The 121,896-nt window shown below is 43.2% G+C and overlaps 1 protein-coding gene across 5 annotated transcripts; it reads right to left on the reverse strand.

Moving 5' to 3' along the window:
- Window positions 1-29,658: 29,658 nt before the first annotated feature.
- GLIPR2 (GLI pathogenesis related 2) lies at window positions 29,659-121,630 on the reverse strand. Of its 5 annotated transcripts, none has more exons than XM_073640489.1 (18): window positions 105,082-105,233; window positions 95,073-95,123; window positions 79,254-79,306; window positions 77,708-77,926; window positions 77,369-77,446; window positions 76,900-77,157; window positions 51,324-51,542; window positions 47,182-47,259; window positions 46,817-47,092; window positions 45,532-45,750; window positions 45,217-45,294; window positions 42,724-42,987; window positions 42,262-42,477; window positions 38,734-38,811; window positions 32,986-33,219; window positions 32,611-32,829; window positions 32,058-32,135; window positions 29,659-30,389 (listed from the first exon to the last, which is right to left on the reverse strand). In XM_073640489.1, the coding sequence occupies exons 3-18, from the start codon at window positions 79,297-79,299 to the stop codon at window positions 30,229-30,231; spliced, it is 2,721 nt and encodes a 906-aa protein (XP_073496590.1). In that variant the 5' UTR covers window positions 79,300-79,306; window positions 95,073-95,123; window positions 105,082-105,233; the 3' UTR covers window positions 29,659-30,228. The 5 variants fall into 5 exon arrangements, with proteins under 5 accessions (XP_073496590.1, XP_073496592.1, XP_073496591.1 ...); XM_073640491.1 differs by lacking the exon at window positions 105,082-105,233 and adding an exon at window positions 98,968-98,982; XM_073640490.1 differs by lacking the exons at window positions 95,073-95,123; window positions 105,082-105,233 and adding an exon at window positions 121,480-121,630.
- Window positions 121,631-121,896: the final 266 nt, after the last annotated feature.

The raw sequence follows: 121,896 nt of genomic DNA on the forward strand, positions 1-121,896 counted from the left end.
GTGGTGCATGCAGCTTACTGAGTCCTGGTCCACACTCCATCCTTACCCGGGAGTGGAATATCACACCTCTGGTTCGAGGTGCAATACCCCTGTAGCAGCCGAGCCCTCGGGGTGCTACATATCCACCGCAGGGTAATGACAAATAAACGCAGAGCATCCCGCAGGAGGGCGTGCGCTTTACTCCTCACGTCTGGAAAGGCCATTTCCTGAATGCCATGCTCCGGCAGCGGGCGTCCGTTACCAGGGAATGACCCACATGAGGTCACTATTGCTCACCAGTATATGTGATGGGATTAAGCGGCTTCACCCGTCTGGGGCGGCGTGCCATCCCGGCTCAGAGTATCAGGATGTGTTGGTCAAATTCTGAATAGTTTTGGTTTTCACTGCGTATTTTTTAGAGGTCGTAAAACATAACGTTTTGTTCTGTTCGCTCTTCCAATAACAACATAGGATTACGGCTGGTGCCCTGGTATTTGGCGAGTCTCATGTCCTACAGTTTTCATAAATAGGAGGGCTATTAGGTTTAGGTTCATCATATTTCATTGTGCTATTTCTGACGGTTTTTGGTGATAGCCGTCGTTACAATAGCCGTTGGGGTTGTCATAGGGGCATGGAAAGCTGCTTCTTTATAGCATATGGCATATTGGTATTAGTTTTCCGCTATGGTTCTCACATTCTATTCCTGGATGAAAAATGAACCACTAAGTACAGCAAAAAAGCCGTACATTCAGTGTGTATATGCCTACATGCCGACTGTGCTGAATTTTCCAGTACTGGCCTGATTTTTGGGGGAAAAAGTTCAAGCAAATTTTACTGTGTCCTTGGCAGAAAGGAGGCAGGGTTTACCCAAGTACCTCCCATAATTGGGGACTGTGGTGGTCCCTAAATTGCCAACATCAAAGTGAATATATGATTATACAGGAAGGGCTGGTTTGTGTGTCCCTCATGTGGTTCAAGCAGGATGTCGCTCATTGAGCCTAATTCAGCAGAACTGTCTTATGGTAAAACTGACTTTGTTGCTTATAGCAACCAATCAGAGTTCAGCTTTCATTTTACCACAGCAACTAATCAGGGCTCAGACTTTATTTCCTCAGAGTTCAGCTTTGATTTTACCATAGCAACCAATCAGCTCATCTTATTTTCTCAAAGCAACCAATCAGAGCTCAACTTTGATTTTTACCACAGCTACCAACCAGAGCTCAGCTTTCATTTTACCTCAGCAGTGTAAGAGATGTCTGAGGCCGTCGTCTCTTCCTGTCAGCCGGGCGGTTCTATGTTGAGGACAGTGGTGTCATGTGTGAGTACAACATGGCGTCTTGTGATAGTGGAGGCGATGTACACATAGGAGCAGTTGTAGAAACACACAACTTTTCTGTTTCGTGACCTTCCCGCTCCTGCACATCTGTCCCCATCTGTCCCCATCATTCCAAGGCGAAGGGAAATAGCAAGAGAAGCTGACTACCCTGCACAGCAGGGGGCGACACTGAGCACTGGAGGAAGCTCTGCCCTGGGAGAGGACACAGTGTGACGAGGCGGCTCCCTTATGGAGTGTGATGCTGAAGTGAAGTAAGGCATGCAGCAAAGTAAGGGATTTCTAATGCTTACAGTAGAATCCTCCGGCGGGCCCCTGTGCAAGGATGGGTCACCACCCTCTTATATGAGCAGTACTTGGCACAATCTACTTGAATCACTATGTACAGACAAAGGCAGCAACTTATTCATTTAACAATCTACCCGGTTCATTGTTATATAAATTTGTGTTTGAGGATAATGTTATATTTGCATGTAGATGAAAAGTGGGGCCCTTGGCACCCCAGTCCAACACTAGATAGATAGATAGATATGGGATAGATAGATAGATAGATAGATAGATAGATAGATAGATAGATAGATAGAGAGAGATAGATATGGGATAGATAGATAGATAGATAGATAGATAGATAGATAGATAGATACATACATACATACATACATACATACATACATATGGGATAGATAGATAGATATGGGATAGATAGATATGGGATAGATATATATGGGATAGATAGATAGATAGATAGATAGATAGATAGATAGATAGATAGATAGATAGATAGATAGATAGGTAGATATGGGATAGATAGATAGATAGATATGGGATAGATAGATAGATAGATAGATATGGGATAGATAGATAGATAGATAGATATGGGATAGATAGATAGATAGATAGATAGATATGGGATAGATAGATATGGGATAGATAGATATGGGATAGATAGATATGGGATAGATAGATAGATAGATAGATAGATAGATAGATAGATAGATAGATAGATAGATAGATATGGGATAGATAGATAGATATGGGATAGATAGATAGATAGATAGATAGATAGATAGATAGATGGATAGATAGATAGATAGATAGATAGATAGATAGATAGATAGATAGATAGATAGATAGATAGTATGAGCAGTACTTGGCACAATATACTTGAATCACTATATACAGACAAAGGCAGCAACTTATTAATTTAACAATCTACCCAGTTCATTGTTATATAAATTTGTGTTTGAGGATAATGTTATATTTTCATGTAGATGAAAAGTGGGGCCCTTGGCACCCCAGTCCAACACTAGATAGATAGATAGATAGATATGGGATAGATAGATAGCTGGCCGCTCACAGGCATCATGTGACCCCCGGCTGCAGCCGGCTCTGACATCCGCTGATGTCACGTCATGACGTCATGATTCCGGATGCAGCCAGGGGTCCCTCTTCTGCGTTCCACCGGTGGATGCTGGGTTGTGGGCAGGGTTACCCCGCACCTCACCCCGGCATCCACCATGCGCTCTCCGTTTCCCCATTCATTGGGAAAGCGCGCGGTGGATGCTGGGTGTGACCCCCCCCACAACCCAGCAACCACCGCGGGGACCGCGTCACTGATGTTATGCCTCACTTGACGTGACATAAGTGGCGGGTCGCGTGATGCCTGTGAGCGGCCCGCGGTACCGCTGCTCACAGGCAGCATCTGCAACATAAGGTAATTACAAAATCCCTCAGGGGCCCTGGGGGAATACATTGGGGGGATAATAAAAAGTTGTGAACAATTTCTTTAACTATTATTATTTATTTTGCTTGCTCATATAGCTCCATTAATTCCACAGCACTTTACAGATATTGTCATTACTGTCCCAATAGGGGATCACACTCTAAATTCCCTGTCAGTATGTCTTTAGAGTGTGGGAGGAAACCTGAGAACCTGGAGGAAAGCCACACAAACACAGGGAGAACATACAAATGCCTTGCCATGTTGCCCTGGTGGGATTTGAACCCAGGACCCCAGCGCTACAGTGCTAACCACTGAGACATCATGTTGCCCAAGCTATTATAGATGCGATTGCTATCCGAGAAAAACACAGATTGCACTTGTACGTGAAACACTGACACATGAATGAGGTGTGAGGCAGTGAGGGGAATTATATGCGAGGGATGGTACGTATCCCCGAGGATGCACATAGAGGCATATTGAACCAGCTGGAGTACATTGCAATCACAGAAACACCTGTGGTTGCAGTGCAAAATAAGGCTGCGTTCACACATTGCTTTTTTTCCTGCGTATTTTTACACGTGCGTATTTCCTGCTTTTTTTACCTGCGCACCTCCATTCACACACTGCATTTTTTCCTGCGTTTTTTTACGGAGGTGCAGGAGAAATGAAGTGTGAGGATGGACACCTGTATGTAATGTAATGTATGTAATGTAATGTCTGTGTGTACTGTCTGTGTCTATGTGTCGTGTGTGTGAGTGTCCCCCTAGCAGTGTGTGTACAGATAGCTTCTGGCTGCAGTACATACACTGCTTTAAAAGAAAAAAACTATGGATACTCACCTATCCGATGGATGGGAGAGGCGTCCGGTCCCACCGCTGCCAGCATCTTCAGTGAAGCGATGACAAGCCGGCGTTCGCACCGGTCCCGCCGCTTGCAGCTTCCTGCCGTAAAGCGATCACAAGCCGGTCAGCTTTCAATGCCTCATTTTTTTGCACATGGTAGTACCTAAATCTGTTTTGTTTTAATTTATTTAATAACATTTATATTTTAAATATATGATGTAGTCACCTGGTATATTCAAATTGGTGATATAAGGATATATACAGATTATAATATATTGTAGGGTGACAGCATTGAATTTTGGGATATTGGACTTTTTTGACTTATAGATAGATAAATACTGTACATATAAAAAAAATACAAACGGTGCAGCACAAGTAAGCTTTAAGAGTCTTTGCACCCGCCATCTCTAACAGGCATAACCAAACCTCAGGTATATTCATTGAAGATAAAGGCAGCATTCCAGTTGTTCAGTAGAAATTCTGTGGTTTATTGACACATAATTATAGTGCCACTATAACTACAGTATGTGTCAATAAACCACAGAATTTCTACTGAACAATTGGAATGCTGCCTTTATCTTCAATGAATAGAGAAATACTTAGAAATTAGATATGAGAAAGATAAATGTTACTCAGATATTATAGATACATAGGTAGACCGATATTATGTAATATGTTAATATATGCCACATACCAGTATTTTCTGCCCCCCCTTCCCCAGGGATGTTTTGGTCACATCTGGCTCTGACCGGTCGCTCAGCTCTGCACCTCTGTTTGTGTGTGTAGCTAACAACACCCCTCTCAGCGGTGACAGAGGCACTTTGTTGGTTGCGGGTTTGATTCACCTCTGTTGGAGAAGTGTGCAATCTCCCAGCGAGCTGTCAATCATCCTTCACAAACAGGAAAATTGGCGCTTACACTGCTGTGTCATTCCTCCTACCACGTAATCAGCTGTGTGAGTGCAGTACAAGACATGACCCCAGTGTGCCCGCACCAGCATGGCATCTACTGGGGACTTGCGTCACTCATCTGTTAACTGTTTGACTCCTACTTTATAGAGAAGTATGGGGCAGGTTAAGAAAGATAAATAGATTAATATAAATAGATAGAGTTAGATAGATAGATAGATAGATAGATAGATAGATAGATACAGTCATATGAAAAAGTTTGGGCACCCCTATTAATCTTAAGCTTAATGTTTTATAAAAATTGGTGTTTTTGCAACAGCTATTTCAGTTTGATATATGTAATAACTGTTGGACACAGTAATGTTTCTGCCTTGAAATGAGGTTTATTGTGCTAACAGAAAATGTGCAATCTGCATTCAAACAAAATTTGACCGGTGCATAAGTATGGGCACCCTTATCATTTTCTTGTTTTAAATACTCCTGCCTACTTTTTACTGACTTACTAAAGCACTTTTTTTGGTTTTGTAACCTCATTGAGCTTTGAACTTTATAGCCAGGTGTATGCAATCATGAGAAAAGCTACTTAAAGTGGCCACTTGCAAGTTGTTCTCCTGTTTGAATCTCCTCTGAAGAGTGGCATCATGGGCTCCTCAAAACAACTGTCAAATGATCTGAAAACAAAGATTATTCAACATAGTTGTTCAGGGGAAGGATACAAAAAGCTGTCTCAGAGATTTAACCTGTCAGTTTCCACTGTGAGGAACATAGTAAGGAAATGTAAGAACATAGGGACAGTTCTTGTTAAGGCCAGAAGTGTCAGGACAAGAAAAACATCAGAAAGGCAGAGAAGAAGAATGGTGAGATCAGTCAAGGACAATCCTCAGACTACCTCCAGAGAGCTGCAGCATCAACTTGCTGCAGATGGTGTCACTGTGCATCGGTCAACTATACAACGCACTTTGCACAAGGAGAAGCTGTATGGGAGAGTGATGCGAAAGAAGCCGTTTCTGCAAGTACGCACAAACAGAGTCGGCTGAGGTATGCAAAAGCACATTTGAAGAAGCCTATTTCTTTTTGGAAGAAGGTCCTGTGGACTGATGAAACCAAGATTGAGTTGTTTGGTCATACAAAAAGGCGTTATGCATGGTGGCAAAAAAACACAGCATTCCAAGAAAAACACTTGCTACCCACAGTAAAATTTGGTGGAGGTTCCATCATGCTTTGGGGCTGTGTGGTCAATGCCGGCACTGGGAATCTTGTTAAAGTTGAGGGACGCATGGATTCCACTCAGTATCAGCAGATTCTTGGCAATAGTGTTCAAGAATCAGTGATAAAGTTGAAGTTACGCAGTGGATGGATCTTTCAGCAAGACAATGATCCAAAACACCGCTCCAAATCTACTCAGGCATTCATGCAGAGGAACAATTACAATGTTCTGGAATGGCCATCCCAGTCCCCAGACCTGAATATCATTGAACATCTGTGGGATCATTTGAAGAGGCTGTCCATACTCGGCGACCATCAAACTTAACTGAACTGGAATTGTTTTGTAAAGAGGAATGGTCAAAAATACCTTCATCCAGGATCCAGGAACTCATTAAAAGCTACAGGAAGCGACTAGAGGCTGTTATTTTTGCAAAAGGAGGATCTACTAAATATTAATGTCACTTTTCTGGTGAGGTGCCCATACTTATGCACCTGTCAAATTTTGTTTGAATGCAGATTGCACATTTTCTGTTAGTACAATAAACCTCATTTCAAGGCAGAAACATTACTGTATCCAACAGTTATTACATATATCAAACTGAAATAGCTGTTGCAAAAACACCAATTTTTATAAAACATTAAGCTTAAGATTAATAGGGGTGCCCAAACTTTTTCATATGACTGTAGATAGATAGATAGATAGATAGATAGATAGGTGGACAGATAGAGTGAGCCCCTCCTGATGTCCTGGATGTTATTAATATATACCAATATAATCTCACAATCATATCAGAACCCATAGGACATGGAATTGCAGCATATAAATTTGATAATGGGTTAATGCCTTATAAACTCTCCCCTATAATAGCACAAGCATTCTGGTGTCATAATGAATTGTATATGTCAACAAATAAACACGTTACCAGGGACAAAATTCCTATGATACCTCCTGGAGTATTTTCTGCGTCTTAAGCTAATTATTTATACCCTGGTGTACAGGCCACATCTCCATGGTGGTATGTTTACACTGGACTTAAATTAATAGACACAACTACACAGTTAAAAGAGAACAGATGAAGATCGGAGGGTTAAACAACTATTCTCTCTCTTTGTACTTAGCAGCCATTACATTTATTCATTTATAGAAAAAAAAGTAGACAATAGCTATTCCACTACACATGCTGCTCATCTACTTTTTATTTTCATCTAACACTGTATCCAAAAGTCTAATATGTACTGCACCAAGCGGTTCTAATACTGTCACTAAATGAGCAAAAGCAGGCATGACTACAGTCATGGCCAAAAGTTTTGAGAATGACACCAAAATTATATTTTGACATGATCTGCTGGCCTCTGGTTTTTATTAGTGTTTGTCTGATGTTTATATCACATACAGAAATATAATTGCAATCATATTATGAGTACCAATAGGTTATATTGACAGTTAGAATGAGTTAATGCAGCAAGTCAATATTTGCAGTGTTGCCCCTTCTTCTTCAAGACCTCTGTAATTCTCCCTGGCATGCTCTCAATCAACTTTTGGGCCAAATCCTGACTGATAGCAGTCCATTCTTGCATAATCAATGCTTGCATTTTGCCAGAATTTGTTGGTTTTTGTTTGTCCACCCGTCTCTTGATGATTGACCACAAGTTCTCAATGGGATTAAGATCGGGGGAGTTTCCAGGCCATGGACCCAAAATCTCTATGTTTTGTTCCATGAGCCATTTAGTTATCACCTTTGCTTTATGGCAAGGTGCTCCATCATGCTGGAAAAGGCATTTTTGGGCGCCAAACTGCTCTTGGACGGTTGGGAGAAGTTGCTCTTGAAGGACATTCTGGTACCATTCTTTATTCATGGCTGTGTTTTTAGTCAAGACTGTGAGTGAGCCGATTCCCTTGGCTGAGAAGCAACCCCACACATGAATGGTTTCAGGATGCTTTACAGTTGGCATGAGACAAGACTGGTGGTAGCGCTCACCTCTTCTTCTCCGAATAAGCTGTTTTCCAGATGTCCCAAACAATCGAAAAGGGGATTCATCAGAGAAAATGACTGTGCCCCAGTCCTCAGCAGTCCACTCCCTGTACCTTTTGCAGAATATCAGTCGGTCCCTGATGTTTTTTCTGGAGAGAAGTGGCTTCTTTGCTGCCCTCCTTGAAACCAGCCCTTGCTCAAAGAGTCTCCGCCTCACAGTGCGTGCAGAAGCGCTCACACCAGCCTGCTGCCGTTCCTGAGCAAGCTCGGCACTGCTGGTAGTCCGATCCCGCAGCTGAAACAGTTTTAAGATACGGTCCTGGTGCTTGCTGGTCTTTCTTGGGCGCCCTGGAGCCTTTTTGACAACAATGGAAGCTCTCTCCTTGAAGTTCTTGATGATGCAATAGATTGTTGACTGAGGTGCAATCTTTGTTGCTGCGATACTCTTCCCTGTTAGGCCATTTTTGTGCAGTGCAATGATGGCTGCACGTGTTTCTTTAGAGATAACCATGGTTAACTGAAGAGAAACAATGATACCAAGAACCAGCCTCCTTTTAAAGTGTCCAGTGATGTCATTCTTACTTAATCATGACTGATCGCCAGCCCTGTCCTCATCAACACCCACACCTGTGTTAATGGATCAATCACTAAAACGATGTTAGCTGCTCCTTTTAAGGCAGGACTGCAATGATGTTGAAATGTGTTTTGGGGGTTAAAGTTCATTTTCTGGGCAAATATTGACTTTGCAAGTACAGTAATTGCTGTTAAGCTGATCACTCTTTGACATTCAGGAGTATGTGCAAATTGCCATTACAAAAAATGAAGCAGTAAACTTTGGAAAAATTACTATTTGTCTCATTCTCAATACTTTTGGCCATGACTGTACATACTTGTACAGTATTATAGTAATTATATTCTGGTACATAGGAGCAGTCTTAATTGTAAAGTGCTGTGGAATATGTTGGCACTATATAAACTAAATTATTATTAATTATTAGTAGTATTGCCTCTTTCTCTCTGAAGAGAATAAATTCAGCTCACCTGGTTATGAAGCAGCGCATGGATCTCCAAGTGCACTGGAGAAATCCAAGTAAAAAAACAAAAAAAATTCCAGCGCATAAGTTTCCAGAAAATGCCTTTATTGGATCACGGTGAGTAGAGCAGGATAAAAAACATCTAGATAGTCGCAGCTGCGACTAGATGTTTTTTATCCTGCTCTACTCACCATGATCCAATAAAGGCATTTTCTGGAAACGTATGCGCTGGAATTTTTTTTTTTTTTTTACTTGGATTTCTCTAGTGCACTTGGAGATCCGTGTGCTGCTTTATAACCAGGTGAGCTGAATTTATTCTGCTTCAGTATTATAGTAGTTATATTCTTGTACATAGGGGGTGGTATTATAGTAGTTATATTTTTATACATAGGGGCAGGAATATAGTAGTTATATTCTTGTACATAGGGGGCAATATTATAGTGGGTATATTCTTGTACATGGGGCAATATTATAGTAGTTATATACTTGTACATGGGAGGCAGTATTATAGTAGTTATATTCCTGTTCATAGGCGCAGTATTATAGTAGCTATATTCTTGTACATAGGGAGCAGTATTATAGTAGTTATATTCTTGTACATAGAGGTCAGTATTATAGCAGTTATATTCGTGTACAGAGGGGCAGTATTATAGTAGTTATATTCTTGTACATAGGGGCAGTATTATAGTAGTTATATTCTTGTACATAGGAGCAGTATTATAGCAGTTATATTCTTGTACATGAGGCAGTATTATAGTAGTTATATTCTTGTACATAGGGGCAGTATTATAGTAGTTATATTCTTGTACATAGGGGGCAGTATTACAGTAGTTATATTCTTGTACATAGGGGGCAGTATTATAGCAGTTATATTCTTGTATACATGAGCAGTATTATAGTAGTTATATTCTTGTACATAGTGTGAACGTAGCCTAAGGCTGAGTTCACACGATGCGTATTTCATGCGTTTCCGCGGCGTTTTTGCAGTTGCGTAAACGCCGCGGAAACGCATGAAAAACGCATGGTAGAAGGGAAGCAATGTTCCCCAATGGAAATCCGCATGTGCTTTAACGCTGCGGTCAAAAATCCGCAGCATGTCAATTAATTTTGCGGAAACGCGGCGATTTCGCCGCCATTGACTTGCATTAGAACGCGCCAATTCCGCAAGACTGCATCTGTACTTGCGTTATTGGCGCGTTCTAATGTGCGGATGGTACCCGGGTGTGGAGGAGAGGAGAGTCTCCTCCACACCCAGGTACCATTAAAAAAGCTGTAAAAAAAAGAATAAAATAAAAAATAAATGTATACTTACCATCTGTCGGCCCGCGCACCGCTCCCGCTTGGTTCCCGGCACTTGCAGTGAGTTGTAGGACCTGCGGTGACGTCAGAGTCATGTGACGGGTCACGTGACGCTGACGTCGGCAGGTCTTTCAATTCAAAGTTGCCGGCGAGGGAGAACGGAGTGAGCAGGACAGCGCGGGCCATCGGAGGTAAGTATATACATTCTCTCGGGTCACACTATATAAATCCATGCTGTTTGCATGGATTTATATAGTGTGACCTAGTTGTCAAGCACTTTCCAGGTGATGCTAAAATCGCCTGGAAAGCGCTTGTCAATCTGCATGCGGAAACGCATGTGAATCTGCATGTGGATCCGCATGTATTCTGCAGGAAAAACGCATGCACAATCTGCATGCGTTTTTTCTGCCAGGGAGATGCAGAAATGATGCAGAAATTTTCTGCTTCATTTCTGCATCGTGTGCACATACCCTTATACTACTCCCATCAGTATTCGGTCAGTATTTCACATCAGTATTTGTAAGCCAAAACCAGGAGTGGGCCAAAAATGCAGAAGTGGTAACATGTTTCTATTATACTTTTTCTCTACATGTTCCACTCCAGATTTTAGCTTACAAATATTAATGTGAAATACTGACCAAATACTGATAGTGTTAGCATAGCCTTAGAGTGGTTATATTCCAGCTGCACAGAGTAATTCAGGAGAGCAGAAGAGTCATTTGATTTCATTGGAGCTACTTAAAATACTTATAATTCAAGCAATATAAAAATTCAAACCTCTTTAAATCATTCTCCATATAACAATTATCCACGGTGGTTTCCGTAAAGTTCTCACGTGGTGTCATAACTTAGGTATTGCCTCAACACATAAGCCTCTTCAAGATCAATAATTTGCATGTTTGTTTTGGGTGGGCACTTGGAGTTTTATGACCTTTGGGGTCCACATTACAATCATATTGTGGGAAGTGTGCCACCAAACATTGGTCATGTTACTAGGTTTAGATGGGTGGTTCTTGAGGGTTTGTGTATCCTACTTTGGGTTTATGGGCCATCTGGTCTGATCTCACCTATCGGACAATGGCCTAACTAGTTAACCCTTCATACACCTTCTGTACCTTCTCACTAATTAGCCAATCAATATTTACTTTGGTGTTACCCACTTTCCATCAGTAATAGGTTTCTAGCTGGCATATGAATGGTGGCCCCTTTAATAGGGGCATAGATTGAAGCACCTTTTCTCAATTTCCATAGTCTCAATTATGTCACATAAGGTCAATATAATATATAGATATTGCTAACGTAGTCAGGGAAAGGCTGTTGGGGCATTTTTCAATGCCGTAAAATGCTAAAAAGCCAACCTGACTTGACAAGGTAATAGAAACAGGTCCAGGAGAGCAAATTTAATCTTTGCCCCAGGATAGTGAGCCCTCCAGCTGATTCTATAAGTATGCTACTCTACTTTTAGAAGCCTCTACATGTTTATTGCCTGTACAGACTGTAAGTTGTCATTTTTACCCACTCCACTTTGCAGTAATCCTAAGTAGGAAAAAAATAATTGATCCAGAATGTAGCAAAAAGGACCATTACCACTTACTGACTGTTTCCAATTTTAACCAGTAGAAATATAACTGAAGCTTTGGAATATAATGCAGGTTGCAATTTAAGATCAGTACAAGATACATGAAGTAATGTAGAGTATATACACAGTGACTCCACCAGCAGAATAGTGAGTGCAGCTCTGGAGTATAATACAGGATGTAACTCCGGATCAGTACAGGATAAGTAATGTAGTGTATGTACACACTGAGTCCACCAGCAGCATAGTGAGTGCAGCTCTGGGGTATAATACAGGATGTAACTCAGGATCAGTACAGGATCAGTAATGTAATGTATGTACATAGTGCCTGCACCAGCAGAATAGTGAGTGCAGCTCTGGAGTATAATACAGGATGTAACTTGAGGATCAGTACAGGATAAGTAATGTAATGTATGCACAGAGTGACTGCATCAGCAGAATAGTGAGTGCAGTTCTGGGGTATAATACAGGATGTAACTCAGGATCAGTACAGGATAAGTAATGTAATGTATGTACATAGTGCCTGCACCAGCAGAATAGTGAGTGCAGCTCTGGAGTATAATACAGGATGTAACTTGAGGATCAGTACAGGATAAGTAATGTAATGTATGCACACAGTGACTGCATCAGCAGAATAGTGAGTGCAGTTCTGGGGTATAATACAGGATGTAACTCAGGATCAGTAATGTAATGCATGTACGCAGTGACTGCACCAGCAAAATAGTGAGTGCAGCTCTGATCAGCTGTTGCTCACTCTGGTAATTGAGGGTGTGGTCGTTACTGATTCTGCTGTGTGCTAATGAGCTTTGAGATCCAAGACCTCTCCACCTGGGGGCCTGCTCTCTCCTGCCCAGGGAGAGAGTAGGTTTCCTGGCAAGAGCGAAGACCCAGGCTTCTGTTCCCCGAACCAGGCCAGCAGTGGGCAGGAGAAACCAGCAACCGGTCTGCACAACGGAGGACTTGGGGGTAAGACGCTTCACCAAGAGTCACAGCAATGTGGATGCTACCCCCCCAGGTCTGTGGAGACCCCAAGTAGCCACAATGCTTCCAACATCGAGGAAAAGCCTGCCAGCATGCATGATGGCGGTCCTTCCGGAGTAAAGCTGAGTGCTCACGGAGGTGAGGTCGACCTCACTGAGGAAGGCTGGGGGCTGCACAGACCCCGGGAGTCTGTTTCCATCTATGGCTTCTGGGTTATGAGCCACCTCTGTGAGTATGAAGAGGCAAGTAAGGAGGCTCTGGGAGGAGCTGCGCTGCACAGGCGAAAAAGTTGCGGGTGCCTCCAAACAGGAAGAATCAACTCCAGGCCAAGGTAAAGAAACTGAAAACTGAAATTGATGAGCTGAAAGTGAGGAAAGCTTTCATCAGAGACAAAAGTGGACCCTTTAAAGAAAAGCTGATGAATGAAGACTAACTCACAGATATGGCTGATAACAGAGAGCATAGGCTGATGGCGCTACAGCCTAAATGGCAGGTGGATGATGAAAGTGATGATGACCAGCAAAAAGCCCTACCTGGCAGCCTGCAAAGTCACCCACAGGCCATGTGCAGCGAGCTCCCTGCAGGACAGGCGACCGTGATATCTGGTCGCAATTCTACTGGCTCTGGGGAGAATAGTGACAACAGCGGCCAGAGAGGGGCGCTGATGGTGGAGATAAAGCTTCTGCTGTCCCCAGTTTGCCTTCAGAACTTCCACCTTGGTGATGAACTACCAGAGGAGGCAACTGGGCACAACAAGAAACAGGCTAAGTAGACCAGACCAAAGCTGCATGAAGCGGTAAGCCTTGTATATGCCCCCCTCCCTGTACCCCCAGAGCCGGACACAGGGTCAGCTCGCTGTATAAGCCCCGTTGCCCAGCAAAGGCGCGGGGAGATCACAAAGCGAGGTAGTAAGGCACTGAGCTCTGTCTTCTGCTTGTAGTAGTGGGGACATAGCAGGAAAGACAGCAGCCGAGAGGCTGGACAGTGAGGGCTTCCCGGCGGCGGGCGTTCAGTCAGGCCACAATTCTGTGGTGCGCTCCTCAGTAGGAGGATTGAGTAGCCCGTTGTCGGGGGAAGCTCCATTAGCCTTTGTGCCTCCGAGTGCTATTGCCGCTGATCCCATAGTTGAGAAGCAGCGGCAGTATGAGAGGGCTGCCAGGGTTGAGAATCCTGATCCTCCCACCAAAGTGTTATTCTGTGTTGGCGCCGCACAGCTGCTAAAAATCAGCGGTGCCTTATTTCAAATGTCAAGAAGTGGAAATTACCAACTGGGGAGGGCACATGTAAGACCAGGGGTGAGGTTACCTCCATGTCTATGGATGTGGCCAAGCCCCTTGCGCCTGATGATGCTGAAGGTAAATTGTCACCCACTGTTGTTACTGGTCCAGCAGGAGTGAATGTGGTGGTGGGGGTGAATGAGACAAAATCATTTGTCTAAGGATGTGAATAGCGTGGTTGCTGGTTTGATGGAGGGTGAGATGGTGATGGAGGTGGGTAATAGTGATGCTTTTAGAGCTGATGTAGTCACTGGTCCGGTTGCCTCCCTGGCGGTGGCACCGGCCGTCAAGAGTTATGCCAATGTGCCCTAGTCTGGTCATCTCCTCTCCTGGTGGAAAGCTGCTGCTGACACCGTAGATTTTTGTTTTGTTTTGATTAGTAGACGATGTAGGGCTGCAAGCGCCGAACTTGCGCTTTGTTAGTTGTGGTTATTGCATTGTTTGTTTTTGTATATATTGTATATAAGGTTATGGATTTGGGTGTACGTGTTAGGTTGGGTGGTGGGAAAAGGGGGGAGGTGGTTTCATCTTGTGGGACTTTGGGACACTGGTTATTTGGGTGAAAAACTGGCACTGCCTGATCTGGCCTATGGACGTTGGACATGGACTAAGGCATGAGACGCAGGACCAGCTCTTAGGTCAGTGCCGGGGTTGGGAATGATGAGCTTGAGTGTGGGGTGGTTAGTTTAGTCTTGTATATATTTGTATAGTTAGTGTTTATTTTATATTATAAAAAAAATAAATAAATAAATAAATGTATATGTTTATGTATATATATATATATATATATATATATATATATATATATATATAATATATATGTACCCCTCCTGGAGTCGCAGCAATGTGGCTCCTACTCCCCCCGGGACTGTGGAGACTCCTAGAAGCCGCAAGGCTTCCAGCATGGAGGAAAAGCCTGACAGCGTGGATGATGGCCCTCCTTCTGGAGGAAAGCTGAGTGCTCACGGAGGTGAGGCCGACCTCACTGAGGAAGGTTGGGCGCTGCAGAGACCCCGGGAGTCTGTGTCCACCTATGCCTCCCGGGTCATAAGCCACCTCCATGAGTATGAAGATGCGAATAAGCTCATCAGGGGGCTTCGGGAGGAGCTGCGTTGCACAAGCGTCAAAGCTGCAGGTGCCTCCAAACCGAGGAAGACTAAACTGCAGGCGGAGGTAAAGAGGCTCACCAGTGAGATTAATGTGCTTGAACTTAGGAAAGCTGTCATCAGAGAGCAGAGTGGTCCTATTAAGGAAAACTGATAAATGAAGACCGATTCAGAGCAATGGCTGATAACAGAGAGCAAAGGCAGATGGGGCTGCAGCCTGAGAGTGATGATGACCAGCAGAAAGCCCCACCTGGCAGCCTGCAAAGTCACCCACAGGCCATGTGCAGCGAGCTCCCTGCAGAACAGGCGACAATGACATCCGGTTGCAGTTCTGTTGGCTCTGGGGAGGACAGTGACAGCAGCGGCCAGGGAGGGGCGGAAATAAAGCTCCTGGAGTCCCCAGTGTGCCTCCAAAACTTCCATCTTGGTGATGATGTACCAGAAGAGGCACCTGGGGGCCACAAAAAGGCTAAGAAGACCAAGGCTGCAGGAAGCGGTAAGATATGTATATGCCCCCCTCCCTGTACCCCCTGAGTCGTCGGCAGGGTCAGCTCGCTGTATAAGCCCCGTTGCCCAGCCCAGCCTGGGTTCTGCTGTGGATCCGGTGCAAAGGCGCGGGGAGATTACACAGCGTGGTAGTGAGGCGCAGAGCTCCGTCTCTGCTTGTAGTAGCGGGGACGCAGCAGGAGGTGCATCAGCCGAGAGGCTGGAAAGTGCGGGCGGCCCGGCGGCGGGTGTTCGGTCAGGCCACGATGCTGTGGTGCACTCCTCAGTGGGAGTGGGGAGCAGCCTGGTGTCGGGGGCAGATCCGGTAGCCTTGGCGCCTCGGAATGCTGTTGCCGCTGATTACTTAGTTGAGGAGCGGCAGCAGTGTGAGGGGGCTGCTGAGGCTGAGAGTTCCAGTCCTCCCACGAAAGTGCTTTTTTGTGTTAGCGTCGCTGGTCCAGAGGATCCTGATGCTAGAGATCAGCGGTGCCTCACAGCAGCTAAAGATCAGCGGCGCATTATACCTAATGTCAAACAGAAATTACCGACTGATGATGTGGAGGGCACACATAAGACCAGGGGTGAGGTCGCCTCCAGTTCTATGGAGGTGACTGACCCCCTTGTGCCTGATGATGCTGAGGTCAAAATGTCATCCACCATTGTTACTGGTCCAGCAGGAATGAATGTGGTGGTGGGTGTGAATGAGGCCAATTCATCGTCTAGTGGTGTGGTTGCTGATTAGGTGGAGGGTGAGATGAAGGTGGGTAATGGTGATGCTGTTGGGGCAGATGTAGTCACGGGTCCGGTTGCCCACCCAGTGGTGGCAACGCCTGTCCAGAGTTATGCCAGTGTCACCTCCGGGGAAAATAGGGCATCCTCTTCCTCCTCGTCTCCAGGCTTTGGGGACGGCATGTTGCAACGGCGCCTTCTGGAGGCTCTAAAGAAGGGGGAGAGATCACTAATGGTAGAGGGTTGAGAGGTTGATCTATCCTTCTGGATAGAGAGGCATGGCCTCGGGGCCTTCCGAGAGCAAAAAGGGGGGAATACAGTGTGGTCCCTCCCAACAGCCGGGCTAGGGAGTGTGCGTAGGAATGTGGTCCGTCTTCGGTGGAGGGGCAGTGATGCATGTCCTCCAAGGTCTAAAGTTGTGGAGCTCCTGCTGAGGATGGGCTTCAAGGCGATTGACATCTACGCTTTGATACATCCCTATTTCACGCCTGAGTTTGATGTCAGCTTTGTTCAGCCGGAGGGGCTTGAGCTCTTGGACAAATTATGAGTTGGCAAAAAATGAGCCCGGCTGGCGAGACTTTGCCGTTCAGGCAGTGTCTCGCCAAAACCAAATCAAGAAAGTGACCGTGATGACTCGTAACGAGTCGCTTTCTTGTTATGACATCATGACGTGGCTTGGTCGGTATGGAGAGGTGGTGGTGATGCCAAAGAAAAACCGTGACGAGTTTGGTATCTGGTCACGGGCCTGGACGTTTATGGTAAACCGTAAGCGTTCAGGTGGTACGGTTGCCCACATTCCATCATCTGCCTTCCTGGGTAGGGATCGTATCCTGGTCTTCTACCAGGGGCAACCGAAGCTCTGTAACTGGTGCGGTGACCCCACACACTTCAGTGCAAACTGCACTGTGCAGAAATGTGCGTTGTGTGGGGGTGTCGGCCATCTTGCTGCCTCTTGTGTGGAGATTAGGTGCCACCTGTGTGGTGAGTTAGGTCACCCATTCAGCCGTTGTCCTCGCTCCTTCGCTAATGCAGTTGAGACCCCGGTGGTAGAAAGCCGTGAGGCCGATTCTGCTGGGGAGGGGACTAGCAGGGATGGAGGAGCTGAGGGGCCAATAAAGCAATAAAAAGACGCCTGCCCAGCTGAGGTGTCTAGACAAGCGCAGACAGGAGAGGGAGCGGGGCGAGCCCCGGGCTACTGGGGCGGCCCCTGTCCTGGATGCCAGTGTTGCTGCTGAGGCCCGAGGGATGATGAGTTGGATGAGGAGGTCAGGCGGATCCACAGGGAGGAAACCGCCTCTGCCTCAGAATCCTCCCATTATGAAAGTATGGATGAGGATAATAAGCGGTGGCTAGAGGACAAGCGTAAGCTCGGCACCAAAAAGAAGAGAAAGAAAGGAGATAAAACATCTTCTCCCGCTCTGACCAAGGTACCTAAGGAAGGTAAAACTGACTCCCCTCTAGTTGGTCTTTCTAACCGGTTCCAAGCCCTTGATAACATCTCTTCCTCTGAAGAGGAGGCTGAGGGTGAGGTTCCGGCGGAGCTTACAGGGGGCGCCGAGTCTCCTTCTCCTGGGGATGCAAGGTCCTTGGGGGGAGGGACTGGCCCAGAGTCCGGAGATGAGGACGAAAAAAGAAGGAGAAATGTGGGAATGGACACCTGTATCATTAAAGAGGGGGAAGGATTCCTTGTCTGAGGCAGAGGATAAGGGGAGTGGGAAGAAAGCCATCTAACTCAATCACCAATGATGGCGGTACCAACTCCATTGACGCTGGCATCCATTAATGTCGCCAGCATTAAGTCAAATATGGCTAGATTTACGGCCTTTGATTTTCTCAGCCGGGTTGAAGCTGACATTTTCTTTTTGTAAGAGACCAGGCTGCCAAATATGGCAGAGGTGTTTATCGCTAAGAGGGAGTGGAGACTCGGGCCCTCCTATTGGTCTCTTGCGGCCGAGCCGTATAGCGGAGTGGCGGTCCTTTTTACCGCACCGGTAGAATGCCGACGGGTTATTGAGTTAGAAATGGGGAGGTGCCTGATATTAGATGTCCTCATGAAGAGACAAGAGCTCCGGCTCATTAACATCTATGGTCCTCAATTTAAGTGGGACCGGAAGTGTCTCTTTATGAGGATCAAGCCCTACCTTTTTACGAGTCGGCAGGTCATCTTTGGAGGGGACTTTAATACTGTCACGAGGCCCTGGGATAGAGGAGGTTCCAGAGACAAGCTGACTTATAGTGTCGTCCTTAATAGTATAGCTAGTGAGGCTCACCTGGTGGATGTCCACATCCGGCACACCCCAGGCCACTAGGGGTTCACCTATCATAGAGGTAACTGTAGGTCCAGGATAGACAGGTTTTATTTAAAGGAGGAAGCCGTCTCTTCAGCAGTATCTGTTGTTGAGGTGGAGTACTCCAATCAATGTTTGATTTTGTTTTCCCTGAATGTTACAGAGACCCCCCGGATGGGAAGAGGCTTTTGGAGGCTCAATTCGTCTCTCTTGGAAGAAGCAGAGATAAGACAGTCCTTTGGGAATTTTCTTCAGAGCCAGGTACCCTTACTGGATCTTTGTAGTAGTAAGTCAGAGTGGTGGGAGATGTTCAAGAAAAGGGTGGCGAGGTTCTTCCGCCAGCTTTCGAGCCTCAGGAGCCTGGACAGGTACTGCCTGTATCAGGACCTGAGGAGGAAACTCAAGCATCTTGTCTCAACTGGTGGTAGCCCCAAGGAGATCTCCAGAGTGAAATCTTTGCTAATGAGGTGTCAGTATGATAGACACGCATCTTTGGTTTTTGAGAGAGATTATGGGAAGTACAGCTCGCCTGACCCTTATAGAAACTGCAAGATGTCAGTGAATAGTAAAGTTGTTACAGGACTGGTTGACACTGCGGGTTCCCTGAAAAGATCAAGATCAGGGATCCTGGAGGTCGTCAGATCCTTCTACTCGCACCTCTTGGGGAAGAGGGATCTGGATTGGGATGAGATGTTGGCTTTTCTGGCTGAAGCCGTCCCCGAACCAGGGGTAGACCCCTCTCTTGACGTTTTGACAGAGATGATCAGGGAAGAGGAAGTTAAGTTGGTGATTGAAGGGCTTGCCCTAAAGAAATCTCCCGGTCCAGATGGCTTAACATCTGAATTCTATAAGACCTTTAAGGACACCTTGGTTCCCCTCTTGACTGAGGTATTCAATGAGTGTCTTTCCTCGGGCACTCTGCCAAAGTCAATGAGGAGGTCTGCCCTGATCATCTTGTCAAAGGGTAAGGACCCATCTTGCATTGAAAATTGGCGTCCCATAGCGCTTCTCAATGCAGACAGGAAGGTTTTGGCAAAGGTGCTGTTTAATCGGCTGGTGAAATTTGCGCACCGGCTCTTTTCGGGAGCCCAGCATTGCTCTGTTCCGGGCCGCAGTACAATTAGTGCTGTACTCTGTGTCCGAGAGGCGATGGAGCATGGTAGGGCTGGCCACTGGAAGGGGTACATGCTGTCATTGGACCAGGCAAAAGCGTTTGATCGGGTTAATCAGGAGTACCTCTGGCCTGCCGGGGGGATTTGTTGATTGGCTTAAGACCTTGTACGCTGGGGCAGTTTCACGCTTGTGAACGGTTGGATTGGCAGCTCTTTTGAGGATGGATGTGGTGTTCACCAGGGTTGTCCCTTGAGCCCGCTGCTGTACGTGTTTGCGATTGACCCACTTCTTAGAAGGGTGGAGCGTGGACCATTGGCTGGGATCGGGATGGACCGGGCAGCACCAGAAGCCACTCTGAGAGTGGTGGCGTATGCCGATGATGTCACTGTTTTTGTTTCCTCTGATGGGGAGGCAGAATGGCTGATGTCAGAGGTAAATCACTACTCGGAAGCATCCGTGTCTAAGATCAGCCGGGATAAGTGTGAGAGTATCTGGCTGGGAGGAGGAGATCCTGGTTTTGATCTCCCGGACACCCTTCCAGGACCCAAAGTCTCTGCAAAAGTTCCTGGCATCGAATTTGGCCAGGGGGATTACCCCAAACAAAATTGGGACAGCAGGCTAGAGATCGCCACTCAGAAGGTGAACCAATGGGAGGGTTGGTCTTTGACCCTAAGGGAAAGGATAAACCTCATCAAAACTTACCTGCTTCCTTTGCTGATCTATCTGGGCAGTGTGTGCATCTTACCGGAGCCTCTCTGGACTCGGGTCTAGTTTGTTCTTCCAACTGTTATGGGGGAATAGACTGAACCTGGTCAAGAGGGAGGTTACTTACCGTACGAGGAGACTAGGAGGGTTTGGAATGGTCAACCCTGTGGTATTCCTTGTGAATACCTTCATTAAGATCAATATTGCAAACCTCTGGAAAGAGAGGGCTCCTCCGTGGGTATTCTCCTGTAGGTAATGGTTTCAGCCTTTCTTCCAGGAATGGGAGACAGGAGGGCAAGTGAAGGATTTACGCACACCGCATGGATATCTCCCGGCTTACGCTACCGTGGTTCTGAAGGTAATTCGCCGGTGGGGTCTGGGAATGTGGGAGGTCAGGACTCTGCCAAGGAAGCTCCTTAACAAAAGGGTTCTGATGACCCATTTTCAGAGGCCTCTGGCACTCAGGGATTGCCCAAGTCGCTATCTTGGGGTGGGTCTGCATCTTTTGAATTCTATTAGGATCCCCTCGAAGTTTTGGGACTTGGCTTGGCGCTGCTTCCATGGGAAACTGTGTGTGAGGGACAATTTGAAGTGTAGGAGCTTGAGGACAGGAACTGTCATTGGGAGCATTATGGTACCATGCTGGAAAGCATGGACCACTTCCTGCTTCGTTGTCCCTTTAACACAGAGGTGTACAACAGGGTGGGCGCCTCCATTGGCTGGCCAGTCTCTCTTATGCGGAATGGGCCTATGGAGCATTCGGAGACCTGGGTGGTCGGGACCGCTGCACCTTATTTCTAGCTAGCGCAGTGGTTAGGTATCACACGTGGAACGCACGGTGCTTAGTATCGACGCAACGGAAAATCCTCCCAGTGGACGATGTGTTTAGGACCATACTCGGTGACCTGGTGATGGTGCGTTCTCTGGAGTATGAGAGACTGGGTACACGAAGGGCCGCTCTCCTCTGGAGGGGCTTTTCTTTTAGTGTGCCCTAGTCTGGTCATCTCCTTTCCTGGTGGTGGGCTGCTGCATACACCATAGATTTTTGTTTTGTTTTGATCAGTAGACAGTGATGTAGGGCTGCAGGCGCCAAACTTGGCCTTTGTTAGTTGTGGTTATTGTATTGTTTGTTATTGTATTGTTTGTTTCTGTATATATTGTATATAAGGATATGGATTTGGGTGTAGGTGTTAAGTTGGATGGTGGGAAAAGGAGGGAAGTGGGTTCATCTTGTAGTACTTTGGGACACTGGGTATTTGGGTGAAAAACTGGCACTGCCTGATCTGGCCTATGGACGTTGGACATGGACTGAGGCATGAGACGCAGGACCAGCTCTCAGGTCAGTGCCGGGGTTGGGAATGGTGGGCTTGAGTGTGGGGTGCTTAGTTTAGTCTTGTATATATTTGTATAGTTAGTATTTATTTTATATTACCGTATTTTTCGGACCGTAAGACGGAGGAAAATGGGGGTGCGTCTTATGGTCCGAATGTTGGGGGGGGGTGTATATTTGTGTGGTGTGGGGGGTAGCGGTATCGGTGGAGCAGCGGGGAACAGGAGGCAGCAGCTGCCTACTGCAGCCTACACTGTCCCCGCTGCTAAAGAAAATGAATATTCACTGCTCCCCACGCCCATGGGGCGTGGGGAGCACTGAATATTCATGCTCCTTAATAGCGGTATACAGTGTAGCCGCGCTGCGGCTGCTGCCGGCTATCTCCTGTGCCCGCTGTTAAAGGACATGAATATTCAACCTCTCTCCACACCCATGGGCAAGGGGAGGGGGTGAATATTCATGCCCTTTAATGAGCGGGCACAGGAGATAGCCGGCAGCAGCAGCAGCCGCAGTGCGGCTCCGCTGTGTGCCGGCTATGAAGGAGAGGGAAGTCACTGCTCCCCGCGCACACAGTCCCGGCGTGGGGAGCAGTGACTTCCGGCAGCTGATCTCTCCTTGTGAGCCGCGCATGGCAGTGACGTCATGTGCGGCTCACATGGAGAGAACAGTGCAGGCAGACCGGACGCAGCGCTGGAGGAGAGAAGAAAGGTGAGTAGGGGTGTTTATTTTTTTTTAATGTGCAGCCTGATGGGGATTAGGGGGACCATGCATACCAGGACAGGGATTAGGGGTGCCAAGCATACCAGGACAGGGATGAGGGGTGCCATGCATACCAGGACAGGGATGAGGGGTGCCGTGCATACCAGGACAGGGATTAGGGGTGCCAAGCATACCAGGACAGGGATGAGGGATGCCATGCATGCCAGGACAGGGATTAGGGGTGCCATGCATACCAGGACAGGGATGAGTGGTGCCAAGCATACCAGGACAGGGATGATGGGTGCCATGCATACCAGGACAGGGATGAGGAGTGCCATGCATACCAGAATAGGGATGATGGGTGCCATCATACCAGGACAGGGATGAGGGGTGCCATGCATACCAGGATGGAGGGATGCCAGGCATACCAGGATGGGAATGGGGACCACATATAAAAAAAAGGGGGGCGGCATATATACCAGGATGGGGGATATTGTCAGAATTGGGGGACATTACCCCTATACCAGTGTCAGCAGAAGACCCCCTCCCCCTTAAAAGTGCATCATGACCATATTTTTTGCTTACATTTTTATTTTTTTATTTTCCTCCTCTAAAACCTAGGTGCGTCTTATGGTCTGGTGCGTCTTATAGTCCGAAAAATACGGTAATTAAAAAAAAAGTTTGTATATATTTTGTCAGCTATTGTTTGTTTATTCTATTTATTTTTTGTGGTTATTATTTTCTTTGGTAACCGGACCAGATGTCATAGTGTAAGTAGTTGTTATTCTGTATATATGTATAATATGTGTGTGAGGAGAGAGGGAGCGGCTGGACCAGTCTCATTACATTGTTTATTTTGTGGTTATTAATTTTGTTACGTTTCTGTTATTATTGTTATGTTTTTCATTTTTATAATAAAAAGCTCTACAGGATATAACTCAGGATTGGTACAGGATAAGTAACACAATATATAGATTGTATAATGTTTGGTTCTGCGGTGGAAATACCTGTTAAGAATTGCTGACATTTGGGAAGTGACGGTTGGCAATGCCAATTTCTTAGTGTGTTTACTTTTCAGGGCTGAGGAAAGAGCAGTCCTTGGTCAAGATATTTCAGTCTGTAAGTGTTGCTACAAATCTATTGCTATTAATTCCATTTAGATGAGAATCTAAATCTGCGCCTGGTTACAGAGGCTTTTTTTGATATCTGGCACATTTACAGGCACCACATTTGTAGTTGGCAGTGACACTGACAATGTGTCAGTTATGTTTTATGCAAGGTCTAACAGAAGTGGGCAATGTTCACAGCTCCATGGAGATAGTGATAGGCAATGCAACAATGACATCTGCAAACCATAAAAACAGAATGACCAGAATATCCTGCTAACTACAGCAGAAAAATACAAAAATAGACAGCAAATGACCAACTGGTCAAAACAATATCAATTGACGCAGTCATTAATGTCCCATGTGATACATCACCCTAAAATGGAGGATATAATCCTCCAAATGAAAACTATTAGAATCATTTTATAGGAGGAGTGATCAGATTGTCAAACGGCAGAAATCGATGTATCATCTGGATGATACTTCTGTAACATGGGGATCATGGGAATAGTGAATCTATAGTCATCAAACATGGTTCCTCCCAAAATTGGAAACGTAATCTCTGGAGCCAAACTAAGGCCCTGATTCATCAAGACTGACATTTCGTACACGAGTATTAATGAGGAGTGTGCAGGAGTAAGACTGGACTGGAGTGACATTTCTGGCATAGACCACCACCACTTTTGAAGAATTTAATGGGCTGGCGTAGTAGCCCTGTCTCGCCACGGCCCCTCCCTAGCTCTGCCCATTTTGATTGAACTGCCTGAAACTATATGAAAATGCCAAAAGTTGCAAACTTTTTTTAAACAACTTTGTTTTGTGTAAAAGTTTTACGTCGTTTCAAATGTTTTATGCAAGTTTTCTGGCATAAATACTTTGATGAATTGGGGCCTCTGTGTTTCCCTCCTTGTGTTTCCTCCCTAAACTCAGACATTCAATATTTCATGGTTTAGGGCGAGATAGATAGATAGAATACAGATAGATAGATGATACCATTGGGTGACAGATACAACTTCTATAAAAAGCTCTGTTTAGAAATCTATTCCTGCTGCTCAGTATAATATTTATTTCTCTGTGTAAGGTAACACCGGTCAGGAATTCTCAGATTATTTTAGATTCGGTTCTGCCTTGGAGTTTTCCATAACAAACATTGTTAGTGTGGGGAGATCCTGACCACCCGCAAGAGATTTCTTCAGAGTTGGTGGATGTAGTGGAAAATCCCCCCTGTGTGACACATCCTCTGTGAGGGGAGAACACTCTTATTTATTTACCTTGTCGCCCTCTGACTGCTACAGCCGCAGCCCCGGGTAACCATGTCATTTTTGGACTTTGATGCAGAAGGCTGCTCTTTATTATAGAGGTTGAGAGTCACAGCTAGTGCAAAGCAAGCAGATTTATTATATGGGTCATTCATCCTAAAGTTAGAGGCTAATTGATCATAGCAAATTGTCCTTTAGGGCCTGTGGGGAGTAGAAGCCCCAAGTCATGGTCCTCCTGGGTGGTGTCATGGTTCCTCCCCAAAGTACTGTTCGCACTTGGAAAAGTGGGAGAAAACAGGGTCTTGCCCCTCCTCCAGTCCCAAGTTCTATAGGCAGGAGGTCCAAAAACCTTTGCGGGTCATTATATTGATCCAATAGCATTGCTTCCCTATAACCAATGTTTTAAGGCATACCAGTTGGCATAGTACATCCTTAAAGGGACTTGTTTTGCTAGTAGATAAAGATAGTCTGGTTTTGAAAATCTATTGAGAAATGACATTTTAGGGGGAATTCACCTGTCAAGACCCCCACTTATTAGTAAAAAAAAAAAAGTAGTATAACTATCAAGTGCGTCTCTCGCTTTAGAGGACCTGTCGCATTTATTTCAATTGAAACATAGCAATACATTATTTATCCTGTGGCGGTGCTGCAGGGAAACCGAACACTGGCTGCTGGATGATCATTGATCACTAGAGATCATTTAGCAAAGCATCTTTGGGGACCCCCTTCTAACAAACAACTAAAATGACTTTAGGTGGCATTGGCTTTGACTCATTCCTGCTGACAGATCCCTTTTAACAGTGGCAACAGGGTGCTGATTGGTGGCACGCTGCTGCTCATCAGTCAGTGCTGATGTACGATGACTCCCTTGGCTTCACTTGCTATTTATGAAGAGTTCAGTAATTGAGACTAATGCCACTTGTCAATACGTTTAATCTATCGTATAAAGCGACATTTACTCACGAGACAGCTATCGAAAGGGAGAATCCTTGCCTGTCATGTAGGGATGATCAGGCCTAGATACTGGGAAGATGAAGAGATGCTGCCCTCTAGAGGATATCACCAGAAAGACATAAAACACCGCTTTTGTATTTTATAGTTGAAAATGTAAAATGTTTGTTTTTCCTACAATATATCAGGTGGGTCAGGTAGACCCCTAGGTAAACCTACACCTGTGAGGCCTTTTGGTTCTCTTATACCTCACAGGAAATATCAATTCTTTTGTGGTTATGTCCATTATATAGTGTATGAGCCATCTTTACCATGTTCTTCTCCAGTACAGCAATCAGTGATGGTCCTGGTTATGCTACAAAATGGTCACACACATTGTCTTAGACCAGGGGCGTATAAAGTTGCTTAAAAAAATGGGGGTTGAGGGTCACGGGTATAAACATGGCCACACACACACTTGCATAGTACATGCACATATATCACTTAGTACATGTTGTTTGCAATGATTACAGGGAGAAAAGTATTGCAACTCAGATCTTAATGGGTTTGTTTGCTGGACAACAACTTCTAAATAGCTGTAGTCTGGGGCAGAAAATAACCCAAAAGAACATTCTTACCTCCTGGACAAGTGCCACTCATAAGATCTCCCAGCAGTCATGTAACCGCTGCAGCCAACCAGTGGTCGCTGATTGGCTGCAGCGATCACGTGACACAGCAACGTTATGTGATCGATAGGAGATACAGCGAGTGGAATTACCGGATTAAGAAAAGAAAATACTGTATGCAAAGGCAGGGATCACTATACATCAATATTTATTAGGCAAAAACCACATAAGCAAAACAAAAAATATAAAAAACACTTAAAAACAAGAATGTTTCATTCTATATCAATACCATAGCAAATCATGATATGGTCAACCCTCATATATGCTAGCCAAAGAGCAAGGTATTTGTGGTGTTGTTGTTATAACTGACCCCCTAAGTGTCACTGATAGGAAAAAGAATGATAAGGCAGCACCAAAAACTACAATAAGCTGGATAAAGAATATGCTGCTGACACAAAAGATTATTCAAAGAGCATAAATGCCATGATGAGATATGGCAAAACTACTGATAAAATAAAACATCAGTAGGGAGTCCGAGAATAATATGTTCGAACCCATAAGTGAGCCAGAAGCTATACCTGGGAGGGTAGAGAAACAACCAAAGACCCCACGCATATCGGCGCTATACAAGCAGCTTCATCATCCCCTGATGTTTTATTTTATCAGTAGTTTTGCCATATCTCATCATGGCATTTATGCTCTTTGAATAATCTTTTGTGTCAGCAGCATATTCTTTATCCAACATGTTGTACTTTTTGGTGCTGCCTTATCATTCTTTTTCCTATGAGTGACACTTTGGGGTGTTGTTGTTATAACTGACCCCCTAATACCTTGCTCTTTGGCTAGCATATATGAGGGTTGACCATATCATGATTTGCTATGGTATTGATATAGAATGAAACATTCTTGTTTTTAAGTGTTTTTAATATTTTGTGGTTTGCTTTTGTGGTTTTTGCCTAATAAATATTGATGTATAGTGATCCCTGCCTTTGCATACAGTCTTTTCTTTTCTTTTTTTGTGTTATTTATATAACTGTATGTGGTGGGCTGATCCTTATTTATTTGTATAGTGGTGCCCTCCGTATTTTTCTTGCATAAAATTACCGGATTGGCACTGGTCCCAGAGGTAAGTTTTCTTCCCAGACTGCAGCATAATGGACATTGCCTTTAATTATTGAGGTCAGTTTTTTTTCCTTCAACCACATTACATCCCGCGATGTACAACATCCAGACTCCCACATGACATCTGTCTGTAGTAACATGGCAGAATGGCTGGTGGTGAAGAGCTAACTGATACCAGCGTGGTTCTGTAATAGGAGCCATCGGAGTAATAAATCTGTTCATGTCTTTTCTTCCTTCTAAATCTTCCCCCATCACCTGTGAGTGATATTATTGAGAAGTGGAAGGAACTGAAACAACTCATCCATGAAGTGGAGACCCTGTAATGTTACAGAGCGGGGTCACCGTGTGCTAAGGAGCAAAGGGCAGAAAAGTCACCAATGCTCTGATGACTTCATAACTGCAAAGTCCAGACCTCCTCTGGTATAACATCAGAACAAACACTGCATCCCCACTGGGAGCTCCATGGCCGAGCAGCTGCATGCAGCCGTACATCACCAAGCCCAATGCTGAATGTCAGATGGAGTGGTGTATAGCCGCCACCACTGGACTGAAGGAGACGTGTTCTGTGCAGTGATCTAACAACTTTGGAATGAACTAAAGTGGAGATTGGGAGCCCGGCCTTCCCCCCTCTTGACATCAGGGTCCGACCTCACAAATGCTCTTCTGGATGAAAGGGCAAAACTTCCCACAACCACTTTCAAAATCTTGTAGAAATCCTTCCCAGAAGGCCAGGAGTTATTATATCTGCAGAGGGGACGACTACATATTAAGGTCTATGGATATAAAACGGGAGGTTATAGAAGTTCCTAAAGGCGGAATGTGGAGAGGGCACATACTATTGTTCATATAGCGGATATAGATACATATACGCACTGATAGAGTCAAAGGAAAGCTTCAGTTTGTTGCCATTATATTTGTAATTCCCATAAAAGTGAATGGAGAGAGACACGCATGCTTGGCCAACTCTCATTTTTTGACCATGTGAGAGAGTGCGACATTTGTATGGAACTGCCTGATATGGGGGAAAAAAAAATGGGGTTTTGATTCAGGAATCTTTATAATTTAGTTTTTCCAACGTATATCGATCAAGAGCAGAATTTACACGGCTACAAATGACGCGAGTCAAAAATCAATAGAAAATAATAAAATGTAAAAAATGGTATGAATTTCATATTCTGATAAAAGTTGGAAATAATGTTTAAAAACACCACATAAAATAACGAAACAAATTGTTTTTAATAGAAAAACAAGGACGTACACACTATAGTAGCAATTGTAACATTAAGACTTGAGCATTAGTGGTACCTCATCCAGATAGTGGTATAAACACTTCTTAAATACTACATTCTCCAATGTGAAATAAAAAGCCTTTATACTCACCTCTTGTACTGGTGCCATTCCAGCGATGTCAGCGCTGGGTCTTCCGAGGCTTGCGTGACATTGTTATGCCACATGAGCTTGGCAGCCAATCAGCCGCCACAATTGGACTGCTGTACTCTCACTTCCTTCGAACGAACCTCAGACGTCTAAAAGAAGCGAGTGCACAGCAGCCCTTTAAGAACTACTGATTGGCGGCAGGGCTTACATAGCATAACAATGTCACACGAGCCTCCGGAAAACTGGCACAGACATCGCTGGAATGACGCCGGTACTGAAGCAGAGTATAAGGCGTTTTTATTGTAAATTGGGAAATGCACTATATAAGAAGGATTGGCCGAGTAGTGGACAACCCATTTTACATTAAAACATATGGCAAATTCTTGACCCTTTCATGAAAGCACTTTGGATTACTGGTGTAGATATTATAGAGGAAGACCACAGGAGATTATAGGCCTGGCCAGGGTTGGTGTGGTCCCATCCCTTTTGCTAGTAGCTTGCATTACTTGTGCAGGATTTGCCACCCTAGAGGAACAGCATTTCTAACAATAGGGAATTGGTTCAATATGCATAGGGTGGGTAAACATAAGGCCTTCCTGTCTCTGCCCTGGGTGGTAAGACCTTAGTGGGGAACTCCTTTTCTCTTTTGGATTCTGTCATTCAGATAAATGAGGCCCCAACAATTTGATTTTTTCTTCCTAAATATAGTGGTTAATAAACTTCATTAAGCTGGAACCTTTTTTTGCCACCAGAAACACCATGGTCCAAAACATAGCTAACATGATAGCTTGGGGTTTAAAAAAAAAAAAAAAAAAAGGATCAGTACATTTTAGTGATGCCCTCTATAGGCCTCCAAGTGCATTGCTAGTTATAGCCCACCACATGACCTATGTTTTTTGTATAATACAAACTATGTACAGATCATGTAACAACTCCCACAAAATAGCCCCCCAAAAGGGAGGAGCCTATTAGGAGGTTCAACTAATCAATATTATGTAGCGATAGCAAGTTTTATATAAGGAGATGTGCAAATTTTGACATGTAGTCAGTGGCGGTATGCGGAACCTGAGGGGAGAATTATCAGACAAATCTGCAATTTATTTTAACACAATCCTTCCACTTGGTAAAAAGTCCTTCATTTGGTGTAAATGTAAATCTCTCTGACCCATGCAATAAGTCAGGTGTTGGTGAGTGCTTGAGGTTAGTGGCCACATTTCCACATCACTTCTTTTTAGGCAGGACATTATCCTCAAAGTATCCTTTGTTGGCGATATTACCGGCTGGGTCGTAGAAGCCGACCGCGATGTACATCCCTTTATTGTCGGTGCTCAGTCCAAAACCGACCTGGGTAGACCCTTTCCAGATCATCTGGGTGAAGTTACCTGGAGAATGAAATAATGGGTAAAAGGAAGGACAAAATAAGAACTATTTTCTGAAACAGTTCCACAGGCCATGTCTGGTATTTCATCTTATTTCTATTAAAAGGGAACTCCAGAAATAGCCTTTGATAACTGGTTGTCATGCTCTTCCCACCTGACAATCCAAACAAAGCTCGGGGGAGGGGCCATGACCAGTGTGTTATAGTACAAGATTGCACAATCAGTAACAATCCTGAAAAGAAGGAAGAATTGGAAGCATTTAAAAGATACCAAGATGGATGAACACAGAACTTAAACACTTGCTAAAAAAGGAAAAAAGAAATGGATATCAAATGGAAAGAGGGGGCATACCTAAAGAAGTATATAATACTGTCTGCAGGGAATACAGGACAAGCGTTAGAAGAGCTAAAGCCAGTAATGAAGAGAGGCTTTCAAGGGAGACCAAAAACAATAAAAAAAGATTTTGGGGGTATGTAAAAAGTCAAAAATGCTATAGGATTTTTACAGAATGAAAAGGGTAAAGCGGTCAAAAATGATGTTGAGAAGGTCAAACTTTTAAATTCCTATTTTGCATCTGTGTTCTCTAAGAAAGTAAATCAACTGATTCTAACTGTGCTATCAAAGGAATAAAAGAATCCACACTGTCTATAAACAGAGATGGGGAGGGAAAATTAGCTAATTTAAATTAATTAAAATTTCCCGGTCCAAATGCATTACATCCTAGGGTACTGAAAGAGAGAGGAAATTGCAGAACCACTAGCAAGAATCTTTGAATATTCCTGGAGAACAGGAGAAGTCGCAGAAAATTAGAGAAGGTCAAATGTCCCTATCTTCAAAAAAGGAAAGAAGATGGAGCCAGGAAATTACAGGCCAGTGAGCCTTACTTCTATACCAGGAAAGATCTTTGAACAAATTATTAAACAGCATGTATGGGAGTACTTGGATAAGAATTCAGTTATTAACAAGAGACAGACTGGGTTTGTAGCATACAAGTCATGCCAGACTAATCTAATTTCTTTCTATGATGGAATCACTGACTGGGTGAATCAGGGAAATGCAGTAGATATAGTATATCTCGACTTCAGCAAAGCATTTGATAAAGTATCTCATACTATCCTTATTGAAAAAATGACCAAGTATGGGATTGACAAGGCTACGGTTAGGTGGATTCATAACTGGCTCACTGATCGTACTCAAAGAGTAATAAATTGTTGCACATCCGATTGGAACAGTGTTTCTGGGGACATGGGGACCTGACTGGTTCCCTTTAAAGGATCTGGGAATGTTTAGCTTGCAAAAAAGAAGACCAAGAGGAGATTTAATAGCTGTCTATAAATATCTGAAGGGATGTCACAATGTAGAGGGATCATCCTTATTCTCATTTGCACATGCAAACACGAAAAGCAATGGAATAAAACAAAGGGAGAAGATACAGATTAGATATTAGAAAAAAAGTTTTGACAGTGAGGGTGATTAATGAGTGGAACAGACTGCCACATGGTGAGTTCTTCTTCAATGGAAGTTTTCAAACAGAGGCTGGACAGACATCTGCCTAAAATGATTTAGTGAATGCAGCACTGAACAGGGGTTGGACACGATGACACTGGAGGCCCCTTCCAACTCTAACATTCTATGATTCTATGTGGATTTGGGAATGTAGAATCCTCTCACCTGATCCGCTCTGGAATCCAGGGGTGCTGAAATTGTACTTCGTATTCTCATTGTACCAAGATTCTCCCACTTCCTTTCCTGTGATTAGAGAACATTCAGTGACAATGACTTTATACACGGGTAGACAGTGAGAGCCCCTATGTAAGAACATAGGGTGCCCGAGGTTCAGCATGGCAATTATTGATCTCTGAAGCAAATTAGGATACATTGATGTAATGGGAACTATTGGAGCCATCAAACTTGTTGACCTTAGGAGGTTGGTAATTTCCATTTAAGGTGTTGTTGGTGGGCACTATGCAACCGTATAGGCTGAACATGAAAACTAATCTACCCAGATTTTCCCTCATTCTATGATTTTGCCAACCCAAGATCGCATCAGGGAATGAGCGAATCGGGAATATGGATTAACGGAACCTACATCCTGCTCAGCAAAATTTCCCCTCCAATTTCTGCTACAAATTGTTCTCCAAGACTTGGACTAATAGGGTTCACGTAAACCAAAATTTTACGTTTTGGTGCAGTTACCCTTTAAATATTAATTTAGACCACATACCAGTAGGCAGGCTGGTGTCGGTGCCCCAACGATACCAAAGGTTCTCTCCATGTTCAGTAGAACTGTTCTGTAGAGCACGGACTCCTACTAGGTGGTCTGCCCACTTCTGGGCTTCCTGGGTCAGCAATGTGCTGAGCTGCAAGGCTCCTGCTCCGTGCATGCGCCTGTACTTGTTGTGCTCACTTAGTAGATCTTTCCGGAATGTTTTTAGGTCTTTCTCTGGAGATAAGAAAATGGTAACAATGGAAGTAACTAGCTATGACTACCACTCTATTTATAGGACTCTGAGGTTGTCACAATCCCACCCTATCTTTCCAGTAATCCATGTGCCGGATTAAAGGAATTTTATAAATTCCCTAATAGTTCAAATCATACCTGGAATAGCAATAATGTCATTAGGAGCTGAATCCTTCACAAAACCATCCTCATCATCATCATCAACAGTGATTTTGGATCCCCGTGGTAGAACGTTACGAGCATAGAACCCAGGATTGGTGATGTTGCCACATGGGTGATACTGGGCTACGACAATGAACATTCCCTTTCCACTGGATGAGACTCCAACTCCAACCTCCTTGGATGCCTTCCATACCATCTGGGTAAAATGTCCTATGGAATGAGCAAAATTTTAAAATAAATACCAAAAGAGGCAGTCACAAAGGAATCCTGCGTCACTTTCTGCCCAATAAGCCTAACAATGTGTTTCAGCTTTGCCGGTGTTCCAAAAAAAAAAAAACCCGGATGACTGGAGCAAAATTGCATGGGCCACCCAAAATACAGTTGAGTCCAGAAATATTCGGACAGTGACAAATTTTGGCATTTTAGACGCTTACCAAAACATATTCAAAATACAGTTTTATATTCAATACAGGCTTAAAGTGCAGACTCTCAGCTTTAATTTGAGGGTATTCACATCCTAATTGGAGTAAGGATTTAGGAATTACAGCTCTTTAATATACAGCTGCCTTTTTTTAAAAAAAAAGGGACCAAAAGTAGTTGGACAGTCATCTGAAAAGCTTTTTAATGGGCTGTGTGGGCTATTCCCTCGTTAATCCATCATCAATGAAGCATGTCTGGAGCTGACTTCAGGTGTGGCATTTGGATTTGGAAGCTGTTGCTGTGAACTAACAACATGCAGTTAAAGGAGTTCTAAGTGGAAGAGAAACAGACCATGATTAGGCTGAAAAAAAATGAAGAAATCCATCAGAGAGCGCAGAAATATTACGAGTGGTTGACTCAACAGTTTAGTACACTGGTGAGCTTGGGAACTGAAAAAGGTCTGGACATCCACAGAAGAAAACAGTGGTGGACGATCGCAGAATCCTTTCCACTGAAGAAAAACCCCTTCACAACCCACCCAAGTGAAGAACACTCTCCAGGAAATAGGTGTTTCAGTATCTACCATAAAGAGAAGACTTCATGAGAGCAAATACAGAGGGTTCACCACAAGGTGCAAACCATCATTCAGCCTTACAAATAGAAAGGCCAGATTAGACTTATTATTATTTCTTATTATACCGCCATTTATTCCATGGCGCTTTGCATGTGAAAAAGGGGTATACATAGCAAAAACAATTACAATAATCTTGAACAGAAACGGGACGGTGACTGGTACAGGAGAAGAGAGGACCCTGCCTGCGAGGGCTCAGTCTACAAGGGATGGGTAAGGATGCAGTAGGAGAGGGCAGAGCTGGTCATGCAGTGGATGGTGGAGCGGTGGATACGGCAGGTTGTACACTTGTCAGAAGAGGTGGGTCTTCAGGTTCCTTTTGAAGGTTTCCACGGTAGGCGAGAGTCTGATATGTTGGGGTAGAGAGTTCCAGCGTAGGGGGGATGCATGGGAGAAATCTTGTATGCGATTGTGGGAAGAGATGATAAGAGGGGAGTAGAGAGGAGACCTTGTGAGGATCGGAGGTTGCATGCAGGTAAGTACCGGGAGACTAGGTCACAGATGTATGGAGGAGACAGGTTGTGGATTGCTTTGTATGCCAAGGTTAGGGTTTTGAACTGGAGTCTCTGGGCAATGGGGAGCCAGTGGAGGGATTGACAGAGAGAAGAGGCCGGAGAATAGCGGGGGGAGAGGTGGATTAGTCGGGCAGCAGAGTTTAAGATAGATTGGAAGGGTGCGAGAGTGTTAGAGGGGAGGCCACAAAGCAGGAGGTTGCAGTAGTCGAGGCGGGAGATGATGAGTGCATGTACTAGGGTTTTTGCAGATTCGTGGTTGAGGAATGTGCGAATCCGGGAGATATTTTTGAGTTGGAGTCGGCAGGAAGTGGAAAGGGCTTGGATATGGGGTTTGAAGGAGAGATTAGAGTCTAGGGTTACCCCAAGGCAGAGAGCTTGCAGGACTGGGGAGAGTGGACAGCCATTGATGTTGATAGATAGGTCAGATGGGGGGGTTGAGTGAGATGGTGGAAAGATTATGAATTCTGTTTTATCCATGTTAAGTTTTAGAAATCTAGCAGAGAAGAATGATGAAATAGCAGACAGACATTGTGGGATTCTTGTTAGTAGGGAGGAGATATCGGGTCCAGAGAGGTAGATCTGTGTGTCATCAGCATAGAGGTGATACTGAAGCCATGAGATTCTATGAGCTGTCTCCGGCCGAAGTGTAAATGGAGAAGAGCAGGGGCTATAGGACTGATCCTTGGGGGGCACCGACAGATAGGGGACGAGATGAGGAGGTGGTGTGTGAGTGAGAGACGCTGAATGTCCAGTCTCTTAGGTATGAGGAGATCCAAGATAGGGCCAAGTCTGTGATGCCGAGAGATGAGAGAGCCTGTAGTAAGAGGGAATGGTCCACTGTGTCGAAGGCAGATGACAGGTCCAGGAGGAGGAGGACAGAGTAGTGCAGCTTGGATTTGGCAGTTAGTAGGTCGTTGGTGACTTTAGTCAGGGCAGTTTCAGTAGAATGGTACTGTCAGAAGCCAGATTGTAAGCGGTCAAAGAGGGAGCAGGAGGAGAGGTGGGAGGACAGTTCAAGATGGACATGTTACTCCGGTAGTTTTGAGGCATAGGGAAGAAGTGATATGTGGTGATAGCTAGTCAGAGAGGATGGGTCAAGGGAGGGCTTTTAGAGGATGAGTGTGATCAAGGCACGTTTGAAGCATGAGGGGAAGACACCAGTTGTTGGTGACAGGTTGAAAAGGTGGGTTAAGGTTGGGATGAAGACTGTGGTAAAGTTGGGGATGAGGTGGGACAGGATTGAGTCAAGTTCACAGGTGGTGAGGTGTGACTTTGAGAGTAAAAAGGAAAGTTGATCTTCCGTAATGGTGGAGAAACTGGTTTTGGAGGAGGAGGATTGAGTAGATATGAGGAGGGGCTGTGGGAACTTTAGGCAAAAGCTTTGTCTGATGGTGTCAATCTTCTGTTTAAAGAATGAGGCAAAGTCTGTGGCTGAGATGAGAGGAGAGGGAGGAGGCGCTGGGGGACGAAGGAGAGAATTGAAAGTGTTAAATAGCTGTTTAGGGTTGTGAGACAGGGAGGATATAAGATATGAGAAGTAGGTTTGTTTTGCTTCAGTGAGTGTGGACTTGAAGTTAGTGAGGGACTGTTTGAATGCGATGAAGTGCTCATTGGAGTGGGACCTTTTCCATCTCCGCTCAGCAACCTTGGAAGCTCGTCGCAGTTCTTTAGTTAGGCTGGTGTGCCAGGGTTGCCTGTTAATTGTGCGAGCTTTGATATGTGTGAGGGAGCGACTGAATTGAGAGCTGCAGCTGTTGTGGTGTCACCTTACCTGTGCGCCCCCCCCTCACGGGTCCCCCGGTCTCAGGCTTCCTGAATAGAACCACGCTTTTGTCCCTGGTATGTATCGAAAATCAGTACAGGGATTGGATATTGAAGGGGGCTCTTGACTTACTACCCCCTGTATTACTCCTGGTGGTTCTTATAGGAATACTAATTGCTTACTATAAATATAATATTTACTGATCTTGACTGCCATTTACTGTTACTATGACTACAGCAGTTTTGTGCGTTTTTTTTTGCCTGAGGAATATGAATATAATAATTTAATAAGTGGGGTTCTTTGGGGTGGGGACAGTGTTTTGGTGAGAGGCTGTTTTATTACCACTATTCTCTTGTTCACGTTCCCCCATTTTTGTGCCTTTTATATATAAATAGCTCTTCTAAATAATAAACTTTATACATTTTTCTAAAGAAAACCCTTTGGTAGTCCCTCTTTCGTTATATGTTTTTGTTTTTTGGTGTTAATCAAACGATGGGATTTAATTAGTCCTTTTATGATAGTGCTTTTGTATATGTATACACTTGATTAATATTGAGTACATTAGATCCCAGTTGGGACATATGCACTATTGTGTTCTATGAACTGTTATAGCTGTGGTGTTGTATAGAGCAGCAGCAACATCTGCATCATGTAAGGAAATAATGTCTATAAGAGGGAGAAGGGATTCAGAGAGTGAGTGTAGGTCAAGGTGTTTAAGACTTCTGCGAGGGTTTGCAAGTTTGCGGAGTGGGGATTGTGGCCCTGGAGAGGGTAGAGAAGGTAAGTAGGTTGTGGTCAGAAAGAGGGAGAGGTGAGTTAGAGAGGGAACAGAGGCGGGTGAAGATGAGGTCCAGAGTGTTGCCATCTTTGTGAGTGGCTGCGGAAGACCATTGAGCAAGGTCGAAGTAGGAGGTGAGGGATAGAAGCTTAGAGGCAGCTGAGAGGGAAGTGTCAATGGGGATGTTGAAGTCACCCATGATGATAGTGGGGATGTCTGCGGAAAGGAAGTGAAGTAGCTAGGTGGTGCAGTGGTCAAAGAAGGTGGTGGCTGGTCCTGGGGGGCGGTAGATGACGGCCAGTTGAAGGGTGGAGCAGGAGTAGATGCACGCACAGTGCATCTGAAAAGAGGGGAGAGTAGCAGAGGGATTTGGGTGAAGGAGCAGTTATCTGACAGGACAAAACTTTCATCTCCACCATGCTTGCCAATGGGGCGGGGTGTGTGAGAAAGATGGAATCCACCGTACGAAAGTGCAGCTGCAGAGGCTGTGTCAGAGGGGGTGAGCCAGGTTTCAGTGATGCAGAGGAAGGAAAGTTTGTTAGTAATGAAAAGATCATGAATGTAGGAATGTTTGTTGCAGACGGAGCGAGTGTTCCATAGAGATCCTGTTAGTGGGACTGGGGAAGTGGGGGCTGGGCGGATGTGTATAAGGTTAGAAGGGTTGTGAGTGTTTGTGATAGATTGTGGATAGGAGGTGGAAGTGATTGTGGGGATGTGGTGAGGAGGGCCAGACTTTGCCAAAAAACATCAAAGGAAGCCCAGTTCTGGAAAAGCATTCTATGGACAGATTAAACTAAGATCAACCTGTACCAGAATGATGGGAAGAAGAAAGTATGGGGAAGGCTTGGCACAGCTCATGATCCAAAGCACAGCACATCCTCTGCAACACATGGTGGAGGCAGTGTGATGGCGCAGGCATGCATGGCTTCCAATGGCACTAGGTCACTAGTGCTTATTGATGATGTGACTGAAGACAGAAGCAGCCGGATGAATTCTGAAGTGTACAGGGCGATACTTTCTGCTCAGATTCAACTGAATGCAGCAAGGTTCATTGGACTGTTTTCACAGGACAGATGGACAATGACCCAAAACATCCTGTTAAAACAACTCAGGAATTTAAGGCAAAGAAGTAGAAGATTCTGCAATAGCCGAGTCAATCACCAGATCTCACCCCCATCGAGCTTAAGACAAAATGTAATGCAGAAAGACCCACAAACAAGCAACAACTGAAGTCAGCTGCAGTAAAGGCTGGCAAAGCTTCACAAAAGAGGAAACCCAGCATTTGGTGACGTCAATGGCTTCCAGACTTCAGTAAGTCATTGCCTGCAAAGGATTCTCTACAAAGTATTAAAAATGAACATTTATATATATGGTAAAGTTCATTTATCCAATTACTTTTGAGCCCCATAAATGAGGAGGCTTTGTAGAAAAGTAGTTGCAATTCCTAAACGTGCCACAGGATATTTTTGTTCATTCCCTGTAATTAAATCTGAAAGTCTCCACTTTAATTGCATCTCAGTTTTTTAATTTTAAATAAGAAATAGTGGCCTGCACAGCCCAAAGCACGAAGATTTGATCCCTGTCCAAATATTTCTGGACCTAACTGTACATATTATACCTGTGTCTGGCTGGTGTGCTGGCTTGGAGAAATTGTAGTTCTTCTCTTCTTTGTACCAGCTGTCAGCTACCTCTTGACCTGTTGAAAAAAAAACCTCCCAGAAATTATGTATGTGGAAACTGTAATTCCAATTATTACCACTAGATGGCAGTACAGAAGCAGTATAAATATGATTGCTTATTAAATGCCAAAACAAAATCAAAATGAAGAAGGTGTTGTCTGGGATATATATACAAAAAAAGTATGTAAATTGCTACAGCAATCACTGGCCTCTGCGAGAATGCTAGCATGTAAGACACAAGGCTGCTGAGGCCTGTGACTGCAGAGGTTGCGGGAACTCCTGCAATTAGTTAAACCTTTTTATGACGTACAATACAAAGTTATATTGTGGCACAGTGTTAGCGAGAAAAATCGATGTAAATACTTTTATGCCCAAAAATGACAAAAAGTATTCTCGGAGTGATACCTTTATTGGCTAACCAGAAAGAAATATATATGTTGTGCCTTGTGTCTTATCAATTCATCTGTAATATTGCCTGAAGGAGCCTCTGTGCTCTGAAAGCTTGCATATACATTTTTTTTTCCGGTTAGCCGATAAAGGTATCACTCCGAGAATACTTTTGTCATTTTTGGGCTTAAAAGTATAAACCTTTTTAGGAGTTTAAGTGGGGGAAAAAAAGGTGCAATTTCACTGATGTCCACTAGAAAGCAGAGGAGAACTAGCATGATGTTTATTTACAGTCCTATGATGCAACTTCTCTGTCATTAACCCCTTAATGACCGGGCCAAATTTTTGAAATCTGACATGTGTCACTTTATGTAGTAATAACTCTGGAATGCTTCAACATATCTAATTGATTTTGAGAAGGTTTTTTTCGTGACACATTATTTTTTATGATAATGGTAAATTTAGGTTGATATGTTTTTGTGTTTATTTATAAAAATATCAGAAATGTGACAAAAATTTAAAATTGCAATTTTCAAACTTTGAATGATTATCAATTTAATCCTGATAATCATACCACACAAAAACATCAATAAATAACATTTCCCTCATGACTGCTTTACATCAGCAGAATTTGTAAAATGTTGTTTTATCTCGTTAACATTTTAGAAGGTTTAAAATTTTAGCATTTTTTTTTTTTAACCCCTTTCCGACATGATATGTACTAATACATATCTACGCCCTGAGCCTTATAGATACGTATTAGTACACATTGGCGATTCCACCCGCACACAGGCTGTGCGGGCAGAATCGCCGCCGGGTGTCAGCTGATTGTCACAGCTGACACCCGATGCTATGTGCTGGGAGAGGTCCCGCACCGCTCCCAGCATATTAATCCCCGAAATGCTGCAATCGAAGTCGATCACAGCATTCCGGTGCCAAGAGGTGGTAAGTGCCGGTACTCACCTCCTCAACGGTGTCCAGCGGTATCTGTGGCCGGGTCCTGTGGTTGTCTTGTGACCCGGATGTCGTCATAATGACATCCGGGTCACCTGACACCAGGAAGATACTGTGATTGTGCACTGCGCGTGATCAAAAGTATCTTCTCCCTCTGCAGCGCTGACAGCCTGTATAGCACAGGGATGGTGCTGCATCCCTATGCTATACAGGCGATCAGCCTGCAAAAAGTGAAAGTTCCATAGTGGGACAACGTGTAAAAGTTAAAAAAGAATCAGAAAGTGGAAAAAAAAAAAATTGTAAAAGTATTTAAAAAAAATAATCCCCAAAAAATAAAAATATATTGTACCCATCAATAAATAGTATTATGACAAAAAAAAATAAAAGTACACATACTTGGTATCGCCGAGTACGGAACAACCTGACCTATAAATCTGTCCCACTAGTTAACCCCTTTAGTGAACACTAAAAAAAAAAAAAAAAAAAAAAAAGAAGCAAAAAATGATGCTTTATCATCATACCGCCAAACAAAAAATGGAATAAAACGCGATCAAAAAGACGAATGTAAATAAAAATGGTACTGCTGAAAACATTATCTTGCCCTGCAAAAAAACAAGCCACCATACAGCTCCAACGGCCGAAAAATAAAAAAGTTATAGCTCTCAGAATAAAGCGATGAAAAATATTATTTTTTCTATAAAATAGTTTTTATTGTGTAAAAGCTCCAAAACATAAAAAAACTATATAAATGGGGTACCGCTGTAAACGTACTGACCCACGAATAAAGCTGCCTTATCAATTTTACCACACGCAGAACGGCATAAAAAAAAAAAAAACACTTCCTGAATTGTTGTTTTTGGGTCACTTGTGGGGGGTTCCCACTATTTAGGCTCATCAGGGGATCTCCAAACGCGACATGACGTCCGCTCTCAATTCCAGACAAAGTCACCCTGCCGTGCGCCCAAACAGTGTATTTTCCCCACATATGGGGTATCGGCGTACTCAGGAGAAATTGCACAAAAGTTTTTGGTGTCCATTTTCTCCTCTTACCGTTGTGAAAATAAAAAAAATGGGGCTTAAACATCATTTTTGTGTAAAAAGTTAGATTTTTTTAATTTTCACGGCTCCATGTTATAAACTTCTGTGAAGAATCTAGGGGTTCAGGGTGCTCACCACACATCTAGATAAGTTCCCTGAGGGGTCTAGTTTCCAAAATGGTGTCACTTGTGGGGGGTTTCCGCTGTTTAGGCACATCAGGGGCTCTCCAAACGCTACATGGCATCGGCTAATTATTGAAGCAAATTTTACATTCAAAAAGTCAAATGGCGCTCCTTCTGAACCCTGCTGTGCGCCCAAACAGTGGTTTTCTCCCACATATGGGGTATCGGCTTACTCAGGAGAAATTGCACAACAAATTTTGGGGTCCATTTTTTTTCTGTTACTCTTGCAAAAGTAAAAAAATTGGGGTCTAAAGTAACATTTTTGTGAAAAAAGTTAAATGTTCATTTTTTTCTTCCACTTTCCAAAAATTCCTGTGAAGCACCTGAAGGCTTAATAAACTTCTTGAATGTGGTTTTGAGCACGTTGAGGGGTGCAGTTTTTGGGACGGTGTCACTTTTGGGTATTTTCTGTCATACAGACCCCTCAAAGTCACTTCAAATGTGATATGGTCCCTAAAAAATGTTTTTCTAAATTTTGTTGGAAAAATTAGAAATCGCTGGTCAACTTTTAAACCTTATAACTTCCTAACAAAAAAAAATAATTTGGTTCCAAGATTGTGCTGATGTAAAGTAGACATGTGGGAAATGTTATTTATTAACTATTTTGTGTGACATATCTCTCTGATTTAAGGGCATGAAAATTCAAATTGCAAAAGTTTCAAAATTTTCACCAAATTTCCAATTTTTTCACAAATAAACGCAAGTGATATCAAATAAATGTTACCACTTTCATGAAGTACGATATGTCACAAAAAAACATTCTCAAAATCAGTGGGATCCGTTGAAGCGTTCCAGAGTAATTACCTCATAAAGTGACACTGGTCAGAATTGTAAAAAGTGGCCTGGTCATTAACGTGCAAACCACCTTCGAGCTTAAAGGGGTTAAGGAGGGAATATTTAACTGACCTGTCACAGTAATGGATGGACTTCCCGTTTTAGCCCAAATATTCTCTCCGCAGGAGGTGTCACTGTGCTTCAGTGTTTTTAAGGTTAAGAGATGCTCTGCCCACTTTTGGGCATCTTGGCTAATCCGGGAGTTCAGCTGCAGGGGTCTGGCTCCATGTTGTGAGCGGTAAGAATTGTTAGCCTTCAGGAATTCCTGTGCAAATGTCCTTGAGTCCACTGAAGAATGAAACACAATGTAGGTCAATAGGTGCGGGAGTATTGGGCAATCTTCCTCACTCAAAACATTCCCCAGAAGTGAGAGCCCTGACCGAAGACAGAACTAAAATCAATTAAACAACAACCGGTTTCAATGGTTACCGGTCCTGCCATCTAGAATTTGTAAATATCTACTTATCTATATGTGTCTGATAATCCAGAATATGACACTCTGGATACCTTCCTTTAGGGTCAATGAGAGGTTACCTGTAGAGGACAATGAAGAGTCTCCCCCGCGTGTGGATGGGTAATAGGTGGTGGTGGTCGATGACGTCCCGCGGTCACTAGGACTTGTTGTTGATTCGGTCACAGGAGTTCCCTTGGGCAGAACGTTCTTCTGAAAGTACCCAGGGTTGGTGATATTCCCTGCCGGACTGTATTGTGCAACAGCTATCACCATTCCTTTGCCATCCACAGCCTTGGCAATGCCAACTTCTCTGGAGTCCTTCCAAACCACTTGTGTAAAGTGACCTGGAACAGAAAACAGTATGATTACTTCATCAACAGGAGGTTCATGGAAGACCAGGGAGGTTCATGCATGACCACCCCTTTATTACAATTTGAGCCAGAAAGATATTATACTCTAAAGCTTAAATCACCCTACACTCTTTTCAATATCTGCATAGAGCTTAATCTGGTAATATGTATACTGGGAGGCTTTGACATTAGTAATCCATGTACATAATGAAAGCACCAGCAGAATAATGAATAGTGAGTGCAGCTCTGGAGTATAATACAGGAGGTAACTCAGGATCAGTACAGGATAAGTAATGTATGTACACAGTGACTGCACCAGCAGAATAGTGAGTGCAGCTCTGGAGTATAATACAGGATGTAACTCAGGATCAGTACAGGATAAGTAATGTAATGTATGTACACAGTGACTGCACCAGCAGAATAGTGAGTGCAGCTCTGGAGTATAATACAGGATGTAACTCAGGATCAGTACAGGATAAGTAATGTAATGTATATACACAGTGACTGCACCAGCAGAATAGTGAGTGCAGCTCTGGAGTATAATACAGGATGTAACTCAGGATCAGTACAGGATAAGTAATGTAATGTATGTACACAGTGACTGCACCAGCAGAATAGTGAGTGCAGCTCTGGAGTATAATACAGGATGTAACTCAGGATCAGTACAGGATAAGTAATGTAATGTATGTACACAGTGACTGCACCAGCAGAAAAGTGAGTGCAGCTCTGGAGTATAATACAGGATGTAACTGAGGAGCAGTACAAGTAATGGTCCATTTAGACAGGCCATTTTCAGAACACTGAATGATCGTTGTTCAGTGCCCATACAGCATTATGATGTAGGCAGCACATCCACTGTTTGCACGGGTCGATGTCCTGCCGTTAATGATTTTTATGGCTGTATGAAAAATCCAATCACCCAACGAACTAGTGTTTTGCTCATCGGTCAGGTGATAGTCAACCAATTTATATAGGATGATAATCAGGAAGGAGTGGTTTTGCAAATTATCACTGCACACTGAACCCATCAGCTTTAAAGTCAGTGCAAAGTCCTATTGATTGCGGTCATAATCACTAGCATATCAAATTCAAAGTCGGTTAAGAAAATAAATGCTATGCCCACCAGCGAACTAGCTATAGAGGGAGCAGAGGTAGCAGCTGTACCTCGACCCTGGTGCTTATGAGGACCCAAAGACTAATGCAATACAAGATCCCAGTAATATAAATGGGACATAATAATTGGGGACGCTACACAATTTTGGGCTTAGGAGCTTCAGGTTACACCGCCTGCCTGCAGATCATTTCACCTGCTACATAATTTTTATGCCATAATTATAGTTTACAAATCAAATACATTGAAAAAGATGCAAAATGCAATCATAATTACTATTGTTTTTACATTAAGGGGCACGGCTTTAAAATAAGTCTCCCATTTTTAAGAGACACACACACATTATTTTAATGGAATCAGCTCTCTTCTCTATAATGAGAGGGGCGCTGTTTCATTGGGGTCTATAGAAATTTCTTGCTCAAAACAGTGGTGAAAAGTGGTACTGCAAGCAAAAGAAGTAATGGAAGTAACACCAAGATGTGTACTTGGCCCTAACCATTACATGGACCCCAATGCACAAAACGGTAACAGTGAATTATACTATGTGTATTGTTCTGTGTAGTAGAGGTGTCCTAGACCTTTGATATGAGTAGCAGGATTGGAAGAGTTTCTGCGCTCTACGGATTAAGACACAATTAGTCGTATGATAAAATTGTAGGTTTATTGTCAACGCATTTCAGAGTCCACTGACTCCTTCAGGACAACCATACATAAATAACCCACAAATTTTATCATACCACTAATTATGTCTTAAACTGGAGATCGCAGAAACACTTCCAATCCTGGTACTCAAATCTACTGTTCACGGAAGCAGCTGCATCTGGTTTTTCAGGCTCCATAAGTGTTGTGTCTCACACAACCTCATAAGGTGAGCGGTCCTACCTTTAATCATCAACCTTTTTACATGGATAAGACCCTATTGCGTTTTTGCATTTCTTTACAACTAGACCTCTGATAGACATCCATGATTGCAGAGTGATTTTTCATGCATTTTAAGTACTAAAACTGTGCACTTTCTTAATATATGGGCTGTATATTGGTTGAGAAGTCCATGTGCCATAAATGCTAACAGAGTTCTAAAACATACTGGTTAATACACTATGGACCGTCACCTGTGTTGGACTGGAAGCCAGGCTTGCTAAAATTGTAGTCCTTTATCTCGTTGTACCACGTATCCACAACCTCAGTGCCTGAAGAATTAAAGAAAAAAAATTATATAAAAAAGCCTCCCGCATCTTCTGAAGGGCAAGAGTGGGGACTTTGTGGTATTATAGGGACTTAATCTTATTTTATGACTTCAAAGATGGAGCCCAAGCCCTTTGTTGATTAAAGAGGGATACAATTCCCTTAACCTGCCCCAAAATTTCAGGGACATTTTTTTCAAAAAACATTGGAAAGAAGTCCCCTTTCTGTTGGCAATTTCTTACCAGATGCATCCCTCACACTTGAGTTCCACTTGTACCACAGGTTCTCGCCATGGTTGGTGTTGCTGTGCTGTAGTGCATTGATGGACAGAAGGTGGTCAGCCCATTTCTGACTAGATTCACACAATTCCCGGGTCAGCTGTAGAGGGGGTGCCCCATGTAATCGGCGATACTTATTGTGGGTGTCCAATGCTTCTTGCTCAAAAGTGCTAAGTTTTAATGCTGGAAAAAAGGACAATATGTAATGATGACTGCACAAATAACACGGGCAAACTCCACCTTTAACCTTAAGACCTCAGACCCTGGGAAGTTCAAGAACACGTCCGTGAAACTCGGTCCGAGCACAGACTGCAATGCACAGACTTTCCCTGGGATTCTAAATGGAAAGTCTTATTGTATCAATGACTTTGTGAGGTCAAGGACTTTTGAGAACATGGTAGCTGCCCAAACCTTGCTTAGTGTGATCTTTAAAAAGCCAAACTTCACTTACTGAGGAACACAAGACCAGATTGTAGCTTAATATGAGGTCCAACTCTTACAAACAATTAGGTTGGAGAAAAAACAAAGGACTTGACCAACATGGATGAAGACAGCCAAAAAATCAAGGACCATCAAGAAGTCTGAAGATCTGAAGACCCAAAAGAAAACAGGACATTTTGGAGAAATTATGTCCATACTGTCAACAAGAAATGGGACCATGTAGACTCTCTCTATGGTCTCATTTCTTGTTGAAGACACTGGACAAAGTCTACAAATTGAGGAATATTTAACTGGCGATGAAGACACAGCTCGTACATAGTCTGGTCTTTTCTGTAGTAACATATGTATGCAAAACCTGAATGATAAAGAAGCAAGACAGAAGAAGAATCGACACCTTTGAAATGTGGTGCTGGAGAAGGATGTTAACACCACCATGAATGGCAAGAAGAACAAACAAATCAATCTTGGGACAAATCAAGCCAGACATGTCACTCAAAGCAAAGATCACGAAGCTACGACTTGACAACTTATGACACATCATACGAAGAGAGCAATCAGTGGAGAAGGACATCATGGTAGGAAGAATAGGAGGAACAAGGTGAAGAGGAAGACTAGCAACCAAATGGCTTGATACAATCAAAATAACGGTTGAGAAGACCCTGGTGGACCTGTCTAGGCTTGCACAAAATCGATCTTCCTACAGATTGTTCATCCATCAAGTCACCATGGCTCGAGATCAAGCCGAAGGCCAGTAAATAAATGAAGACCCTCTCTGTAATTTAATGTCCCACCAATCTAAGCTCCTTACCTTGCCGACCAAATCCTGTTGTTGGCTTTCGATCATTTGTCTTCTCTGGTTCCGATGACTTGTTTGCGCTTGGTTTCCACCGGGTGCCGGGTCCATCATTATCGGACTCTGATGGGGCAGTTCCTGAGGGCAGCACGTTCCTTTCAAAATAACCAGGGTTGGTGATGTTTCCTGCAGGATTATACTGTCCCACCACAAAGAAAAGACCATTGCCGTCCGTGGCGACACCAACACCAACTTCTTTTGAGTCTTTCCAGACGACTTGGGTGAAGTGACCTTCATCAAAAAATACAAAGGCCAAGAAGTGAGGAGAAAAATCAAATATATGTAGTTCAAAAACCTTCAAGGGTTGATTTGGGATTTACCTGTGTTACTACGGAATCCCGGCCTTGCAAAATCATAGTTCTTTATTTCATCGTACCATGAGTCAACAGCTTCCTGACCTGTGGGATGACAGACAAGATTTTAGATGTTACTCTGCGGCTACGGTAAGTGGATTGGAGAAACTCGTCATAGCGTGACTTCTCCCAGTAGGAGTTGAATAACGCTGTAAAAGCACAAAGCTCTGTTATAATCATCCCCCATAGACAATAAATTGAGCAGCATGGCTCCAAGTATATATCCAGTACAGGACTTCTCAATATTTTCAGTCTAAGCAACAAAGAGCATTAAACTGAAAAATTAGGCGCCCCCAGCCCTATAATCACCTTAATTTTGTCTGAGACAGGTTAGTGGTGGGGGAGGTTTCTGCTGCGTTTCTGCTGCTCCCAGCCAGACACAAGTGCATTATGCTCAGCTTGCTTGAGGGATAGTAAGACAGTGTGTCACAAAAATTGGCCAAACCCATGATTTACAAGACTGACTGATCTATGGGTATGGAGGTTTGGCCAACTTACCCTACATCAGATACGGAGATAGAGGATTGAGCAGGTTGGATTAGGTTGTACAGATCTTCGGCAAGTACTATGGGCAGCCACTAACCAAGCTGAGAGCACAATGTGGACCCCATGCTGAGTAGACCTTGACATCTGCCAGGGTGTGCCTGGAGCTGATGCCATCTTTAAGCACAGTTATACATTAAGATATTGTCGAGTTTTTCAAGCGTTCTAGTAGGACAGCTCTTATTACACACCGATCACATACATTATTACACAACCACACAGACAGGTTCATTCATGTTATTAATTGTGATCTGGCCGCAGATTAGTGGATGCGCTGCCAATTTCTTTATGAAGCTGAGCTGACAGTGAGCAATAACAAGCCTTGTAATGTGAACTAGTCCACAGGATATGAAGCCTCACACGGTAATATGCACTGTCCCCAGTCAGCAAGTTATACCATATATTATACGACACCCAGGGCTTAATAAAAGATGAAAAAACTGACAATTAATTTTTTTTTATTAAACCTGGGAATGAAACAGCAGGGTGCAACAATTTGGATAAGACAAAACTGAGGCATGATGGGAGCTGCTAGAAAAAGAAACTGCAATACTTTTTTATAAAATGACTTTACGTTGTAATTTAGGAATTTTCAACTATTGGGTTAAAGGAACACTTCTTGCAAAAGATCTACAGTGGGTACGGAAAGTATTCAGACCCCTTTAAATTTTTCACTCTTTGTTTCATTGCAGCCATTTGGTAAATTCTAAAAAGTTCATTTTTTTCTCATTAAAGTACACTCTGCACCCCATCTTCACTGAAAAAAAACAGAAATGTAGACAGTTTTTGCAAATTTATTAAAAAGAAAAACTGAAATATCACATGGTCATAAGTATTCAGACCCTTTGCTCAGTATTGAGTAGAAGCACCCTTTTGAGCTAGTACAGCCATGAGTCTTCTTGGTAATGATGTAACAAGTTTATCACACCTGGATTTGGGGATCTTCTGCCATTCTTCCTTGCAGATCCGCTCCAGTTCCGTCAGGTTGGATGGTGAACGTTGGTGGACAGCCATTTTCATGTCTCTCCAGAGATGCTCAATTGGGTTTAGGTCAGGGCTCTGACTGGGCCAGTCAAGAATGGTCACAGCGTTGTTCTGAAGCCACTCCTTTGTTATTTTAGCTGTGTGTTCAGAGTCATTGTCTTGTTGGAAGGTGAACCTTCGGCCAAGTCTGAGGTCCAGAGCACAAGTTTTCATCCAGGATATCTCTGTAGTTGACCACATTCATGTTTCCTTCAATTGCAACCAGTCACCCTGTCCCTGCAGCTGAAAAACACCCCCATAGGATGATGCTGCCACCACCATGTTTCACTGTTGGGATTGTACTGGGCAGGTGATAAGCAGTGCCTGGTTTTCTCCACACATACCGATTAGAATTATCACCAAAAAGTTCTATCTTCGTCTCATCAGACCAGAGAATCTTATTTCTCATAGTCTGGGAGTCCTTCATGTGTTTTTGAGCAAACTCTTTAGGGGCTTTCATATGTCTTGCACTGAGGAGAGGCTTCCATCTGGCCACTCTGCCATAAAGGCCCGACTGGTGGAGGGCTGCAGTGATAGTTGACTTTGTGGAACTTTCTCCCATCTGCCTATTGCATCGCTGGAGCTCAGCCACAGTGATCTTAGGGTTTTTCTTTAGCTCTCTCACCAAGGCTCTTCTACCACGATTGCTCAGTTTGGCTGGACGGCCAGGTCTAGGAAGACTTCTTGTGGTCCCAAACTTCTTCTATTTAAGGATTATGGAGGCCACTGTGCTCTTAGGAACCTTGAGTAATACAGAAATTCTTTTGTAAACTTGGCCAGATCTATGCCTTGCCACAATTCTGTCTCTGAGCTCCTTGGGCTGTTTCTTTGAGCTCATGATTCTCATTTGGTCTGACATGCACTGTGAGCTGTGAGGTCTTATATAGACAGGTGTGTGCTTTTCCAAATCAAGTCTTATCAGTTTAATTAAACACATCTGAACTCCAATGAAGGAGTAGAACCATCTCAAGGAGGATCACAAGGAAATGGACAGCATGTGACTTAAATATGAGTGTCTGAGCAAAGAGTCTGAATACTTATCACCATGTGATATTTCAGTTTTTCTTTTTTAATAAATTTGCAAAAATGTCTACATTTCTGTTTTTTTCAGTCAAGATGGGGTGCAGAGTGTACTTTAATGAGAAAAAAAATGAACTTTTTAGAATTTACCAAATGGCTGCAATGAAACAGTGAAAAATGTAAAGGGGTCTGAATACTTTCCGTACCCACTGTATATTGTGATATTCCTTGTGGGAGGACTGAGGCGGCGGGGAATAGAAGCACTACATATAGTCCCTGTGTCATGCTCCGCCCCCCTCAGGTCCTGTAAGCCATTTCTGGGGTTCTCCAAGGTGAGTTTCTGTGTTAAATGAAACCGGTCACCAGATTTATCCGATATGAGGTAAGGCCACCACCTTTCAGCCCTGATATACATACAGCATTCTAATATGATGTTTATATGTCTCCAATCCGGCCTGCAAAACAACAAAAAGACCTTTTATAATACTTACCTACGGGGTGGTCGGGACCGATGGGCGTTGCTGTCTTTGTCAGGTGCCTCCTCTTTCTTGCAATGCCATCCTCCTTCTGTGCTTCGTGTGGATGACGTGTCCTATGTCATCCACACAGTCTCTCCGTCATCGCTCTCCTGCGCAGGCGTACGTTGGGGAAGAGTAAAGTACTGCAGTGCACATGCGCTGGGGCTCTTTGGTCTTTTCCTGTTCATGCACACTGCAGTGCTTTGCTCTGCACTTGACAGGGCTGAGAGAAGTACATCTGCGCAGGAGCGCGATTCCGGGGATACTGTGTGGATGACGTAGGACACGTCATCCACACGAAGCAAGAAGGAGGACTGCATCGCAAGAAGAGAGAAGGCACCTGACCAAGACAGTGACGCCCATTGGACCTGACCGCTCCGTAGGTGAGTATTATAAAAGGGTGTTTTTCTTGTCTTGCAGGCTGGATTGGGGGCATATATACAGCATATTAGATTGCTGTATATCAGGGCTGAAAGGTGGTGGCCTTACCTCATATGGGACAAACCTGGTGTCAGCTTCCCTTTAAGCTGTGATCTATGTTGGGCTTATGGTGAGCACTGTGATGGCACATCAGATCACAATATTGGTTCCCAGTACTGAATACTTATAGGTCTCCTCCTTGCAGAACCCTTTTTATTAAAATAGTGTCCCAAAAACAAGCTGATCCCTCTCCTAAGATCCCTCGTGAACAGTTATAATCTGCGGGGAATCCTAAAACAAAGTGTTTAACTCCCTTGCAGCACCACCACAGGGAAACTGATCCATTACGTGGTTTCCCATGAAAGCAATGGTTTGTCCAAGTAACCCCGAGTCCTACGGAGGGTGAGAGATGCTGTCTGTTGCCACTCTCCAATCTTGACATAAATCACCTAACAGAAAACCCCTATTAAATACCCTAAGACAGACAACCCTTTAAGACTTACAGGACTTACTAGTCTAAGGGGTTTTGAATGAGACGCACAGGTTGGTAATGGTGCCGTACGATCTAGTATCTGCAGGAATTACCTGGGAGTTCCTTGGTGCTTGAGCTGTATTTGTAGTACAGGTTCTCTCCATGGTCTGTCCCACTGTGTTTTAGAGTCCGGATAGACAGCAAGTGGTCCGCCCATGCCTGTGCCGAGCGACAGAGGTCCCGATTGAGCTGGAGTGGTGGGGCTCCATGTTTCTTCCTGTATATGTTATGGGCAGACACGAACTCCCTCTCAAACTGGTTTCCTTCAACACCTAAAAGAAACAGATGTTGTATGAGTCATGGCTGTTGGCGGAAAACTGGATCTTTTTTTTTTTTTTTTTTTTAAACAGTGAGGTGACACTTCATATTATGGGAGTTATGATGAATAGATCATAGTAGATGCCCTACCAGGTTCTCACAAACCTCTGAATGCCTGTAGGACACCCTGCTGCAGCAGGAGCTCTACCCCACTGTTCTTTCTGCAGGAAGACTTCTAACACACCTAGCGCCACCCAAAAATAAAGCTCAACCCCTGCAATCAGATCAGGAGGAAATTAACCTCCTGAAATAAACAAACACTGATATTATGCCTTTAAGGATCTCCTTAAAGGGATTGCTTAAACTGAACAATCTGGGCAGCATGGTGGCTCAGTGGTTAGCACTGCTGCTTTGCAATACTTGGATCCTGGGTTCAAATCTCACCAAGGACAACATCTGCAAGAAGTTGTCCTTTGGGGTTCCTCCCACACCCCAAAGACATATTGATAGGGAATTTAGATTGTAAGCCCCATTGAGGACAGCAATGATAATGTCTGTAAAGTGCTGCAGAATATGATGGTGCTATATAAGCAAAGCATAATAACATCTGACTGCAATAGTGTTAAATGGATATTTCCATCTCTGACATTTGTGGCATGAAGGCAGGACCATGTAGGTTGCAGAGGAGGAATCTTTATCTATCTTCAGAACAGGGTCCCAAATGTGCTCTGAATTGAGAGAGTAACTACCTCTTTATTCTTGCAGGAGGGGCCCTGTTTTTTTAATGTGTTTATTTATATAGATAGATGTGGTTCACACCTCTGGAAATGGCACCTAGCAGACATCCAGTGGATATACTATTGTGTCTAAAGTGGGAATAACCCATTTAGGCCGAACTCAGGCAGCCATATTTCACGGTCTGTATACAGACTGCAATGCCCAGGCTTTATATAAGGCCACGTTCACACGTTCAGTATTTACAATCAGTATTTGTAAGCCAAAACCAGGAGTGGGTGATAAATACAGAAGTGGTGACGTGTTTCTACTCTACTTTTCCTCTGATTGTTCCTCTCCTGGTTTTGGCTTTACTGATGTAAAATACTCAATGTGTGAACATTGGACAGGACATGGACAGTCCGGGCGTTGCAGTCAGTATACGTATGGTTTACATTTTAGCATTGTTATTACAGCTGCATCAACATTTTAACTAGTATTTGCCAAATATAAGGCTATTACATTGCAGTCGCTATTCTGGGGTGGCAGACGGGGCCCACGCCCTGCAGACTATGCATATGCAGAACATTACAGGAAGATTTGGGCTTTCCCTCAAGACGGCCCACGTCATTCCATTTACCCCAGTCATGGGCTATGGATGAATCACAACATTGTACTGTAAGGAATCTCGCTACTGAAGTATAGGGGGCTTCACATGGACACGTCTCCCCCCCGCATACTGTACATGCAGTCCATACTGGGAAGATGAATGAGCTGATCTGCAATGTGTCATTACAAACTGAGCCAAACGGAGAATTCTTATAATAATCCTACAGAGCTGCGAAGTCAGGGCGGACATACCATTTGTGCAACTGCACAGTGAGTGGCCCAAGAGGTAAGGCAGGTGGAATTGTGCATTATGATGAACTATTAGACTGCAAGGGGCCCATATCCTGTTCTTACACAGGGGCCTCTTCTGTCTGGTTCTGCTCCTGTGTGGAGTATAATTACAACTCCTAGCTACTGCTGTGTAGTGGCCACCACCTGACCCAAGTGTGAACTAGCCCTTTAAGGGTCTCGCCTTACTATTTTTGTAGCAGTTCTTAGTGTATAAAGGGTTAATCCACCAGTTGTGTTGATACACTCATCTACTCTTTGTCCTGAGGAGTCTTTTGCCTGTTAGTATTTGCCTTTCACTCAGCAGAATTTCAGCGTGACGGAGGATTTGATATGACCCATCACAGGTACACAGAGGATGATGATGATGGCTCATGCAGCACAATACGGGGTGGAGCACAGAGATTTAGACATGTCTTAGTTAGAGGTGTTATTTAGGTTTGAAAATCAGCTCTGGTCTGGCTTCAAATCACCGCCCATATATCAATGTTCACATACATGGCTGTCACTATCCATGCCAGGTGAGATGTAGACGGGGATGGTGATTGGGTGCAGTCCTGTGTAGATCCCAAACAGGTACATGTGTGATCATCAGAACGTGGCATAGGAGTGACCTCCCAGACTCGGTAGGCAATGTGTGGTCTGAGGTCTGCATTTAGGATGGAGTCTGGTCTAAGGTCTCTATTCAGGGGTCTGATCTGGGTGTGTATCAGTTTAGGGGTTTGGTCTGAGGCTGCATGTAAGGGTCTGGTGTAGGGGCCTATATTAGAGTCTGGTATCTACATAGGGTCTATATTAGTTTAGAGGTTTGGGTACAGTCTCTATCGGGAGGTCTGATCCAGGGACTGGTCTGGGTCTGTATATAGAGAGTCTGGTCAGCAGTCTTCTATTAGTTTGGCTAGTTGGTCGGCATCTTTATATAGAAGGTATGAGTTAAATCTTTCTGTAGTGGGTTTTGGTCTAGAGTTGATTAGTTTAGGGGGTCTTTTCTGTGGTCACTATTTTGGGATAGGGGTCTGTATATAGAGAGTCTGGTCTGGGGTATAGAAATCTTGGGGTGTAATGATGGGGTTGATATAAGTAACATTTTGCAGGTCTTAATATTTAATTTCTTGCACGACTCAAAAGTTAGCACATAAGTATGAGTAGTGCAGTCTTAGGCTTCAGACCAGGTTAACATAGGATTCACTGGTGAAATGTGGCCCGCATGCCATCCCTGCATTGTACTATATATAATGTAACTGTATAGCAGTTTCTACAGTATTAGGCAACACCCCCCTTCCCCAGAATGCTGTGTCACTGATCAGAGGAAGCAGATTTATCTCACACCCAGAGGTCTAATAATGTGTCATCTCCTGGTTTCCAAACAGCAGAGCAGACCCTGAGGCCTAATGTCTGGGTAGATCACACAAGTCCTGTATGATCAGTTATGTATGGTCACCCGGCTTTCCACAGCCCCTGAATGACATATTAATCTGTATTATAACCACATGGCCAGTTCTCCACAATACTAAACATTTTCACTTTGCAGTTGCCAAATCTAGTCATCAGCATGTTCTTGTTTATAGCTGTGCGCTCAGTAACATCATCTGGGGGCGGCAAGGTGGAACAGAGGGACATGGTCACATTTAGACCTCTTAAACTTATATGCTTTGTAGGGTGGGGAGGGGGAGGGGGGGTCGAAATAGAGTCCCCCATTTACATATAAAAATAAGGGACCCCTCTAAATCAGTTGATATATACTTTAACTGCAGCGCCCCTGGCAGGAAAAAAAAGCAAATATCACATGTAGTAGGGATTCTCCAAGATTACAAAAATGATGGGAGTCATTCCAAAAACTGTGCCTCACTCGACCACAGCTTGTGTTTGGCATTGCAGATCTTCCCCATTCGTTTGTATAGAGGTAAGCTGCAGTACCCAACCTGTTATTCAAGAGTGGCGATGTTTCTGGAAGAATGTAGACATGTTTTTTTAAGAACCCCTTAGTTTGCAAACCACAGGTCTACAGTATTTGCAAGTTCAGTGCCCATTATATGTACATTCTCTGGATCTACACATCATTAAGTTCACAAGTCCTAAAGAGACAATCTGACAAGTGTGTACAGAAGTGGACAACCCCTTTGAGGCTTTAAGACTATAAGGTATAGTGTGCAACAACTTGAGAGCTACAGGTTGGAGACCGCTGATGTCTGTGACTGCCAATCAGCAGACATCTCTATCCAAACCAGTCATATTTGTGGGCTGTGGCCCTATGGTTCGTGGAGAACCAGAAGTCGCAGTATGAAACCACGAAGACTTGTAAACTATCTAGGTCTGATCTAGTGATCACAGCTGCGTTGTCTCCAGTGGACTGGAATAATGTTTATAATAGAGCCTCTCGTATTCAGTTCTGCAGCCAGAATGAGACATGGCCGCTCCCGCCAACGAACACTTGTAAAACTATTAGTCTTACAATGTCTCTTATACGAATGAGTCAAGACTTCAGAATGAAGCTCCGGAGTTTAGGAAAACGATCACGAAGAAACCAGTGTCACCTGACAGCAGTCGCAATTACATATCAAAGCCATATTACAAAAAAATAATAATTTTTTAATAAAGGCTTTAAGGGAATCTGACGCACCCCTGGGCCTGTGTCGCGCAGCGTTGCGCACGCGGGAGCTTACCCGGAGCCGGATCTGTTGAGGGTTGTAGTCTCGTGGCGGTGACCCGGTCCGTGCCCAGGGAGTCAGACTAAGTGGCGCTGTATCAGCGGTAGATGTAGGACGACTACGCCACCCGTTGAATGCAGCTATGGAGCTGCCGCTGCAGGGCAGACCGCTGGTGGTAGGATAGTGCAGCGTAGATGGTATAACCCCCAACGGGAGGGGTATGGCCTCAGGGCAGCCGACGTGGATGATGGGGGTAGCAGGAATCACTCAGAGACGATGCGGTGTGATTCAGGGTCTTTACTGGTGACAAAGATAGACCCTCCCGGAGTACTGGCTAGCGATCGGGGCCTGGTCAGTCCTTGAGCAGATGGGATCTCCCCTGGCCAGGCGGAGTTGTAGGCCTCCCAAACTGACTGTACTCTTCTGGCTACCTTGCTAGAGGCGGGTATAAGTAGCCCACGTCCCTGAGTGTACCGTGTGGTGCTCACCCGTATGGCCGGTGACTCGGGGCCTTCTAGTAGCTTCCGCTCCATGACGGCGGTGCTGGTCCCATGCGTGTGACCGTGCCTTCGGGTTTCTTGGCCAGAGGACCTGAAATCCCCTGCCTGACGGATTCTGCTGCTGGGTAGGAGTTAGTCCCCACAGCCTCGGACTCCGGGTCCGGTAAGAAATCTTCTCAGTCAGGGCGAGCTCTGCAGCTGCCAGCCCCTGACTCCTTGTAACACTGCTCCCACAGAGCTCCTGTTGTTTCTTCCCATAGCTGCTTCTCTTCTCTACTTCTGGCATGGCCCAGGAGCTGGGCCCAGCCGGAGCCACAGCTCCCTGTCAGCCCTCCTGGCTGCACTCTCCCTCTGAACTCTCTAACCCTGCCTCAGCCCCAGGTTTATCTAGGGGAAGTTCTTCCCCTCCCAGGACTGGGCAGGAGGTGTGGCATGCATAGGATTCCTGACCAAGAGACCTCCCACCTGCTCTCAGACATAACATTGCCGTTACTGTGGAAACCAGACCCCTGGGGTGCCACAAATCTGTCACCTAATCTGAGAGCAGCATGATGTAGGAATCAGGGTCTCTGCCCCCACATAATGCTGCTCTCAGATGTGGTAGTGAAAACCTGGTGACATAAGCTCCTTAGCTTAAGCGCACACGTAGCATTTTTTATGAGTTTTCACTGCGTTTTTCATGCAATTCCACGCTGAAAAATCGCAATGTAATCCATCTGCCAGCTAATGCAATGACAATCCTGATGTGCTGTGCACATGATGAAGAATTTTCCGCTCAGGATTGTCATTGCGTTTATATACACCGCATGTCCATTCTATGTAGCGTAAATGCAGCGTTTCCCTCCCATTGACTTTATACCTGCAGGTTTGCTGTTGTTCAATTAAATATATTTGCGGATTTGCTGCGGATTTGACTAGTCAATGGGTCAAATACGCAAAAAAACGCACATAGAGTGGTACCTGGGTCAACTGGGGAAGACTACTTCTCCCATCATCCGGCCGCCGGTCCCGCTGATAACAGCAAGAGTGGCGCGGCTGAGGGGAACAGAATTCTCCTCAGCCAAGCCGGTGTGTGCGCGGCGAGTGTAAAGCCCCTGTCTCACATAGCGAGATCGCTGCTGTGTCATGGTTTTGGTGATGCAACGGCGACCTCACCAGCGATGTCGCTATGTGTGACACTTTGCAACGATCAGGCCCCTGCTGTGAGGTCGCTGATCACTGCAAAGTGTCCTGGACCATTTTTTGGTCGTTGCTCTCCCGCTGGTCAGCACACATCACTGATAACTATGGTAAACATCGGGTTACTAGGGGCACACGCGCACCTAGTAACCCATTGTTTATCATGGTTACGAGCCTGCTAAAGTGAGCGGTAACCTCCCGCTTACTGTAGCAGAGTGGTAACCATGATAAACAACGGGTTACTAGGGGCGCGTGTGCCCCTAGTAACCCGATGTTTACCATAGTTACCAGCCTGCTCCTGCTTCAGCAGGCTCGTAACCAAGAGCAGGACATCGTGGAAAGATTCTTTCCACGATGTCGCTGCTCCCCTGATCGTTGGTGAGCCTGCCTGTTTGACAGCTCAACAGCGACCACATAGCGATGCAGCAACGATCCCTGACAGGTCGTATAGTTGTCGGGATCGTTGCAGCGTCGCTAAGTGTGACGGGGCCTTAAGAAAAAAAAAGTCTGGCGCCCCCTGGTGTCTTCGCGATGTCCCCTGGTGTCCTGATCCCTCAGTGGCCGGTGGTATACTGATGGGAGCGCGCTTGCTCCCGTCAGTGTACATCACTGCAGCGCCGGCTGAGGTCATGCGAGTTCACAGCTGGAGATCAGCTAATGAGCTCGGGATCTCACTTTATGGCACCGGTGCTGCTTGGGAACATTTGTGACAATGTTCCCACGTACCACTTATGCAGATGTCACCGGGGCAGATCAGCTGACTCCTGCAGCAGAGCAATGTACACTGACAGGAGAGATTACACTCCAGTCAGTGTACATTGCTGTCTTCTACAGCAGTCACATCAGTGATTGATGTGACTGCTGTAGAAGTGACCCGGATCGCCGAGGGACAATATGGATTACATCGTGAGGGATATAGTTGTGTTTTTTTTTTTTGTTTTGTTTTTTACAGAAGATCGAGGGAATCTGGGACTGGGCGTGTAATTTTGTTATTATCAAAACAGTGTGTCACTTTTTCAATAAAATACTTTATTCTGGCCAAGTCTTTTATTGAAAAAGCGTTGTTAACTTTACTACTAAGTTAGTAATGGGGGCGTCTTATAGACGCCTCTCCATTACTAACCTGGGCATCGTGTCATCCGCCAATACAAGGCTGACATGAACCCCAACCCCACTCGCCACGGCTACACGGCAGTGGGAAGATTGGAGGCTAAGCGCCAGATTTGCCGCATCTTATGGATGCGTCATTTCTGGGACTGCTCAGGGGTGAAATTAGCCGTGGAGGCGGCTAGTATCCATAGCCCCTTCCCTGGCTATTAATATCAGCCCGCAGCTGTCTGTTTAGCCTTTTCTAGCGACTCTGCAAGAGAATTTGACATGCTGTAGTCCTGAAAGATGTGCGGCATGTCAGTGACCACGGGTGATCCGCAGCCTCAGATGCACGCATAGTGGACATGGGATTTCTAGAAATCCCATCCACCATGCTGTAACATCTGGACGCTGCTGGTTTAACGCGGTATAAAATATGCAGCTTCAAACCAGTTACGGCTCCTGATCGTGGCCATGTACCCAAACTCACCCGCAGCATGTCAATTTCTGTAGCGGACACGCCAGTCTCCGCTGCCGATTTTGACCAATTGAAACGTCATTATATGTGGTGGATTCACATTTACCGACAACAAAAGTGCGGCATTAGAACATAGCGTTTTGGACGCAGCAAAAATACGCTATGTCCAAAGCGCTGCTTGTTGCTGATCGGGGGGCACGTAGCGGCTAATGAAACAGCTGTGAGCTGTTATTAAAGCCAGGGAACATGTTTGCCTAATGGCACCTGCCTAGGCTAAAAATAGCAGCTCTCAACTGCCCCAGAAATCACTTGAATGCGAATGCTAATGGGATTAACGTGTATGGGATTAGCTGACACCTAACCCTTTTGTGTTGTGATGACAAGATGTCAAGCAGACCCTTTCATTACCAAACCTAATTAAACTAAAGTAAAGAGTTAAATAAAACACACAAACACTTTATTTGAAATACAACAGACATTATTTAATCATTTAAATTAACCAATATAATCACCCAGTTCTGACGGTAATCCAAGGGTTAAAGAAATGTCCCACCTTTCTTTTTTCAAATAACTTTATTTAGCTCCAAAAAGCATTCATTGATGTACAAAAACGCATCAAAATCGCGGCAAAACGCCAGTTTTTTTTTCTGCAGCGTTGTTGCTGCCAAAGATACAGAAACGCTGCAGAAATTTCTGGTTCAAATCCTGAACGTGCGCACATAGCCTACACAAGTTTAATACAAAACAGCAATATTCTACTTGGATCGATGGATCTATAAACACAATCTCTAACTCATCCAGACACTTTAAATTCTCCAGAGCAACATTGACAATCCCGCAGGCTGAAATTCCCCTACGTTCCCTCATGTTTTAGTGTTTGAATAGAATCTGTTCTAAAAAGTGTTATTCTTTAAACCTGGCACTGTACCATCATTTGATGTCAGAAAAACGAACTACACCCCTGAAAAATAGGAGCTCATCTAAGTTATACAGTGGGGAAAATAAGTATTTGATACCCTACCGATTTTGCAAGTTTTCCCACCTACAAAGAATGGAGAGGTCTATAATTTTTATCATAGGTACACTTCAATTGTGAGAGACAGAATCTAACAATAAAAACTAGAAAATCTCATTGTATGATTTTGAAATAATAAAATTGCATTTTATTGCATGAAAGAAGTATTTGATCACCTACCAACCAGCAAGAATTCTGGCTCTCACAGACCTGTTAGTTTTTCTTTAAGAAGCACTCCTACTCTGCACTCATTTCTTGTATTAATTGCACCTGTTTGAACTCGTTACCTGTATAAAAGAGACCTGTCCACACACTCAATCTATCACACTCCAACCTCTCCACCATGGCCAAGACCAAAGAGCTGTCTAAGGACACCAGGGACAAAGTTGTAGACCTGCACAAGGCTGGGATAGGCTACAGGACAATAAGCAAAACCTACAAAAGACAAATATATCACATACCCTACCATCATTATATAGAAATGTAAAGCAAAGTTGCATATGAAATATAGGGTACTTAGTGAACTATTTTTGATCAAAAAAAGTATACAAGCCGTCCCACCAGCGACAAGGTGACCCTAATTGGGACGGTCCTACACTGTCTATATTAAAAACCTTACTGTATATCAGTTGAAGTAATGCATATAAAAGGGTAGACAAATAGAACCGGGTCCCAATATCAGACCACCTAAGCCCGTGGTAAGCTACATATATACTGACCAGCTCAACAAGGGGGATGCCACACCCCTAATTTGCACAGAATGCAAACAAGACAAAAAAACAAGCAATGTGAACTGAGGTCTAAGATGGTACACATGCAAGGACAATAAGCAAGCAGCTTGGTGAGAAGGCAACAACTGTTGGCCCAATTATTAGAAAATGGAAGAAACACAAGATGATTGTCAATCTTCCTCAGTCTGGGGCTTCATGCAGGATGTCGCCTCATAGGGTAAGGAAGATTCTGAGAGGTCAGGAATCAGCCCAGAACTACATGGGAGGACCTGGTCAATGACCTGAAGAGAGTTGGGACCACAGTCTCAAACCTTACCGTAAGTAACACACTACGCAGTCATGGATTAAAATCCTGCAGGGCATGCAAGGTCCCCCTAGTCACGCCAGCACATGTCCAGGCCCATTTGAAGTTCGTCAAAGACCATCTGGATGATCCAGAGGAGGCATGAAGGTCATGTGGTCAGATGAGACCAAAATAGAACTTTTTCGTATCAACTCCACTCGCTGTGTTTGGAGGAAGAATGAATACAACCCCAAGAACACCATCCCAACCGTGAAGCATGGTGGGGGAAACATCATACTTTGAGGGTGCTTTTCTGCAAAGGAGACAGGACAACTGCACCATCTTGAAGGGAAGATGTATGGGGTCATGTATCGCGTGATTTTGCCCAACAACCTCCTTCCTTCAGTAAGAGCACTGATGATGGGTCATGGCTGTCTTCTAGCATGACAATGACCCGAAACACACAGCCAGGGTAACTAAGGAGTGGCCCCGTAAGAAACATTTCAAGGTCCTGGAGTGGCCTAGCCAGTCTCCAGACCTGAACCCAATAGAAAATCTTTAGAGGGAGCTGAGACTCAATGTTGCCCCAAAACCTGAAAGATCTGGAGATCTGTATGGAGGAGTCAAAATCCCTGCTGCAGTGTGTGCAAACCTGGTGAAGAACTACAGGAAACGTCTGACCTCTGTAATTGTAACAAAAGTTTCTGGACCAAAATATTAAGTTATGTTTTTCCATTGTATCAAATAATTATTTCATGCAATAAAATGCAAATTAAAGGGGTTTTCCCCCCGAACAATAGTTCCTTTTAAAAATTGTCTATCTGACCATGTACAGAACATATACACTTGTTCTCTTCTCAAAATAGGACACTAGTCCCCCAAGAAAAGACCTGAAGCGAGTATTTCAACCATAAAATCCATATTTATTGACACATTTTAAAATTGCAGTGAAATAAAACAAATCACAGTGCTTCAAAAATGCGAATGGGCAGACATTAGTATTAAATCCTACTGATATTCAAGGTATACTGTGTTCCGGTTAAAGATATGAGGCTCACAAACAATGCCTATTGCTATCCCCTCATAGTGAAGTGTGTAATGATGATCAATATTACTTATAGCATATTTCTGTCCCCAAATATTATAATAAATTGTGCAGTGATAATCACTATTGATATATAAAAAAATGCTATTAATTACACATATGGAGGGGCTATTGTGGTTAAGGTTATGAACCCATGGGGAAGTGTCCCGAAAGAATCCGAAACAAAGCCGCATAAAATGGAGCCACAAGTAAGAAGGAACCGAATAAAGTACCTGAGTCAGAGTAATAATGCTGTCGCCCATCCGTAACCCCGACGTACGTTTCAAATATTCTTCTTCAACTCCCTGAAGAAGAATATTTGAAACGTACGTCTGGGTTACGGATGGGCGACAGCATTATTACTCTGACTCTGGTACTTTATTCGGTTCCTTCTTACTTGTGGCTCCATTTTATGCGGCTTTGTTTCGGATTCTTTCGGGACACTTCCCCATGGGTTCATAACCTTAACCACAATAGCCCCTCCATATGTGTAATTAATAGCATTTTTTTTATATATCAATAGTGATTATCACTGCACAATTTATTATAATATTTGGGGACAGAAATATGCTATAAGTAATATTGATCATCATTACACACTTCACTATGAGGGGATAGCAATAGGCATTGTTTGTGAGCCTCATATCTTTAACCGGAACACAGTATACCTTGAATATCAGTAGGATTTAATACTAATGTCTGCCCATTCGCATTTTTGAAGCACTGTGATTTGTTTTATTTCACTGCAATTTTAAAATGTGTCAATAAATATGGATTTTATGGTTGAAATACTCGCTTCAGGTCTTTTCTTGGGGGACTAGTGTCCTATTTTGAGAAGAGAACAAGTGTATATGATATATGAGTTTAACTACCGATAATATTTTTCAGGATTCCATTTGTGGAATTGTGTTGGTAACATGTACAGAACATGCCACATCTCCTCGGCAGGGGAGGAAGCAAAAGACAATACAGACATTACAGCAGGGGATCACAGGATTCATTTTGTGAGGTAAAACATTTCACTGCCTGTTTGTAACAATATTTTACCACACAAAATGAATCCTCTGCAATCCCCTGCTGTAATGTCTGTTGTCTTTTGCTTCCTCCCCTGCCCAGGAGATGTGGTATGTTCCTTACACGGTCAGACACAGACAATTATTAAAATGAACTTTTGTTCATGGGAAAACCCCTTTAATTATGTAAAAAATCATACAATGTGTACCTATGATAAAAATTACAGACCTCTCCATTGAATGCAGCTGTATGTACACAGTTGCTGCACCAGCAGAATAGTGAGTGCAGCTCTGGGGTATAATACAGGAGGTAACTCAGGATCAGTACAGGATAAGTAATGTATGTACACAGTGACTGCACCAGCAGAATAGTGAGTGCAGCTCTGGAGTATAATACAGGATGTAACTCAGGATCAGTACAGGATAAGTAATGTAATGTATGTACACAGTGACTACACCAGCAGAATAGTGAGTGCAGCTCTGGAGTATAATACTGGATGTAACTCGGGATGAGTACTGGATAAATAATGCAATGTCAATAATGTAAAAAATTAAACACACATCTTATTTTCATATAGACTTCATAGTAGGGAAGCACGGTGGCTCAGTGGTTAGCACTGCTGTTTTGCAACACTGGGGTCCTGGGTTAAAATCCCACCAAGGACAACATCTGCAAGGAGTTTGTATGTTCTCCCCATGTTTGTTTGGCTTTCCTTTTGATACTCCGGTTTTCTCCCACAATCCAAAGACATACTGATAGGGAATCTAGTTTGTGAGCCCTATTGGGGACAGCGATGATAATGTCTGTAAAGTGCTGCAGAATATGATGGCGCTATATAAGCAAAGCATAATAAATAATATTTTTCACAGGAAAACTCCAATATAAATCAGTTTCCTGTGTAATACAGACATAACCATGTAAGCAGTGGACAATGAGATCATGTTATTATGTCACATACAGCTTGGCATGATGGCGGTACTTTATTTTTTCTTTTTACACATTGTGTTTGATATTTTCAATTTAGGAGAATACAGGGTCATGAAAATAATTGTTACTTCATGACATTGCAACAACATTGCATTGCGCAACTTAAGAGGCTATTTATTCATGGATACTTCTAGCAGGAGATAGAAAGCGGTTCCAGTAAACTCCATTATTTTGCCAAAATATATATGATTGATTTGGAATCAGAAAATCCTTTATAACTTGTCCTATTGGTCTGTCTTGGTCATAATAATATTATTATTATTTAGCCCCATTGTCAGGTGAGTCACTAAGGATTCATACCTCATTGTCTAGAAATATCCCATTAATTTACAAGCCATCTTCAGTATTTGGTCAGTATTTTACACCAGTATTTGTAAGCCAAAACCAGGAGTGGGTGATAAATACAGAAGTGGTGACGTGTTTCTATTATACTTTTCCTCTGATTGTTCCACTCCTGGTTTTGGCTTACAAATACTGGTGTAAAATACTGACCAGATACTTAGTGTGACTGTGGCCTAATTGAGTCATGCCCCATTTTCTTTAGGAGCTAGAATAACTGACATTCTTGGGGGATTCCCTAGGCCGATCAGACGTCTAGTTACTTTGCCATATAAGTCTATAGGGTGAGATCTCCTCTGTAGTTAGGGTATAGTTAGTTTTTGATTATACTTAAATACTCTGCAGCCTCGGGGGAAGCAGTAAACCTACAGTGTACAGGAACACTAGACTGAAGCTTCAGGACCCGCAGAGCTGACAAACTAAGGGTTTTCCTTTCAGGCTGTAATCACACATACAGTTTTTTTTATCCAGAGAAGGGAAAAGTGTAGAGAAAAGACTGACACTTCTGTCCTGTTTCTCCGTACGCCCCCATGTACTCACCCCTGGGTCTGCGGCGAGAGAAGCAGCCTCCCATCTCCTAGTCCTCGCAGCCTCGAGCCTGGGACAGCCTCCTACAGCCCTGCTATCAGGAGGCTGAGTCACATTACTTGGCTGTGGACTCCTGCAGACTGAGAGCTGGTCTTGTTTGGAGAGGATAAAAGATTGAGCTGTGGATGCTCAGACTTCTCTTCCCCCAGCAGGAGGAGGAGGGGGAGGAATGAACTCACTGAAACTAGACCCCTGACAGCTGCATGAACAGCCCCCCCTGCAGGACACAACATCTGGAAGAGGAAACCATGTGTGGCATAAAGTCCATCTCTCCTGTTTGTGTGCGTTACAAATCCTTAACCCTGGAACTTGTAGAGTTAACTATAGTCCCTGACCTAGAGGTGTGGCTGATAAAGGTCTGTAAAGCGCAGTGGTATATGATAGCGCTATATGATTTAATAAAACTTCTCCGAGCTGGAAATAGGCGACATAGTAATCCTCATGGGACGCAGGGAGTCGTCGCCCCCCATCACTTACAGTACAGCTTGTAATGGCTGATAACAGCAAACAAATTGCATTTCACTGCAGTGTCTTTGGCTAGAACACTTCCTCCTAATCTTAAAAGGGAATCGGTCACCACATTTGACCTATCTAAACTATTAATCCCTTCACCCCCGGAGCATTTTCCATTTTTGCGTTTCCGTTTTTTGCTCCCCTTCTTCCCAGAGCCATAACTTTTCTTATTTATCGGTCAATATAGCCGTGTGAGGGCTTACATTTTGTGGGACAAGTTATACGTTTGAACGACACCATTGATTTTTACCATATTGTGTACTGGGAAACGGGGAAAAAAAATTCAATTCCACAGTTTTTTTTTTGTTTGTTTTTTTACCACATTCACTATATGGTAAAACTGACCTGCCATTATGATTCTCCAGGTCATTATGAGTCCGTAGATACCAAACATTTATAGGTTCTTTTTTATTTAAGTGGTGAAGAAAAATTAAAAGTTTTGTTAAAAAAAAAAGTTGCCATTTTGTGAGACCCTTAGCCTCTCCATTTTTAGGGATATGGGGCTGGGTGAGGGCTTATTTTTTGCGTGCTGAGCTTATGTTTTTATTGATACCATTTTGGGGTCGATACGATGTTTTGATCGCCCGTTATAGCAATGTTGCGGCGGCCAAAAAAACGTAATTCTGGCATTTTAATTTTTTTTTTCTCGTTACGCCATTTACCTATTTGAGTAATTTCTTTTTATATATTGGTAGATCGGGCGATTCTGAACGCGGCGATACCAAATGTGTATATTTGTTTTGAATGGGGCAAAAGGGGGGTGATTAGATTTTTTTTACTTTTCACTTGCTTCAATAATCTCCATGGGAGACTAGAAGCTGCGATCATCAGATCGCCTGTGTGTAGCAGAAATGCTCAACTTGCTATCAGCGCCGACCACTGGGCGGCACACTTAGCATCCCGACAAAGACAACCACAGGGGTCTCCTGCATGCCTGTCATGCCAACCCATCGGCGACCCGCAGTCATGTGACACGGGTGCCGATGGGCGGTTCTTATGACGTCCTTCCGCCGCGGCCATGTTAAATGCCGCTGTCAGAGATTGACAGCGGCATTTAACATGTTAACAGCCGTGGGTGGATCATGATTCCATCCTCAGCTGTTAGGGGCACATGACAGCTGTACAGATCAGCTGTCATGTCACCAGAAAGGTGCGCGCTCTTCGCCAGAGCCCGCACCAAAAGGAGAGACACGACATGTGCCGTACATGAATGGTACATGTCGGAAAGGGGTTAATATGGGCATACAGGTTACAGACTTCTTAAAAAAAAAAAAAAAGTCCTCCCTGTATGCCTCATATCAGACACCTTGTGGATAAATCATCTTTTATCACTTTATATAAATTACATCTTCCAGGCTATGGGGAGGATACTGCCTGGAAGATAACTCTGCCTCCAGAGATTATTATACATGAAGGGGGAGTTACCCGTGTGATGGGTAATGGTTACCAGTGTGATGGCCGCTCTCTGCTCTCCTGATCTCACTGCAGAGCTGTGTGTGTTTATACCTGACACATCTACAGCTTCCTCTCCGCCTCCAGCTCACAAGCTGAAAGGATTACAATATTGTTACAATACAGCAGAGCTCAGAGAGCAGCAAAAAATGTGTTTGTGAGTCTGCGTGCCCACGTTGCGTTTTTCAAGCGTTTATGCTGCGGAATTTCCGCAGCATAAACGCTTGTGAAACGCTAGGTAATCCGCACCCCATGGTCCCCAAGGGGATTCCGCATGTTCTATGCACATGCTGTGGATTTTTCCGCAGCGTTTATGCTGCGTACAAAAATCCGCAGCATGTTCATTAATTTTGCGGAAGCGCAGCGGAATGGTCACCATTGACTTGCATTGAGACGCATAGAATCCGCATCTGTACATTTGTACAAGCGGATTTTATGCGTCTCTATGTGCGGGTGGTACCCAGTTCTGGAGGAGAGGAGACTCTCATCCAGACCTGGGTACCTTTGTACCTGTAAAAAAAGAATAAAATAAAGTTTATACTCACCTTTCCGAAGGCTTCTCTCTGCATGCTGGCAGCGCTGAAGGACCTTCGGTGACGTCACAGTCATGTGACCGCAGGCCCTTCACCGCTCTGTCTCGCGATATGCCGGCAGCCAGGAACCAGCGAGGAAGCAGCGCTGCAGCACACGCCGGGGCATCGGGGGTGAGTATAGCTTTATTTTTTTATTTTTACGGTCACACTATATAAATCCATGCTGTTTGCATGGATTTATATAGTGTGACCTAGTTGTCAAGCACTTTCCAAGTGATGCCATCGCCTGGAAAGCGCTTGTCAATCTGCATGCGGAAACTCATGTGAATCCGCATGTATTCTGCAGGAAAAACGCATGCACAATCTGCATGCGTTTTTTCTGCCAGGGAGATGCAGAAATTTTCTGCTTCATTTCTGCATCGTGGGCACATTGCCAAAGAAGGCAAAGTTCATTTCTCCTGTTCTGTGTTAGTTAGTTACTTGTCTCACACTGGTAACTTCCCCTTTATGTAATATAAGCTGTAAGATTCATCAACAACAAGGCATCTGATATGAGGCATACAAGGAGGACTTTTTTCAGCAGTCTATAACCTGTATGTCCATATTAATAGATTAGATAGGTCACATGTGGAGACAGATTCCCTTTAAGGGGCGCAAGTTACTTTACACTGTAATATATATTCACCAGGTTGTCCCTTTTGAACATGGACATGCCACTTGGGCCAGCTCAGGACCCCATAGCGGTCCCATTTCTACAATGTCCATCAAAGTAAGAATTTCCAAAGCATCAGGAATCCCACTAAAGAATATTTTAATTAGAACTATAGTTCACCAGTGTAGTTACATACAAGAAAAGCATGGATTTATGAGGCATTACTTTTTTGTTTTGTGCTTTTTTTTACAGCTGTACTCCCCCAATATATGCTTCATTTTTACTGGAGAACAGTTTTAATCTGAATTTTAGAAGATTATAGAGAGATTACAAAATCCACATACCTGACTGACATGAAATACTTGCAATGACAGGCGCAGCCCCTGTGGCGTAATCTAACCTCTGTCAACTTCCTCAATGTGAAAGAGAAACTAGGATGATAAACTGAGTAATCAACATTGGTGCAATTAAGTGCGCACCAATTATTAACCCCTTAAGTACTGGTCTGTTTTTAATTTTTCATACTTCTGTTAATTCTTTCCCTTCTTCCAAGAGACATAACATGCATTTTTTTTTATTTTTCCATCAACATAGTTAGACGCAGGCTTTTTTTTTTTTTTTCAGAATCAGATATTGTTTCAAAAAACACCATTTATTGTATATAATGTATTGAAAAAAAAATTTTAAAAAATTCCCAATTCAGTGAAATGGAAAAACAATGAAGCGCAATTTCGTCATTGTGCAGTAATAATTACCTGCCAACATGATTCTCTAGTTTTCGTGTGTTATTGATGTTGGTGGTTAAAAATTCAGAACTCTGTTTAAAAAATGTTTTTTGTTTTTTTTTTTTCCCCAAGACTAATAACATTTATTTTTCCGTTGATGGAGCCTGTGTGAAAGCTTGTTTTTTGTTATGGTTTTTTTGCATGTTGAGTTCACATTTTTATTAATACCATTTTGGGGTACTGCGATGTTTCTATTGCAAATTTTAGGGACAGTGCATGAACCGAAAAAACTAAATTCTGTTGGTTTATTATTTTTCCCCATTATATTTTATTTTATTAGTTCAGACAATCATTCACATTCGTTTGCAGAAAAGGTTGGGGAGGGTGTTTTTAAGAATATTTTTTATGCTTCTTACAGTTTAATTAGCCCTTTTAAGAGACTTAAACCTGCGATTGATTGCCTGTGCAATACTACAGTACTGCAGTGTATTGTGAAATTGATGAGTCTCTATGAAGCTCAACCACAGGCATGGCTTTTTAGGGGACCTTACATGGCAGATATGGGGTCTTTCAGAAGTCCCCTGGCTGCCATGACAACTGATCGGTGAAATGATGGCTACCATGTTGAAGCTTGTTAAATGCAGCAGCCATGCCTGACAGCGGTATCTAAGAGGTTAAAATAATGTGAATGGAGTCCACTTTGACTATACCAGCTCCTGCACCCACTCCATACAGTGATGGTGAGCACCACAAAAGGGTTAAATATGGAGTGCCAGGCAATGCAACAAGAAAGTAAAATACCAAAGGAAAAAGTCACACACACATAATAACCAGGCTGTACATCCAGTTATATGGAAGAAAATATCAATACATTATTATCCGGACATAAAATATAGGAGACAGACACAATTAAAAAACAAAAATTACCCATCCTATTGCAACAATGTGGGAGCAACACCCTGGATGTATCACTTACAAAATAGCTTCATCAGGGGTAATGAGGCTCTGCACAGGACCCGTCTTAGGCTTTATTTGCACGTCCATGTTTAAACACATATGTAAAAGTATAGTACTGGTGTCTGTCAATCAGTGTTGTGCATCAGTGTGTCTGTTTTTACCATCAGTGTGTCTGTTTTTACCATCAGTGTGTCATCATTGTTTTTATACATGTCACTGTGTATTTTGCTAGGACATATGATAGCACCATAGATTATAATGGGCACGTGTTGTATCAAGGAAAAAAACGGATACTACAAGAGAATGCCAAGAGTGTGCAAAGCAGTCATCAAAGCAAAAGGTGGCTACTTTGAAGAACCTAGAATAGAAGACATATTTTCAGTTGTTTCACACTTTTGTTAAGTATATAATTCCACATGTGTTAATTCATAGTTTTGATGCCTTCAGTGTGAATGTACAATTTTCATAGTCATGAAAATACAGAAAAATCTTTAAATGAGAAGGTGTGTCCAAACTTTTGGTCTGTACTGTATGTGCTACACGGACATGTGAATGAGGCTTTATATAGATTCACCCCACCTCCCCATTATATTCAGGTCATATAGACAATCCGGATTGGAGTAATGAACAGACACACACTGCAGCCTATACCCTCCATGTCCAGTATTGGTAAATGAGCCTCTGGTAATTACCTTTTATACCATGTGCAACATATAGAGTACACCATTATGTCAGATATGATGTGTGACACTATTTGTGTATAACAGTTGCAGATTTGCCACATCCAAGATGTCCTCAATTGCAACTGAGCACAGAAGATTACAAGACAGCATAGCTTCAAGAGAACCTTCCTGTGTGTGGTTTTAATTTGTTGTTCTTGGTGCCTAAATCCTTCAAATTTATAGAAAATGACTTGTTTTACGAGTTGCAATACCACTTTTCACCACTGGAAGTGGTAAAAACTTTCCATGGACTTCAGTACAACAGCGCCCCCAGCTCTAATCTAGATAGTGAAAAATGTCCTAAATTGAATGATGTCCACTGATTCCACATTTAGACCTCACTTCTACACCTTAGGGCTCTTTCACACGTCCAGATATTTCCGGTACTGGAAAAACCAGTGCCGGAGATATCAGTGTCCATGTACATGATCCATGTGGCAACTGTGTGCCACATCAGTATCACACGTACCGGCGCCTAGGAATTAGCGGTACAGTTAGCGCTGTTCCCAAGCGCCGGGTGCTGAACACTGCCTTCATCATTGTCCCCTGCTGGCGCTGCGATCAGCGCGAGCAAGGGACAATGTTGAGAGTAGTATTCTGCTCCAAAACCTGTAAAAATAAGAATAAAATTAAAAAATCCTTATACTCACATGTCCGAAGATGATATAAGTGTACCACGCTGTAATCCATCTGACCGCACACGCAGAGGAGCTGAGGAGAATGACTCGCTGCAGCGCTCAGATTACCGAGCGGTGTCCTGTCACTCATTGAGCTCGGTGCAGTTCAGGGGCCCGCTCGCTGCAGTGCGTCATTCTCCTCAGCGTGTGCTGTTACCTCGGGCCACCGCAGACGCTGATGCAGAATTGTCAGTCAGATGGATTACAGCGTGGGACAATATATCGGACAGGTGAGTATTATGGTTGTTTGTTATTTTAATTTTTATTTCAGGGGACAATGGCTTCAGGAAACTAGGTGTAAAGTTGAGTATAATGTTTTTTATTTTATTCTGGACACAGCAGGGGCAGAATACTACTCCCAACAATGTCCCTTGCTCACGCTAATCTCAGCGCCAGCAGGGGACAATGATGACAGATGCCTGAGCACCTGGCGCTTGGGAACAGCAGGAACAGTACCGCTGATTCCCAGATGCCGGTACGTGTCACACAGATGACACACGGATGTCACCCGTGTGACATCAGTGTGCGGGACGTTTTGCTGCCCGTGCTGCGGGTAAAAAACGGACATGTCAGCGTGTTCTGCCCACGGACACACGGTCCGTGAAAACACACTGACATGTGCACAGACCCATTCATTTGAATAGGTCTACAAGTGTCAGTGTCTCCAGTATGTGTGGAAACGTACACCACACGTACTCGAAATATGGACGTGTGAAAGACCCCTTACAAAAACTAGCAGAGTATACACATTTTAGACAAAAAGAGAAGCAATGACAAATAGGCACCGCACTGCCACACCTTTTTCTAAATGCAGCCTTAGGGCACAAACTTTGTAGTCCTGGGCAATTATTTCAAGTGCGTCTGTTTAACCCTTACTAGATTGTTACTTCAGAGCGGCTCAGTACAGCTATACTTAATACCTAAGAGCTCCCCACCAAGTGCAACACTCCCTTGGGGCACCTAATATGCTACCTGCACCCTCTTCTTTATGCAATAAATTGACCTTCTAAATAACCCCAAGGCTTGCTCGAAAAGTTGGAGATTTGTACTGTACAATTTAATCTATAACAATCAGGTATTGTGTATTGCATGATTATACCAGATTCTCTTACTGGTCCTATGTTCAGCCTGCCCCTCTGTCTCTCCCCATTCTAGTCAATGAGGCAATCCTCCATAATGGGTCTCATGTTGTTCTTCTCTTTGCTGCATTGTCTGTAGTAAACCAGGCCTGGTGCTTGTGTGTATCTCATGAATGGAGTCTGCAGTGGGGGCTTCTGGGTATTCTTTGTGGTGCCGTGTGGGAATCCCATAGTCAGACTCCATGCATTTTAATGGAGTCTGATTATTCACAGTGCACCCCACATAAATCCAGAGGAAAGAACCAGTTTGTGTCTTATATTCTCCAGGGGGAGAGGCCACAATTTATGTTTGGTTTTACATACAGCTCTATAGGGGGCATCAAAAGTCAGCAACATGACCCTGTCCAGTGTGTAAATTATGTTAGTGATTTGGGGGTGGGGTACGTTCACACTGAGGTTTTTTTGTTCAGTTTTTGGAGCAGAAACTCTCCAAAGACCATGCGTTTTATTGGAAAATTGAAGAGTTTCTGCTCCAAAAAACTTATTCTAATGATGATATTCATCCAATGCTAAATACGTATACCTCTTTAACTACACATATCAAAGGGGATGTTAAATCTGGACAACATCTTTAAATAAGGACCTACCAGTAGTGGCGATCACATGATCACTACAGCTATCAGATCTCATGGCCTGGAAAAAGATGTGAGTGGCCACTGCAGGAGAAATGTGGTATTACATGACCATGGAGCCTAGAGTCCTCCAAAGCTGATATCACTCCACTACAGCAGAGACCGCATCCATCATATCCATAAGCAGTAAATGGGTACATGGTGAGGGGTAGGCAGGGTCACCATCAGGGCATTACTTCCAGTAGGGCCACCGTTCTTCTGCTCACCAGGCCCCAGCGGCAGGATTCTGACAGTTCACTTACTGTGAACGTGCATCCGAGGACGCACGTTCACTTTAAATCTATTGCCGTGCAGGAAGCTTCCCGCAATAGTTAACAGCCGCCGGCCAATCACAGGCCAGCAGCTGACGTCAGCGGGCACATCGCTGCCGTATGATGTCACTGTCATGCGCCAGCGATCGTGCTTCTGGTGATGGCAGAGTCCGACGCTGCTGGAGCGCCACAAGGCAAGAAGAAACTTTTTTTTTTTTTAAAGTTGCACTATGCAGGCAGGATGAAAACATGGTGAGCAGGATGAGGGACATTGGGAGCAGGATGGAAACATGTGATATGGTCATAGTGTGGTGGTATTTGTCCCTTGTATGTGGTATTATTGGTTATTTTAAAAAATGTATGTGACACATTCCCATGAATAAAAATATACCTAAAAAGATTGGGTATTATAAGAAATGTTTAATAGGTTAAAGTAGAGTAGGGCCCGGCCAGAAGAGTCTACCTTGTGGTGGCGGCTTAAGAAATCTTTTGGCCAAAACAAAAGCTGCAGCTAAGTACTGTATGTGATCTGGTGTTTGATGGGAACTGTTAATGTGTGATTGGTGAGGATGTGGTGCAGAAAGTAGAGTTTTTCCAAGAGTGGGCGGTGTGACTGTGAAAGGTTCCATGAGTGGAGGTGGAGCTGGGGTAGAGGTGGAGCTGGGCTAGAGGCCTGGGCAGAGTCCCAAGGGGGCCCGAAAATTTTGCCAGTATGGGGCCCTGAAATTCCTGGTGGCAGCCCTGGGGGTAGGGATGGGATCTGGACAGTTCTCCTGAATAGTTGTAAGGCTTTGTGCACGTCCATGTGAGATCCATTTGTAATGGATCCAGTAGAAAAAAAATGCCATGTAAAAAAACGGATACCAAACAAACCAAAGTTTCCGATTTTAAAAAGGTGTCTGTCACCTGTACTGTTTGGGGCAGACGAGCTGCTAAAATAATGTAAAATTGATAGCATAGCGGATGACCTGCTGTTTGGCGAGTTTTCCCAAGATGCAGACGATGGCCCAATGATGATAGGTGGGACTGGTCATGCCTCTTCCCTCACCGAACATCACTGAGGAACTCCAGGGGATGCAGAGGAGTCCTGATGGAGACGCCCGGACGGTTCATGGCAGGACAGGATGGTGGCAGCGTAGAGAAGGAGAGAGGTGTTGGGCTCTAAATCACAGCAGTAAGCAAATGAGGTGAACACGGGATGACACTCGCGCCTCATTCAGATGTCCGTTTTTTTTTTTATGTACGTTTTTATCCATAATTTTCATGGCTAGGACATGAACCTATTATAGTCTAAGAGGCTGTTCACATGTCTGTTTTTTTTACAGACTGTGTGTCCATGCATACATCACGGAGACGTCCATTTTTTTTTTTTTTTTTTTTACCAGCATCAATCACCCATACAAGTCTATGAGTTTGTGGGAATCACAGACAGCACATGGATGTCATCAGTCTGCAGTCCACCTGGTGTCCGGGATAATATTGGACAAGAGACGTTTCTCATTTATTTATATTTTCATATATAAAAATCACTGATGGTGAAAAACTGACCAAACGCTGATGAAACTCAGATCACAAACGCTGATGACAGTAAGACCATGTTTTTGTCTACGTGAACAAACACGGATGTCTGAATGAGGCCTGAGGGAAGGGCACCGGGGCTTCTATCAGAAGGCTAGGGGTGGACGCACAGGGGGCACTGGGGATTATATATAGAGGGGACACTTGAGGGAATGACATATTGCACAATGAAAACCTGGCTATGAACTCTTCCCACCCCCCAGACATCGTGGGCTGTCTTACACCACCTAACTTCAGGATCCCTGTGATATATAAGGTTTGGCCACACAGGGCACATCCTAGAACAACAGGCGTCACCGCATATTACCAGCTGAGGAAACAAAGCTCAGTGTGAGGATCACATTACCTACAGGTCATGAAACTGTTAATTCACCTTACTGAAAGGGACATTGAACCCATGATCACACTGGCTCCATTTTTTTCTGAGTAGTAGAATGTAACTTATTGCTATCTGCTATCAGCTATTGGGCTGGGGCAGGGGCGGACATAGCATTGGGGCCCGAGAGGTAAGGGGGCCACTACCGCCTCCAAAGCAGGTGGAATGGTGCATTATGATGAGGCATTGGACTGCACAGGGGCCTCTTCTGTCTGTGTCCACCAGTATTAGGCGATTCCGACTATGAACAAAGGCTGGGAACAAAAACCTAAAAAACACAACTAGCAGAGGTCAGATGGAGGGGTGCGACAGCCAGGGGGCATAGTAGCCATGGCTTGTCATGGTCAGTATATGAAAGGTTACCGCACCTAGGCTTATTATATAGGGCATCATTATATAATTCTTACTGATGGAGTTTGCAGCTTTCACACCGCTGCAGTCATTACAGGCAGAACATGAAGCGTCTGAACTTTGGTGAGAAAAATCAAGAAAGCTGAGAAAACCTGCTGTCAGTGTGAAACGTGCGCTGATCAGGATATATTTAGTGAGAGCGAGACAAGAAGCAGAAAGTATTACATAAAAGTCACTGTGAATTCTAAAACTTCCCAAGTCTAGAATATTCCACGGGTTATCAGCACCACATGCTACATAAGTAAAAATAAGGGTCACCCTACACAGACTACTGACCCTACAAGAGACCCTGCCTAAGGCACTACTACAGTGGCCAGAATATTGGCACCTTTATATCAGCACTATGTGGCGGAGGTAGATATTTACTCGATATGTGTGTGGCGATATCATATTGGCACTTACATATTGATTCTCTCTAGTACTTCACATTGTTACACTGTAGACACCTTTTATATTCATTTACTATGGCGCCATTCTGTTGACACTTTTATATTGACTCCCTCCCTATAACACTTCGTACTCTTGTACTTTATGGCACTATTATATTGATTCTCTATAGCACTTTGTACTGTTGTATTTTATGACACTTTTATATTGATTCTCTATGGTAATTTGTACTTTTGCACTGTTTGGCGCTATTAGATCGGTATTGATTCTCTATGGTACTGTGTACTACTGCACTGTATTGCGCTATTATTGATTCTCTGATCATTTGTATTGTTGCACTTTATGCCACTATCATATTAGTATTCTATGGCAAGATTATATAGACTTTGTGTGGTACTGCAAAATTGCTGTTTTACGGTAGTATTATATTAGCAATGTATGGCACTTCTAATTTGACACTTATGTTCATTTAATATGATACTTTATAATATTGCACTGTATGGTGCTATTAATTTGATACTTTTATTTATTCATTGTGTGGCATGTTAATATTAATAATATAGTATAGTAGTATTATATTAGCACTCTATGGAATTGCCTGTAGACAGACACATTCTTAACAAACTTTTAAAAATGGGAATCAGAGCACTATATGGGAACATAGCAAATTATCTGTTATAAGCCCCACACAAGTACTTATGATATCCATTCCTTACAGTACTGGAACTGTAATCCCAGTGCTACATACCAAAGTGTCTCAGGTCCTGTGACCACTGGTCAAGCCACATAAAAGCCATAGCGCCCCTGCTCCGTCTCTCACCTTGGTCAGCTGTGGATTCAGGTGTCTTGGCTACAGATGCTTCCTTGTTACTCTCTGGCTTTACCCGGGCATCATACCCAGCACTGGCAGTAGGTGGTGGTGTCGCACAGGGAAGAACATTGCTCTCATAGTAGCCTGGGTTGGTGATGTTTCCAGCAGGGCTGTACTGGGCCACCAAAAAGTAGACCTTTTTACCATCTGTGGCCAGCCCAAGTCCAACCTCCTTGGAGTCCTTCCAGACAACTTGGGTAAAATGACCTTAAAAAAAAAATTATTAAAATGTCAATTATTGCTCAGCATCCAAGGAAAACTAAAAGATAAAACATTTCCAAGATTTATAGCATTGGGCAGTTTTCTATTTGACCACTAGAGGTCAGACTAGCCAAACGCAAATTTACATACAAGTAGTAAAATATTTTTTTTCATGATATTTTGGCCACTAGAGGCGCTGTTTGTAAGAGTTTCTTACCTGTGTTGCTGGAGAAGCCGGGTTTGCTGAAGTTATAGTTTTCTATCTCGCTGTACCAGCTGTCCACAGGCTCGTTGCCTATGTAAAAAATAGAAGGACATATTTTATTATGCTACAGTGCTGAATGTGTTACTGTGTATCTTATGTAGAAGTGTGGCTCCCTGACAGCAGATTTCATAGGCATTACGGCTCATTCAGATGTAATTTTCCTCCCAAGAGTCATAGCTTTTTGTATTTTTCCGTCAATGCGGCCGCATGACTACTTGTTTTTTTTGCAAGACGAATTGTAGTTTTGTAGCTCCATTTTCTCTTCTTGGTGAATGGTCATTGGTGTCATACCTGCTAAGTCTTTGGGTTTGGAGCTGCTCTTGTAGTATAAGTTTTCTCCAAGTTTACTGTCGCTGTGTTGCAGGGTCCGGATGGAGAGCAGGTGGTCGGCCCATTTCTGCGCTGATTTGCAGAGGTCTCGGTTCAGCTGAAGAGGAGGCGATCCGTGCAGCGTCCGATATTTGTTGTGCGCTGCCATGAAATCCTGCTCAAACTGCGCCATATCAATTCCTGATTGACAGTAAGGACCATGTTATTACATGAACAATATATAAAATATACTTATTTATTTTAGAATATTTATCAATCAGCACTGTTAATAACTACAACTACATGCCATCCCCTACTGGTCAGTAACCATATTACAATGAATCTAGTGTTCCTCGCAGTAGAAAATGCTTCCGACTTCCTGGCTCTTCCCTTACTGATAAATGCTAAGGTGAGACTGATAACAGGGGGGCAAAATTTTGCTGTCAAATACAATAAAATAGAAAGTGTTTTTTTTTTTTTTTTTTTTATATACACTTTTTAAGAGTCAATTAACCTCTAAAAGGGAATCTGTCACCATGTTTTTGCTACCCCATGTGAGAGCAGCATGATGTAGGGGCATAGACTGATTCCAATGATATCACTTTCCTTACTAGGCTGCTTGCTGCCGTTTTGATTAAAAACTGTTTTCCCTGCAGATCTCACTGGTCTCTGAATGCTGAGCTCTGTACAACCCCGCCCACACTACTGATTGGCAGCTTTCTGTGTACTCTGTGCATAGGCAGAAAGCTGCCAATCCGTGCTGGAGCTGCGGTTGTACTACATGGCAGCAGGTTTACTAGTCCTCTAGTGATAATCTGCTGCTGATGAAACAGTAATTTTATAGAAACTACAGCAAACAGCCCAGTAAGTAACACATCGCCGGAATCAGGGTTTCTACCCCAACATTATGCTGCTCTCAGATTAGGTGGCAAAAATTTGGTGATTGATTCCCTTTAAAGATGCAGTTATTTTTACACTTTCGTAACCCTATTCTCCAGGTCAGGGCGAGTACAAATTTGTATAGTTGTAATTTTGCTCCTTAATTGTGTTGTGATTCCTGGAACTTTTTTATTCTTCCGACGATGGAGCTGTGGGAGGGCTTGTTTTCTGTGCTGCCGAGCTGCAGTATTTATTGATCCCATTTTTATGGCGTTTTTATCGCTTTTTGTAGCATTTTTGGGGGAAGTTAAGTAACTGAAAAAATTTCTGGCGTTTTGCTTTTTTTCCTAATTTTTATTTTATCTCTATTTTTAAATTAGGAAAGCTGGAGTGACTAAAACTTTATTTTTTTATATTTTCTTTTACTCTTTTTTTTTTTTTTTTTTTTTGCTTTAATTTCAATGAAAGTTGTATAATGTTTTTTTTCAGGTTTCATGAAATTGAACTCTTGATGCTTGGTCTGATCATTCCAAGCAGTGAACCCTGCAACTAAAAGGGATTGTACAAAGTGGACAACCCCTTTAAGTGACTCCTGTTCTGTGAAAAATCGAGCTGAGTGCACGTAAATATACTACCAGCTCCTGATCACCTTGTTCTTGAAGCTGCAGGCTGGCAAATCTCTTGCTGAATGCCATGTCTGATCTGAAAGAAAGAAAAAGGAACATTAGATGGGACATTACGACCTAAGAATTCACTCAAGTAACGCAGATCTCCAGAGCAACCAATCAGCTTCTAGCTTTCATTCCTCAGCTTCCTTTTGAAAAATGAGAGCTGGGAGCTGATTGGTGGTGCTTAGTTTTGACAAAACTGCCTCAATGATTAAATGGAAAGATTGTTCCACTTTTTATTATCTTGATGCCTAGAACAATCCTGCAGCTTCTGCTTTGCAGTATACGTCTTTTATATTTCTTACTTCTGCCTCTATAACCACAGACTGAGTCACAGCCGAGCTGGTGAAAGGTGAAATATTTCCTCTGCTAACTTTAATAAGATTAACCAGAAAAACAAGAAATCACCGAGCTGTATAATATCCTGATGTTATACAGGACGTAACGGCAGTATCTAAGTCATCATCTTTGATATTGTCTGCTGAGCTGGTGTATCTAAGCTCATCAATCCCTATACTGTCTGCAGCTGTAGGGATGCAGGAGTTGCAGTTGCACCTTGGCCTTAGAGCCTCGGGGGCTGAAAGTCTTTTTGACCCATATGAGAAGTCCAATACTATTAACTGCCTTTGATAGTTGGGGAACCTCTTAAATTTTAAATTTGGGTCCACAAGTTTCAAGTTACACCACTTTCAGCAGAGCTGTGTATCTAATCCTGTCATGGGTGATGCTGACTGCTGAGCTTCTGTATCTAATCTTATCCTGTGTGATACTGTCTGCTGATCTGCTGCATCTTATTCTATCACATGTGCTAAGACTGTATCTAATCCCATGATGTGTGATACTGACTGCTGAGTTATGTATCTAATCCTACCACTTGTGATACTGTCTGCTGACCTGTGTATCTAATCTCATCCTGTGTGATCCTCTGCTTGCAGACCCCATAGTTGGCTGGTGGTGCTCTGTACCTCTTTACCCCTGTGTGAGTTGTGTTGTGGGGATGCCCGTGTAGTATTTGCTGGGCGTTTTCAGTGGGCGAGGTGCGTGGCAAGGTGTCAGGATTTTGCTTATCCAGGGCAGCTGAACATAGAGTAAATAGCCATCTCCCGGCCTACCTGCTAATCAGATGTCAATAATGGTACTATGCATATGTGTAATTACTCCTGGCATAGTGTGAGCACCATTGTCAGCGGCACTACTATAGACCCAGTATCACTGCCATAATACCCTATGTACAGTATGTCCTATGACTGTGATGTGGTGTATGATCCCAGTGCAGTCAGCGCATGTTCTGCCTGTGAAACGCCCATTTAACTCTGCTTCATCCATCATATGTGGGTACAGTGTTCAAAACCAAACAGGTTAGTAAATACTGGACCATCAGGAACACAGCAAGTAATAAGTATTAAAGGGGTGTAAGGTGGCGGTGTTCACACCGTGCAGTAACTGAGGCAGTGACCCAAGCCAGTCCAACATAAACAGCTTTTAATCAGCAACTCACGGGTAAACAGAAAGTCCTTCGGTTCGCAGCCGGGTTAACATAAGTCCATAAACAACGGTTGCCGTGGGAAACGGCCGCAACAGGCCGCTCAGAGCCTGACGGGTGCAGAGCCTTCCCAGGCGTGGGTTCAGCTACACACAGGCCCGCTGAGCTTTCCTGCTATGCTCCTAGCAGGTCCCAACACTGAACAACACTAACCCTTAGTGCAGGGTTTTTAAAGGACTTGTGGCAAGAGCCACTGGAAAACCCAGGATGGAGGGAGGAGGCCGCCCCACTGCCTTCCTGTAGCCTCCTCCAAGAAATGAAGGCCCTACCGGGTTTTACTTAATCTGCCTTACCCAGATAGCCTGACCAGGTCAGTGCTCACCTTCATTCCTGCATTGCACACCGGGCTGTTGAGCTACACCATTTACCTCTAACACCCTTTCCCGCGCCCGAGTCAGAGTGGGATCCTGTAGCTGAGCTGTCCCAAACGTGCCCCGGGACACTTCCAGCTCTGGGATCGATGGGGTCTCCTCGACCTCTCCTGCCTGCACCTCTAGGGGAAACCTATCGGGGTCACACTCTGTCCCTAGGATGGACACCCTACGACAGGTATCCCTGACTCTGGTTCTTAGGGTACAGCACCCGTAATAAATTTTAACGGGGGAGAGTGTTTTTTTGTTTTCCCACAGAGTCCAGAACAGGGGCAAGTCTCTTCCCAACACAGTCTCATAGGGAAGAGTTTTTACCACCACCACGTTTCGTGTCACCACATGGAGTGGACAAAACTACGTCCTCGGTTGGGTATTCTCGGAGGTCCCCATGGATACACACAACCCTGACTGTCCGTCCACTGGGTTTGTCTCCTGCCACCAGCGACTCATGTACCAAAATCACTAGGCTCCCCAAGTCTAAGAGGGCCTCCGTTGGGTACCCATTAACCAGTACCTGGCACAGTTGGGGTTCACTGTCCGGGGGGGGGGGTCGGCACTCGCAGTGCAGACGGTCTGGGTGTACAGTGAGACCCAGCTGTTATACCCGCAGTACATGGGCTCCGTAGTCAGGGGGCAGTTAGCAACCACATGTCCCGGCCCCTGACACCGCCAGCACCTAATGGTGGAGGTACTGTTCGTTCTTGTGACCGTTTGGGAGGGAACCGGTCTCCTGCCACCCTCACTCCGGAGTACCCCTTCAGCATGGGTACAGTGCTGACTGTCCTCAGCAGAGGGACGCGACCCCTTTCCAGGTTCCTGGGTTGGCAGGGTCCAGCGTGACAGCTGCGAGGGGGCAGAGTCCCATATAAAGTCCTGAGTGGCCAAGTACCGCTCGATCAGGCTGACCACCTGGTCGAGGGTGCCGGGGTTCCCTTGCCCCACCAAACATTGGATAGCGGCCGGCAGAGTCCTCACCAGCCGGTCGACCACCACCCTCTCCACCATCTGGGCTGGAGTCAAAGTCTCAGGCTGGAGCCACCTCTTTACCAGCTGCAGAAGGTCATAAGCCTGAGACCGGGCGGGTCGGGTCTCCACAAAGGCCCATGAAAATACGCGCTAAGCCCTCACATATGTATTGACCCCCAGTCGGGCAAGGATCTCACCTTTGAGCCTCTGGTAGTCCTGGGCATCCTCCCGACTGAGGTCAAAGTAGGCTTTCTGAGCATCGCCAACCAAAAACGGAGCCACCACTTCCGCCCACTGGCCGGCTGGTAGGTTTTCCCGCTCTGCTGTGCGTTCATAGATGGTAAGGAAAGCTTCCACGTCGTCCTCCGGTCCCATCTCCCTCAACGCTGAGCGAATCTTGTCCCGGGCCTCTCAACGTTCCGGGGCTGGTGCCGTCAGCGTCTCCCGCATTGCTGTGAGCTGCTGCATGATCAGCTCCTGCTGCTGCTGCTGCATAAGGATCAATTGCCTTAACAGCTCCTCCATTTTGTCCACGGATTTGGGCTGAAAGGTGGCAGGCCGGATTGTGGTCATGCAGCTGCCGGTGGGGTATGCCTCAGTCACAATGCCGGCAAGCTGGCATTCTCCACACTGTGCAGTAACCCAAGCAAGTCCAACATAAACAGCTTTTATTCAGCAGACTCACGGGTAAACAGAGTCCTCCAGTTCGCAGCCGGGTTAACATAAGTCCATAAACAACGGCTGCCGTGGGCAACGGCCGCGCCAGGCCACTCAGAGCCTGATGGGTGCAGAGCCTTCCCAGGCGTGGGTTCAGCTACACACAGGCCCGCTGAGCTTTCCTGCTATGCTCCTAGCAGGTCCCAACACTGAACAACACTAATCCTTAGTGCAGGGTTTTAAAGGACCTGTGGCAAGAGCCACTGGAAAACCCGGGTTGGAGGGAGGAGGCCGCCCCACTGCCTTCCTGTAGTCTCCTCCAAGAAATGAAGGCCCTACCAGGTTTTACTTAATCTGCCTTAGCCAGATAGCCTGACCAGGTCAATGCTCACCTTGATTCCTGCATTGCAGCCGCAGCTGTGTCTGTGACTGCAATGCACTCCAATGGGTTTAATAGGTCTGTGTACACATTCTGGGGGATATATTTTTAAGTCCCTCGTATACGATCCCAGTCACTGCCTCACAAGGGTTATCCAAAGGGTGATACCAGTACTACCATTGAGGCCACTGATTGTACAGGGTGATGCTTGGCCATCTGCACTACATTGGGAGAAGATTAAAGAGGAGACAACCACTAGACCACCAGGGATAGTAACTGTAATTATATTTGCTATAGCTAATATTGAACTTTGGCAACAATAGATATTTACTACTAATGACTATTTGGTGTCTGTTATTGGCTGAGGCGCTGACATCACATCGGCAGCTAATCAGTGAGCTTAGTGGCTCTCATCGGGTTGTGCCATCTGCAAGGGCAGAGGCACTGAGCTCACTGATTGGCTGCAGGGCTGACAACGTGATTTGAACACAAGACATCGGGACAAGCAAGAGAGACTCAGAGCTGGACCCGGGGATAATGAGTAAAGCTTGGTTTGGTTTTCTTATAACAATCTGCTCCCAAGAATCAAGTTTTTCCTGAAGTCCATGGGCTAAAGGGGTAAATAGGAAAGGATATGTGCTCCGGGGTAAGAGATGCTCTCTGTAGACATTGTAAGGATGAGGGTTTTGTCAAAGTTGATTGTTGATAAATATTATGGTGGTAATAATACTGAAAAGACAAAACTCCACCGTTCCCCCTTTAAGGCTTCCATAAACATTAGATAAGACATCTGAATGCGCCAATTTCTGCAGGATTGTACGGCCATCTGATGTGTATGGGGACTTTAAACCTGTATTAGAGATAAAGTTAATGTATAGCTGTCAGGATTTCTGTTGCCCTTCTACAGTTTAACCACTAGTGGCCGCTATTGTTCACTTTAATATTGTGCTGCAGTTTCACTCCTTACCACTGGAGGCTGCTGTTGTGTTCTGCAATTGCCCTTTACCAAGATGGCGGATTCTGAATCTATGGAATTCATCTTGTTTTCTGTTTGGGCCTACTTAAAGCAGCATAGATCTCTCACTCATTGCTTGAGTAATGTGTGTAGCTGTTAGCCTAGTTCCAGTTCTCCAGCTCTTGAACATTCTTACCCAGACTGTTCTATTTATCTACGGATTGTTTCCTACAACTTTTTGCTATCTCCAAGAACTTTTACTACCGCTTGCTGTTCCTGCTTGTGCTCCTTCGGCCACTGATTTCAATATTACGCCAGTATCGTAACAATAGCACATAGGCTATAAGGAGGATACAGGTGTGTGTTTCCTATTGGTTCTCTCTGTATGTAACAGAATGCAGTCACTATGTGCCATAACATCATACACTGCCTCTAAAGTACCATAGACTATGAAAAAAGCTGAAAGACGGGGTGATTTAGTAACCGCTCGGACCACATGAAAGGCAGGAGAGCAAAGAACTGAGCCCAGGTTCACAAAGAGAGGAGCTCTAGAAGTGCCTGCGGTGAAAATTGACCAGATAGCGGTGGAGTGATTGCAGTAGACTTCAGATAAGCTGATGTGAAATGCGTCTGACGAGATGGAGAGCCGGACCAGCAGCAATAAGAGCAGTGGGCTGCAGAATGGAAGACTGTTTTTGCTAAATTTGTTAATTGTGGGCGAAGATGTTACATTTTTGGCAAGTTAATAAGCATATACATGATGACATATACAAGTGGCGTCTGGTTCAACCCTTCAAGTAATAGCTAGGAGAAATGAAGAATGATAGCGGCACTAACCTGCTGAAGGATTTGTGTTGTGAACTACAACCCTGAGGGCCACACAAGATTCTGAAAGGCATTATACAATTATTCTGCTGTTCAAGAGCAAGGTTCCCACCATTTAAAGGGACAGTACCTGCTAAAAATGTTTTGTTTCTGTGTGAGAAAAAAACACCAAAAAAATCATCATTTCAGCAGGGGGGGTGTCACACCCTTTTGGGTTCTCACCCTTGAAAATGTCAACTTGAGCTTTCATTCAATTGGTGTCCTCCGGCACACAGTCATGTTATCCCAGTCCTGAGTAGGTTCTCATAGACTCCACACACAGCTCTACTGTGATCACGGTCGACGCTCCACCTCTAGAGATGACTGCACATTGTAAGTTGCCCATTGTGCATTGATGTTTCCTTCCTACTGATACTATTCTTGGCCTAATTACAGGGAACCAATACAGGCAAGGTACAAGAAACATTCATTGTCTGCAGGGGGATGTGATTATTGCTCAGAATTAAGACTAGGAGGACTCCTGGCATAAAGTGATATTTAGTCTCTTCAGGAGTCTATATAGATATATAGATCTCGTTGGCCGAACTAGCAGATAGACGGGTTTGGCCAAATGTTGGTCTAATGTTTATGGGAGCCTTGAAAAATTTATTGTCGGAAGAAATATCAATCTGACATGTCCAATTTCAGACTGACAATCATATTGTCTCCTGGAGGTAAGCCACCGCCAGCCATGTCTTACGACAGATCTCTCATAAAGAACCCAGGAGCACTCAACTGAACGAACGCTCTATATACAATTAGGTCCAGAAATATTTGGACAGTGATTGAATCTCCATGATTTCAGCTCTGCAGGTCACTATTTTGAATTTAAAATGAAACAACTAAGATGCAATTGAAGTGGAGACTTTCAGGTTTAATTAAAGGGGTTGAACAAAAATATCCTGTGAAACGTTTAGGAATTGCAGTCGTTTTTCTATAAAGCCTCCTCAAATGAGGGGCTCAAAAGTAATTGGACAAATTAACTTTACCATATATAAAATATTAATTTTTAATACTTTGTAGAGAATCCTCTGCAGGTAATGACTGCCTGAAGTCTGGAACCCATTGGGTTTCCTCCTTTGTGAGGCTTTGCCGCCTTTTACTGCAGTGACTTCAGTTGTTGCTCGTTTGTGGGTCTTTCCGCCTTACGTTTTGTCTTCAGCCTGTGAAATGCTGCGAAATGGGGTTGAGATCTGGTGATGACTCGGCCATTGCAGAATATTCCACTTCTTTCCCTTAAACTCCTAGGTTACATTCGCAGTATGTTTTGGGTCATTGTCCATCTGTCCTGTGAAGCGCCGTCCAATCAACCTTGCTACATTTGGTTGAATCTGAGCAGAAAGTATCGCCCTGTACACACAGGATCCGGCTGCTTCTGTCTTCAGTCACATCATCAATAAACACTAGTGACCCGGTGCCATTGGAAGCCATGCATGCCGCGCACATCACACTGCCTCCACCATGTGTTACAGAGGATGTGCTGTGCTTTGGATCATGAGCTGGGCCAAGCCTTCTCCATACTTTATTCTTCCCATCTTTCAGGTACAGGTTGATCTTAGTTTCATCTGTCCATAGAATGCTTTTCCACAACTTTTTTAGATGTTTATTGGCAAAGTCTCATCTGGTCTTTCTATTTTTAAGGCTGAATGATGGTTTGCACCTTGTGATCTACCCTCTGTATTTACTCTCATGAAGTCTTCTCTTTATAGTAGACTTATATTCTGAACCACCTACTTCCTGGACAGTGTTCTTCACTTGGGTGGATGTTTTGAAGGGGTTTTTCTTCACCATGGAGATGACTCTGTGATCATCCATAACTGTTGTCTTCCGTGGAAGTCCAGGCTTTTTTGAGTTCCCAAGCTCACCAGTACGCTGTTTGTTTGTTTTTTGCACAAACTTGATTTGGCCACTCCCAACATTTCTGTGCTCTCTGATGTATTTCTTCTTTTTTGTCAGCCTAATGATGGTCTGTTTCTCTTCCATTGAGAGCTTCTTTGACTGCGTGTTGTGGGTTCACAGCAAAAGCTTCCAAATGCAAATGCCACACCTGGAATCAGCTCCAGACCTTTTACCTGCTTAATTGATGATGGGCTGACAAGGGAATAACCCATTCTGCATCTTCCAATGTTTAATAATGCAGTAGCTGTCAGCTGTACACTATGCTGACACCCTGCTGCATTAGTCTGGATAGGTGTTGGCACAGGCCATGGCAATTTAACCCCTTAGATGCTACTGTCAATAGTGATTATGGGATCTAGATGGCCAGGCTAACTGAGTGTGGGGGCTGCCTCTTTACCCCATCAGCATCCTGAGATCATGATTGTGTGGTCCTGATGGTTGACCTGACAGCAGTTTTGAATATGTTGTGGGGTGCTGTTTTTAAAATGGTGTCACTTTTTTGGGTTTTCCAATGTGTAGGTGCCCCAAAGTCACTTCAAAACTGAATAGGTCCTCTATAAAAGCCAGGTGGGACTGGGTTAAATCCTAGCAGTTCAGGTCTTGATTAGATGCACCCACCTGGCTAGCTTTGAGTAAAACAGAAAAAACTGACCGGCATTTCCAAAACAAGAAATACCGTATTTTTCGGACTATAAGACGCACTTTTTTCCTCCAAAATTTTGGAGGACAGTGGGGGTTGCGTCTTATACTCCGAATACTATATACGTGTATACACTGTGTGGCTGTGCATGATGGGAGGTGTGGGGGAGCGGCAGCAGGGGATTAGCTGGGCACAGGAGGCAGCAGCCTACGCTGTGCCTGCTACTAAAGAAAATGAATATGTTATGTTCTGCTACCAGAGCTAAGGAAAGAGAGGAGATCTGTCCCTACGATAGAACTCCGCTTTATCCCTACGATGTAACAGGGGACCTGATCCTGCGATCAGACCTGCTAAAGTCCTAAGCTAGTCTGTACGGAGACCTATAGATGTGGGGAAGGAATCCCTACAAGTACTAAGGACTGGGAGGAAAATGGGACACCTCCTAACAGAAATAGTAGCAGACAGACAAACAAACAAAATATATAGAACACTGAGGTCCGTAGACCAAGCAAACTAACAGAGTTAGATACAGAGCACAGGCTAGCTAGAAAGTAGTTATACAATGAAGTCCAGCAAAGCCAGAAGGGCGGAGCAGGATTAAATAGGCCAACAAGGTCATGTGACCAGCAAAGGAAAAAACCTAAGAGCAAGGTTCTAACAGTACCCCCCCTTCTAAGAGGATCCTCCGGATCCCCTAGGACCAGGCTTATCAGGAAATCTCCTGTGAAACGCTCTGATAAGTCTGGACGCGGAAACATCATCTGACCTCACCCAAGAGTTATCCTCGGGTCCGAAACCTTTCCAGGCCACAAGATACTGCAAACTACCTCTATACCGTCTAGAGTTAAGGATGCGAGAAATTTCATATTCCCCGTCCTCCACCACCGGAGGAACAGAGGCAGAGGCGTCACCATCCGACACAACAGCTTTTTTTAACAGAGAGACATGAAATACCGGATTAATTCTCCAGGAGGTAGGAACCTCCAACCTAACAGCAGATTGGTTGACAACCTGAAGCACCTTAAAGGGCCCTACAAACTTGGGACCCCATTTCTTAGAAGGAATCCCTACAAGTACTAAGGACTGGGAGGAAAATGGGACACCTCCTAACAGAAATAGTAGCAGACAGACAAACAAACAAAATATATAGAACACTGAGGTCCGTAGACCAAGCAAACTAACAGAGTTAGATACAGAGCACAGGCTAGCTAGAAAGTAGTTATACAATGAAGTCCAGCAAAGCCAGAAGGGCGAAGCAGGATTAAATAGGCCAACAAGGTCATGTGACCAGCAAAGGAAAAAACCTAAGAGCAAGGTTCTAACAGAATATTCCCCACGATCAGTGACTATTGCGGCACAGCATCTCACACTGTGTGAGGGCGCATGGCAGGGACACCATGCGCGCCCTGCCATGCGAGGCTCACACAGTGAGCGTCGGCAGCAGAGCGGGACAGCGCTGGAGGAGAGAGGAGGTGAGTATGATTGTTTTTTTATGGGTGGCGTGATGGGGGCTCAAGGGGTGCCATGCATACCAGGATGGGGGCTCAAGGGGTGCCATGCATACCAGGATGGGGGCTCAAGGGGTGCCATGCATACCAGGATGGGGGCTCAAGGGGTGCCATGGATACCAGGATGGGGGATCAAGGGATGCCATGCATACCAGGAAGTGGGATTAAGGGGTGCCATGCATACCAGGATGGGGGATTAAGGGGTGCCATGCATACCAGGATTGGGGGATAAAGGGGTGCCATGAATACCAGGATGGGGGATCAAGAGGTGCCATGCATAGCCGGATGGGGGATCAAGAGGTGCCACGTATACCAGGATGGGATGGGGGCCACGTATACCAGGAAGGAGGAGCCATACATACCAGATGGAGGATATTGACAGAATTGGGGGACATTACCCCAATACTAGTGTCAGCAGCAGACCCCCTCCCCCATAACAGGGCATCATGACCACATTTTTTTGCTTACGTTTTTTTTCCTATTTTCCTCCTCTAAAACCAGTGCGTCTTATAGCCCGAAAAATATGGTTGGTGTGTACAGGTGCTTACTAGGAGCAGCTACCTCCATATATAACTAATAAACAAAGTAGCACACTACAAGACTATGTATGCGAACATGAAATATATGAAATTTGAATAGCATTACTCCTTAGAAATAAGTGAGAAATCTTAGCGCATAAATTGGCCAATTCATGTGTACCTGGTAGCCACGGTAAGGAGTTTCTCCTCATACCATCATACCAGGAATCTGCCTGTGTGAACTCCTCTCTAAGAGACATAAGCCTGCTTGTGTATGGGAAGGCAAGAACCTGCTGCAATTAAAACCGCCTGTGACCTAGAGGGGGAGTGCTCAGTCAAAGCCTATACATACAGTGGGGAAAAAAAGTATTTAGTCAGCCACAAATTGTGCAAGTTCTCCCACTTAAAAAGATGAGAGAGGCCTGTAATTGACATCATAGGTAGACCTCAACTATGAGAAATGAGATGAGAAATCCTGAAAATCACATTGTCTGATTTGGAAATAATTTTTTTTCAAATTTTGTTGGAAAATAAGTATTCGGTCAATTACAAAAGTTCATCTCAATACTTTGTTATATATCCTTTGTTGGCAATGACAGAGGTCAAACGTTTTCTGTAAGTCTTCGCAAGGTTGGCACACACTGTTGCTGGTATGTTGGCCCATTCCTCCCAGCATATCTCCTCTAGAGCAGTGATGTTCTGGGGCGGTCACTGGGCAACACGGACTTTCAATTACCTCCAAAGGTTTTCTATAGGGTTTAGATCTGGAGACTGACTAGGCCACTTCAGGACCTTGAAATGCTTCTTACGAAGCCATTACTTCGTTGCCCTGGCGGTGTGCTTGGGATCATTGTCATGCTGTAAGACCCAGCCATGTTTAATCTTCAATGCCCTTGCTGATGGAAGGAGGTTTGCAGTCAAAATCTCACGATACATGGCCCCATTCATTCTTTCATGTACACGGATCAGTCGTCCTGGTCCCTTGGCAGAGAAACAGCCCCAAAGCATGATGTTGCCACCCCCATGCTTCACAGTAGGTATGGTGTTCTTAGGATGCAACTCGGCATTCTTTCCCCTCCAAACACGACGAGTTGTGTTTCTACCAAACAGTTCTATTTTGGTTTCATCTGACCATATGACATTCTCCCAATACTCTTCTGGATCATCCAAATGCTCTCTAGCAAACTTCAGATGGGCCCGGACATGTAATGGCTTAAATATAAAGACAGGAGAAACAGAGTACGTAAAGGCATAAAAACATAATAACTTTATTAGATAGCAAATATAAAAGCGGCCACTAAAGGTGGCAGCATAGAACAAATAATAGAGTTACAAAGTGCAGCACATAGTAGTATGTATACAAAGTGTATATACCAAAAAGGGATTCCCTCAAAATGGAGGGAAGAGAAAAGGTAAGCACAAAATGTACCAATGGTACACACCATACATATGCATAAATCAGCACGAATGCACAGGTGAGTATATACAGACAATATAAGTACCAATGGTACACACCATACATATGCACAAATCAGCACAAATGAATAGAGCCTCTTGAGAAAGCCCTCAGCTAAGGGGCGAAACGCGCGTCGAGGCTCTATTCTGGGCCACTTGGCACCCTTGGTTCTTCTGGCCCCTGGCCTGTCTATTCTCTGTACCTATATTTATATTTGGTAAGCGATATCATGTATCTATCCACCTTGCATTCGTGCTGATTTGTGCACATGTATGATGTGTACCATTGGTACCTATATTGTCTATGTATACTTACCTGCGCATTTGTGCTGATTTGTGCATATGTATGGTGTGTACCATTGGTACTTATATTGTCTGTATATACTCACCTGTGCATTCGTGCTGATTTATGCATATGTATGGTGTGTACCATTGGTACATTTTGTGCTTACCTTTTCTCTTCCCTCCATTTTGAGGGAATCCCTTTTTGGTATATACACTTTGTATACATACTACTATGTGCTGCACTTTGTAACTCTATTATTTGTTCTATGCTGCCACCTTTAGTGGCCGCTTTTATATTTGCTATCTAATAAAGTTATTATGTTTTTATGCCTTTACGTACTCTGTTTCTCCTGTCTTTATATCTTATGTTGAGTAGGCTTGTGGCAATTATTAGCCATGTATTTTTCAAGTGGCATTTTGCCACGACTATATATAATATGAAGGCTTTTCTGTGTATAATGTAATGGCTTAAGCAGGGAGACATGTCTGGCACTGCAGGATCTGAGTCCCTGGTGGCGTAGTGTGTTACTGATGGTAGCCTGTGTAACGTTGGTCCCAGCTCTCTGCAGGTCATTCACTAGATCCCCTCGTGTGGTTCTGGGATGTTCGCTCACCGTTCTTGAGATCATTTTGACCCCATGGGGTGAGATCTTGTGTGGAGCCCTAGATCGAGGGAGATTATCAGTGGTCTTGTATGTCTTCCATATTCTAATTATTGCTCCCACAGTTGATTTCTTCGCACCATGCTGCTTGCCTGTTGCAGATTCAGTCTTCCCAGCCTGGTGCAGGGCTACAATTTTGTTTCTGGTGTCCTTCGACAGCTCTTTGGTCTTCACCATAGTGGAGTTTGGAGTGTGACTGTTTGAGGTTGCGGACAGGTGTCTTTTATACTGATAACAAGTTCAAACAGGTGCACGTACTACAGGTAATGAGCGGAGGACAGAGGAGCCTCTTAAAGGAGAAGTTACAGGTCTGTGAGAGCCAGAAATCTTGCTTGTTTATAATTGACCAAATACTTATTTTCCACCAAAATTTGAAAAAAAATTATTTCCAAATCGGACAATGTGATTTTCAGGATTTTTTCATAGTTGAGGTCTACCTAAGATGTCAATTACAGGCCTCTCTCATCTTTTTTAAGTGGGAGAACTTGCACAATTGGTGGCTGACTAAATACTTTTTTTTCCCCACTGTAGAAACAGAAAAAACTGACCAGCACTTCCAAAACAAGAAATAGGTGTGTACAGGTGCTTATTAGGAGCAGCTACCTCCATATATAACTAACAAAGTAGCACACTGCAAAACTAAGTATGCAAACATGAAATATATGAAATATGAATAGCATTATTGCTCTAGAAAATAGAAATAAATGAGAAATCTTAGCGCATAAATTGGCCAATTCACGTGTACCTGGTAGCCATGTTAAGGCGTTTCTCGTCATGCCAGGAACCTGCCTGTGTGAACTCCTCCCTAAGAGACATAAGCCTGCTTGTATATGGGAAGGCAAGAACTTGCTGCAATTAAAACTACCTGTGGCCTAGAGGCGTAGTGCTCAGTCAAAACTTATACATAGAAACAGAAAAAACTGACCGGCACTTTCAAAACAAGAAATAGGTGTGTACAGGTGCTTACTATAACTAACAAACAAAGAGCAGTAATGCTATTCAAATTTCATATATTTCATGTTCGCATACTTAGCGTTGCAGTGTTCTACTTTGTTTGTTAGTTAAATATGGAGGTAGCTGCTCCTAGTAAGCACCTGTACACACCTATTTATTGTTTTGGAAGTGCCGGTCAGTTTTTTCTGTTTCTATGTATAAGTTTTGACTGAGCACTACGCCTCTAGGCCACAGGTAGTTTTAATTGCAGCAAGTTCTTGCCTTCCCATATACAAGCAGGCTTATGTCTCTTAGGGAGGAGTTCACACAGGCAGGTTCTTGGTATGACAAACGCCTTAACATGGCTATCAGGTACACGTGAATTGGCCAATTTATGCGCTAAGATTTCTCATTTATTTCTATTTTCTAGAGCATTAATGCTATTCAAATTTCATATATTTCATGTTCACATACAGTACAGACCAAAAGTTTGGACACACCTCATTTAAAGATTTTTCTGTATTTTCATGACTATGAAAATTGTACATTCACACTGAAGGCATCAAAACTATGAATTAACACATGTGGAATTATATACTTAACAAAAAAGTGTGAAACAACTGAAAATATGTCTTATATTCTAGGTTCTTCAAAGTAGCCACCTTTTGCTTTGATGACTGCTTTGCACACTCTTGGCATTCTCTTGATGACCTTCAAGAGGCAGTCACCGGAAATGGTTTTCACTTCACAGGTGTGCCCTGTCAGGTTTAATAAGTGGGATTTCTTGGCTTATAAATGGGGTTGGGACCATCAGTTGTGTTGTGCAGAAGTCTGGTGGATACACAGCTGATAGTCCTACTGAATAAACTGTTAGCTACTTTTTTCTTGCCATAATACAAATTCTAAGTAAAGAAAAACGAGTGGCCATCATTACTTTAAGAAATGAAGGTCAGTCAGTCCGAAAAATTGGGCAAACTTTGAAAGTGTCCCCAAGTGCAGTTGCAAAAACCATCAAGCGCTACAAAGAAACTGGCTCACATGAGGACCGCCCCAGGAAAGGAAGACCAAGAGTCACCTCTGCTTCTGAGGATAAGTTTATCCGAGTCACTAGCCTCAGAAATCGCAGGTTAACAGCAGCTCAGATTAGAGACCAGGTCAATGCCACACAGAGTTCTAGCAGCAGACACATCTCTACAACAACTGTTAAGAGGAGACTTTGTGCAGCAGGCCTTCATGGTAAAATAGCTGCTAGGAAACCACCGCTAAGGACAGGCAACAAGCAGAAGAGACTTGTTTGGGCTAAAGAACACAAGGAATGGACATTATACCAGTGGAAATCTGTGCTTTGGTCTGATGAGTCCAAATTTGAGATCTTTGGTTCCAACCACCGTGTCTTTGTGCGATGCAGAAAAGGTGAACGGATGGACTCTACATGCCTGGTTCCCACCGTGAAGCATGGAGGAGGAGGTGTGATAGTGTGGGGGTGCTTTGCTGGTGACACTGTTGGGAATTTATTCAAAATTGAAGGCATACTGAACCAGCATGGCTACCACAGCATCTTGCAGCGGCATGCTATTCCATCCGGTTTGCGTTTAGTTGGACCATCATTTATTTTTCAACAGGACAATGACCCCAAACACACCTCCAGGCTGTGTAAGGTCTATTTGACCAAGAAGGAGAGTGATGGGGTGCTACGCCAGATGACCTGGCCTCCACAGTCACCAGACCTGAACCCAATCGAGATGGTTTGGGGTGAGCTGGACCGCAGAGTGAAGGCAAAAGTGCCAACAAGTGCTAAGCATCTCTGGGAACTCCTTCAAGATTGTTGGAAGACCATTTCCGGTGACTACCTCTTGAAGCTCATCAAGAGAATGCCAAGAGTGTGCAAAGCAGTCATCAAAGCAAAAGGTGGATACTTTGAAGAACCTAGAATATAAGACATATTTTCGGTTGTTTCACACTTTTTTGTTAAGTATATAATTCCACACATGTTAATTCATAGTTTTGATGCCTTCAGTGTTCATGTACAATTTTCATAGTCATGAAAATACAGAAAAATCTTTAAATGAGAAGGTGTGTCCAAACTTTTGGTCTGTGCTGTACTTAGCGTTACAGTGTGCTGCTTTGTTTGTTAGCTTTGACTAAGAACCAGAACATGTGTTCACCTGACTCTTTCAGTCCACTGGGGAAGTTGAGAAGAGTGGGTTGTCTTGGAGCTGGGGAGAGAAAAAAACAGAGTCTCTCAGAAAGGAGTCTGCACAGGATCGTGTTCACTAAACTGCGAGTATTAGTGGTTGCTATGGACAATATCCACTTTGTTTGACTGAACTGGGACTAGCTCAGCCCTGTATGAGTAGCCAGGGTCTATTTTGTTAAGTCAGTGCCTGGACAAGGCTAGGGAATTTGTGTTTATGGTTTTGTTTTTCAGTGCCGTGCAACCTGTGGATATAAATGTCATATTGTTTTGACACAAAAATCCAGTATTTGTGTGAAAGCTGCCTACTGCTAAGAGTGAATCCCTACAGTCCCTAAAAAAATAAGTTTTGTAAATTTACCAGCACAATAGTAGTTATATTCTTGTACATATGGGCAGAATTATAGTAGTTATATTCTTGTACATAGGAGCAGTATTACAGTAGTTATATTCTTGTACATAGGAGCAGTATTATAGTAGTTATATTCTTGTACATAGGAGCAGTATTATAGTAGTTATATTCTTGTACATAGAAGCAGTATTATAGTAGTTATATTCTTGTACATAGGGGGCAGTATTATAGTAGTTATATTCTTGTACATAGGAGCAGTATTATAGTAGTTATATTCTTGTACATAGGAGCAGTATTATAGTAGTTATATTCTTGTACATAGGAGCAGTATTATAGTAGTTATATTCTTGTACATAGAAGCAGTATTATAGTAGTTATATTCTTGTACATAGGGGGCAGTATTATAGTAGTTATATTCTTGTACATAGGAGCAGTATTATAGTAGTTATATTCTTGTACATAGGAGCAGTATTATAGTAGTTATATTCTTGTACATAGGAGCAGTATTATAGTAGTTATATTCTTGTACATGGGAGCAGTATTATAGTAGTTATATTCTTGTACATGGGAGCAGTATTATAGTAGTTATATTCTTGTACATAGGAGCAGTATTACAGTAGTTATATTCTTGTACATAGGAGCAGTATTATAGTAGTTATATTCTTGTACATAGGGGCAGTATTATAGTAGCTATATTCTTGTACATGGAGGAAGTATTACAGTAGTTATATTCTTGTACATGGGGGCAGTATTATAGTAGTTATATTCTTGTACATAGGAGCAGTATTATAGTAGTTATATTCTTGTACATAGGAGCAGTATTATAGTAGTTATATTCTTGTACATAGGGGGCAGTATTATAGTAGTTATATTCTTGTACATGGAGGAAGTATTACAGTAGTTATATTCTTGTACATGGGGGCAGTATTATAGTAGTTATAGTCTTGTATATAGGGGGCAGTATTATAGTAGTTATAGTCTTGTACATAGGGGGCAGTATTATAGTAGTTATATTCTTGTACATAGGGGGCAGTATTATAGTAGTTATATTCTTGTACATAGGGGGCAGTATTATAGTAGTTATATTCTTGTACATAGGAGCAGTATTATAGTAGTTCTATTCTTGTACATAGGGGCAGTATTATAGTAGTTATATTCTTGTACATGGGGGCAGTACTATAGTAGTTATATTCTTGTACATAGGGGGCAGTATTATAGTAGTTATATTCTTGTACATAGGAGGCAGTATTATAGTAGTTATATTCTTGTACATAGGGGGCAGTATTATAGCAGTTATATTCTTGTACATGGAGGAAGTATTACAGTAGTTATATTCTTGTACATGGGGGCAGTATTATAGTAGTTCTATTCTTGTACATAGGGGCAGTATTATAGTAGTTATATTCTTGTACATGGGGGCAGTATTATAGTAGTTATATTCTTGTACATAGGGGGCAGTATTATAGTAGTTATATTCTTGTACATAGGAGCAGTATTATAGTAGTTATATTCTTGTACATAGGGGCAGTATTATAGTAGTTATATTCTTGTACATGGGGGCAGTATTATAGTAGTTATAGTCTTGTATATAGGGGGCAGTATTATAGTAGTTATATTCTTGTACATAGGGGGCAGTATTATAGTAGTTATATTCTTGTACATAGGGGGCAGTATTATAGTAGTTCTATTCTTGTACATAGGGGGCAGTATTATAGTAGTTCTATTCTTGTACATAGGGGGCAGTATTATAGTAGTTCTATTCTTGTACATAGGGGGCAGTATTATAGTAGTTCTATTCTTGTACATAGGGGGCAGTATTATAATAGTTATATTCTTGTACATAGGGGCAGTATTATAGTAGTTATATTCTTGTACATAGGAGGCAGTATTATAGTAGTTATATTCTTGTACATAGGGGGCAGTATTATAGCAGTTATATTCTTGTACATAGGAGCAGTATTATAGTAGTTCTATTCTTGTACATAGGGGCAGTATTATAGTAGTTATATTCTTGTACATGGGGGCAGTATTATAGTAGTTCTATTCTTGTACATAGGGGGCAGTATTATAGTAGTTCTATTCTTGTACATAGGGGGCAGTATTATAATAGTTATATTCTTGTACATAGGGGCAGTATTATAGTAGTTATATTCTTGTACATAGGAGCAGTATTATAGTAGTTATATTCTTGTACATAGGAGCAGTATTATAGTAGTTATATTCTTGTACATAGGGGGCAGTATTACAGTAGTGATATTCTTGTACATAAAGGCAGTGTTATAGTAGTTATATTCTTGTACATAGGAGCAGTATTATAGTAATTATATTCTTGTACATAGGGGGCAGTATTATAGTAGTTATATTCTTGTACATATGGGGCAGTATTATAGTAGTTATATTCTTGTACATAGGGGGCAGTATTATAGTAGTTATATTCTTGTACATAGGGGGCAGTATTATAGTAGTTATATTCTTGTACATAGGGGCAGTATTATAGTAATTATATTCTTGTACATAGGGGGCAGTATTATAGTAGTTATATTCTTGTACATAGGGGCAGTATTATAGTAGTTATATTCTTGTACATAGGGGCAGTATTATAGTAGTTATATTCTTGTACATAAGGGCAGTATTATAGTAGTTATATTCTTATACATAGGAGCAGTATTATAGTAGTTATATTCTTGTACATAGGGGCAGTATTATAGTAGTTATATTCTTGTACATAGGGACAGTATTATAGTAGTTATATTCTTGTACATAGGGGCAGTATTATAGTAGTTATATTCTTGTACATAGGGGGCAGTATTATAGTAGTTATATTCTTGTACATAGGGGCAGTGTTAATAGTAGTTATATTCTTGTATATAGGAGCAGTATTATAGTAATTATATTTTTGTACATAGGGGGCAGTATTATAATATCTTGTTAGAACAATTTCATATGTTTTGGGCATTTAGCATTTCCTTTTCTACACAACTACTTCTCTCTGTAAGAATCATTTACTATATTCTCTGTCCTTCGGGACCTCATTCTGTCTATATACAATATTTTACATCTTGTAATGCACTGAACTAAAATAAATTACATTCCGATACAATGTGGAGGGTGGCCTAATAGGTGTATAGTTTTTTACATACGTGGAGTGTTTATATTAAAAACATGTTGCAGTGAAAGTGTTAAATCTATAAGCAGGAGAATAGAAAAGAGCAGGAAGAGAGATGCTTCTGGTAAGTGAATGGTATCTGAGCAACTGGAGCAGTGACAGGAATTGCAACCATTGCAACATTCACACATACAGCATCCACATGTCTCATTTCTCCAATCTGGCAATCTATTACATGCATCGTAGTAACGGTGGCGGTCAGCTTATTAGTAATGGGGACCACCAATGAGTCCTACCCACCCAGCCAACATCCCTCTCATTCTACAAGCAGATATGAAGCTTCCCTTCTTATGATGCCATAGTCATTGATATATCTAGAAGGTTTGCATTGTGTATAAACAGCCTGACCTTGCCTGTCGCTGGAGGAGATGCTGAGGACGGAGATGTTGCCTGGGCGGCTGCCAGGATCTCTGGAGCTATTACCAGGGCTGCTGTCTGTTTTTTTTCTGAGCGAGTTCCTGTTGTCAATGAACCTCTGCACTCAGAGAGAGAAGTCAGTGACCACAACGGACGGAAGACACCGTGCAATATGCACTTTCTCACAATGAATTGTTGGACAGTGGAGAGGCTGCGCAATAGTTTCATCCATCACTACCTATAATGATATAGTCCGGTCAGGGCCAGCTCCAGGGCAGGGACGGAGATACCATTGGTGCAACCTGTGCTGATGCACATGGCCCAAGGAGTAAAGGGGGCTACCTTCCTCCTTCAAGGCAGCTGTCACAAACACATCAAGGGGTGCTTTACGTGATGAACTATTTGACTGCCCATATATTGTTCTTGTATAGAAACCTCACTAAAATGGCACGTTGTAGGTGAAGGGCCGGGCCACATTTACATTCAGCCAGGGGCTTCTTTTCCTCAAAATCTGGATGCCCCATTATCTGTACAGCATTGGCACCAGATTGATGGCAAAACACATTTACTCTATGATGGGGCAATGCAGTCACACTTCTAGTAGAGGCATGTACTGTCACTGTTACAGCTGCTTGGGGATAGATAAGTGATAACCATCCTAAGGTAGACTTAAAGGGGAGCTCCACCTCAATAATTACCATAGAATGGCAAATAATGCTTTCTGGTAATGCCTATAAAATACTGCGGTTTAGTTCTTAAATAATACTGCCATACAAATAATATTACTGTATAGTTCCCACACAGTTATACCATTCAGTGCTCAGATAATACTGCCATACAATGCCAAATAATACTTTTTATATCTATTCTGCAGCATTTTACAATTCAGAGAGAATTTGTACAATCAAGATAACACATTACAGAGTAACACATAGTTCAACGTATACCAAGAGGAGTGAGGGTCCTGATCGCAGGCTTACAATCTATGAGGAAATAGGGGGGGCACAAAAGCTAAAAATAAAGTGCTTGTTGTCTAAGGTCATCCGTATAAAAAATAGGGGCATTGAAATAATGCTGCATGAACCAGTCACCGGCCAGTATCGGTACAAGTACAAAGTGCTACTGAGTGCATGGAAGAGAGAACAGGGGATAGTTAGTTAGATTAGTGAGGTGATAGGCTTGTCTACAGAAATGCGTTTTTAGGGCACGCTTGAAACTGTGGATACTGGGAATTTACTGGATTGTTAGGGGTAGTGCATTCCAGAAAACTGGTGCAGCGTGGGAGGTTCGGATTATAGAGGATGTTAAGGCCGCGTCACACTTAGCAACGCTACAGCGATCCCGACAACGATACGACCTGTCAGGGATCGTTGCTGCGTCGCTATGTGGTCGCTGGTGAGCTGTCAAACAGGCAGGCTCACCAACGATCAGGGGAGCAGCGACATCGTGGAAAGAATCTTTCCACAATGTCCTGCTCCTTGTTACCAGCCTGCTGAAGCAGGAGCAGGCTGGTAACCATGATAAACAGCGGGTTACTAGGGGCACACGCACACCTAGTAACCCGCAGTTTATCATGGTTACCACTCTGCTATGGTGAGCGGGAGGTTACCGCTCACCGTAGAAGAGTGGTAACCATGATAAACAGCGGGTTACTAAGTGCAGGTGCACCCCTAGTAACCCGCTGTTTATCATGGTTACCAGCCTGATCGTTGGTCCTGCTGGTCACACACAGCGATGTGTGCTGACCAGCGGGAGGGCAACGACCAAAAAAAGGTCCAGGACATTCTGCAGCGATCAGCGACCTCACAGCAGGGGCCCGATCGCTGCAAAGTGTCACACATAGCGACATCACTGGTGAGGTCGCTGTTGCGTCACCAAAACCGTGACTCAGCAGCGATCTCGCTATGTGAGACGGGGGCTTTACTCATAGGTGATTAGCGGCACAAAGGGCATGGGTAGTTTGGCAGACCTAAATGAGGCAGGAGATGTAGGGTGGTGCAATGCTGTGGAGAGATTTGTGGGTGAGGGCGATAGGTTTATATTGGATTCTGTAGCAGATGGGCAACAAGTGCAATGACTGGCACAGGGTAGAGGCTTCAGTGTAGAGGGTGGAGAGAAATATGATCCTGGCTGCTACATTCATGATACCTTGGAAAGGAGCGAGTTTATTAAAAGGGAGACCGATTAGTAGAGAGTAGCAATAGTCCATGCAAGAATGAATAAGAGCGTCAGAGTTTTTGCAGAGTCAAAAGTAACAAAAGATCGAATTTTAAAAATGAGCGAGTAAGTGATCGGATGTGGGGAGTGAAGGAAAAATCAGAGTCAAATATAACCCCAAGACAGCGGACATTCTGTTTGGGAATTATATTTCAATATCTTATTTAGCATGGGTAGTAGAGGGGGGGGGACAAAAGGAGTTCAGTTTTTGACAGATTCAGTTTTAGATAGAGAGAAGACATGATGTTAGAGCCAGTGGACCGACAATCACTGGTATTTTGTAGTAGTGCAGGGGTGATGTCAGAAGTGTGGTACTGGAAACAAAATCTGCTAATGGTTTGTCCTATACGGGCAATGTAATAATACTACTTCTATACAGTTGTAACACAATGCTATCATTTAGTTCTCAAATAAGTACCAAATTCTACCTAAATAATACCTAAATACATTTTCCAATTAATACTGCCATACAGTGTTCACATACCACCACCATATATTTATGAAAAATTGCCATTAAGTGCCTGAAAAACACCTCCATACAATGCTAAATAGTACAACTACATAATATCCAAATAATATATGTATATAGTCCTGTCATTCAGTGCCCAAATAATACTGCCATACAATGCCAAAAGTGAATACTTCTACGCAGTGTCTAGACAATGCTATTATTTAGTGCTCCTACTATGTACTACCATATAAGGCAGTCACATACTCCTCACATAATATAACCATTCAATGCATAAATAAAATTGCCGTTCAGTGTCCGAATAATACTGCCATACAATGTCCTACAATGCTGACACAATGCTATTTAGTGCTCAAAGAATACTACTGTATGCAACCAAATAATATCCATACGGCATCCAAATGACATTTCCCGCAGAAAACTGCCATGAAACTGCTATCTAATGCCTAAAGAAAAAGAGCCGTTCAGTGCTTGAATAATACTGCAATAAAATGACTAAATAGGGAAGGAGCTAATAATACTGTGGTGGTCCATAGCAGTAAAAGTTTACATGCTGCATTCTCCATTGGGCCCCCCTAGTAAAGGGAGGTCCTGAGAAATTGCTCAATTTGCCACCCCCTGAGAAGTCTGAATGTGGAGGCCTAAATGCATTTTAGTCCTGAAATCCTGTACATTTGGGACAGGTTGGTGACAACCAATAGGGCCACCATTATAGGTCCGAAGGAGGTTGTCACCTGGCCTTTCCAGACTAATGGTTGGTAAATTCTCCTAATCATGTAGTGATGTTGGCGAGGATTCTCTCCTTTTCCAGACAGATTGTGGGGAGGATGAATCAAACACCTCAGATTTCGAAAGGTTTGCGCTGCTCTTTATGGAGAGAACATTTCTATAATTAGTTCAGATTGAATTCGAAAGCATAAAATCTAGAAACGGTAGTTTTGTGGCCGCCCTCCAGCTGCTGTCAACAGGAAAAGCAGAGATCAGCTCCACAAGCCGCGACGGCAGCAGCACATCTACCATGTTAATGAAACCTCCAATCTTTCATCCTGCTGCTGTCGGGTCCTCTGCCAACACTACAAGGAAAAGTCAGTATATCGCCAGAGTATGGCCATGAGCTTGCAAGCTGTAATTATCACCTTGGACATCATCAGCAATTTCTGGGCCCCTTACAGCCAAACATTCTGGGGCCCAGGGCCTCCTTATACCATCAGTGGACTGCAGTCGGGATGACAAAATTGACAGGGTGTCTAGGCTAATAGGGAGTCTGTGGAGGGTGGGGGATAGGGGTTTACAGGGGCCCTTTGATGGTGAGTGGGATAGTAAGAGGCACTTTTAGATAAAATGTGGTAAGGGTACTGTGAGGAAATTAAAGCTGGCAGGGGCCTTTTTTAAGATGAAGTTGAGACTGAATACCAGGTGCTCTGAAGAAGGCAGGAACAGGTGAGTGAAGGATCGGCAAGGGATATGTTAGAGGAGGATGGTATGGAAGATGGTAGGGGTACTCTCTTACACAGGCTATCCTTATTGATGGCTTGGTTGGCACTCTATGCTAGGCTGGTGATGCCCCTTTAAGTCAGTGTGACTACCCTGCCAACGACATCCATATCTCAGCTTCCTTGGTTCAGATGAGTGTAACAACTGGAAAGTGAGATATTGGGGTAAGTATAATGCTACCTGATTTTTTTAGACTTTGAGTAGAGGTTAATGAGGGCAATGATACAACCCTTATTATAGCCTCCAGCCCCAAGTGACCATGAGCTTGTAGTCATATTGAACTGTTGTCACATTCTTGTCATCATCCTCGTGAACAGCATTACATGCTGACCACCAGTGGTACTGCAGTTTGTTTATTTTTTCTAAAGTCTTCTAAAAATGGATTCCTCCGATTCTTTTCATTTGACTCATGAGATTTTCTGCGGTCTGTAGAATAAGTAGAAGACGATACGCATGACCAACCATGCAGCGACTGAGTGCACAATCCCAGCAGGTGCATCGCTGTACAGTCACCGCCAGCAATGGCAGACAACCACGATGTCAATCAATGCCAGCCATACAGAAGCTTCCGGGAGCGGTCAGATACGCTGGGTGGATATGAATTGTATATTTAAAGGGTGTTTCACCTCCAAAAAAGAAATTAGTACAAGTCCTTGAGGCGCCCTCTTCTGTCAAGTTTTTGACATTTATACCTGTTTCTGGGAAACTGGGTAACAAGAAATAAGACCGCTATTATGGTTCCAATAGGGGCTGCCACAGATTGCAGTACCTTTAGTGGCCACTGAGTGATGCTATTTGTAATTACCCACAATACGCATAGGCACCCTCTAGCAGCTACCGCCATATGTCGCTGCATTGTGGTGAAGAATGTTGCACAGAAGAATGCAGAGATTCCCCCAAAAATTATATTTAATTTCAATCTATCACCAACTAACTGTAGACTGCAGCTGCAGACTTGACCAGATCTGATGAATTTTTACAGTTTTTGCTAGCTTTTATTTGTTGCCTTAATTCCGCTCAGTTTTTCCAATGAAAGCACTGTTTACATCCAAGTCCTGTAAAGAACTTTCTCACTGCTGAGGAGTTGTTACAATTGTCCAATCCTCATTTCTGTTTTGATTGTTGCAATGTATCAGAGCAGATGAAATGTACTGGGTTTATTTAGCTCAGAATATAGTATATGTGACACCTTACTCCTGCTCAGAGCTGTAACTTGTGACACTGTAACCTTTCTTGTGTCCTGACCCCTCCTCACACATTGTAGCAACCCTCAGCTGACTATATTAGAAAAGTTTTTTTCTCAGTCTCTGGACATATAAAAAAATATTCTCATCCACTGATCACAAGCAGTGATCTTGAAAATGATGAAGAATTGTGGATTATTTTAAACTTTTAGTTTAGGGCTAAATTGTGGTTTTGGAGGTAGCCAAATATCGCTATGTGCTCCTGCTACATCGCAGTGTAATGCCGATGAATGGGGTCGCAGGGAAACCACTATGGAACCGTAACTGCAAAGTGCAAGTAACAGTAAAGCCTCATTCACACACAGTATTTTTACATCACTGTTTGTATGCCAAAACCAGGAGTGGAACTTACAGAGGAAAACTATAATTGAAAGATTGACATCTGTTGTGTGTTTTGGAGACCCTACTAGTTTTGACTTACAAATACTGATGTGTGAATAAAGCCTTAGACATAGTTGGATTTTATGCGGCTTACCTGTCGCAGTACCCTAAGAGTCACAATGCGACCATATCCACCTGCATTATTCTTCAATGTGGCAGCAGCATGTAGAGATCTTTGGTATTGTGAGCTGTGTTGTGGCCGAAGTCTCCATGTAGCCCAGCCTTAATTATACGGATTTACGTGAGACTAGAGCCGAAGTCGTCTTATAAGCAGGTCATAGGGATGTAGGTGGCTCTTACCTGTGTGTAGATGCTGTCTCCGCTGCTCGATCATCAGCTGTCACCACTGCGCACTCTCTTCTGTTCTTCTATCAGTCAGTAAATATAAATTTACCAGTGTCACCATTCACGTATTTACCAATGCAGGTGTGTAGTCACCGGCCTGGGGCTCCTTTATATGTGATGCTGGGGTTATCACGCCTACGATGTAACCCGCCCTCTGTGTACACACGTCTGTCTGCAGTACTGAGTGTGAGTGACAGGATGTGAGAGTCCGCCTCACCTCTGCTACATCTTCTGCACTACAGGTCCATAATACACAGCCTTAAAGAGAATGTCTTCTTCTTTTATTCTAATTGGGTCTGCACTGAATAATTTTTAAATATATGCTCAACAAAATATATCACAGATCCAATACAATAGAAATATACTGTGCTGTCATATAGTGCCCAAACTTAACAGTGTCACTCAGTTCCCATATAGCCTCAAAGAAATTCCCAAATAATGATGCCACACAGTTTCTATCAGCACCATAGACTGCATAAATAAAAGTGCCACGCAACATAACTCCTATATGATAGCACCATACAGTGCCCAATTAACAGTGCCACACAGTTCCTACATAACAGCACCATACAGTGCCATACAGTTCCTACATAACAGCACCATACAGTGCCCAATTAACAGCACCATAAAGTTCCTAAATAGCAGCACCATACAGTGCCATACAGTTCCTACATAACAGCACCATACAGTGCCAAATTAACAGCACCATAAAGTTCCTAAATAGCAGCACCATACAGTTCCTACACAACAGCATCATAAAGTGCCTGATAAACAGTGCCATACAGTTCCTACATAACAGCACCATACAGTGCCAAATTAACAGCACCATAAAGTTCCTAAATAGCAGCACCATACAGTTCCTACACAACAGCATCATAAAGTGCCTGATAAACAGTGCCATACAGTGCTTATATAACAGCACCATACAGTGCCTGATAAACAGTGCCATACAGTTCCTATATAACAGCACCATACAGTGCCCGATAAACAGTGCCATACAGTTCCTACATAACAGCACCATACAGTGCCCGATAAACAATGTCATACAGTTCCTACATAACAGCACCATACAGTGCCTGATAAACAATGTCATACAGTTCCTACATAACAGCACCATACAGTGCCTGATAAACAGTTCCTACATAACAGCACCATACAGTGCCTGATAAACAGTTCCTACATAACAGCACCATACAGTGCCTGATAAACAATGTCATACAGTTCCTACATAACAGCACCATACAGTGCCCAATAAACAATGTCATACAGTTCCTACATAACAGCACCATACAGTGCCTGATAAACAATGTCATACAGTTCCTACATAACAGCACCATACAGTGCCTGATAAACAATGCCATACAGTTCCTATATAACAGCACCATACAGTGCCTGATAAACAGTGCCATACAGTTCCTATATAACAGCACCATACAGTGCCCAATTAACAGCACCATAAAGTTCCTAAATAGCAGCACCATACAGTGCCATACAGTTCCTACATAACAGCACCATACAGTGCCAAATTAACAGCACCATAAAGTTCCTAAATAGCAGCACCATACAGTTCCTACACAACAGCATCATAAAGTGCCTGATAAACAGTGCCATACAGTGCCCGATAAACAGTGCCATACAGTTCCTACATAACAGCACCATACAGTGCCCAATAAACAATGTCATACAGTTCCTACATAACAGCACCATACAGTGCCTGATAAACAGTACCATACAGTTCCTATATAACAGCACCATACAGTGCCTGATAAACAGTGCCATACAGTTCCTATATAACAGCACCATACAGTGCCTGATAAACAATGCCATACAGTTCCTATATAACAGCACCATACAGTGCCTGATAAACAGTGCCATACAGTTCCTATATAACAGCACCATACAGTGCCTGATAAACAATGTCATACAGTTCCTACATAACAGCACCATACAGTGCCTGATAAACAGTGCCATACAGTTCCTATATAACAGCACCATACAGTGCCTCATAAACAATGCCATACAGTTCCTATATAACAGCACCATACAGTGCCTGATAAACAGTGCCATACAGTTCCTATATAACAGCACCATACAGTGCCTCATAAACAGTGCCATACAGTTCCTATATAACAGTACCATACAGTGCCCAATAAACAATGTCATACAGTTCCTACATAACAGCACCATACAGTGCCTGATAAACAGTGCCATACAGTTCCTATATAACAGCACCATACAGTGCCTGATAAACAGTGCCATACAGTTCCTATATAACAGCACCATACAGTGCCCGATAAACAGTGCCATACAGTTCCTACATAACAGCACCATACAGTGCCCGATAAACAGTGCCATACAGTTCCTACATAACAGCACCATACAGTGCCTGATAAACAATGTCATACAGTTCCTACATAACAGCACCATACAGTGCCCGATAAACAATGTCATACAGTTCCTATATAACAGCACCATACAGTGCCTGATAAACAGTGCCATACAGTTCCTATATAACAGCACCATACAGTGCCTGATAAACAGTGCCATACAGTTCCTACATAACAGCACCATACAGTGCCTGATAAACAGTGCCATACAGTTCCTATATAACAGCACCATACAGTGCCTCATAAACAGTGCCATACAGTTCCTATATAACAGCACCATACAGTGCCTGATAAACAGTGCCATACAGTTCCTATATAACAGCACCATACAGTGCCTGATAAACAATGTCATACAGTTCCTATATAACAGCACCATACAGTGCCTCATAAACAGTGCCATACAGTTCCTATATAACAGCACCATACAGTGCCTGATAAACAGTGCCATACAGTTCCTATATAACAGCACCATACAGTGCCTCATAAACAGTGCCATACAGTTCCTATATAACAGCACCATACAGTTCCCGATAAACAATGTCATACAGTTCCTATATAACAGCACCATACAGTGCCTGATAAACAGTGCCATACAGTTCCTATATAACAGCACCATACAGTGCCTGATAAACAATGCCATACAGTTCCTACATAACAGCACCATACAGTGCCTGATAAACAGTGCCATACAGTGCTTATATTACAGCACCATACAGTGCCCGATAAACAGTGCCATACAGTTCCTATATAACAGCACCATACAGTGCCTGATAAACAATGCCATACAGTTCCTATATAACAGCACCATACAGTGCCTGATAAACAATGCCATACAGTTCCTACATAACAGCACCATACAGTGCCCGATAAACAGTGCCATACAGTTCCTATATAACAGCACCATACAGTGCCTCATAAACAATGCCATACAGTTCCTATATAACAGCACCATACAGTGCCTGATAAACAATGCCATACAGTTCCTACATAACAGCACCATACAGTGCCTGATAAACAGTGCCATACAGTTCCTATATAACAGCACCATACAGTGCCTCATAAACAATGCCATACAGTTCCTATATAACAGCACCATACAGTGCCTGATAAACAATGCCATACAGTTCCTACATAACAGCACCATACAGTGCCTGATAAACAATGCCATACAGTTCCTATATAACAGCACCATACAGTGCCTGATAAACAATGCCATACAGTTCCTACATAACAGCACCATACAGTGCCTGATAAACAGTGCCATACAGTTCCTATATAACAGCACCATACAGTGCCTCATAAACAATGCCATACAGTTCCTATATTACAGCACCATACAGTGCCTGATAAACAGTGCCATACAGTTCCTACATAACAGCACCATACAGTGCCTGATAAACAGTGCCATACAGTTCCTACATAACAGCACCATACAGTGCCTGATAAACAATGCCATACAGTTCCTATATAACAGCACCATACAGTGCCTGATAAACAGTGCCATACAGTTCCTACATAACAGCACCATACAGTGCCTGATAAACAATGCCATACAGTTCCTATATAACAGCACCATACAGTGCCTGATAAACAGTGCCATACAGTTCCTACATAACAGCACCATACAGTGCCTGATAAACAATGCCATACAGTTCCTACATAACAGCACCATACAGTGCCTGATAAACAATGCCATACAGTTCCTATATAACAGCACCATACAGTGCCTGATAAACAATGTCATACAGTTCCTACATAACAGCACCATACAGTGCCTGATAAACAATGCCATACAGTTCCTACACAACAGCACCATACAGTGCCCGATAAACAGTGCCATACAGTTCCTATATAACAGCACCATACAGTGCATGATGAACAGTGCCATACAGTTCCTACATAACAGCACCATACAGTGCCTGATAAACAGTGCCATACAGTGCTTATATTACAGCACCATACAGTGCCCGATAAACCGTGCCATACAGTTCCTATATAACAGCACCATACAGTGCCTGATAAACAGTGCCATACAGTTCCTACATAACAGCACCATACAGTGCCTGATGAACAGTGCCATACAGTTCCTACATAACAGCACCATACAGTGCCTGATAAACAGTGCCATACAGTGCTTATATTACAGCACCATACAGTGCCCGATAAACAGTGCCATACAGTTCCTATATAACAGCACCATACAGTGCCTGATAAACAGTGCCATACAGTTCCTACATAACAGCACCATACAGTGCCTGATGAACAGTGCCATACAGTTCCTACATAACAGCACCATACAGTGCCCGATAAACAGTGCCATACAGTTCCTATATAACAGCACCATACAGTGCCTGATAAACAATGCCATACAGTTCCTACATAACAGCACCATACAGTGCCCGATAAACAGTGCCATACAGTTCCTATATAACAGCACCATACAGTGCCTGATAAACAATGCCATACAGTTCCTACATAACAGCACCATACAGTGCCTGATAAACAATGTCATACAGTTCCTATATAACAGCACCATACAGTGCCTGATAAACAATGCCATACAGTTCCTACATAACAGCACCATACAGTGCCTGATAAACAATGTCATACAGTTCCTATATAACAGCACCATACAGTGCCTGATAAACAATGCCATACAGTTCCTACATAACAGCACCATACAGTGCCTGATAAACAATGCCATACAGTTCCTACATAACAGCACCATACAGTGCCCGATAAACAGTGTCATACAGTTCCTATATAACAGCACCATACAGTGCCTCATAAACAGTGCCATACAGTTCCTACATAACAGCACCATACAGTGCCTGATAAACAATGCCATACAGTTCCTACATAACAGCACCATACAGTGCCCGATAAACAGTGCCATACAGTTCCTATATAACAGCACCATACAGTGCCTGATAAACAGTGCCATACAGTTCCTATATAACAGCACCATACAGTGCCTGATGAACAGTGCCATACAGTTCCTACATAACAGCACCATACAGTGCCTGATAAACAATGCCATACAGTTCCTATATAACAGCACCATACAGTGCCTGATAAACAATGCCATACAGTTCCTACATAACAGCACCATACAGTGCCTGATAAACAATGCCATACAGTTCCTATATAACAGCACCATACAGTGCCTGATAAACAATGTCATACAGTTCCTACATAACAGCACCATACAGTGCCTGATAAACAATGCCATACAGTTCCTACACAACAGCACCATACAGTGCCCGATAAACAGTGCCATACAGTTCCTATATAACAGCACCATACAGTGCCTCATAAACAGTGCCATACAGTTCCTACATAACAGCACCATACAGTGCCTGATAAACAATGCCATACAGTTCCTACATAACAGCACCATACAGTCCCCGATAAACAGTGCCATACAGTTCCTATATAACAGCACCATACAGTGCCTGATAAACAGTGCCATACAGTTCCTATATAACAGCACCATACAGTGCCTGATGAACAGTGCCATACAGTTCCTACATAACAGCACCATACAGTGCCCGATAAACAGTGCCATACAGTTCCTATATAACAGCACCATACAGTGCCTGATAAACAGTGCCATACAGTTCCTACATAACAGCACCATACAGTGCCTGATGAACGGTGCCATACAGTTCCTACATAACAGCACCATACAGTGCCTGATAAACAGTGCCATACAGTGCTTATATTACAGCACCATACAGTACCCGATAAACAGTGCCATACAGTTCCTATATAACACCACCACAGTGCCTGATAAACAGTGCCATACAGTTCCTATATAACAGCACCATACAGTGCCTGATAAACAGTGCCATACAGTTCCTATATAACAGCACCATACAGTGCCTGATAAACAGTACCATACAGTTCCTACATAACAGCACCATACAGTGCCTGATAAACAGTGCCATACAGTTCCTACCTAACAGCACCATACAGTGCCTGATAAACAGTGCCATACAGTTCCTATATAACAGCACCATACAGTGCCTGATAAACAGTGCCATACAGTTCCTACATAACAGCACCATACAGTGCCTGATTAACAGTGCCATACAGTTCCTACATAACAGCACCATACAGTGCCCGATAAACAGTGCCATACAGTTCCTATATAACAGCACCATACAGTGCCTGATAAACAATGCCATACAGTTCCTACATAACAGCACCATACAGTGCCTGATAAACAATGTCATACAGTTCCTATATAACAGCACCATACAGTGCCTGATAAACAATGCCATACAGTTCCTACATAACAGCACCATACAGTGCCTGATAAACAATGCCATACAGTTCCTACATAACAGCACCATACAGTGCCCGATAAACAGTGTCATACAGTTCCTATATAACAGCACCATACAGTGCCTCATAAACAGTGCCATACAGTTCCTACATAACAGCACCATACAGTGCCTGATAAACAATGCCATACAGTTCCTATATAACAGCACCATACAGTGCCTGATAAACAGTGCCATACAGTTCCTACATAACAGCACCATACAGTGCCCGATAAACAGTGCCATACAGTTCCTACATAACAGCACCATACAGTGCCCGATAAACAGTGCCATACAGTTCCTATATAACAGCACCATACAGTGCCTGATAAACAGTGCCATACAGTTCCTATATAACAGCACCATACAGTGCCTGATGAACAGTGCCATACAGTTCCTACATAACAGCACCATACAGTGCCTGATGAACAGTGCCATACAGTTCCTACATAACAGCACCATACAGTGCCTGATAAACAGTGCCATACAGTGCTTATATTACAGCACCATACAGTGCCCGATAAACAGTGCCATACAGTTCCTATATAACAGCACCACAGTGCCTGATAAACAGTGCCATACAGTTCCTATATAACAGCACCATACAGTGCCTGATAAACAGTGCCATACAGTTCCTATATAACAGCACCATACAGTGCCTGATAAACAATGTCATACAGTTCCTATATAACAGCACCATACAGTGCCTGATAAACAGTGCCATACAGTTCCTACATAACAGCACCATACAGTGCCTGATAAACAATGTCATACAGTTCCTATATAACAGCACCATACAGTGCCTGATAAACAGTGCCATACAGTTCCTACATAACAGCACCATACAGTGCCTCATAAACAATGCCATACAGTTCCTATATTACAGCACCATACAGTGCCTGATAAACAGTGCCATACAGTTCCTACATAACAGCACCATACAGTGCCTGATAAACAATGCCATACAGTTCCTATATAACAGCACCATACAGTGACTCATAAACAATGCCATACAGTTCCTATATAACAGCACCATACAGTGCCTGATAAACAGTGCCATACAGTTCCTATATAACAGCACCATACAGTGCCTGATGAACAGTGCCATACAGTTCCTACATAACAGCACCATACAGTGCCTGATAAACAGTGCCATACAGTGCTTATATTACAGCACCATACAGTGCCCGATAAACAGTGCCATACAGTTCCTATATAACAGCACCACAGTGCCTGATAAACAGTGCCATACAGTTCCTATATAACAGCACCATACAGTGCCTGATAAACAGTGCCATACAGTTCCTACATAACAGCACCATACAGTGCCCGATAAACAGTGCCATACAGTTCCTATATAACAGCACCACAGTGCCTGATAAACAGTGCCATACAGTTCCTATATAACAGCACCATACAGTGCCTGATAAACAGTACCATACAGTTCCTACATAACAGCACCATACAGTGCCTGATAAACAGTGCCATACAGTTCCTACATAACAGCACCATACAGTGCCCGATAAACAGTGCCATACAGTTCCTATATAACAGCACCACAGTGCCTGATAAACAGTGCCATACAGTTCCTATATAACAGCACCATACAGTGCCTGATAAACAGTACCATACAGTTCCTACATAACAGCACCATACAGTGCCTGATAAACAGTGCCATACAGTTCCTACATAACAGCACCATACAGTGCCCGATAAACAGTGCCATACAGTTCCTATATAACAGCACCATACAGTGACTCATAAACAATGCCATACAGTTCCTATATAACAGCACCATACAGTGCCTGATAAACAGTGCCATACAGTTCCTACATAACAGCACCATACAGTGCCTGATTAACAGTGCCATACAGTTCCTACATAACAGCACCATACAGTGCCCGATAAACAGTGCCATACAGTTCCTATATAACAGCACCATACAGTGCCTGATAAACAATGCCATACAGTTCCTATATAACAGCACCATACAGTGCCTGATAAACAATGCCATACAGTTCCTACATAACAGCACCATACAGTGCCTGATAAACAATGCCATACAGTTCCTATATAACAGCACCATACAGTGCCTGATAAACAATGCCATACAGTTCCTACATAACAGCACCATACAGTGCCTGATAAACAATGCCATACAGTTCCTACATAACAGCACCATACAGTGCCTGATAAACAATGCCATACAGTTCCTACATAACAGCACCATACAGTGCCCGATAAACAGTGCCATACAGTTCCTATATAACAGCACCATACAGTGCCTCATAAACAGTGCCATACAGTTCCTACATAACAGCACCATACAGTGCCTGATAAACAATGCCATACAGTTCCTACATAACAGCACCATACAGTGCCCGATAAACAGTGCCATACAGTTCCTATATAACAGCACCATACAGTGCCTGATAAACAGTGCCATACAGTTCCTACATAACAGCACCATACAGTGCCTGATAAACAGTGCCATACAGTTCCTATATAACAGCACCATACAGTGCCTGATAAACAGTGCCATACAGTTCCTATATAACAGCACCATACAGTGCCTGATAAACAGTGCCATACAGTTCCTATATAACAGCACCATACAGTGCCTGATAAACAGTGCCATACAGTTCCTACATAACAGCACCATACAGTGCCTGATAAACAGTGCCATACAGTTCCTACATAACAGCACCATACAGTGCCTGATAAACAGTGCCATACAGTGCTTATATTACAGCACCATACAGTGCCCGATAAACAGTGCCATACAGTTCCTATATAACAGCACCACAGTGCCTGATAAACAGTGCCATACAGTTCCTATATAACAGCACCATACAGTGCCTGATAAACAGTGCCATACAGTTCCTATATAACAGCACCATACAGTGCCTGATAAACAATGTCATACAGTTCCTATATAACAGCACCATACAGTGCCTGATAAACAGTTCCATACAGTTCCTATATAACAGCACCATACAGTGCCTGATAAACAGTGCCATACAGTTCCTACATAACAGCACCATACAGTGCCTGATAAACAGTGCCATACAGTTCCTACATAACAGCACCATACAGTGCCTGATAAACAGTGCCATACAGTTCCTACATAACAGCACCATACAGTGCCTGATAAACAGTGCCATACAGTTCCTACATAACAGCACCATACAGTGCCTGATAAACAATGCCATACAGTTCCTATATAACAGCACCATACAGTGCCTGATAAACAGTGCCATACAGTTCCTATATAACAGCACCATACAGTGCCTGATAAACAGTGCCATACAGTTCCTACATAACAGCACCATACAGTGCCTGATAAACAGTGCCATACAGTTCCTACATAACAGCACCATACAGTGCCTGATAAACAGTGCCATACAGTTCCTACATAACAGCACCATACAGTGCCTGATAAACAATGCCATACAGTTCCTACATAACAGCACCATACAGTGCCTGATAAACAGTGCCATACAGTTCCTACATAACAGCACCATACAGTGCCTGATGAACAGTGCCATACAGTTCCTACATAACAGCACCATACAGTGCCTGATAAACAGTGCCATACAGTGCTTATATTACAGCACCATACAGTGCCTGATAAACAGTGCCATACAGTTCCTACATAACAGCACCATACAGTGCCCGATAAACAGTGCCATACAGTTCCTATATAACAGCACCATACAGTGCCTGATAAACAGTACCATACAGTGCTTATATTACAGCACCATACAGTGCCCGATAAACAGTGCCATACAATTCCTATAGAACAGCACCATACAGTGCCCGATAAACAGTGCCATACAGTTCCTACATAACAGCACCATACAGTGCCCAATAAACAGTACCATACAGTGCCTATATAGCAGCACCATACAGTGCCTGATAAACAATGCCATACAGTTCCTACATAACAGCACCATACAGTGCCTGATAAACAGTACCATACAGTGCCTATATAGCAGCACCATACAGTGCCTGATAAACTGTGTCATACAGTGCCTATATAACAGCACCATACAGTGCCCGATATACAGTGCCTATATAGCAGCACCATATAGTGCCCGATATACAGTGTCATACAGTGCCTATATAGCAGCACCATACAGTGCCTATATAACAGGGCTATATAGTGACCACTTTCTATAGCACGCCCAAATAATATCATATATGCCCAAATAAAGAGTTGTCACACCGTGTACCATTGCATAACGCCAAATAATACATTAAGCAGGTTAAGAAAGAAAAAACTGATACAGAAAGAAGTTCTGAAACACAAAGGTGAAGCCTAAAAGTCTATTAGACAGAAATCCATCAGACATAGTCCTACGGATGATATTGTGAATGCTGTCTTTAGAAAATAATTGGTATTTACTAACATATGACCACGCGGTACACGAGGCAGCATTACACAAGCTTTTCATACAAGACAAACCGTAACCTAAGTGACAGGTTGGTAAACAGCAGGTTACCAGATCCACGTTACATGGTTACATGAAGGTCCCACGAAGGAATTTTCACTGTGGACAAAGCAAATATTGTAAATATAATCTCAAGGCAAAATATATATAGTTAGATGTGCGGCATCACACACCTGGGTAAACACTCGTAAACCCACCTACGTAGTTTGTGCTATTTTCTGCCCATACGAACACTTTTATATAGGCTAAACTAACTCACGCCATTAAAAGGTTTAGTGAACACTCTGACCCCGATTCATCATCTTTTTTGCTTCTTTCTGGAGTGAAAATGGCTCTTAGGGTATGTACACAGAATATATTATATTATTTTTTTTTCAGGCGGGTTTGGAGCAGGTTTGCTCTGAAACCACCTGAAAAAGCGCTACCAAAACACACAAGAATGAATATATACATTTCACTCTAAAAAAAAAACATACTGTTCTTATGTTCAGGCTTTTGAGCATCTTTTAACCACTGCCGATTTCCAAAGAGGCCAATCAGTTAAAAAAAGAAACCTGTCCATTCCCAAGGCGTCTTACACTCTGAAGACACTCTATACTTTACAATACAAGTCAATGGGAAAGTTCAAACATCTCTTTTTGAGCCTTTTGGCTGCGTTTTGTGCTAGAAAAAAAAAACGCTAGTGGTTTATTCATTGTTGAAAAAAACATCCAGAAAACGCCAGTCCAAAAAACACCCCAAAAATGCTGGAAAAACAACACAAACCCAAAGATTGTCAAAAACACAGAAAAAGATTCAGGAAATGAACAAAAAGAAAGAAAATACATTTTTGGTTGCCTGAAAATAACATTGTATGTACAGACCCTAATGGTGACTTTTATGTCTGAACCTTAGTGATTATTTAATTTGCACTTTTTTAAAGTTAATTTTACGTGTTGTTTTTTTTTTTTTTTTTTATTTATTCGACAATATTTTCCTAATCCAGAAGTTTTAGCCTAATTTATCATTTGTGACTCTGGGCGTCCATGATAAAAATGACATTGAGTTTTCTTCACTTTATTAATAATTGTTACATGTTCTTCACTTTTTCAAATAAATGGAATTATTAATAATGCCTTGTTATTGTAGTCAATACACTTGTCCCCCTTGTTTATCCAGTTGCCACGGCAACAATTGAGCGCACGTATCAGCATACGCACCTATGCCATGACACTAAGAAGGACGAATACACATACGGTAAATGGCTGTCACTCTGGGCATCGCCCGCACCTTCCTCCCCCTTACCTGCTTCTTTACACATATTTTGCATGGATATCAATAAAGCAGGAAAATAATCAAATAATCCCCGGCAAATGTCACAACTTTATTTATAATTACTTGTTGTGTTGGATTTCCTGTTATACCAAGCACCTGGGATTTGCATGCATACATGATGCTTGGAATAACACAAGCAGTGCCATGTTATATGTAATGTGTAGAGCCGTGCTGTCCTCCATATATAAATTGCAGCTGATTAATAGAATTGCAGCACACAGTGTCTCACTATCAGTACACAATTCCTATATAATAGCACTAGACAATGTTCAAATACTGCCATACACTTACATAAAGATAGCACTATACAAAGTCAGAATGCCACCATACTACGCTCAAATAATAGTGCCACACAGTTACTATATACTAGCTTTGTACAGTATCTAAATACCGCCATAGAGTGTTCAAATAACAGCATCACACAGTTCTTGTGTAACAGCACCATACAGCACCCGAATAATAATACCACACAGATCTTATATAGCAGCACCATACAGTCACATATAGCAGCACCATACAGTACTGCCACACAGTTCTTATATAACAGCATCATACAGTGCCCATCTAACGGCACCACACAGTTCTTATATAGCGGTACCACACAGTGCCCATATAACAGCACCATACAGTTCTTATATAACAGCACCATACAGTTCTTATATAACAGCACCATATAGTGACCACTTTCTATAGCACACCCAAATAATATCATATATGCCCAAATAAATAATTGTCACACAGTGTACAATTGCATCACGCCAAATAATACATAGGCTGTGTGCCCACGATGCGTTTTTTAAGCGTTTCCGCAGCGGCAAAAACGTTCAATGTGCGGATGGTACCCAGGTGTGGCGGACAGGAGACTCTCCTACGGACCCGGGTACCATAGTACCTGTAAAAAAAAAAAAAAAAGAATAAAATAAAAAATAAACATTATACTTACCTTCTGATGGCCCCCGCTGCGCTCGTCCTCTCATGCCGGCAGATCGTGATGGACTGGAGGACCTGCGCTGACGTCATAGTTATGTGACGGGTCACGCGACAGCTGACGTTGGCAGGTCCTTCAGTGTACCGCGATCTGCAGGCAGCCAGGACGGAGGGAAGCAAGAATGCTTGGGCCATCGGAAGGTAAGTATAGATTTATTTTATTTTTTACCATTCTTTTACGGTCACAGTATATAAATCCATGCCGGTTGCATGGATTTATATAGTGTGACCAAGTTGTCAAGCACTTTCCAAGTGATGCTAAAATCGCTTGTCAATCCGCATGCGGAAATGCATGTGAAGAACGCTTCACATCCGCATGTCCCTGGCAGGAAAAACACATGTACAATCCGCATGTACAATCCGCATGTACAATCCACATGCGTTTTTTCTGCCAGGGAGATGCAGAAACGCTCAGGAAAAATCCGGAGCATTTCTGCATCGTGGGCACATAGCCTAAGAAAGAAAAAATTTGATACTGAAAGAACTTCTGAAATACAAAGGTAAAGTCTATTATACAGAAATCCATCAGACATAGTCCTACGGATGATATTGTGAATGCTGTCTTTAGAAAAGAATTGGTATTTACTAACACATGACCACGCGGTACACGAGGCAGCATTACACAAGCTTTTCATACAAGACAAACCGTAACCTAAGTGACAAGTTGGTAAACAGCAGGTTACCAGATCCACGTTACATGGTTACATGAAGGTCCCACGAATGAATTTTCATTGTGGTCAATGCAAATATTGTAAATATAATCTCAAGGCAAAATATACAGTACAGACCAAAAGTTTGGACACACCTTCTCATTTAAAGATTTTTCAGTATTTTCATGGCTATGAAAACTGTACATTCACACTGAAGGCATCAAAACTATGAATTAACACATGTGGAATTATATACTTAACAAAAAAGTGTGAAACAACTGAAAATATGTCTTATATTCTAGGTTCTTCAAAGTAGCCACCTTTTGCTTTGATGACTGCTTTGCACACTCTTGGCATTCTCTTGATGAGCTTCAAGAGGTAGTCACCGGAAATGGTCTTCACTTCACAGGTGTGCCCTGTCAGGTTTAAGAAGTGGGATTTCTTGCCTTATAAATGGGGTTGGGACCATCATGTGAACACTTTTTTTTAAAACTAACTGATGCTGATAAAAGGTTTAGTGAACACTATGACCCCGATTCATCGTCTTTTTTGCTTCTTTCTGGAGTAAAATATCTCTTAGGGTATGTACACAGAATCTTTTATTTTTTCAGGCGGGTTTGGAGCAGGTTCACTCTGAAACGCACATGAAAAAACGTTAAAAAAAACACACACACAAGAATGAACATATACATTTCATTCTAAAAAAAACCCCATACTGTTCATATGTTCAGGTTTTTGAGCATCTTTTAACCACTGCAGATTTCCAAAGAGGCCAATCAGTTAAGAAAAGAAACCTGTCCATTCCCAAGGTGTCTTAGGGTATGTGCACACTGTCAGGAGCCAACTGCGACCCCCGACACTAAAATACCCGCTCGACTTCCGCCCTCATTATGCAAATAAGCGGCATCATTTTTTTTTTATTTTCACATGCGGACTTTCCTCATTGATGCAAGTCTATGGGGAAAGCCCACATGTGGACCCGCAAGAGAAAATGACATACTACGGGTCTGAAAGATGCGCCACATGTCAGTGTCCGTAGGTGATCCGCAGGTGCAGAGACACATAGTGGACATGGAATTTCTAGGAATCCCATCCAATATGCTGTAACATCGGGATGATGTAGGTTTGACGCTGTATAACAAGCAGCTTCAATCCTGCAGCGACTCCTGACTGGGTGCACATACCCTTACCCTAAGGGATCATACTCACGTGCAAGAAAAACGGAAGATGCAATCCGATAAAAAATCGGATTGCACTCGGACAAATGTTAATTAATGAGTGACATCCATTGAGTCTCCCATTTTAATAGCCAGTAAAGGCTAAGTATTCAGCTGGGGGCTGATATTAGTAGCCTGGGAAGCTCCGTGGGTATTATCCTCTCCCCAGGCTTCAAACATCTGCCCCAGCTGTCTGCTTAACCTCTGTTAGCCTATAAAATTACAGGGGACTCCACGCCAAATTTTTTTAATAGAATTATTTTAATTTAACAATAAATTACATGCACAGAATAATATATATATATATATATATATATATATATATATATATATATATATATATATATATATATATATATATATTATTATGTGTGTGTATGTATATATATGCTCAAAAAAATAAAGGGAACACTCAAATAACACATCCTAGATCTGAATGAATGAAATATTCTCATTGAATACTTTGTTCTGTACAAAGTTGAATGTGCTGACAACAAAATCACACAAAAATCAATGCAAATCAAATTTATTAACCAATGGAGGCCTGGATTTGGAGTCACCCCCAAAATTAAAGTGGAAAAGCACACTACAGGCTGATCCAACTTTGATGTAATGTCCTTAAAAGAAGTCAAAATGAGGCTCAGTATTGTGTGTGGCCTCCACGTGCCTGTATGACCTCCCTACAACACCTGGGCATGCTCCTGATGAGGTTGCGGATGGTCTACTATATATATAGTAGGGCATTCAAAAATTCCAGAGTACAAAAGCCTCTTGGACCATGATATAAAGTTTGTAAAAGAGCATCAATTGCCATTTTCACTGCTTTTTCTGCACCCCACTTCTCACCCCTTGCCCGGGATACCGGGATCAAGGTGCGACTACTACCTGTGCACCCATTATAATAAATAATGCCATGTATTTTACAGCAAACAAGAAGATTTGAAGAACCTCCCCAAAATTGCAATATTGCACTACATCTACCATCAATCAATCTTGCAAGTTCAGAGATACTGCACCTCTACATTGATGGCCTGGATTTTCCCTAAGACTCCGTGTTCTTCTAAGGTGGTGAAACAAGGAGCTTGCATGTTGTCTGGTCCACCCGTTATGAAGTACCTTGCCGGATGTGAGCTTTTTGCTAAGCCTTGGTCCTCACAAAGCTGCTGCTATCAGTGCTGGAGATATCTTACCATAAGGTCCCAAGGGTGTGGTGGAGAAAAGAATAGCCTCTATCAGCAAAACTGGGTGGAGGCCTCAGAGTAAAATACATTCAGTGTGGAAAGTGTGTCTGGCACATAATCCTTTGACGTGTGTAGTAATGGAGCCTTAATTGTGTTTCAGAAGAACTACCTCAATGTGAAGACCTATGGGCAAGTCCTTGAAGCTGCGCCAAGGGCATAAGAAAATTTTACCCATTATCTTGGTTGCCTCCA

This window comes from Phyllobates terribilis, unplaced genomic scaffold (genome assembly GCF_046119375.1).
Source record: "Phyllobates terribilis strain yellow unplaced genomic scaffold, ASM4611937v1 Scaffold_7__3_contigs__length_470593459, whole genome shotgun sequence".
NCBI lineage: Eukaryota > Metazoa > Chordata > Amphibia > Anura > Dendrobatidae > Phyllobates > Phyllobates terribilis.

What these genes read in the sequence shown, in the direction of transcription:
- GLIPR2 (XM_073640490.1), bottom strand. Translation starts at nt 79,299, where the DNA reads ATGGCATTCAGCAAGAGATTTGCCAGCCTGCAGCTTCAAGAACAAG. An exon ending in TGAATCCACAGCTGACCAAG is followed by an intron (nt 51,543 to 76,899) that starts GTGAGAGACGGA and finishes TGTTTCTTTTAG; the next exon opens with GTGTTGAAGGAAACCAGTTT. An exon ending in CTCTTCATTGTCCTCTACAG is followed by an intron (nt 42,478 to 42,723) that starts GTAACCTCTCAT and finishes TTCATTCTTCAG; the next exon opens with TGGACTCAAGGACATTTGCA.